Below are 144,179 nucleotides of genomic sequence, written 5' to 3'. Positions count from 1 at the left end.
GTGGGGATTAGTCAAATGACTATGTTTAGTATAGCAAATTTTCTTAGTCAGACATATTTTAAGTTACATATATAAAAATAAATAATAATTTATTATTATATCAATAATAGAAATGTTGTATTGAGTTAAGGAGATATGTGTGGGTGCCAAGTTGACAAAGGGTGGACTTGTGATGGTTAATTTTATGAGTCAATTTGACTGGGCCCAGACATTTAGCAAACATTATTCTCAATGTGTCTGTGAGGGTGTTTCTAGTTGAGACTAATATTTGAATCAGTAGACTGAGTGAAGCAAATTGTTCTCCTTCTAATGTGGGTAGGCCTTAGCTTCTGTTGAGGAACTGAACAGAACAAAAAGGCTGAGTGAGAGGGAAGTCCTTTGCCTGACTGTTTGAGCTGAGACATTAGTCTTTTCCAGCCTTTGGACTTGCACGGAAATGTCAGCTCTTGGGTCTCAAGCCTGCCAGCTTTTGAACTAGAACTTGTACCATAGGATCTCCTGGTTCTCGAGCCTTTAGACTTGTACTGAAACAACACATTGACTCTCCTGGGTCTTCAGCTCGAGGACTGCAGATCTTGGGACCTCTCATCCACCATAATTGCACGAACTAATTCCCTATTATATAAATATATATAATTTTTTTTTACGTCCTGTTGGTTCTGTTTCTTTGGAGAACTCTGACTCATACAGGCTTCCATAACAAACTACCACAGACTGGGTGGCTCAATCAACAAAAGTTTATTTCTCACAATTCCGAAGCTGGGAAGTCCAAGATCAAGGTGGCAGCCAATTTGGGTCCTAGTGGGGACTCTCTTCTTGGCTTGCAGACAGCCTCCTTTTCATTGTGTCCTCAAATGGTGGGGAGAGTGAGAGAGGCTGTCTGATATCTCTTTTTATAAGGACACTAATCCTGTCAGATTGGAGTCTTACCCTTATGACCTCAATTAATTACTTCTTTCCTCCAAATACAGCTGTGCAGGGGATTAGGGCTTCGATTTATGAATTGAGGGGTAAGGGGACAGGGGTACACATACATTCAGTTCATAACAAATATTAACCTAGAAAAACTGTTTTTTAAAGCACTCTTGTTCGGTGAAACATTTTTATTCACACTTTCACATGGGTCTTTGGCGTCCAGGTTGCTATGGGCACCTTTTGAGCCATCAACTCAATTTTTGCCTGCCTCCTGAATTGTTTGTTCTACAGCTCTCCTTAAATCAGTTATGACGCTATCACAAGAAATTTTATCCTGAGGCCAAGTGCCATTTGCAAACATTAAGACATTTTAAGTCCTACAGATTTATATTCCTAATCTCTAGTAACCACTTCCATTGCTTTTTAAAGCAAATGTTTAAAACTGCTTCCTCCAATACCCGTTACTCATAATTGTGAAGTCACATCCTCAGAAATGACTCAATCTGTGTTAGATTTCTTTGCCTCCTTTTTCAAACGATTTTGTAAGCCTCTCAGACTACCATTGACTGAGGGGGTTTCAGGTAATATTTCCTCCCCAAACAGGATTTTGTTGTGCAGTTAAAGTAATTGTGAGAGTACTCCATAATATAAGACTTTGTAAGGATTCAAAGATAAGGAGACTCTTCTCTGTGGGAAAATATATTGAAGGAAACTCCATTTGCAGTCCTTAAATATCTATTGGTTGAACCTTGTCTCTTCTCTGGACATTAGTACTTAGCTCTCCAGAGACTTGTTGAGATAACCATCGGCAGTGGACTGAATGTTTGTGTCCCTCTAAAATTCATATGTTGAAATCCTTAAACCCAATGTGATAGTGTTAGGAGGTGGGGTCTTTGGTAATTAGGTCATGATAGTCGAGCCTTCATAAATGAGATTAGTGCCTTTATAAGAGACCCCAGTGATCTGTCTTCTTCTCTTTCTGCCATGTGAGGATACAACAAGAAGATGGCAGTCTGTGACCTGGAAGAGGGCCCCCTCTAGAGCCTGACCATGCTGACATCCTGATCTTGGACTTCCAGCTTCCAGAACTGTGAGAAAGAAATTTCTGTTATTTATAAGCCACCCAGTTTGTGGTACTTTTCTATATAGCATACTGAACTGACTAAGACACCATCTTTCCTATGCCTACTTTGGAAATCCATTTTGATTATTTGTTTAGAATGTGGGCTTATGTTACTCTTATGAGCATCTACACGGCACTGATATAACAACAACAACATCAGGGAACATTTGTTGAGCCCTCATTACGCACCAGGCATTCTGCTAAGGGCTTTTAAACTTTATCTCACTAAATCCACACAATGGGCATCTTGGGAGATCTTTAGGGGCCACCAAATCTCCATCAGGACCTCAAAATAAGAGAACTAAGTAGACTGTGCTTGCTCTGTAAACTAGCTCCTAAATCTCTTCACATCTTCCAATCACACTGCTTCTCATAAGCCCTTGCTATATAGAAATTATGGAACTAGAATGCAATAATTATCATCCACAGTACACAGATGAGGAAACTAAGGCCCTCAAAATTTACATAATTTGCCCACAGTCACACAGCTAGGAAGAGGCAGAGCTGGGGTTCAAGCCTAGGCTGAGAGCCTGATCTTAACTACCATACCGTACTGAGAAAATCTAATAAGTCAGTAGGCCTGAGAATGAACTTAGAAATTTAATTTACTAGTCTTGTGTAGCAGCATTTCTTTTATGTTGACTGTGCCAGGTTTCCAAGCCCAAAGTGGGTCATCAGGTGCTAAGATTCTTCTATTTCTACATAGAACAATTATGCAATCACACCCTCCTACACCAGGGTCAAGAAAGAAACCATTCGGCCTCTCATAGAGTAAATTGTGCCCAATTTTGTTCTGCCCATCTTTACATCAGTGTTAAGAATTGGCACCAACAAAATTTGACTGCAACATCTCATAAACTGCCAAACTTATCTATTAACTTAAATTCAAACTGTGCATTTATTTATTCAAAAAACATTTATTGAGGCCTGCTGTGTTCCAGGCACCAATCTAGACACCAAAGATACAGTGGGGCACAGGACAGATGAGGTCCCAGCATTCATGGAGCTCACTTTCTAGAAGAAAGAGACAGGTAATAAATAAATAAATAAATAGTAAATAAAAAAGTTAAAAATGTCCTGCAGAGAATTAAAACCAAAGGACCTGAAAGGAAGATGGCAGAGAAGGATTCTGCTTTATATCTAACGGCCAAGGAAGACCTCTCTAAAGAGATGACCTCTGTGTTGAGACCTGAAGGACAAGCCAGTTGCATGAAGAGTTGGGGCAATGTGCAGGTGAGAAAGGGTTTGGTGGTGTCAGGGAAGAAAAAGGAGGTGATGGCGTTGAGAAAAAGAATGAGATGAGATGAGACTGGAGAAAAAGGAAATGGTTTCCTGATCTTGGAAACCATGGCCAAGAGGATGTTTTTTCCTAAGGGCAAATAGAAGCTATTGAAGGACTTTAAGAAGGGGAGTGACAGACTCTCAACCCTGAGGTCAGTTACATACATCTACTGCCTGGTTATTTGTTTTGCCTCTTTTGTCATTCTCCCTTCTCCCCTTATTGCCACCCATGGGTGTCAATCCATTTGTATCTGTCATTGCACATGGGTGCTTAAGACTTTTCATTTTAAATAATGTTTTTCTTCCCTTGGAGGAAACTTAGCAAATACAAATTCTTCCTTAAATTTTTCATGGTACTTTAAATAATTGATCCAGCACTTTTTCTGCTACTAATGGGTAGAAAAGTCAGCATCACCTCAAAGGATTGTTTGCTCGGGATAAATGGCTTTACCACTTGTGATGTCCTTTCAAGGGCTGGACTGAAAACAATTTCTGGGGGAACCCAGATCCAGGAAGAAAACATGGAGACGACTTTTGGCTCTGACTGACCTTGGGCATGCTCTTCACTTATGAGCTTTGGTGACATCCCCTGCAAAGGAGGAAAACATGATGACCCAACTCAAATGCCTCTTGGTAGAACTGAACACACACATATCCTTAGACTATATTGCACCTTGTATTAGTTTGCTAAAGCTGCTGTAACAAAGTATAACAAATTGGGTGACTTAATCAACAGAAATGTATTGTCTCACAGTTCTGCAGACTAGAAGTTGGAAATCAAAGTGTCACCTGCGTTGGTTCCTTCCGGGAGCTGTGAGGGAAGGATCTATTCCAGGCCTCTCTCCTTGGTGTGTAGACGCCTGTCTTCTCCTGTGTCTCTTCACATCATCTTCCCTGTATGCATCTCTCTGCGTCCAAATTTCCCCTTTTTATAAGGTCACTAGTCATATTGGGTTAAGAGCCTACCCTGCTCCAGTGTGACCTCCTGTTAACTTCACATTACATCTGCATCAACTCTATTTACAAATAAGGCCACATTCTGAGGTACTGGGTGTTAGGACTTCAACACATGATTTTGGGGGAGAAAAGATTCAACTCATAACACACTCACATAGAACTTTGTGCTACACATCATAATTCCATAATATTTACTATATTCTTATATCTTCCAAAGTATTAATGAAAAAGATAAGCTCTTTCAGGTTAAATATTTACTCAAAATTCAGTTTAAGTGGAATCAACTTTTAGGCAGAATGTCCAGTCAAGGAAAAAATTGAGGGGAAAATATCCTCTCTCTAAATTGAAGAGGTAGGAAAACTGAACCTGGAAGCTGAATTCGACACTGGCACATGGTGAGGTAAGCTTTCTATTTCTCCTCTGCAATGTGTCCTTCATATTAACTCTCATGGTCAAGGTTCCTGGAGCTCTTTGATCTCCTACCTGGCAGACATCATTTTCTCCTCTCCCAGGGCTCTCTGCCTTTAGTAGACTTCTGTTACCACTATGTAAATAGCTGTCCTGGCCCCAGCCAAAGCTTTCAATGTTAATTAGTTCCTATGAACTGACTCAAAACTTATGGATATGATGGCTGATTACTTTTTATTTCTTCTTTTTTTCCTTCATTGACTTTTTGGATGTTCTTTGAACATAAATCTGTACTTCTAATCTTCGTCTCTTATCTAATCAACACAATATAATTTGGGGATAATTTTAGTAATGGAACACTTTCATTCATGAGAATATTATAAATAAAGCGTAAGCTAGGACTTTGGCCCTTTCTTACCTCATCCTCACCCTACAGGATTTCCCTTAATCTCTTGGTCAGGAAATCCTTGGATCACCACCTTTTTTCTTCGAAATGGAGATTGCTTCATTCTTTTCTGGTTGTACACACATAATCCATACTTCTTGTAAAAAGTTTATTAAACATAAATATAAAGGCACAATAACCACCTTTTATTTTTTATTTTTAAGATTTTATTTTTCCTTTTTCTCCCCAAAGACCCCCGGTACATAGTTGTATATTTTCAGTTTTGGATCCTTCTAGTTGTGGCTTGTGGGACACCGCCTCAGCGTGGCCTGATGAGCGGTGCAGTGTCTCCGCCCAGGATCTGAACCGGTGAAACCCTGAGCTGCGGAAGCAGAGCGCGCGAACTAACCACTCAGCCATGGGGCCGACCCCACCTTTTATTTTTTTATATCTCCTTCCAAACTTTTTCTACACACATATAAACATGTATATATTTTAAAAAATGGTGCCATAAATGTACACTGTAATCATCTCTCTGCACAGAAAAATGAAGCATGAACATATTTCTTTGTGGGCAAATAGAACTTCATATTATCATCCTAATAGTTGCTTGGTATTCCTTACGCAGATACGGCATGATGTATTTAACAGACTGACCCTCCAATCTTGATCCAGGACATTGTCCAGAAAATTTTCCAGATATCACACCAATTTTTCCCTCTTTTTTAGAGACTAGACTGTTTAGGTTTAAACTGCAAGTTTTAGTACTAAAAATAGAAACCCGGGGTACTGACGTCTGAGCCGTTACTCCTGTCAAGTCACATCCTGTGCACAGTGCCGCCGTTTTTCCACTGTGAAACGTTACTTGAACAGATTCTCAAAATAGCACTACCTCTTTTTAGTATGCCAGCATCTCACTTGTGTTATCTGGCCCTCCCAAGCGGCCAGCAAGAATTCTCAACTCCTCGGCCCCGGAGTCCCTCTGTCGCTGTGCCAGACCAGACTTAGCAATCAGGGCATAATGTCGGGGAGCCGCAGGCAGTTGGACCCTTGGGACAGCAAGTGGGACTGCAGACTTGTGGAGCTGGCCAGCTCCCTGTCTCCACCCATGGCAAGAGATCTTGGTGTCATGCATAGTAGTGATCTGAGTTGGGGATAAAAGGTCAGGGGTACAGGCTTATGGTGTACTCCAAACCCAGCCTAACCAGCTCCCATTTTGTATTTGCTGTTACCTGTAAATTACAGGGCAGGTTTAGGGAGGTTCTAGATTTTTCAACTCTCTAATTTTCACTCAATGTAGTATAATTTAGTAAAAGAGTACGGCCTTCAGATACAGTCTTAGGTTCAAGACTAGATGTACCACTTATTATTTATGAGACCCGGTACATAAGCACTAAACAAATGCTTATCGAATACATGTGTGGAATGTATGTCTGTGAATTTCAGCTTCCCCAGTTGTAAAATGGTACCAGTTCACAGGGCTGTTATGAGAACCATTTGACGAATGCACAATCGGCATATAAAAGGTGTGCTGTAAATTTGAGCTGCTACTTTATCATTCTCAGAAGAAAAATTAGAGCTCTTCTTACCAGAATCAGTTTTATAGCCCCCTCATCAGATTTATTCGTTCAACAAGTATTAAACAGGTGTTGTGATAAGTACTGAGGAAACATGTTGAATAAGACACTGTCCAGGGCTACAATCTAGAAATATCAATTCATTCATTCATTGAACACATATTTATTCACTGCCTATTAATCAGGTACTGAGAACACAGTCATCTACCTCCAAAATATTTCTTGTATCTCTCTGCTTACCTCCGTCTCCATTGTCATCATTCTGTGTACTCCATCCACAGCTTCCTAACTGTTCTCCCTGCTTCCATTCTTGACTCTTTTAAACCCTTTTATATCCAGAGTGATCTTTTAACACTGTAAATCTGATCATGCTATTCCTTTGTTAAAGCATAAAATCCCATTTAGAATAAAACACAAACTTCTTACCTTGGCCGGAACAGCCCTGTATGACCTAGCCCCTTCCTACATCTTTAATCTCACCTTAGCCCACCTGTATTGCTCTCTCTTCGTGCCTACCTTCCACAGATTGTCAGTGCCTAGAACCAGTCAAGCTCTTTTCTACCTCAGGGGCTTTGCATATGCTGTTCCCTCCATCTGGAATGCCATCTCCTAGTCTCTTTGCATGACAGGCTTCTCATCTTTCATGTGTCAGTCTAAAGGTCGCCTTCTCAGCGAAGTCATCCTTAATAACCATGATTTATTCCCTAACACAGCATCTTGTTTATTTCCTTCTTACTGTTTTTTAGAATCTCCATTTATTGTTTCTATTTCTTTGCTTATCTGTTAGTTGTCTGTCTCTCCTGTTAGAACATAAGCCCCATGAAGGCAGGAACCTTGTCTCTTATTCATTGCTTGCTCTTTATTGCCTAAGACTGTGCCTGCCACATGGTAGGCACTTGATAATTTGTTACATGGCAGAACGAATTTCTATTATTTGAAAACCTCTAGGAAGAGAATTCTGAACCTCAGGTGAGCACATTCTAGGATAGATGTCTTTTGATGTGAAAAGTTATTTTTATGTTGGGCAAAATAAAAAAAAATTGATGGAATGCAACCTGGAGAGGAGAGGGAGAGTCAGTCTCCTCCAGGAGACCAGCGGTGAGGAGGACACTCCAGCAGCAGAGAATTTAAAAACTCATTTGTATTTAGGGACTGAATGAGTTGCTTCTCCACTGTCCTCTAAGGAACGCGTCATGGTAAAGATGAGGGTTTTGGAGCCAGGAGCCTGGATTCACATCCCTGCCCCACCAGCTATTAGCTGTATGGCTGTGGGAAGGTTAGGTAATAGCTCCGAGTCCTTTTGAGTGAGATATGGACCCCAGAGTCTGCTACAGAGTTAAGTACTCAGTACATGTTAATCAAAAATTATTCTTTTTATTCTGCTAAAAAGATTTTCTTAGACATACCATTGCCCGTTTAAAAGACACTGACAACCAGGGGCTAGCACAGTGCTGGGTATGTCAGAGATGCTTAAAAAGTGAGAGTGCAATTTCGCAGAGTGCAATGGTCTGCAAACTCGAGTGTGCATCCGAGTCAGCTGGAGGGCTGGTTAAAACACAGATTGCTGGCTCCCTCCATGAGTTTCTGATTCAGCAGTTCTGGTGAGTCCTGAGAATTTGCATTTCTAACAAGTTTCCAGGTGATGCTGAGGCTGCTGATTTGGGGACCTCACTTTGAGAATGATGGGCAGTGGCAAAGTACACCAACTCTCGTGCGAGACTGGCTGAGTTCACGTCCCAACTATACCTCCTCACTACATATATGATCTGGGGTGAGTTGCTTAATCCCTCTGGCCCAAGTTCCCTCATCTGAAAGCAGAGATAATAACAGAGCCTTCCTCTAGTGGTTGTTATGAGGTAGAAATGAGGGTTTACATATCATAATTGTTCAATGCATACTGATTGTTAGCGTTTAATAAAAACCAATTTAAATGAATGTATAACAGTGCTATCCAGTAGAAGTCTCTGGGGTTATGTAAATGTCCTATTCTATGCTGTGCAATTCAGTGGCTACTAACTACATGTGGCTCCTGAGCACTTGAAATGTGGCTAGCACAATTTAAGAGATGAATGTTTGTCAATTAATTTTAATTAATTTAAATTTAAATAAACACATGTGGCTAGAAAAGCACAAACGTCTAGTTAGAACTCCTTCCCGAGACCTGGGCGGAGGCTCCTTGTGGCTCTTTGGAAGCTGACAGCCCAGGTGGATGTGAAGACCTGGGTGTGTGTGGATCTACACTTTCTAACAGCTTGACCCTAAGAGAGCAGCTCAGTTTCTCAGCAACACAACCTCCCCTGTAAAGTGGGAATAATAACACGTGCCCTGATTCCTCAGAAATTCTCTATGCACCTTATCGTGATAATTAATGTAAAATCAAAAACACAACACAATTGCAAGGATTTCTGTAAAGCTTTATAGCAGGTTCCCAGACCTGCTTTGAGGGCAATGGCTCATCACCCTCAGCCTTATGTGTCCACAGTGCCCGACACATAGTAGATCCTGAGTTTAAAAGCAGCCTCCGTGCAGAATGTCTTCTAATTTGGCCTGCATATCTCAGCACTCTAGGACATGTAGCAAGAAGGAAATATCTACATTATTTTCATCACAACAATATGCCTTAGAAAAGCTGTCATCTAGAGGCTGGCCCGGTGATGTAGTGGTTAAGTTCGCTCACTCCGCTTCAGTGGCCCTGGGTTCACAGGTTCAGATCCTGGGTGCAGACCTAGCACCACTCATCAAGCCATGCTGTGGTGGCATCCCACATAAAATAGAGGAAGATTGGCACAGATGTTAGCTCAGGGCCAATCTTCATCACACGCGTGCACACACACACACACACACAAAAGCTATTGTCTAAAAGTCTTTTTTTTAAAAGATTGACACCTGAGCTAACATCTGTTGCCAATCTTCCTTTTTCTTCTTCTTCTTCTTCTTCTTCTCCCTGAAGCCCCCCAGGACATGGTTGTATATTCTAGTTGTAGGTCCTTCTGGTTGTGCTATGTGGGATGCCACCTCAGCATGGCCTGATGAGCGGTGCTAGGTCCACACCCAGGATCTGAGCCACAGGCTGCTGAAGCAGAACACACAAATTTAACCAGTCAGCCACAGGGCTGACCACCTCCAAAAGTCTTTTTAAAGTAATGTTTATTTTGTCCCAATTGTAAATAATTCATAGTCGTTTTAAAAATTGGAAAATGCAGAATATTATAAAGAAAAAAGTGTAATTCTTCCACAATCCCTCTACCTAGAGATAACCTTCATCAATATTTTGAGGCATTTCTTTTCAATTTTATAAGTGTGGGTGCATATTCATTCATCCAACAAATATTTTTTGAGTATCTGCTATGGGCAGACACTTTTCTTGGTGATGGTACTACAGCAACAAGCAAACGAGACCAAAAGCTTTGTCCTCATGGAGCTTACATTCTAGTGGATGATATTTGAAGACTCAGGAAAATATATATACAAATTTAAAAACAAAATCAGGCTAATGTTGTTTACACTGTTATGTGTGCTATTTACTGTTTCCATTATGTTGGGAGTGTTTTCTGATTTTCGTTTTCTTAAAGCAGATCTGTCCTTACATTCATTGCCTGCTGAGACAACCCACAGGGCTTGATGAGGCAAAAGGAAAAATAAACCCTTAAGGTATGTCTTCAGGAACTTTAGCCTGGGGCATGATGTTCTTAGGGGATCGATTGGACTGCCCAGTACTGTGTCCCTTGGAGTATCCTGTCCAGAGCCAAAGAATCCCAAGCCCAGGATTCAACGTTCACATCTCAGATTTTACTGAGTCTTCAGGCATCACCGTTTCGTCTTGTGGCTCTGAAACATTTCTTTAGTTTTTTTTTAAGGAAGATTAGCCCTGAGCCAACATCTGCCAATCCTCCTCATTTTTGCTGAGGAAGATTAGCCCTGAGCTAACATCTGTGCCCATCTTCCTCTATTTTATATGTGGCACACCTGCCACAGCATGGCTTGACAAGCCGTGCTGTGTCCGCACTGGGGATCCAAACTGGCGAACCCCAGGCCGCCTAAGTGGAATGTGCAAACTTAACCGCTGTGCCACTGGGCTGGTCTTCTTTAGTTGTTAAAAAGAAAGTCTTCTGGAGTGATCAGGATCCACTTTGTTCATGGCCCTTCTCTCTTCTATTCTGGTATGATTAACCTGGCTAATTACTCTGCCCCTTTGCAGGCTCAGATGAAAATGACTACAACTCAAATCCTGAAAGAGGCTTCTAAGTCAGAGTAATGAGGAGCATGGGCAGTGAGGAGCAAAGCTCATACTGCGATGGGGGGCTGTAGCTGCTGGACAGAGAACAAGGACAGTTTGCCCCCTTCTGTGCCTTGGGCCATTACCACTACGGCCCCCTCCTTTTCACACAGATTCCCTCTCTTCTTGTTTCTTCCCATTCCTCCTGTGTCCCATGGCCCCATGTTCTTTGTCCCCTAGAGTCTGCAAAAAGGAGAAAGAGCCCCTATTTCCTCAAACCATCAAGGGCAAGGATCTTATCTGACTTAGGAATAAAAGGACAAATCCATGAATAAACAAAATTGTTGCATAGAGGGAAGTATTATGTTGATGGGCCTCAATGTAAATCATCAAGAAGGATTGTTTTTCATCTCTTGTCTAGAGGGGAACAAGGAAGATGTCCATTGGTTGCTGTTGTCTGCCCATCAAAGGCTTGAGCCAGGACAGAGTCTAGAAATGAGGAGGCATTCTAAACAATGAATAGCACCACAGAGCTCTACATGTCGAAAACAATAGCTAACCTTTCTCGCTGCTTCAGGATTTTGCTGCTGATAATTTCAGATGACATCTCTGCTTCTCTTCTTTTGTTCCTTTCCACATTCTTCACCACACCATTCATGCTGACAGTCCATTCATGTTGCTAATAGTTCTATGCAAAATGCAACCATTAGCAAGGAAGGGCTTTGCTACCGGATGAAGAGACAGTATAATGTAGTATAAGAGTGTAGACAAGTGCTGTCCGATGGAAATAGATGGCAAGCCGTGAATGTCATTGAAAATTTTCTCATGGCTATATTGAAAAAGAAAAGAAATAGATGAAACTAATTTTAATCATCTCTTATTGAACCCTGTGTATCCAAAATATCATTTCAACATGTAATCGATAAAAAAATTGTTAATGACATATTTTATATGTTTCATACTAAGTTGTCAAAATCTAGTGTGCATTTTATACTTATAGTATGTCTCAGTTCTGACTGGCCACATTTCATTGGCTTAACAGCGACATGGGCTGGTGGGCACTGGCAGTGCAGATATGGGCTCTATAGCCAGAGTACCTAAGGGTGTAATTCTGGGAAAGTTAAATAATCTCTGTGCTTCAGCGTCCTCATCTATTAACTGGGGAAATGGTAGTCCCTACCTCGTTTAGAATTGTTATGAGGATTAAATGAGCACTTAGAACATTGTCTGACACAGACCTGGCACTCAGTAAATGTTAGCTCTTATCCTCAGATATACATTTAACCACATCCTTATAATGATCAAAGCAATCTTTCAGTAAGGTCCTACTCTAGGCTTTCTAAGTAGGGACTGTATGTCTGAGATCTTGCAATGATGAAAATCACATGCCACTTCACAATTCCTCTGTCACTTCAAACAAAGGCTATCCGGAGAGTTTGATCTGAAGATGTGCTTTTACAAAGCTGGGTAACCTGTAACTTGACAAACTTCTTTATACTATTAAGTCTGCAAATAGTTTATCACTGAATTTTCCAGATAAGCAGTATTATATTTTTATTGGGGTATAAAATTAGGTTCACAGCTATAAAATTATCCCAGCTTGCTTTTTCATGCTCTCTTACGAGAAGTGAAACCACGCTTCACTACAGTAAGAAGATAGCACTCGTCCTCCTGAGACTATGGCTTACAGCCACAAATCCATATTAATATCACAGGATATATTTGGGGGCTTGAGCAGCATGATACATAAATTATTACCTGGGCACTTGTATGACAGCATTTGAATAAACAACAGAGTAATTCTACCACAGTTGTCTTGGGTCTCTTAAAAAATATATTTCAGAATTTTCCAGATCTCTAATTCTTTCATTTATTTATATATTCACTCATTTATTCATTCAACTATCTGTTTAGTCAACAACTATGTATTGTGGGCTTACTATGGACCAGAAACTTTGCTAGGTACTGAGGAGTCGATGGTGAGCAGAACATATGGTCCCTGCCCCACTGAGTTTACAATCCACTGGGAGAGAAAGAAGTTAATCAAATAATCATGCAAATAAAACTGGCAATAGCATAATGACTAAGACGAGGAAGTGTTGCTTTGAGAGATTTGAGGAAGGAATTTTATTTGGTCAGGGAAGTTTTCCCCAAGGAAGTGCTGATGGGGTGGAGAGCTGGAAGAGTAGGAAGAGTTAACCAGGTGGAGAAAGGAGGGAACTGCATTCCAGCCAGAGGGAATAGCTGGACGGAAGACCTGAGGTGGCAGGGGCATGGTGAGAGGGAGAGACTGAAGGAGAGCTGTGGGCCTGAAATAGGGAGGGCAGGTGGGCTCAGGTTTAGCTAGAGATGTAAGTAGAACCAGACATCACAGGTTCTTGACAGCCACATTAAGGATTTTATATTTACATGAAGAGCATTAGGAAGCTGTCATTGGGTTTCCAAAACTTGAGAATGCTTTTCTTTTACTGGATCAAACCTCACTTTGATTCTTTGTAATTGTGATTAAATATAAATATGGGGACACCAAGACATAGAAACCAAGAAGTGGGCTACACATGTCCCTTATTCCCCATCAAGAGCAAACCAAATTGACAGCCACACTAACTCCTGCTTCTGGTCCTCCCTTTAGTTGCTCTTCTCCAGTTATCCAACCAACTCTGAGCCTCAGTCTTTATGTTTCTCCCCTGCTGTTTGGGAGAGAAAACAACAGAGGAGTTTTGACTATAGTTTAAATGAGAACCCCTGAATAGACCAATTGTTCCAGAAAAGAAAGTGAAGATCTTACATATTTTAAGTCAGACCAGTGAGTCTTAATTCTGGGTAGGAGACAAAGAGGGAAGACATGATCAGATTTGCCTTTTAAGATGATAACTACTGGGACAACATCAAGGACACTAACATCCACATTATAGGTGTACCAAAAGGAGAAGAGAGAGACAAAGGGGCAGAGAATGTATTTGAAGAAATAATAGCTGAAAACTTTCATAACCTAAGGAAGGAAGCAAACATGCAGGCACAGGAAGCACAGAGAGCACCAAACAAGATAAACCCAAAGAGGCCCACACCAAGACACATTATAATTAAAATGTCAAGAATTAAAGATAAAGAGAGAATCCTAAAATCTGCAAGGGAAAGGCAGCAAGTTACATACAAAGGAAACCCCCAAAGGCTATCAGCTGCCTTCTCAGCAGAAACCTTACAGGCTAGAAGGGAGTGGCTCAACATATTTCAAGTGCTGAAAGGAAAAAGTCTACAGCCAAGAATACTCTACCTGGGAAGGCTGTCATTCAGAATGGAAGGAGAGCTAAAGAGTTTTCCAGACAAGTAAAAACTAGAGGAGTTTATCACCAATAAACCAGCCTTACAAGAAATGCTAAAGGGACTTATTTAAGTGGAAAAGAAAAGACCAGAAATAGGAATAAGAAAATTACACCAAAAAAAGAACCATAAAATCACTGGTAAAGTCAAATATACAGTAAAGGTAGCAGATCAACCATGTATGAAGCTAATATGAAGGTCAAAAGACAAAAGTACTAAAATCATCTATTTCCAGGATAAAAGGGTAATGGATATACATGCACAAAAAAAGAGGTTAGATATGATATCAAAAACATAAAATGTGGAAGGAAGGGAGTAAAAGAGAAGAGCTTTAGCAAACTTAAGAGACCATTAACTTAATATAGATTGCTATATATGTAGGTTATTATAGATAAGCCTAAAGGTAATCACAAACCAGAAACCTATAATAAATACACAAAAAATTAAGAGAAAGGAACCCAAACATAATACTAAAGAAAGCTGTCGAACCACAAGGGGAGAGAGCAAGAGAAGAAGAAAGAAGCAGAGAAGAACTCCTAAAACCCGGGGAAAAAAAATGGCAATAAGTACGTACTTATCAATAGCTACTTTAAATGTCAATGGACTAAGTGCTCCAATCAAAAGACATAGGGTGGCTGATTGAATAAAAAAACAAGACCCATAAATATGCTGCATACAAGAGACACACACTTCACACCTAAAGACATTCACAAACTGAAAGTGAAGGGATGGAAAAACATACTCCATGCAAATGACAATGAAAAGAAAGCTGGGGTAGCAATGCTTATATCAGACAAAAACAGACTTTAAAACAAAAACTGTAACAAGAGACAAAGAAGGGCACTACATAATAATAAAGGGAACAATCCAACAAAAGGATCTAACACTTGTGAATATCTATGCACCCAACATAGGAGCACCTAAATATATAAAGCAATTATTAGCAGACATAAAAGGAGAAATAGACAGTGACACAATAATAGTAGGGGACTTTAACACTCGACTTACACCAATGGATAGATCATCCAAATAGAAGATCAATAAGGAAACATTTGGTCTTAAATGACACATAAGACCAGATGGACTTAGTAGACATATACAGAACATTCTACCAAAAACTGCAGAATACACATTCTTTTCAAGTGCACATGGAACATTCTCCAGGATAGATCACATATTAGGCCACAAATCAGGTCTCAATAAATTTAAGAAGATTGGAATAATACCAAGCATCTTTTCTGACTACAACTGTACAAAACTTGAAATCAATTACAGGAGGAAAATTGGAAAAGCCACAAATATGTGGAGATTAAACAAGATGCTACTGAACAACTATTGGGTCAATGAATAAATCAAAGGAGAAATAAAAAAATATCTGGAGACAGATGAAAATACAACATGCCAAAATTTATGGGATACAGCAAAAGCAGTTCTAAGAGGAAGGTTAAAGCAATACACGCCTACCTCAACAAACAGGAAAAATGCCAAATAAACAATCTAACAGTGCACATAAAGTAACTAGAAAAAGAAGAACAAACAAAGCTCAAAATCAGTAGAAGGAAGGAAATTAGAAATCAGAGCAGAAATAAATGAAATAGAGACAAAAAAGATCAAAGAAACTAAGAGCTGGTTCTTTGAAAAGATAAACAAAATTGGCAAACCTTTAGCTAGACTCATCAAGAAAAAAAGAGAGAAGGCTCAAATAAGTAAAACCATAAATGAAAGGGGAGAAATTACAACAGACACCTCAGAAATACAAAAGATTACAAGATAATACTACAAAAAGCTATACATCAACAGATTGGATAATCTAGAAGAAATGGATAAATTCTTAGAATCATACAACCTTCCAAAACTGAATCAAGAAGAAATAGAGAATTTGAATAGACCAATCACCAGTGAGGAGACTGAAACAGAAATCAAAAACCTTCCCAAAAATAAAAGTCCAGGACCAGATGGCTTCCCTGGTGACTTCTACCAAACATTCAAAGAAGACTTAATACCTATCCTTCTCAAACTCTTCCAAAAAATTGAAGAGGAGGGGAAGCTTCCTAGCTTACTCTACAAGTCCAACATTACCCTGACACCAAAACCAGACAAGGACTCACACAAAAAGTAAAATTACAGGCCCATATCACTGATGAACATCGATGCAAAAATCCTCAACAAAATACTAGCAAATCCAATACAACAATACATTAAAAAGATCATACAACATGATCAAGTGGGATTTATTCCAGGGATGCAGGGATGGTTCAACATCCACAAATAAATCAACGTGATACACCACCTTAACAAAATGAAAAATAAAAATCACATGACATCTCAATAAAGGCAGAGAAAGCATTTGACAAGAGACAGCATCCATTTTTGATAAAAATTGTGAATAAAATAGGCATAGAAGGAACATAGTTTGACATAATAAAAACCATAGATGACATACCCACAGCTAATATCATACTCAATGGAGAAAAACTGAAAGCTATCCATCTAATAACAGGAACCAGACAAGGATGCCCACTTTTGCCACTCTTATTTAACATAGTATTGGAAGTCCTAGCCAGAGCCATCAGGCAAGAAAAAGAAATAAAAGGGATCCAAACTGGAAAGGAAGAAGTGAAACTCACTATTTTCAGATGACATGATTTTATATACAGAAAACCCTAAAGAATCCACCAAAGGACTTTTAGAAATAATAAATGAATATGGTAAAGTTGCGGGATACAAAATCAACATATAAAAATCAATTGCATTTCTATACACTAACAACAAAGTAACAGAAAGAGAAATCAAGAACACAATACCATTTACAATTGCAACAAAAAGAATAAGATACCTGGGAATAAATTTAATCAAAGAGGTGAAAGACCCACACACTGAAAACTATAAAACATTGTTGAAAGAAATGGAAGAAGGCACAAAGAATTGGAAAGATATTCCATGCTCCTGCATCAGAAGAATTAACATAGTTAAAATGTCCATACTGCCTAAAACAATCTACAGATTTAATACAATCCCTATCAAAGTTCCAGTGACATTTTTCACAGAAATAGAACAAAGAATCCTTTGTTCTATTGATAGAAAAAATTATATGGAACAACAAAAGACCCCAAATAGCCAAAGCAATCCTGAGAAAAAAAGAACAAAGCTAGAGGTATCACATTCCCTGATTTCAAAATATACTACAAAGCTGTAGTAATCAAAACAGCATGGTACTGGCACAAAAACAGACACACAGATCAATGGAACAGAATTGAAAGCCCAGAAATAAACCCACACATCTATGGACAGCTAATTTTCAGCAAACGAGCCAAGAACATACAACAGAGAAAGGAAAGTCTCCTCAATAAACAGTGTTGGGAAAACTGGGTGGCCACATGCAAAAGAATGAAAGTAGACCATTTTCTTATATCATACATAAAAATTAACTTAAAATGGATTAAAGACTTGAATGTAAGACCTCAAACCATAAAAATTCTAGAAGAAAACATAGGCAGTATACTCCCTGATGTCAGTCTTAGCAGCAAATTTTCAAGTACCATGTCTGATCAGGCAAGGGAAACAACAGGAAAAAATAAACAAATGGGACTACATCAAACTAAAAAGCTTCTGCACAGCAAAGGAAACTATCAACAAAACAAAAAGACAACCTAACAATTGGGAGAAGATATTTTAAAACCATATATGTGAGAAGGGGTTAATATCCAAAATATATAAAGAACTCAAAATATATAAAGAAGGGGTTAATATACAAAGTATATAAAGAACCACAAAAAACTAAGAACCCAGTTAAAAAATGGGCAAAAGACCTCAACAGACATTTCTCCAGAGAAGATATACAGATGACCAACAGGCACATATAAAGGTGTGTAACATCACTAATTATTAGGGAAATACAAATCAAAATTACAATGAGATATCACCTTACACCCATCAGAATGGGTATAATTAAGAAGACAAGACGCAACAAGTGTTGGAGAGGATATGGAGAGAAGGAAACTCTCATACACTGCTGGTGGGAACGCAAACTGGTGCAGCCAATATGGAAAACAGTATGGAGATTCCTCAAAAAATTAAGAATAGAACTACCATATGATCCAGCTATTCCACTACTGGATATTTATCCAAAGAACATGAAAACATGAATGTGTAAAGATACATGCACTCCTGTGTTCATCGCAGCATTATTCACAATAGCCAGGACTCGGAAACAAACTAACTGCCCATCAAGAGACAAATGGATCAAGAAGATGTTGTATATACACACAGTGGAATACTACTCAGCCAGAAAAAGATGAAGTTTTGCCATTTGCAGTAACATGGATGGACCTTGAGAGTATTATGCTAAGCAAAATAAGTCAGAGGGAGAAAGTCAAATACCACATTAGCTCACTCATAAATAGAAGATAAAAACAACAACAAACAAACACAAAGATACAGAGATTAGATTGGTGGTTATCTGAGGGGAAGCTGGAAGGGAGGAGGGCAAAACGGGTGACAGGGCATGTGTGTGTGGTGATGGATGGTAATTAGTCTTTGGGTGGTGAACATGATGTAATCTACACAAAAATCAAAATATAATGATGTACACCTGAAATTTACATAATCTTATAAATCAGTACGTCAATAAAATTTTAAAAACAACAACAAAATGATAACTAGATACAACATCATAAAAAGGGTTAAAGGAGGTTCAGAGAGAATGCAGGGAGACAAGAATACTATTGCTGTCATCCAGGCAAGAGGTGATGTTAAATGTGAAGACCAGTAGACAGATTTGAAAGACAGAAAGTAAAAATCAACTGAACTTAAAGATGGATTGGATGTAGAAAGCAAGAGAGAGGGAGATGTCAAGAATAACTCCCAGAGGGGCCGGCCCTGTGGCTGAGTGGTTAAGTTCGCACACTCCGCTTTGGCGGCCTAGGGTTTCTCCAGTTTGGATCCTGGACACAGACATGGCACTGCTCATTAGGCCACGTTGAGGCGGCATCCCACATACCACAACTAGAAGGACCCACAGCTAAAATATACAACTATGTACTTGGGGGATTTGGGGAGAAAAAGCAGGAAAAAAAAAGAAGATTGGCAACAGTTGTTAGCTCAGGTGCCAATCTTTAAAGGAAAGAAAAGAACTCCTAGAATTTTGAGCTGTATAACTGGATGGGTGGTCGTACACTTCTTTAAGATACAGAGCACAGAGTGAACAAGATTTGAGGGAAAAGATTATGAGTTCAATTTTCAACTTGTGGAATTTCAGATGCCTCAAAGATATCCAAGAGAGGACGTAAGCAGCGGATGTTAAGGTTCGGGACTAGAGACATCGATTCTTCAAGATGCTTCATGGATGATTTCAATCTGGAAGCTCAAGTACTTCAGTTTGTAAAATGCTCTTGAGCTATTTCTTTGAGGCTTTTCTTCCCTTCATTTTCTCTGTTCCTTCTTTCTACAACTCTTGCTACTTAGTTGTTATCTGTCCTCTCCTATTTTTCATTAAATAGCTTCAAACCAGTTGAAGCAAAGCTGTTTGTAACCCATAGTAACTTGCAAGTTTTTACTGGCTTCCAGAAGTTTATTTGCTGATAATCTTTGGGTTGCAAGATTAGCAAGAAGAGTGGCTCCTCCTCATTTCCCAGATATTATTTAGTTACCAAACAGTAGACAGCTTCATGTGATTTAAATGACCTTGCCATTCACTTTTATTTCATTTTTGACTTTTGTGTTTCCTGAATCTACGTAATGCCTTGACTGTGGATACCTCTCCGACTTCCACTCTCCATCTCCATTTATGGTTCAAAATGGGAATTTGAAGATCCTCTAATTACCTCTGCACATCTTTGATTAATTTTTCTCTTAATTATTCTGGTAGTTTGATTTGTATCCCATTGGAGGGAGGAAAAGAGACACCAGTTCCATCTAAAACTTCATAATTTTAAAGCATCCCAGGCTGGCCAAACTCAAAAACTGAATTTGAAGAAAGAGACTCGTGGCTTAAAAGTAAAAGTTGCAGCTATTTCTTCCATGCGAGACGCCAAGAAGGGCAATGTTAGATGGTGCCTTCGCCCATACTTTTTGAGAGAGAAGCTTGAGTTGACATTGACACATGCTTAGGTTAACCTGTACTCTAATATGGAAAAGAATGTCTACCAAGAACATCAGTAATGCCAAGTGAAAAGTCTAGTTAACTTTCTTGAGTAAGATTTCCCAAAGTGGCCCTATGCTTTGAGCTGACTCCTTTTCCAAGATGTACATGCCCTCCTTTTTTTAAACACCATGTTGGTTTCCTCTTTTTATTTAAACCCCATCCTCTGAGCTCTCAGCATTTTCACTTTATTAAAACATATTTTTCAAGTCCCCTTTGCACACTCCTACAACACAGAGTCCTGAAAATGTCACTAGGATAACCAATGCAGTCCCTTCTCCAAGTGGAGTGACCCTACATAACTCTCCGTGCCTCAGTTTCCTCATTTGTTAAAGGAGAGTAACAAGAGTACCTATCGCAGAGGGTTGTGGTGGAGAGTAAATCAGTCAATATACTTAGAATAGTTTCTGTATACAGTACAATTATGCACCACATAACACTTCCATCTATGACGGACGGCATGCACAACGGTGGCCCCATAAGATTAGTACCATGTAGCGTAGGTGTGTTGTAGGTTATACCATCTAGGTTTGTGTAAGTACACTCCATGATATTCACACAACAACAAAATCACCTAAGGATGCATATCTCAGAATGTATCCCCATTGTTAAGTGACATGTGACTATAATCACTCAAAAAGTGTTAGCTGCTACTTTGTTTTATTATCGATACTATTATCATATGAGAGCTGAGTAGCTGCTAGGAGAAATTCCTGGCTTAGCGCTCTCTTAGGATGATATCAGAAGAAGAGAGTGAATTGGTATTTGAGAGTTCTCGAACTGTCCAGGGCGGATGAATGCGATGCAGTGTCCTTTCTGTACCCACCAGAGACTCATGTGGCCCTTAAACTCTGCCTCTGAGATTTTTCTAGGGTACACAGAGTCACAAGATAGAAGATTCCCTGAGATTCTACCACTTGCTATTTAAACCTATAGATCCAAAAGATAATACCCTCTATATTTACATGGAGCCCTAAGTAGATAGGATTTGTTATCTTCCCCCGCATCCTAATACCAAGAGGACAAACTAGGCAGAGGTGGCATGACTGTGACAGGGTAAGTGACATGGTTGATGTGGCAAAGCACAATCTCATGAAACAGGCTCTGCTCAGCTTTTGATTTAAAGAATGTTAGGCCATGCTATTCCTAGGGCTGATCCATCTGCACAGCAAGCCCTGCCCCTGCCCCTCACCCAGGGTGAGATTTGTACATGGCTGAAAGCACATCAGCTAATTCTCTTTGAGCCTAAATCTCTCCCCAGCTTGCATTTGAAGATGGTTTATGGGCACAGAGCTCATCCCTGGAATGCTGAAAGAGCTAAATATTTGCCCAGTGGGCACTGCACCAAAGGCAGCCCCAGCTTTTTAGCTTTGATGGTTGTTTCAAGGTAGGATTTTGCAAATATATCTTGCTGCACACTTAACCATAGAGACAAGCTTCTCGGCTTAGGGAAGGCAAGCCAATCCCCAAATCCCCTTTACCTAAACTGAATCAATTCTCCATGACTGCCCCTGGTTCCTGATTCCAAGAGTAATCCTTTCATATTACTCCTGTAAATTAATTATGACTAGAGAAGGGTCAAAGAGCTTCAGATAAAATTCAAATTAATTTTGAAGTAAAAGATTATCTCAACTGAATTTAAGGAGGTCCATTCCTTTCAGCAGCTGGTGGTAGATTTTCAAATGTATGTAAAAGTATTCTGGATAATTGTCAATCCTACAGATCTAGGGGCAGGACATAAGGGAGATTTAACCAATCGGGAGATATTTTTCATGCCATCTCAAAGTAACTCACAGATGCCTGACAGCTGCAGCTGTCCAGGCCCCTTGCGATGGCATTGCTCTATGACTCAGAGGGATGTTTATGCCAGAGAATGCTGCCACTGCAACTCTACCCCAGAGATGCCCCAGGAGAAAATAATTTGGAGCAATAAGTAAGCGAGGAAGGTCCCTGGGAAGATTTAGTCAAACTCAACCCCATCTGAGCATAATTAGTGGTATATGGAGAGGGGGAAAATGCAAGGGCTCTGGGGTCAGATAGATCCAGCCACAATTCTTAGTTCTGGGCACTTTATATTCAGCCAGTTAGTCATTTATCCATTCACTCACTCACTCAACTAATATTTATTGAGGATCTACTATGTGCCAGACACTGTGCTAGCTACTTGAGATATAATGATAATTAGGACTGGTTACATAATTTGTGGGGCTGGTACAAAAATAAGATGCAGGGCCTCTTGTTCAAAAATGATATAGAACTTCAAGATAATGACAGCAGAGCATTAAACCAAGCAAGCATTGAACCCTCTGAGCTGGGGGCCATATGCAACTGCACTACATGAAGTCAGTTCTCATGATAGGCCTTAGGATACAAGAAACTTCGTGCTCATGGAAAAGAATTTCTGGGGAGAAACTCATTAATCACACCAATTAATCTAAAATGAGTCTGACAAGGTCTGTGAAGGACAGGAGCATGGAGCTATGAGTGCCTGTAAAAAGGGGTGTCATAGTCGACTCAGGCTGCCATAACCAAACACCATAGACTGGGTGGCTTAAACAACACAGATTTATTTTGTCATAGTTATGGAGGCTGGAAGTCCAAGATCAAGGTGTCAGCAGGATTGGATTCTGATAAATGCTCTTTTCCTAGCTTGCAGAAAGTCTTCTCTCTGTGTTCTCACATGCAGAGAGAGAGAGCTCTGGTCTCTCTTCCTCTTCTTATAAACATGCTAATCCCATCATGGGGCCCCCATCCACATGACCTCGTCAAAACCTAATTATCTCCCAAAGGACCCCTTTTCAAATACCATCATATTGGAAGTTAGGGCTTCAAGATATGAATTTTGGGGGGACACAAACATTCAGTCCATAACAAGGAGGTTTGATTAGTCAAGGAGACCAGGAAAGGCTTTACCAAGGAAGTGATGATTAGAATGAGATTAAAGGATGAATAGGCATTAACTAGGCAAAAATGAGAGCTGATCTTTGATCAATATTATGCTCTGAGATCTCCTGTGACGCAGAATTTACGTATCAGTTGGGTTGAGTTCCTAACTGGGAGATGGGGATGGGGTAGGGCTGGAGTATGGAATGTAAACGCTTGGGATAGATTATAGAAACATGTCAGCTTAGAGACATTCATGTCAGATTCCTAACAAAGAATGGGAAAAGGAGCGATCCCACATTTTCTGCCCTTCTGAGTTCATTCCAACATCGTCTGGATATTAGATCTCCTTATGAATGATGTCGGGCTCTGCAGCTTCTGTTTCCTGCAAACTTCCCTTGCTAATGCTTGTCAACAAATTCAGAAGCAAAGAAATGGAAAATTCTAAGACTAAGCTCACATGGAGAGAAAACTTGAACATCTTATTCACCAGAATGTATACAGCAGTTCACAAAATGCCTGGCTAAAAGTAGATATTCCCAGAGGAAGCACTAATAAAGAGGCGGAGAAGAGAGACAGGGAAGGGAAGGGAAGGAGGCCAATAAGGTGTATTACAGAGCACCTGAGACAATCCTATTAGAAAACCCTGGGAGACCATATCACAGGCATCTCAAAATTATCTCCCTCCCCGAGAAGGGAGGAAGATAAGGTATTTGTCCTCCATTTCCCATGCACTTGGTCTGCCTCTGGGTGGCCAAGAAAAGGCTCTTAGATGGAGAGGACTCCTGCAGGCACGTGCTGGAATGGTTAGTGACCAGAGGACACGGGTAGGGCACCAACAGTGTCTGCTGTGGAGAAAAAGAAAAGCAGAGTGAAGAGCAAAAATGAAGAGAAGACGGGAACAACTCAATATGTATGTGTGAGTAACGAGATCTATTAACAAAAATTTTTAAATAATAAGTAGGAATAGCTCACAATCAACTCCTCTGTGCAACTCCTGTCTCCATCTGACATAAGCATTTTTTTTATCAGTTTATAAAGATCGTTGGTTCTTGTGCACGGATTTCCAAATAGAGCAAGACATTATAAAGTATCTATAAATAAAAATGGATTCAAAGAAAAGAAAATTCCCTAAAGGACTAATAAACATAATAAATATGTGAAAAAATATTCCACTTCATTGGTAATCAGGGAAAGGCATAGTAAAACAATGAGATACCATTTTGGGGGGAAAAATATTTGGGGAAATATTTAAAAGATTAATAATGTCCCATGTTGACAAGGATATGGGAGAACAGACATTGCCATACATTGCTGTTAGGACTTTGACTTATTACAACTTTTGGAGAAAGAAATGTAGCAGTTTATTAAAATTATAAACACACACATCCTTTTCTTCTTTCTGGAATCTCTCCAAAATAAATAAAAGCACTGGTATATAAGGATATTTATACAAGGATGTTTATTTCTGCATTATTTGGGCAAAAATGCTAATTCCATTAATACGGAAAATTTGTGGTATATCCATACTAGTAAAAATAATGAATTAGTGCGGTATGGATTGACTTTTGAGGAATATTCATGATATAGTGAGAGAAATTAACAAGTTGCGCTATAATATGTATAGTTCAATCCATTCAAGGAAAAAGGAAAAACCTTACATATGTACAAATGTATTTGTATGAGATAGAGAAAGGTATGGAAAAATGTACTTCAACTGTTACCATTAGTTACCTTGAGGTTGGGTGGCACGGTGAGATTTGTAACCAGGGCAGGGGGACATGGTACTATGGGTGAAATGTTCGTTTTTTTATTGTATTGTTGGCCTTGTGGCAAAAAGCAGGTATTTCTTTTGAGGTTTTGATTTTCTTTGAAAAGAAAATCAAAGGAAACGTGGAGAAAAAAAACCCTCAGTGCTGGCACAATTGTTGAAAAGTAGACATGATGACAGACATGACAATTGGGGGTCTTGAGAATCAGAGGAATCATTGTGGAAGGAATCAAGGCAGCATAACAAGGGTCCTAAAATAGATGATACTCACTTTGGGAATGTATCCCCAAGAAACAGCTACCTCTTCCCTCTCTGTGACCTCCCTTCTTTTAAAAGAAAATGGCACAAATTTTTCTTCAGCAGTGCTACAGAAAATCCCCATGTCCAAAAAGCAGGGGGTAGTTGAGCAAACCATAATATACTAAGTACTTTGCGATTGCATAGTAAGGGCCAGAACTAGGCATCGGTTGGGTCTGCGTTTGAGTTCTGGCTCTATCCCTTGTGGGTTGTCTCACTTTAAGCATGTCACTTAACACCTTCAAACTTTAGTTTTTTCGTCTTGAAATGTTTGAACAATAGTATCAAACTCATAGGTTTGCTCTGAGGATTAGAGGAGACCTGCATATCATTATGATTACTACTACTACTTTATAACTTATTCTATAAGTGAGTGAATGAATAGATTAATGCAGAACTCTATGTGAGATACCGCTAAGTGAAAAAGTAGAACCGGACATGGGTGCTTTATATTAACTATGTAAAAATTATTTATACAATGATTAAATTCAAAAGGTCAAAAAATTTTATAAATGCTAGTAGTTGGTATTTTAGCATGGAACTATTTGCCTCTAATTTTATTGATCTTTTACCTTAAAGTTGATTAATTATGTAATAGCTTAAATGCATATATAATACTGAAAGCAAATGCAAGAAACAAATTTCTTAGGGGTCCATTCTTTGACAATAAAAATAATGTTTTGTGGTGTGCTTGGGACAAACCTTTACTATGTATCTGCCTACAATCCATCACACACACACACACACACTTCTCCCAGAATATCTCCATAGTCCCCAGGCTGCTCATCAAACTTGTGGCTGGCAGTTACAGTCTTCCCAAAATACAGAGTCCTCTAGGATGTCTTGCCAGATGGACCAAGGTCCAGGCTGGCGGAGGTATTTGGAGCAGGTTCACTCAGATGGAGCTTGGAAAGCAAGGAACACCCAGATACTGTGTATCTATGTAGAAAAACTATGTAAGCCTGATTATTTAAAAAAAAAAAAAAAAGGGGGGGGGGAGTCCAAGTTCCTTAGCAGGGCAGATAAGGCCTCTCAGAATCTGGCTCAAGCTCCTCGTTAGTCTCCTCCCATGGTGCTGTGCAGGCCCTACCATGCACCCTTGCGCCAGCCCCACCAGCCCTTTTGTCAGTCCCTGGACACCACATGATGTGCCTGCCTCCATGCCCTTGCCCAGGCTGCTTTTTCTGTCAGGAATGTCCTTCACACTCTCCAAGCTTCCTCTGGAAAATTTCCCCTGATCATTCTTTTCTCTTCTTTCCATAGCAGATGGAATCACTGTCCACTGTGAACAGCATTGGGTACAATTCTCCACCAGAGTACCTACCATCCTGTACTGTAACTGTCTGGTTTTCTAATGGGATGCCCCCAACTAGACTATCATCCTTACCCATGTTATGTTTGTCTTTCTCCCTGCACAGTCACTAGTAAATAGCAGGCATCTAAACCTGTTGGTTGGCAATGTACGTGGGGAATGAAATACGCAGAAAGAGAATTGCCTATTTAGTGACATCCAATTGAATTCAGCACCTCACTATTACTCAACCAACTCTAACACAGAATTAAGTTTAAACCAAGGTCACGTTCAGATGTCACCCAAAAAGTTCTACTTACAAGAAGCACAAAAGAACTATGATAACAATTTCACTTAATTTGATGTCTGCCTTCTATGAGCTCAAACATAGTAATCTACACCACTTGATGTCAATTTCCTTTCTATCCTCCCCTCCTTTCCTTCCTATCCGTGTCATTCATACAACAAATTTTGACCAAGTACTTCATATTTGCTTACCACCATGTTATGGGGATACAAGAATTAATAAGAGGTAATTCCCGAAATATTTAGATTTAGAATCTTGGCGCCCTCACTTAACTGTAGAATGAATGTTGGGGAAAACAAGCTCTCTGGCCCACGGTTTCCTCATCTTTGAATTGACCCAGCTTTTCTTCCCTCAGGCAAGAATCCTTCCTCTTTAGGGATTTGGGAAGAGGGAGAATTCTCTTTGGCAGGACAGGGAGGAAAGAAAAGTTGTGGATACTCTTACATGACTTTTTTTTTTTTTGGTCTCATCACAAGGATGTTTGGCAACCTGCAGGAAAGAACGTGTCAGAGTCAAACATAAGAGGAGAACCAAGTTAGGAGTGGAAAAGCATGTGAAAGGAGTAAACAGCAGGTGGGACTGCCAGGATGGAGAGGAGGAAGGGGTGACCCAACCACCTGATTGTAACTTAAAATATCTTTTCTACTCTATTGATACGAATGTTTGATGTTATGACTGTGGTAGCATTTGCATAGTTGATGAATGAGTTCTACCCATGGGTATAAGGTATTCTAATGTCATTGGAGAAGACGTTATTGCTTAAATTTCTAAGTGCCATGTGTGAAAGTGAATTATTGAAGAATCAAATCAGGAAAAACACATCACTGGACCGTGTTCAAAACAGATAAACAAGCTCATTGTTGAGTAGGGGAGATAAAATGAGAGACTGAGAGTGTTAGTTAACTTATACCTTCTCCAAGGTTCAGAATACAGGCTTGGAGACTGACAACGTAGAGTCAGACCTCATCTGCACCACTTACTAGCTGTTAACTTTGGGCATAATAGTGAGACATTTATTCCTGAGTTTCTTCATCTGTAAAATGAGGCTAATAGTACTACCTACCACAACAAATTGTTGTACTTGATAAATAGTAACCAGTAATATTACATTAGCCCTCTTGAGATGGAAAGTTGAGAATGGTTTCCTCTTATATTATACTAACCATTTGGTGAAATAGAACTCAAGCATTACAATTAAATCTGAGTGGGATGAAGAAAGAAAGCAAAGGGGCTGGGAGAAATTTTCATTTGACTGAGTTGTTATGAGCTGGGCTAACACAATCATAATATATTACAGGCAAAGAGGGCACTGCAGATTTTTGGCTAGGTACTCACTGAAACCATTAGCACTTCTCATATCAGAAGTTAACGCCTAATTCCATGAACGAGGCAGTTTGAGCCTATATTTATAACTGCCCTGGAAGTCTGTTGCTGAGATGAATGATCCTTATTCATTTGGGATCTTAGTCAAGTTCAGACCAAAGGAAGGAAGGGGAGAAAGACTCCAGTTAGCTGGCGCTAATCTAAGACACGGCTTGGGATCGATGTCTTAACTTGCCATCGAGATGTTTTCCAGAGTGGATACTGAGTAATGTTGAACTTGAGGGGAGGTTAATATTATCCAACTAACCATAGTGTGACTTGTTTATTCTTTTGTTTTAAAAGTGTTTTTCTCTGTATGACTATTTAAAACTTATTCTCCTGTATCTGTCATAGGAAAGACTTGAATATTCCTGAATTGCTTATCTGTGAGGGAAATTTACTTTGGCCATGTATTCTTGGTATTGCTAATTTTCCTTTTTTTAATTCAACTCCCACTGGAGCAGTGCTATGAGGACAAAGTTGGCTAAGACCAAGTGCAACTAGAGTTATTAAGATTTTCTTACTGTACCTGTCACCAGCTATATCACATGCCCTCTCTGTGTTTCATCAGTCCTATCAAATGTTCCCTTAAGCAGACTGTTATAAATGCTATGGGAAAATGAAGTTAAACGTGGGTTCTGGAGTGCTGTGGTTTTTTAGGAGGAAGGCAAAACAAAAGAGTGGAAAAGACCCCCATTCACTAGCCTTTTGGTTGGGGTTTCACAGTTGCTTCAGATTCTGGGCACTTGAAACACTTTACTCCCATCTGCAATAGGATAAGGCAAGGAGAGGTTCTTTGTTCAGGGTTCAAGTACTCTTGTGACTGTCCCAAAATAACTCTGAGTGTAATACAGTAGGGCCTCACGTAACTAAACCACAAGCCTTTGACCTGTCATCATTGTCATCCCAATCGTTTTTTCCTTCCTTCTTAGGCAAGCCAGGCACTTGAATAAAATTTTCCGTCAACACTCAGAGTTGCATAAACCCCTTCTTTTTGCTTTTCCAAATCCACTGGGAGTCCCCCTGTCAGTTAAAGAGAAAAGTACATAAGCTGGACTTATCAAGCACTTCTCCTCTAAATGAGTTTGCCTAGTGGCTTACACTATTCTTCACTCGGATTCGAATCAGATTAAGTCAATCTTCCCAGATGCTTTCATTTCACCAAAGGATCTTAATTTGTCAGATTTTACAAGAATTGAGATATTTTAAACAAGCCCTTAATTCATGAGGCCATGTGCACCACTCTCGAGCATGTATTTATTCCAACAGCCAAGTTATTGTGCTGAGTAGAGCATTAAAGAAATCCGATCGTTTCTTTGGTCTCTATTTTGGAAGATGCTGGCGTTTTATCCTTGGTGACAGCATGAAAACAATATTTAAACTAGGTTTACAAAGGGAAGGGTTTGAATGGGAGGGTAAAACTGCAAACGTTTTGTTTTAAACTACCTCAAGATGCAGTATAGGAAACGAAAGAGTTTCTTTCAAACTGGACAGTTTCTAGAGTTATAGTAATACGACAGAAAAGCAGCACATTAAATATATATGTATAGCCCACTGTTAACTGACACAGAAAGGAAGGAGATAAGCCAACAACATTGAATTCTCGCTTGGGTAATGGAATTTCAGGTGATTTACTTTTTCTTTTGTATATCGTGTGGGATTTTTTTCTTTATTTCTGTGGCTTCTCTATATCTTCTCTAAGTCTACCTGATTTTACACAATCTTTGCTGTCTTGTGCAAGTGTTTTTTGTAGAATAAATTCTTAGAAAAGGGAGTGTATATATAAACCAAAGTTTTTCAAAAAGGACATAAATCTTTTTTATTTTAGAACTGTATAAAACTTAAATATAAAATCTTATTGCAAATTTTTCATTTTCCTTTAAAAGAAATTGTGTTGCTTTCCTTTTATCTTGGTTACAAATGGCATATGCGATAAACAGTGAAAACTGTTACTACTTTAATGAATTATTAATTCATATTCATAACAATTTTTTACATATTATTATTATTAACAAAACAGAATAATATTATAATACTGTTCTGCAACTTACCTATTTCACCAGATATTTCTCAAACATACTGCTCCTGGTCAATAACTCCACTTCTGTCTTTTTGATGGCTATAAGCTCCTTTGTTGTGCCATTTTATTGTGTAGCAGATATATATATAATATAATTAATCAGACTCCCATCAGTGGACACTTGGTTCATTTTCCTAGTAATTGCGAAGAGTGCCATAGTGGACATCCTTTTATGTAATCTTTACCATCTTGCACATGAGTTTTGTAGGGTGAAATTTTGGAAATCAGGCTGGCAATTGGATTGGACAGCCTTGCCAACTTATCATGACCACAGGATAACGATGTTGTGTATATTCTACAACCAGCTCCTGCTGACGGCACTGTCTGAAAAGACACAAAGTTTTGTTGGAAAAATGGAAAGTTGTCAGTTTCTTCACCAGTAGATGGCACCTAGTCTTCCCTTATATTGACTAAAATCCCCCCTAACTTCAACGCATTCCCAGCGTGTCACAGAGCCTGCACTAACAAAGCGATGATCGCATCGCGCACAAATGCTCCTGTCTCATTCCGCTGATCCCGTGTTTGTATTGTTCTGGTTCCAGGACGCTGAGACTTTAAGCCCAAGGCTCTAACTTGAGCAGGAAGAGTTTATTTTGGGATGAAGAATCTTCCCCCATAGGAGGGCCTCACCACCAGTGTCTCTATTTCCCTGTCTCTAGAAACTGGGAAATTCTGGAGGGCAAAACTTTTTTTCTAAATCTGCAGAATTGCCTCTTTCTCTTAGAAAACATCAGACTCATGTGTTGGTCGGATTTACTCCGTTTATAGAGGGGAACAGAGAGGTGCAGGTGCATTGAGGGGTCATGTTGAGAGCGATTTCAGTCAATTATGCTGAGGAAACTCACACTATAAATCTTGAGAATTTAGAGTTGATGAGATAAATATATACGAAGTATCCACTTCATGAAACCTATAAATATACATGTTTAAAATGGCCAAAGAGGAAGGAAGGAACAGCAAACTATAATTTTTTAAAATGTGATGACACATCATTTTGTTTTGTGTAGGTGTCAGTTTTCTTTACAATATATCACAAAAGCTCAATGTGAGAGTTTATTTTACTTTCTTAAAAAAATCCATTTTGATCAAAGTGAATGTAAATCTTTTCCTACAAAAAACATTACGCTAGTATAACCTTGAATAAACCTGCAAGAGAAATATAAGAGAGAGCTAGAAATTCGGGATTTTCCTTTTCTATAAATACGGAAATGTCCTGACAGAGTTCTCGTCTCTCTTAAAGAACAATTCAAGCACATGAGGTTTTCTCAGAATATATAAGAAAGATGAGCTTATGGGTTTGCTAAGAAAGGAAAAGTGATAATTTATGATACATTTGGCCAATAGCACTGCGAAAATTCCACTTTGGGCCCTTTGGGGACGATTTTAAACCATGACACATAGGATTTGCTTATCATCGCCATTGCCTGCTAGAGTATAGTCCTTAAAAAACATCCAGGTCTTCTTCCTCCCATCCTCCCCCGTCCCTCTCAAATTCAGATAGAGAATGTAAAGCTTGGGTCTTCCTAATAGAATATTTCATAAACAATTAGGTGATATGGACCAGTAAAATACAAAAATACCTTTGTTTTGTTCTAAGTTAGTGGAACACATCATTAGGTTGACCCCCTCCCCCAGAATATCATGTTACTGATATTGGGGAAAAAAATAAGTGGTGAATTTTCAACTTAAATATTTATATAATGTAAAAATCATTTGCTCTCATATTCATGCAAACACATTTTCTTCTTTTTTAGCTACAATGTTTTGTTTTTCAATCTTCTTGTCCAGGATAAGTCTCATACAGCATCGCAATTCCATCTTAGCCTAACTTGAAATTTTAAAGGAAAGGTAAGTGATAACTTTGGTAGGAAATGTAGAAGAAAACTGGTTTTTTTATGTGACTTATGAACAGAATATGATCCTTTATATTCAGCTCAGTATTAGGCTTTTTAAAAATAATCACAAAGCTGTTCACTACAGGATTCCTTTTATATTAGCTTTCTTGGTTTATTTAGTGATGGTTATTAGATCATTAACTACTCGACAAAGAAGTGGAAGTGTTGATGAGCAGCTGCCAATGAAAGAATAAGCCTTTTGAAGTTAAAGAGTTAGTGAGGAGGTGGCATCTAAGTAATCAGAAATAATTCCATTGTATGGAGTTAGCTATGCCTACATGTATCCTTCCTCTAAACCAATCAACCACACCACTCTGCCCTTAAAAGTCTGACTGCTGAGACCTGTGGTTACAACCTTGGCTGCACATTTTAACCACTGGTGGAAAATCAATAAAAAAAATACTGACGCTGAAGTCCTGTCCACCCACCCCAATTACGTCTGAAGGTGGGCTTGGGCAAGGCAGTGAAAACCCCAGTATGGGTATTTTTTCAAAGTTCTCCAGAAGATTCTGAAGTGTAGCAGGGTTGCAAACCATCTGTCTAAATCTAAAAGAAAATTTCTATTTCAAATTCCCTGAGCAACTTACAAGCATCTGGTTGGAATTTGAAGTTTTTTCCTCTCTTCCTCAGAAGGGGGCAACTGGACTGTGCTAATGATATAACCAACACAGTTGGGGAGAGAAGAGAATCTGACTTACATAAAGGTCCAAAGATACCCGCAGACGTTATTTAAAGAAAGTTAAATTTTCTTGCTGAGAGTGCCTCACAGCTACTATTTATCACGCTGTGCTTACCATGATCTTTTTCTCCTTTCAGAGCTCGTTTCCTAAGAAAGGATGAAGCTGGACAGTCGGCTTCCTCTGATGTCTTGCCTTATCCCCCACTTAGGAAGCCCATTCGGTGATTTGAGCCTGTGAAACTTTCTGGTCAAAGAAGTCCTCCTACTTTAGGTAATGGAGACAAGCAGAGTCCTCCTAGTTTAGGTAATGGGAAAGTGTCTTCTCATTTCTTTCCAGCTTTTCATGGCTGATGATCATGAGAAGCAGTGCACCATAGGAGTTGAGGGTGGGCACGGGACACAGACCACCCAGGTTCAAATTCTCACTCCTCTACTTCCTAAATATTTATAGATTTGGACAAATTACCCAATTTCTCTGAAACTTATTTTTCTGATCTTTGAAATGGTAATCATAATTTTCAGCGATATTGTAAAAGTTAAATGGAATAATGAATGCAGAATGTAAGAATTAAATGAAATAATGCAAAATGCTCAGCATAGTGCTTGACTCAGAGTTAATAGTCAAGAAATAGTAGATATTACTATCTAACTATCCACCTACGCTTAACTGACTGGCAAAGTTAACCACCTCTCTTTACTCCCTCTAAAAGAAATACTGACTGATGCCCCTGGAATACCCTTAAGTACATGGGCTTACTTCTCCTACCAGCTGAGTTATAGCCTTATCAAGAGTATTATTTGCTCCCAAACCTGTTTATGCCAGTTACACTTGTAATTGGGATTTAATTAAATTTTAAGTAAGCAGATGAAATATAAACATGGAGAGTCATTTCTATAAAAACTAGGTTGAATGCATAAATCAATTCAAATTGCAAAAATAAGGTCAAACTAGGTGTGGTGAAGCAACTAATTGTAACAGACAAAAAATAGTGATAATCTAGAAGAATTCTGGGCACAGATTGATTTTAAAATGTCTTTAAGTTTTGGCTCTGCTTTTGAGAAACAAATATTGAAATCATATAGATGTCATTTATGTAATAATGATAACAAGAATCTCTAATCAGCATATTTAATAAAGAAAGACTTAGTCTTACATCAAAAGACTGAAGATTGAATGTACACTTACAAAGTGCACATTTAAAATGTTGCTACGTATCGTATAAAAAAATTATCAGATCTTTTTGATCAACCTACCATCTTATCATGTTGGATAAAGGGGATTTTACTAGCATTATTTTCCAAAGATTTCACACTAGGAGAAAGGGGGGAAAGGTGTTTTGTTTCCTCAGGGCAGCCTCTTGCAGTTATAATTAGCATGAGAAGGATAAGGTTCTTTTCTCCTGTTTTTGTATTTTTATTACCCAAAATTTTAAACATAAGAATATTATAATGAACCTTCATCCTATAGGTATAATGACTCATCATCCAGCTTCAGCAACTATCAACTAACTCATAGCCAATCTTGTTTGATTTATAGTCTACCAAGTTTCCTGCTCCCTGTATTATTTTGAAGCAAATCCTATATTCTGAAAGTTGACTTTTTCATAGCTAAAATACTTTGTTTTATTGTTTCCAATTAGAAAATGTTATTGGAGTATAATATGCATATGGAAAAGTACAAATATTATAAGTGTACAGTTCAATTAATTTTCCCAAACAATACATTAGTTTAAGCAGCATCTAGGTTAAGAATTAGAATATTATGATTTTTAACTGTTTAGGTTAGCTTTTCCTGTTTTGTACTTCATAAGATGGAAGAGTATAGTGTGTTATCTCTGTGTCTAGCAGATTTGTTTAGCATTAGGTTTGTGAGATTCATCCGTATCATTTATTCTCATTGCTATCTGATATTCCCTTGTGTGAATATCCCATGATTTACCCATTATGGTATTGATGAACAATTGGGTTATTTCCAGTTTTTTGATATTATGAATAATGTTGCTATTTATCTTATTATGTGTGCATAAGAATGCATCTCTGTTGGGTTTTTACCTGGGAGAGGAATTACTGGGTCACATTCAATTTTTGTAAATGCTGCCAAGCATTTTTCCAAGTTGGTTTTCCTAGTTTCAGTTTTAAAATATTTGCTTTGTGGTGTTAGCCTGAGAAGTTCAGGGAACCTATCCATTCAGCCCTGATGTTCAGAAGGACCTTTATGGGAAAGTTCTTAATCCCTAGAAAGGAAGGTTTGAGAGGCTCTTGGACACCATGTCTGAATCTCCTCTCTCTTTAGGACCTTTCTGAAGAAAGTTTTAAATTCCCTAATTGAGATTATAGAACAGACCCAAACTACATGGAAAATGGCCAAGGTCCTGTGTGGAGGACCCAGGAGGACAGGCAAACTGTAGGATTTTAAAAATGCTATTGGAGGTATAGGTCAATTATGTAAAGTAAGTTTGGGATGCGACCCTATAGATCTCCTACTTGGGAATATGTTCCAGGAGACAAGTTATACACTTGCAAAGATATGTGAATGTAACAGGAGACTTGATCTATATGTGCAATTACGATAATCTCCCTTTGTCACTGAGAGGGGAAATGACTGGTGTTACAGTAGAAATAGACTTACTAGAGATTGGAGGATGGTGAGGTCAATGAGATGTCAAATTTTCTGGTTTGAATGACTGGGTTGATGGTGGAGCTATTAACCCTGATAAGGAATATAGGAGAAGCAAAAGCCATGCTGTGTGGCTAATGCAACTTTGACTCCAAGAAGTCTTTTTATGTTGGTGGAGACATACCCTTCTTCAGTCAATGAAGGAAATCATATTCAGCTTCTTAAGTAGTTTTTTGGTATTACCAACATATCAAACTAAACCAGTTTAGCATTGAGCTGAACTGAATTCAGGTCTTTTATAAGCATTGGTCATAGGAGTCTTGTTTATCTCAGGAAACTCTATAATTGAATCAAATGACAGGTAAGAGATGCTTCCTGTGCATGGAAGGTTTAGGGTGTGCTGGAGGCTTTTGTATGTAAAAAAGATTACTCAGCAGGTGACTTTGGAATACACGATTGGTATTAAATTTATTATGATCACACATTCATAAACCCAGGCTTTTTTAAAGCTTTTAAATTGAGCTTACAAATCTAATAATTATATTTTTACCTTTGGCAAAATTTAGCCACCACTTTTAGGAGATAGCGTGATAAGATTGTTCCATTTACAACTCTAGTTAGCTAAATTATCTTTCTAAACAGCACATAAGCTAGATTTTATAAATTTATTATATTTGGTTTTACTTTTGTGAATTAAATAAAGCTTCAAACACTTAAGTAACTCCTGTGTGTGTATAAAATAAAATTCTCTGAGATATGCTAATATTGCCCATAAACCTGATGAGATTTCAACCAAAAATCATAAACTCAATAGATTTCAGCTTAAATCAATTACTCCATTACTCATTATAAATTGGAATTATGAGACTGTCTTCTAGATAGCATGGTACAAATGACAAATATTAATATGAAAATATTAATATAATGGTTTTGATTCTCTGCAACTTTTCTACACGTAGTTCTAAATCTTCCTGGAGTTAAAAAAAAAAATGCATCCTCACTTAATGAAGATGATTATTATGCTAGTTAACTGAGGCTGCCCGTTCACAATAAAGACAGATACCATTCCAGTTAATGGTGGTCATTTAGGACTAGAGATTTTGTCCAGACTTGAGACCTAGCGCTCCAGATATACTTAGCAATTCTCCTCCCCACTCCACTGTCAACCTGAACTCCTTCTAATAGTCACTGTTTGGGGTTTTGAAACTTGAAAGGAGATTGTCCCTCTTACTTGCGTTGCCCAATTCTCTGTCTATTGCTAAATGTCTGCAACTCAGGACCAACTGCAAACCAGACTGATCACCTGCTCTCATTCTGTTTCTCCAGCTTTTAAGATACGCTGCACCTAGGTTTCTCACTTATATCTAAAGACTTTTGGACTTAACAGGATTTGAATATACATAAATGTTTTTGTCCACCCAACTTAAAAGACTTTGAACTTGATAAAATCCTAAGATATGAAAATGTTTCTCTGTATTGCATGATGGAATCTCAGGACAATACATCTTTCAGGAATATTGTTTATGACTTTGTCTGACTTGTGGTTCTAACTCATGAGATCATTCTATCAATACATCCCTTGAGATTAAGACACCAAGACTCTTATCTGTGGACCCTGCCCCTTCATAATCAATGGATAGACATTCTGAAAGTCCTATGCAGGCTTTGCTAATTGAGCACTGCATTTTCCTCACTTAGTCCAAACGCTGTTCAGAGTCCTTAAAGTAGTTTTGCAGGTGGCACTATGGAGATCTATGGATTGAGTTTAGAGAGGAATCTCATTGTCACCCTCTTTATCACACTAAGGGAGCAATAAACATCTCAGGACCAGAAGAAATGTGTTTTCAAAGGAAAGATATTCACCTAAATTTATTTGCGGAAGTACAGTTTAGTGGTTAAAACCATGGATTCTGGGAAACATACTTGCTTTCAAATACCAGCCCCACTTCTTACTAACTGTGAGCTTTGGAAAATTATTTAACTTCCTTGTACTTCAGCTTCCTCATCTGAAAAATGGATAACAATGGTTATCTCGCAGCCTTTTTATGAGTATTAAATGAGATAATACATAAAATGCTTAGCAGGATGCCAGGACACTGTAAATGTTTACTAAATGATGATGGTGACTTCCCAGAATTTTCTGGGAGGCAGGTGAGGGAAGAAGGACACCTCCAACTAAGGAGGCAAAATGAGGGCACTGTGGGACAGCAGCAATGGTCAGGGCAGCTGAGCAGAACCAGAGTCTTTTCAAACAAAGGCACAGGGCAGAAAATAAATCTGAGCCCCAGAATCCCATCTCAGAGGCCCCAGCGCTGCAAATAGCAGCTGCAGCTGCAGACCCAGGGCTGGCCTTTACATATCCACAGTGTGAAAAGACTCGCGGTGACAAACTGATCCTTTCCATCACACCCACATGGAGCCAGAAATCACACATAGGAGTAAACTCTGAATATAAAGCAGCCATTTTTAGTAGAGTATAGCAGACTAACTGATAATACAGACTACATGGGAAACAAGGCGTGGGGAATTTTGTACACTGACTAGAGGTTCTTATATGTATTATGGATGATTCTGGATTTAGCTGTCAATAATAAATCCTTCCATCCATAGAACACTTACTATGTCCAGGCACTGCACCAAGAACTTTATATGTGTTAGTTCATTTAATCTTTCCACATCTCTATGGGGCAGATATCATTATTGTCCCAATCTAGATCTTGAAAGGGGGCCAGCAAATGATGAGGAAACTGACGCTCAGAAGGATAAATAATTTACCCAACATTAAGAGATTCTAAGTACAGAGCCAAGCTATAAACCCAACTCTGTCTGACCCCACCGTCTCATCTGTTAAATACTTTGCTATACTGCCTTAAAATTTCAGTGATACCCTGCTCACAAATTATTTCATGTGGTTATATCCACAACTGAAATATACAACTACGTACTGGGGAGATTTGGGGAGAAAAAGCAGGAGAAAAAGAAGATTGGCAACAGTTGTTGGCTCAGGTGCCAATCTTTTAAAAAAAGAGAGAGAATACTATAGTCTAGACTAAGTATTGAAAATTCAAATGCCCACCTGGGCTAGGCAGTTAACACAAATGATTGGAAATGGCCCAAGAAACAAACTGGGGTGGCCCTTATTGAGCTCCAGCTTATTGTTTCTACCTGGACCCAGTATTTCCAAGAGAAGCGAGAAAGTTATATTTTATATGATTTTCATTTTTTTTTATATATGAAACAAAAGCAAAATTCCTTTGCAAACTGGATTCGCTCACAGGCTACCGGATCAGATCCCTGATTTAAACAATAAGACACAAAAACAAGGACAACAGGAGGTAGACAAGACAAGACTATATGTAAGCAGTATATATAAAGTATTCAGAGAAGTCAGAGATCATTTCCAGCTGGAGCATTAGAGAAGACTATAGAGGAATCACCTTTGAGTTTATCCCTTCAAAACACATCAGCTTTGGAACCACCGTGATGGGAAGAAACTCGGCTTCAGCTGCAGGAAACAGTAGGAGCCAGGACCCGCAGAAGAGAAATCAAGGGCCAAGGTCAGGGACCTTTGAGTTACACTGCACTTTGTTTTTGGTTTTGTTTTTTACTGAAAATTTATTACTGAAAATAAATGTATTGTACATGTAATCTGTAGTCATCAGAATTAGGAAAGGTTTTGTGTTTTTCCTGTCAGCACTTGTAATGGAGTAGACTATATGGAGGCTGAAAATTGTTAGGTCCATAAATTCAAGGAGACTTTAAGGCAAAGAGACTCTCACTGCTTGTAGCCTACTGCATGGTGTGTGGTAGGACATGAAGCTTAAAACAATATCCAAGTCTTGGAAGGGATCCAGCAAAGGCACCAGGACTAATTTGGGAGATGAAGGGTATGTCTTAGGAGGACAGGCTTAGAAGGCTTAACATGCTTCAGCTTTAAAATAAGGCGGGTGAGCAGAGTTCTATTGATAGCCTGCAAGGCTTCCAGTACGAACTTGTACTTGGTGTAAGATAAAATTCAAAGTCACACTAAGGAATGTCAAGAAGGCAGGTTCTTTTCTTTTTCATTTCAAGAATGAGGAGTCCGGGAACATTTTGTGCAAGAAAGTTTTTAAAAATGGAACGGATTTCCATAGAGTATTTGGGGGAGCATCTTTAATTTTATCACCATCCATTCACTGCAGTGCTAAATTTAAAGATCAATTATTCATGATATTAGTTTATAATGTTGTAGGTAGAAAAATCATTGTCTTTGCAGTTGCGAGGACACAGAGAATAAACTTAAGACACAGAGAGACAGAAACATAATTTACTAAGTGAAATATAATTCACTTAGTAAAACTCTGCTAAAATGTTACAAATTCACCAAACCTTCACCACCTTTGCCACGTGTTCCTTCTTGTTTCTTATACTATGAGGGAGCTTATGGCCAGGAGAACTGGTAGCCTTAAGAATGTCAGTAATAATTCTGTGGGCTCAGGCTTCAAGTTTTAAATCACTTGATAACCTGCTTTCTTTTGTATTTTGACTAATTTCATTTTGGATCCTAGACCTCTGCTCTTCACAACTTAGTTAAAACTTAAAAATCTCCACAAAATACACATTGAAAAAAACTGGAAGGAAATATAACAATTTTAGTAACTTTTATTGTCTCTAAGTGGATAAATTTTTCATATTCAATGTACATTGTGAGTTCAAAAGTGGAATTCAGGATCAAGGTCAGAGATGGGAGTCATTCACACAGTAATAACTGAGAACATGAGAGGGGATTATCTCACCAAAGGAGAGAACGTACATAGAGAGCAGAGGGCCAGGAGCAGAATCTTGGGGACCCCCCTGCTAAGAACCCAGGCAAAGGAAAAGAGGGAAAGCAGGAGGAGAGGCAGGGTCTGTCCACTGCCACTTAGATCCATGAGCCCCTTGCTCCTGATCACTATCAGTCATCTAAACAGAGCCCTTAAGCTATTTTATTCACAGACCTTTTGCTATGGACTGAATTTTGTCCCCTCTAGCCGCCAAAGTGATGGTATTTGGAGATAGGGCCTTTGGGAGATAATTAGATTTAGATGAGGGCATGAGGGTGGGATCCTCGTGATGGGGTTAGTACCCTTATACAAAGAGGCACCAGAGAGCTTGCTCTTTGTCTCTCTCTGCCCTGTGAGGACACAATGAGACAGCAGCTGCCTACAAACCAGGAAGAGAGCTCTCACCAGAACCTGACCAGGCTGGCGCTCCAATCTCAGACTTCCAGGATCTAGAAGTACGAGAAACAAATTTCTATTTTTTAAGACACCCAGTCTACCGTATTTTGTTACGGCAGCTCGAGCTGTCTAATGCACCTTCAAAAAAATTTTTGAATAATCTTTACATATTTTCAAATTGATATTTTAAATTTTCTACCCTACGTTTAAATAGTTGCAAAGAATATAATTTTCAGCCTTCTGTAAAAGTTGACATTAAAAATAAAAATAAATGTAACCTATTTTAAACATCTCCCACAGAATAAAAATGTCATAGTGATATGATACCCAACCTAATATATTAAAGACATATAAATAAGATCTTTAACCATGGTAAATTTGAAATTATTCCATTCTCCCCGAGTAAATATTTACATGCTACTTACCTCACAGGTTTCTATTCCTATTTAATACAATTTCTTGCCTTAAAAGTTAAAAAAAATATTTTTTTTGAGAACAATTTGCTCTGAGCTAACATCTGCCACCAATCCTCCTCTTTTTTTGCTGAGGAAGACTGGTCCTGAGCTAACATCTGTGCCTGTCTTCCTCTTCTTTATATGTGGCATGACTGCCGCAACATGGCTTGACAAGTGGTGTATAGGTCTGCATCCGGGATCTGAACTGGCGAACCTTGGGCTGCCAAAGTGGAACATGCAAACTTAACCACTGCACCACTGGGCCAGCCCCAAGTGTTTTTTAATTTTTTTAATCTTATATTCTCTGCCTCAAAAGATGTAGAAATTTTAAATAACATTTTTTTCTGTGACCACAAGGCTTTGCAGTGTTAAAAAATGCATTTGGAATTAAGTTATTTTTATAAGTATTAGTTGCACACAATTGATTAAAGCAACATAAAAGATACTACTAACCGATAAATAATTGTTAAGCCCCAAATAATATTTTTACTGTAAATGCATGTGTTGGGTGAAAAATGCTTTTTTCCTAATTAGTTTATGTATTCCTGGTTGAGTATTGTTTATTGTCAGAAAGGCATAGAGTTCAGTATCAATATTAGACAGAATATTCTAGTCACAAAAAGTCACTTATCGTAGGATTCCATTTATATGAAATATCCAGAATAGGTAAATCCACAGAAACAGAAAACACGCTGTTGGTTTCCAGGGGCTGGGCAGAGGAGTGAATGGGGAGAAACTGCTGAATGGCATCAGCTTTCATTTTTAGGGTAATGAAAATGTTTTGGAATTAGATAGAGGTGGTGGTTATACAACATTTTGAATATACTAAATGCCACTGAATTGTTCACTTTAAAATGATTAATTTTATGTAATGTGAATTTCAGCTCACTAAAAAATTAATTTAAAAAGAAGCCAATAGCAAAAAAAATCTTAATTCTTTGGACATTAAGAAATCCCTTTTAAATAACTCCTGGATCAATGAGAAAAATAAAACTCAAGCTGAAGGAAAATGTAGGTGCATTAAGTCAAAAATCTATATGATACAGCCATTATCCTAGGGTGAAAATAAAGTCTAAATTAAATCCTCAACGTATGAAAGAAAAACAGTAACAACAAGCTTGACCAAAAGAAGTTAGGAGAAGAAGAGATAGTAAAACAACAAACTGGGTCTTTCAAAGCACCCGTAAAAATAGTTATACCCTGGAAAAATGTATTAAGGGAAAGAGAGAAAATAAAAATATTTGTTAGGAATGAAAAAGTGGCATAAAAATCACAGACATGGCAAATATTACAAATTAAAATAAAACAGTGTATACAACAATACTGTTACTAAATTTAGAAGAAATGAATAATTTTCTAAAACAAAAATGTTAATTTAAAAAGTAGAAATCCTGGGGCTGGCCCCATGGCCTAGTGGTTAAGGTCAGCACACTCCTCTTTAGTGGCCTCCGTTAGGCTCCCTGGTGCAGACTTACACCATTTGTCAGCGGCCATGGCGTGGCAGCAACTCACATACAAAACAGAGGAAGATTGGCACGGATGTTAGCTCAGGGTGAATCTTCCTCAGCAAAAAAAAGAAAATAAAATTAGATATCCTGAACATCTCAAGGTCTTAAGGAGAAATTGGAAATATTGTTAAAGATTTATCATTTAAAAAATGAGTCAGACCAGATGGTTTTATAACCAAGTGTCACTCATCTTCAAAGAACACATTTGCCTATGTTATTCAAACTATTTCAAATATTAGAAAAAGATGCAAGTTATCTATAACCAATTTTATGATGCTAACATAATTTATATGATAAAGATAGCACAAAAACAAATTTATAGAGTAATTTCACCAACAAATAAAGTGCAAAAATATCTAAAATAAAATATTAGCAAACAAATCCAGAATTGTATTAAAATTTCACCATAGTGAAATAGGATTATTACCAGGAAGGCAAGGCTTGTCCAACATTTAGCAATCTTTAAAAATACTGTAACTATTTTTATAATAAATTAAAGAAGAAAGACACATGATTACAATAATATATACAAAAGTACATTTGATAAGATTAAATAGACATAACAAACAGTTAAGTAAGTAGTAATAAAAGGAAACAATCTAAAAATAATAGACTATTTACTGAAAATTAATAGCAAATATATTAAACTTAAATGCTAGACCCATTTCCATTAAAATCAGGAACAAGAAAGGAAGACCCACCCCTCACACTTTTATAACATTATATTTGGTCTTCTAGCTAATGTAATAAGAAAATAAAATAAATTCAATAAATATTGGAAATTTAAAAAAAAATTATCATTTTTGCATATTATATAGTAAGTAAATCCAAGTGATTTTCCTAAAAATTCTATTTGAACTAAAAAAAATAATTGATTAGGTGGCTGGATACAAAATAATTATACAAATAACTTTATACTCAGTAACCAGTTAGAAATGGAAATAGAGAAAAGAAACTTCATTTGAAATACTAACAAAAACTATAAAATGCATAGACACAAATATAACATGAATGGTTTAGGATTTTTATAGGAAAAAATTATAAAGTTTTATTAATAATTATAAAACAATATCTGACTTGGGAGATAAACCATCTTTCTAGATGAGAAGGATTAATATTATCAAATGACAATCATTCATAAATTAATATATAATTATTTATATAATTTTAATTACAATATCCTTTGTGTTGGAAGAAAGTGACAGGAACTGACAAAATGAATTTAAAGTTTATAAGGAAGAATATCAATGGAGAATTGCAAATAAATTTTGAAAAATTAGACCAGAGAGGGGAACTTGCCCTACCAGATATTAAACCTTAACATAAAGCTAATCTAATCCAAATAGGATAATATTGGCTAAAAAATAAACAAATTGATGAGTGCAAAATAAACACTGCATCTATAAATAGATTCAAGTTTACATGAGAATTTAACATACTCTAGTTAACATTTCAAGTCAGTGGTAAAATACTAGTGAAATGGTACTGGCATAACTCCCTGTTAAGCTGGGGGTGTAAAATAAACATGTTTAGAACCCTAATTCACACAATAATAATATTTAAGTTAAAAATATTTGAAGAAAATTTGTCAGAGTATTTGAATAACTGAGGTGGAGAGAGTTTTTTAAGTAAGACAGAAAATCTAGCTGGAAACCATAGAGGAAAAGGTGACAGATTTGAATAAGTAAAAATGTAAGAATTCTTTCACAGCCAGACATCATAAAATCAAAAGGCAAAACAGAGAGAAAGAGAGAGAGAAAAGTTATCTGAAACACATATTATAGACAGAGTTAATATCGCTAATGAAATAAGGAGAGGATTTGAAAAAAGCAATTCACAGAAAAAGAAATAAAAATCACCAATAAAGATGAAATATTACTTTTGGAAAAATGGATACTCAAATTATGAGTAATCATTTCTCACTCATTAAGTTGACAACTCTTTTTTAAATGATAACATCCAGGGTATGAGAAAAAAGGAAGTTTTATATATTGCTGATTGATGCATTGAATAGGCAACCTTTTGTGAAAGTAATGTAACAAAATCTATTAAGATTTAAACTATGCATCTGCACCAGCATGCTCACTTTTTGGAATCCAGCCTACTGACTTAAAAGTAGCTGTATATAAGGCTATAGTCTATGGGGGTCATTGCAGTATTAATTGTGGTGGTGAAACACTGAAAACAACCTGAATGTCCATCAAAAGGGAAGCAAATTGAGAAAATATAGGGCATTGTGGTGCATCCATACCACAAACAATTATTCAGCTATTAAAAAGATTGAGTTAGGTCTATATATATATTAACATGGAGAGATGTCTATGACAAGGTAAATGGAAAAAGCAAGTTCAAGAGTAATGAAAATAAAAAACAGAAATAAGAACTCCTGATATGTGAATACATAGTTTGTATGTGTATGTATGAGCACAGGGAAATCTAGACCCTAATTCACACCCTGGAGTGAGGACAAGGTTGGGGAGAGGGCAAGGCTTATTATTTATATTTCTCTGTGCTCATTGGTTGGTGCTGGGAACACTATTGCTTTTATTTCGAAAGATGTGGCAGAGATTGATATTTGCCTATCCAATATCCATTCTCTTCATTCTCTTTAGTTACAGAAGCCCATGGCCCTGAGAATGAAAGACAACATTTTCCAGCTTCTTTTATAGGCAAATATGCTGTGTAATCAAGTTTTGGCCAGTGGGATGTATTAGATGTTTTGTGTGGGACCTCAAAGCAGACTCCTTAAAATGAAGAAAGTGAATCCTTTTTTCTTTCTTTTTTCTGCTTCCTGGAATGTGGATGTAATGGCTGGAGCACTAGCAGCCATTTTAGACCATGAAGCTACCTGGAGGATGGTAAAGCAGGAAGAAAGAGCCTGGATTCTTGATGACACTGTGGCACCACTACAATGACTCTAAACTAGTTACTTTTGGACTTGCTTTACATGAGTGAGAAATACTTCTATCTTGATTTAACTGTTGTTATTTTGTGGATTTGTGTATATTCAGCCAAATCTAATCCTAAATAATGCACAGGGAAAACCCCAATAAAGCGTTTAAAAAAGAAAAAAAAAGAATCCTGTTGATCATTTTCCCCTGAGAGTGATGCTGGAGATAAAGAGTCTGTAACCTTCTAGATGGATGTGTAACATCTGAAATAGGAGTTATATGTTCCTAAAACAATATAGTCCTGGGAAAATCATTCATATCTACTTATTATTCTAATTTAAAATCTTACTTTAGCCATCTAACACACTCTACAGCCGTTTATCCTAGAATTTGTCCAAACTTCCAATTCCTTCGATAAGTTTTTGTCTTTTTATAATCAAGTCCTTTATTACCAAAAAGTTCCGTAGGTCATAAAATATTTTCTTCATGGGTTGCAATATTTCCTGGCACTTGTTCACTTCAGTAAAATGATCAGTGCTTTCAAAACCCAATGGAGTTTTCGCAGAAGCCAATGATGGCATGTCACCTCTTTTGCGGCATGTGTGAAATCTGCTTATCATTATAAACATTCTTCTGCAATATGACACTTTGCCCTTATGTGCATTTCATATGTGGTATTCAGTGTGCTGGGAATGGTGAAAAAAAGGATTCTTTTTTAGGGACTACTCGTAAAGAATCACAATGTTAAACCTAGAAAGGGCTTCAGAGATCATTTTTTTAAGCCCCCCATTTTACACAAAAGGAAACTGAGTCCCAGACAGGCCACTTGACTTTCTTAGAGTAATTCAGCTGGTTAATTCAGCTGGTTAATGATAGGTCCAAAAATAGAACCCAAGGGTCTGACTTCAGAATCTAGGTTCTTTAATTTGTTTCATCTATTGATTGATACCCTCATAGTAAATTCAGGGGGAAAAAAGTAACTTTTTTTCTTTCAAGGCACATCTAACTTTGTATTACAGAATATGCTGCTTTCTGGCTATTTGGCTGTTTAGTATCTAAGAGCAAAGAAATATTTTAAAAAGCAAAGCAATGTGCACAGTTGCCCTATGTGGTTGAGAAAAGGCTTTCTTTATAGACGATGTTCATTGACCCTCTTGACTGGCTTTCCTCCCCCTCCCCCTACATAGCTAAAGCATGATGCCGTTGAGTTCTAAGCTGAGTTTCCATCCTTATATGAAAAGTGGGCTTGGCACAGAGTTTGGCAGAGCTAAGTCTGACCAGCTGTGCTCTCAGCTACAAGACAAATTAAATGAGACAGTGTGGCTGGTTCAGTCCAAATCAATCAAAGTCTTTTGAAAATGTTCTCGAAAACACATACTAATAAAGGCAAGCAAATAGTCATCTTTTCATATAAATTAATTTTAGTCCTGGCCTCTGAGGTGCCATGCATGTGGACAAAGAAAGTAAGGTGTCTTTTTTAGTTTGCCCATTTTTGGTAGTTCATATTTCTCCATCAGTTCCGTGAGAGTTTTGGGAGAAAGTGGTCAAATCTGATACAGTCCACCAATATCTTAAGTTGGATTTGTGTGTCTGTTTGCCATCTTAAAACAAAACAATGGCTACTGGACTACTTTCTTTGCCCATGGTCCATGTATTTTTAAGTGTACAATTCAGTGGTTTTTAACATATTTACAGCCATCGCCACTCTCTCATTCCAGAACCTTTTCATCATTCCCCCAGAGAAACGCCACGTCTCTTAGCAGTCGTTCCCAGTTCCACTTTCCCTCTGCCCCAGGTAATCACTAATTGACTTTCTGACTCTATGGATTTGCCCATCCTGGATATTTCATATAAATGGAATTGCACAATATGTGATCTTTTGCGTTTGACTTCTTTCACTTAGCATAAAGTTTTCAAGCTTCATCCTTATTGTAGCATGTATCATGACTTCATTCTTTTATATGACCTGTAATTTTTTTAAAGGACGCTTCTTGAAAAAAGTAAATGCTAAGTATTCCTTTGGGGGTGGGGGAGGAAGACTGGCCCTGAGCTAACCTCTGTTGCCACTCCTCCTCTATTTTATGTGGGATGCCACCACAGCGTGACTTAATGAGTGGTGCTAGGTCTGCGCCCAGGATCTGAACCTGTGAACCCGGGGCTGGTGAAGCAGAGCTCGTGAACTTAACCACTATGCCACTGGGCTGGCCCCCTAAGTATTTCTTAATAGAAACTTTTACTATTCTTAGAGGAGAAAATGAGACAAGATATTCAACATAGAAATTTGACTTAATATTAACATATTAATAAAAAAGAAAAATTTTAAGCCCAATAATTGAGAATTGAGGAAAATGGAAGCTAATGGGAGCATAAACTTATCATCTGAATACAGAGACATTTCTTCATAATCTTAGTGAAAATTAAGGTATATGTTGGATTAGCATAGTACAATTTTTAATTTAATTTAATTTTTAATCATACAGCAAACTTTTTGCACGGCTGAGTTGATATTTGCCTCTGTCAGACAGAAAGAGAAGAGGAAGAAGGAGCATGAAGCTGCAGCTGAATTTAGAAAGTTAGAGGTGTTCTCATCACCACATGAGATCGACAGGAGATTCCTTCCAGTAGGCGAGAGAGCAGAGTGCAGACAACAGATGTGAGAAAGGTCCTCTTAGCTGTCAAGTCCAGCATCCTTGTGCTGAAGAGGAGGCGGTGCCGACATGATTGATGTCCAGAGGGAGTATAAAAGCCCTGGGCTTCTCCCCAGCTGCTTGTCACACTGACCTGCACCATCTCTTGACTGCTTGTGGGGTTTCTATCAACTAGTCCTGGAAGGGAACAGACTCTTTGGAGAATAACATTTTATTGTGGCCATGCCCGAACCCACTAAGAAAGAGGGTAAGACTCCTCCATAGCTCTTTTTGTTCTGCTTTTTAAGAAAGTCTGGTTATTTTGGTATATTCAAACAAATGTCCAATTTCTTAAAGAGACTATAACGTAATAGAATCACTGTGATTTAAGGAAAAGATCCTTTAGGATAAACAGAACAGAGGAAAAATATAGGAAGAGTTATAACCAACTGAAAAATATCTGATAATGATGGTTTATGAAGGAATATTGACTAAAATGATCAAATTGTAATTTTATTGTTCAATTACAAGGGACCCTTAAAGTGTAATTTGAGGATATTATTGCTCATGCTGAGCAGATTGCATTTTCAAGTGTATTTCCTTAGGTTCAAGTGCAAATTTTTCATCATCTATTTGCAATTTGTGGGGGGTGGGAGAGGCCTGAAATGATTTCTTAAATGGTTAACAAATAAATTTGGTCAAGATTTCAAGAAAGAATTTGTGACATTTCCAGACTTCCTACATTTTCTTTGTGGAAAGACATTTAAAATACACAGATCAGATATTTTTTGCTTTTATCAGTGCTTTTGAAGCTTCATTAGTTATTATATTATTAAATTGTTGCATGGAAAGACATCAAACACCTGAGTAAAAGAGAATATCTTTGAATATCGCGGATCATTGTTTTCTTTAATGAGTTTTATGTTAGACAATTTCATAATATGTAGCCTTATTATTAATTAAGCTGAAAATATAAAAATATTCTTCATTAGAAGAAAAGTTTCCTCCAATAAACAGTTTCTCCTTTCTATTAAAAATATCAATATTTTAAAACTACTACTTAATAACCTAAAAACTTGGAATTAGAATTACTAAAATGACCAGTGAAAACCACAAATTAACAGCACAAGTGCATTGAGTTTAATTTTTAATGGAAGCATCTTTTAAAAACGTTATTTCATTCATATTAGTTTTAATTAGTGCTTTACTGAATCTTTATTTTTCACTTCAAATAAAAGCAAAAAGACAGATTTTCAGGGAGCATAAAAATAGTATTTAGTTTTTTCATTTTTAATTCTTAAAAGTGCTTTTCACCATTACTTTGAAGAACCTTGAAAAAGAAGCAAGGTGTTAAACCTAAAGTTGAAATACTAACCGAATGATCGAAAGTCTTTGAAATATATTTTCTTTATGTAATTAAGCAAGCAGTGTTGACAGGCTGTGGTGATCGGTTTACAGGCTGGCTTCGCTTAGTGGCGGAGGGCATTGATGGGTGAAGTCTTCCACCCGAAATAACCACAGCAAATGCATGCATTAATACGGGAACTTAATCCTGACTATCGGGCAGTGAGGCCAACCCCTGCTAAAGTGTCTTATTTGTAATGCAAATGATTTACATGTGTATTAAGTGTCCCTTTCATTTGATCTGTCACTTGACTAGCCTCTTCAAGGTTTATTTGGATGAAATGCATTCTATGTTTCCTGACTGAGGACAGAATATTGTTTTAATTACCCTGCATTCAGTGGATACATTTGCATGTGTTACTTTAAAGCCCAATTGAAAATAAGGAAGCTGAAAAATAAAGAGAGAGCCTATAAAGCTAAAGTATTCTGATAGCTAGATGCGATAAAGTTTTACTTTTTGTCTGACAACTCAATCTGATCCATTCTACTTTTAGAGACAATGAAATTTTAGAACTACAAAGAGGAATATATATCTTTAACTTGAGGGCCCCGCCCACCCAAAATACATATTTTTTCTTTTTGAACAAATTAACACACATACCAAAGTCCTCATAATCTTTTGCTATAAAAGAAGCAATGTGTTGATATTCTGTGTAGGAGTCCCCCCACCCAAGACAGTAATTTTATACTCATAGATTCCTTGGTTAGTTTAAATTTGGAAGGTGGGAGTGGAGATAAAAAGAGGGTTACTGATATATTTAAAATCCTTTGAGGAAGTACTCAGATTTTTTTGTTTCCTTACCAGCAGAACTGATTCTTAAAGGCACTGAACCTTGAAAAGTTTTCCTGGTGAAATCATTGCATGTTAATATCGTTGACAGCACAAGAGTGAGGATTATGGCAATTCAGGAACACTTCTGGTCCTTTCACCTTCAACTAACTGATTTCATTTTCACTTGGGTTGGTTTTGTTCCATAAAAGCACCCCTCTGAAAGACAGCCTCCAGAATAAAACAAGCCACCACACCAATTCTTGGGAGTCATTTCAAACTATCTGCAGAAACACTCCCAAGGGGCAGGTTCCTCTAGCCCCTATAGGTCTGCTTACATCTCTTCCACAGCTGGGAGAATCATGCAGAGAAGGACAGGACCACTTGTGGTGAATCTTGATAAGATATGTGGTCCAATTTGACCCTCCTAGGATCCAGAAGATGTGGCAACTCTTGAAAAGAGGCTGTTTTCAGCACCTGAGGGTGCAAAAGAGGTCTGTCTCAGCTACTTCCCAACCTACAGCGGCCTAATTCTGAGAGCTTCATGCTGGGTCTTGGGAGGGCGGGACCTTCTAAGGAGGAAGAAGGACATGTGTAACTTTGGACCTCAACGAGGGAACTCTAATGGAAGTAATTAGTCAACAGTCCTTATTTAGAACCTTGAAAATATTCTGGATGATTTGGCAACTCTTTTGGGGGAGAAAAAAGCGTTAATTTTAAGGAGTAACCACTTCCCCTTCCCCTCCTCTCCATCGTGATCAGTTGTACATTTATTCTTTGGAGAATTTTATTTTTGTATTGTCAGTTCCAGATAAAAAGGCTATCTTACACTTCGGATTCATATAGAACCTGAGGCCCTAGTAAAATTAAGTTATTTTATTCAAATAGTGAGAAAGGATATGGAAGGAAGCTTGAGATTTATGGGAATCTCCCAGAATGCCTTGTGGCTACATTCATTTATGTGTCAATCATTAATTGAGCACTTACCATGAGCTAGTTGCTGGTATTTCAGAGATATACACAACGTGGTCTCTAAAAACCCTCACAGTTAATTTCGCTCTGGGTTCTATTGTGTAAAAATATCACCTTTCACTGGAAATTTTTCTTTTCCTGTCAAAAAGCAATTTTACCAGCATGAAATTAGAAAACTGCAATAGCCTTTTTTCTGTGGTAGAATCGCTACTAGTTTAAAAATACTACAAATGGCCCTTAACCCCATGAAAATTATTTCCTCAGAATTTTCTCTGTGCAGTATATGATAATTAAAACCATAAAGCCTGGTTCTCTAATATACTTAGACACTTGTCGACTGCCAGATTCTACAGAACCTGGAAGACTTCTCTTCTAAAACACCAAGTTGGGGCCCTAACATGAATTTCACTTTTTGTTATATGTCAGGTCTTTTTATATTTTATGTACGTAACTTGTAGCGAAAGTCCCTCCTTGGTGCTTGTGTGCCATTCCGAAAACCTTGGAAAAGACACTGTAGTTTTCTCATCTTCCATGTAAGATCTCTTCTTGAAAACTCAAACATACGGCAAAATATAACTCCATTTATGACCATCATTTTAAGGGGCCGTCCTGATAACTCCAGGAACCGAAGGCATGGCGTTGTTCCTACAGATTCTTTTGCTATGTCAACATACATATATTGAATCTATCTTGGCTTTTTCAGTAGAAATAAGTGGGAACATAGTAATGGAGAATAATTTTTTCCAGTCCATAGGAGTTTTTACTTTGCTATATCTTTCTTTCTTGGTTCTGAGAGATGGCCTCACATTTTCAAGTTCTGCTAAGCCCCAAACCGGTGTGAACGTAGCGCAGCCTTCATCACCTCTTGCCTATTTCTCAGCATCCCTCAAGGCTTAGTCATCATCGGAAAAGGAGCTCTTGTGCTGGGAAAACTCCCTCTCAGATTTACTCGTTTACCTTCAGTTTCCACCTGCATGAGCCTGGATGGCCTATTTCAAACACCAAAATAAATCTTCTTTGGAAAAGTCATCTTATATATAGAAGATTACCTTTCCCTCAAATTGGGGAAAAGTTAATTTGTAGGAAGTAATGGAAAGAATGAGAGAAGAGGAAGGAGATATTTTATCAAGGGCAATACTTTTCCTCCTAACTTCGAAGGGTCCATTTAGGCCACGTTGAAGATTTGAATGTGGAATAAAGAAGTCGTATGAATGAACGCCACAATGGTTTTTTCCCCGTGAACAAACTTTGCCGTGCTGTACTGGAGAAGGGTGGTGTAGATTTGAGCTCTCTGTCCTAAGAAGGAACGCTCTGAGGCAAAAGCACGCTAGAGGGGCTTAATTCTTGGCAAAATCATTCTTTTTCGGTAGCTTGCTTCTGTCACTGTCTGAACTGCACCTGTTAGGAAGATAAATAAAGGCCTGGCCAATTCTTTCCTCTCAAGCGTCCTAAATATATCGCTTTAAAAAAACGCTGGAAAAACAAGTCGTATCCTTGCTTCTCGTCCAATAAGTCCGAAGAAGTCTTCCCCCAAGGCCTTGCAAAGAGCCTGGAAGTCAAGGGAAGCGAGTTCCTGAAATGAACAGAGCTGGAGGGCATGCTCCTTGGCGGGTCTGAGGGACCCAAGACAAAGGGAAAAGCGAAGCCCTTAGACTCCTTTGTTCTCGCAACGGCTCACTTTATTTTACCCATGAGACATGGCCTTGAAACATTTTATTTTAGGCCCCATGGACACACAATTCACAGTATCCTTATTTATAGCAATATCAAAGTATCCTTGAATCCGACATGAATGTTGGCATAAACTACCCAGGCTGAAGTTGCTTTAAAGAAATGCTGTGGCACAAAAATAAATACAGTCTTCTAAAAAACTTGAGCAAATATGAAACAATGTTTTTGCAATCCTTTTGTAAACAAACATATCCTTTTTTTAATTTTAGAGAGTTTTGGGAAGAGGCTGCTGTGAAAAGAAATAAGTGCTGTTTCTCTAGAGCCCTAGAAAGCATTTTTGTTACTTTTGCTTAAATTTCTTAACAATTGTTTTACTTAAAATTTATTTGTAAGCTCTTTCTGGTCACACAGAGAATTTTTATCATTGTTAATGATTACTATTTTTATCTGCACTTCTCCTTAATTAGTCCGTGAAACCTTTATTAAGAGACACAAAATACTCTTGGCAGCCACTGACTTTTGTGGTAATCCTAGACCTCATCTCTAGACATACTTGGGTGTGTTAGATAATAAATAACACAGTTAAAGCTCTAGCAATCAAAAATAATCAGAAAAATTTTAATTTCATGTGTGTACCTGAGGAGGTATGGCCATGTCTTCTTTCTTTGTTTTTACTCCATGTCAGTTTTTGATGGGAACAGACATCTTTTACGAAGCCTTTGATTGGTTCCGAGTATTGCACCCTGGAGAAACTCAATAAATACACAGAAAGGTAGTTACTGAATTATCATGTTCTGAGTTAGGGTAATCATCAAATGGTTATTGTTCACTCAGGAGCAGTTTTCTAAAATTGGAAAGCATAGAGATTAAGGAATATGAAACTGTGAAAAAGAAGAAAAGATTTTCTTATTTAATTTCCTGTATGTATGCAAAAATTGTCTCAATCAGAGAGGACAGGGCTTCTGTCCCCACAGCTTTTTATAAAGATAGCCCCAAATATCAAAGTGACAATAATGTCTGCTCTGGTCTGTATGGATAGGCCCAGTTTTGATTTACAAAGGGTACATTTATTTTGGACAGGTACACAGAGAGACAACAAGCCAAATTTTAGGATGCTCCCATTCATGGGGCAGATTATTTTTGGGCTTTCCATTCTTATATTATGGGCAATGTGTTATTTATGCATTTCCAGGGTAAAGTTTTAGATTCCGTCAGATTAGGGTGTGAAGTGGTTGATTTGATAAAGAGGAAGACCAGGATCATTTAATCACATGCTTATTTCTCTCTTTAAAATGAGTTCACAAAAAGCTAACTATAATCTGACTTTCATTATGCCTTTCAAGTCTGAAATCCACTTTGATAAGACTTTTGCTCTCTTATACTTCCTTAGGAATCCTTTTATGGACCAATTTAGCAAATCAGCATGACACCTAAAATTATCTTTAATAATATGTCAGATGCTAGATCTTATCATTTTGTTTTGTTCATGATGCTTACAAGAAACTGGGCTAAAAATTTTTCTTTTTCTTCAAAATCACCCAATTTGTTTCTCTAAATAGCATTAAATCTCTTTTTATTTATTTATTTACTTTTACTTAATTTTTTTTATTGAGGTCATATTGGTGTATAACATTATATAAACCTCAGGTGTACATCATTATATTTTGACTTCTGTATAGACTGCTTCGTGCTCACCACCAAGTCTAGTTGCCATCTGTCACCGTACATATGTGCCCCTTTTCCCTTCCCCTCCCAAATCTCTTCTTAAATTCCTCAGGAATTCTTTGCTTGTATCAGGTAATAGTTCTTGCTTTCTATAAAAATTTTATATATCTTGGAACAGAATGCTCTGCTTATAATTAAAAATTCTATTTGCATAATTCTACATTTTAATTTCTCATTTTCTTGGTTAGATGTCTTTAGAATTATTCTGCATATGGTATGTATTTTGGCTTTTTTCTTATGCATAAGTAATATTTATTACTAAACATAGTGACATACACAAACTATACTATTCATAGAACATTCTAGACAGTTCAAATTCCAGCTGCACCATGTACTGAGTTACTTAGGCTTCATGTGCTTCAGTTTCCTCATCCATAAAATATGAATAATAATAGTACCTAACCCATTGAGTCTTTGTAAGAATTCAATGAGATAAATCTGGTAAGAAGCTCAGAACATGGCCTCTAGCACATAATGAGATGTTAAGTATTTTCCCTTGAAAGCAGGAAACTCAGAAATCTTACCCAGCATAAGATATTAAATGCCTCACATTGAATATAAACTTTGAGGGCATTTCTTCCAACACAGAACAACCACTGTAAGATCCACAACAACCACTGCTCACCTCCTTACCTTGTGCTAATATTTATAACATATTCCAAAACAGCTGCTGTTATTATCATAACCATCACTGCCGCCACCATGAGTATTTCCCTTTCTTCACTTGTAGTGAAACATCTTAGCTTCCACCCAAGGGAGCTCAGATCAAATAAGAGGCCACAGCCTCTGTTGTGTCCCCACTAACATGTGTTCTGTCCAGCTGGGGGTCTCCAGTTGTTAGCTAGACAATGATAAGCAGTTGTTTCTTCACTATTGCATTGTGGGGCCATGGCCTTTCCCACTTAGATGAAAGAATCACTCTGCATAGTTGAACATGTAACCATATCCACCACCCAGGGTTGTAAGGCTTGGGTTTGTGGGACGCTGAGATTTCTCCTGATCAGGGGTGCTCTTGGCAGGTGGGATCTTCCTCGGGTCTGAGTATTTCAGAGATAATCACATAAAGAACTCTCCATGACCACATATGGATGTGGTGGGTGATTGATTGAGTGACTGTGTTTACTGCTGTAGAATTTTATTTTTATGACCCCACCTGGCGTCAGGCCTGTCCTTCCTCTATTTTTAAAAAGTCACCCAATGTGAGGCCCAGCAATGGCTTGGGGCAAGGCCTATAAGAGATTTATTTGATAACCCTATAACCATGTAAGAGCAGACCCCCAAGAAAGGCACAATAAGGACTAAAGGGGAAAATTGTTAACAATTCAAATCACTTCCGCGATAATTTCCTTTTGACCTGTGCTAAACTTTTAGACTTCTTCAATTTGAGTAAAGCTTTTCCTGCACCACTGCCCCCATCTAAGCCACTCCAATCTCGTTTGATTCTTACTTTAAAGCATGGTAAGAATAATGATAAAGAGACAAGTCATCAGATCTTAGTAAAAGATCTCATTATCATCCAGTCCCATGTTAATTGTTGAGAAGCTATTTGTTGCTATGTAACAATAATCAGATTTTAATCCTCTTCCTGTGTGGAATGACATCTTAAGTTGAAAACGTGTAATTACAATGACATAAGAACAAGTTGACTAGGAAAGGGAAAAAACCCTGTGGATCTAGGGAAATTCCATCAAGTTGAAAAGTGAATCATTGAAAGTTCACATACTTGCTGCACAATTAGACTTCATCCAGTCAGAAGTTTAGAATACAATCTTTGCCAATATTTGGCCACAGTAAATAAATGTGGATTAAATTGATTGAATCAAATTCTGAATAGCTGGGCTTTCTGGATAGCCAAGAGTTAATTTTGTTCTTGAACCTTATTATTTCAACCAATTTGGATACAAACATGCCTAAAATGTAATATATTACTTCTTGCTTTTGAAAACAAAGTACAGTGGATATAATTTAATGTTGTCATAAATTATAGATATGAGTTATTATACCTCATGATATCCTGAGGACCCAAATTATTTGCCTTTTTGCTAAATGGGCCCATATTGATTGGTATTTTGAATTTGTCTAATTTATCATAGCTATTCTATTTCATAAAAAACAGAAGTAAAACCAATGAATCACTTAAGTAGTAATTAGTAAAAGTTGCACACACCAAAAAGTTTGCATACTGGAAGTACTCAAACCAAAACACAGAATGAGAATCAGAGGTATATTGTTATAAAGCTCTCAAATAGTGTAAAAGCAAGGAGGGTTTATTCTTCACAGTGATTGGTTACAATATTAGAATTTTCCTTAAATGAAAGGGAATTGCTTAATGGTTACCTCATATCAATTTGGGGGAAATTTTTACGTTTTGCTTATGATTTTTCAAGGCATAAGCAAGAAATGATCCAGGTCAAGTTAAGCTCGCTTGTCTTGTAAAATACGCTAAATTAAGCCTTGCTTGCTTGACTAACTGGTTTTGTCTGCTCAGGGAATTTTCAAGCCTGGTTTCTGTTTGTGTTAATAATTTCCTGCTAGAAGGCTGCTGTCTTCTTTTATTACTCTTGTCAGTCAATATGTGAAGCTGTCCCTCTCTCTTCTCTTTGCTGTGTGCTTTGGACCTCCTGGCCAGAGTCAGGTCAATAAGCTGGCTGATAGGGCTATACTAGGGAGTGGCCAGCAGGGCGCCCCTGGCACTACATTTAAGGAGATGCTAACTGTCAGGGTTGTACAAGTGCAGGGTCCGCACCTGCAAGTAAGTGCCTCCTTCAATGTTGCTCCCCAGGCATCTGGCCTGCCTTACCCTAGTCCCAGTTCTGGGGCTAAACTGAAGACCTGGGTGGGGGATTGTGGGTAAAGCACTTGAGCTCTAGTGCATCGAGCTCGAGGAGCTTGAGACAATTTATTTTGCTCTTCAGATGCCTTTATAATTTGCTGGTCAGCAGCTGTTATCTGGATAAGGGAGGTTGCTAGATAGCTGAATTCTGAATAGGGAAGGCAGTACTACAATGTTGCCCTTTTGTGTCCACTATTATGCACATAAGAAAATAAGTCATTGCCCTCAAAATTAATTTATGGCTTTTATTTTGACGGCTTCATTTGTTTTATTAATCAAGGCTGCAGATTTTTCCTAAATAAGGCGTATGACATGAGTTTATTAAAAAACAGTGCAAACACAAAATAATTTTTTAAGATTTATCATAAATTCAAAATGGTTCTCAAACTTTTTGCTCTCAGATCCTCGGGCACTTGATAATTATTGAGGAAACTAAAAAGCATTTGTTTATGTGCATTATCTGTATCAATATTTACTGTATTAGGAATTAAAACTGATAAATTTTAAAACATAAGAATACACAGCATACGTTCTGTTAGCTGTCAGAGCACTGACATCTTCACACACTGTATATCCTCTGGAAAATTCTACTGCATGTTTCTGAGAGAATGTGAGTGAAAAAGGTAAATAATATTTTAGCATATGATGAAAATAGTTTTGACCTTGTGTACTCCCCAAATGGGTCTTAGGAGCTCTTGGAGTTCCCAAACCATGCTTTGAGAATCACTATTATAAATTGATATAGAATTGCCTCTAAAGTTTTTAACTGGAGCTTCCAAGTTTGGAGTCTGCCATGTTTTTGTTGAGGAAGATTGGCCCTGAGCTAACATCCGTGCCAATCTTCCTCCACTTTATATACGTGTTGCCTGCCACAGCATGGCTGACAAGTGGTGTAGGACCGCACCCAGGATCTGAACCTGAGAACCTGGGCTGCCGAAGAGGAGCATGCCAAACTAAACCACTACACCACGGGGCCAACCCCTGGAATTGTCTCTAAAAAATGTGTAATTCTCTTAAATCCCAGGGTGTAAAACATCCAGACCTATAGCCTATAATGAATAGAACAGAGCACAAAATATGCATATAACTGTGAAGACATTAAACATTAATTTATGTCCAAACTCTGTATCTCTGATGCCTAAGCAATATGGCCAGTACAAATGCACCGTCATTTGCTTTTGCCGATTTTTTTTGGTGACAGTCATGACACTTATGATTCATATAATCAAAACTTCTCTAAGAGTTACGAATGTCCCCATGCAAGCAATACTTTATAGTAAAGCAAGTTTCATTGTGCTGTTGTGTAGGCATATGAGATCCAGGCTGCAACCCGTACAGAGGGGGTACACCTGACAGTTTTTATTGCATGTTTAATTTAAAAGAGAAGATAATTTGCTCTACTACCAAAAGGGACAAAACAGGAGTTGGCCAGATAGAGCCTTATTCACCATGATGGTCGCCATACATAAAAACTTTCGCATATTTTATTTCAAACCAAGAATTTGATTTGAGAATAAGAAATAATTAGGAATAATATACAATTTTCTCCTGCACTCCAAATTACAAAGGATGGTTTTAGCACATTTATTTTATCTTTAAAAAAAGTGACAAAAAGAAAGACACACACACATAAAAAGACCTATAATCCAACCACTCAGTGATAACAACTGTTGTTATATGTTCTTCCTGTCTTTTCTATGACTATACAACATATTCATATGATGTAATTATGCTCTCCATGCTATTAAAAAGCTAAATTAAATTGTACATGAGGGCCCACAAAATATTTTTAAGTGAGTCAAACAATGTATTACTTGAGCCAGTGAGCCCATGGGAAGGAGAGAACTGGGTTGTTTATATCATTCCGGTGTAGATATACATACATATAAAGAGGCAGGTTAATATCTTTTAAGACAAGATTTTTTTCCCCTTTAATTTACTGACCATGGAATTCTCAATCATCGAAAATAGACATAGACTGCATTGGAGAGAGCCAAACCATTTATGGAGTTACTGGGTTCCTAGGCTTTCAGCAGAGCACAAAGGCCACACATGGGCTTTCTATTTAATAGCTCCCACCAGCGCCCGTCAATTAGAATGCCCTGGCACTCACTGTGCAGGCCTGCCATTGGTGGCATACCTGTGCTTTTTACAGTAGGTGATCATAGGAAAAATCCACCATAAATAGATCAAGCCCTTTGAAAACATTTCAGTGTTGCAGGGGGAGAGAAAGTCTATATCTGTGAATTAAAAGGATCAAAGAACAGCCACTCTTGCCAAAGGAGGAAGGAGCTAGCTTTAGTTGCTGGTTTGGAATCCAGTTAATTTTTACGTTGTTCATGAAAATACTTCCTTGGCCTTGATTTTTCAGGGTCTCCTGATTTCTTTTATTTTATTCAAAAAAATTTAGAAACAGCAACTTCTATATCCCTGCTTCTTTAGTCCATCCTGTTGGTATGTTTTCTAATCGAGACGATGAGAGAGGATGGGTGAGGGGGACAAAAAGCCAACGTTATTCACCTGGCAGAAAAGTCCCATGGAATTTGCCCTTTGGCTTTTCTATAAGCAAAAGTATAGGAGGACCCTCACCTCGATAGATATCCGTTTGCTCTAAATCTAAAGATTCGGAGAGCTTGCCAAGGCCAGGTGCCTCCTGATAGTTACAACATGGTGAAGCTAGTTGACAATGCAGGTGATGTACTTGACTCAGTATTATTTGCTAAGAAATGCAGCCCAGATTTTGAAAGCGGGATTCCTTAGAAAGGCATGGGTGTATTGGCACTGAGGGCCAAAACTGTAGCCCTAATTGCTCTCCTGCCCTTGTTAAGAAATGGAAGATGTGTGTTGACAGTAAGAAGAAATCTAAATGATGGCGTTGGGTGATTGCCTTGGAGCACTCAGCCAGTGGGAGGGTCACCAATGGGAGACATAGTGTTCCTTGTGGATAGAACAGATGAAGAAAGCTGCCCTTAGAGTGCCAGGGTAAGGTTCTTGATTTCCTGGCAGTGAGGAGAAGGGGCTTTTGTGCAAGTAGAAACAGCCTGCCAGTCAACGATATTTATGGAGCACCTGCTGTGCAGAATTTGAAAAGGAGGAGACAGGCCTTGTCCTCAAGAAGCTTGTGATCAAAGAGAGAAGAGAAATCCCCATGTACTGTAAACCCTTTACCATTCACAGCCACATTTGAAATGAGAGTGGATTTGGTGATATTTAGGGCATAGTCTGAGACTTACTCAAAGTGTGGGTCATGGATGGGCAGCATCAACCTCACCTGGGAGCCTGTTAGAAATGCAGACTCTTGAACCCTGCCACAGACTCCCGGAGCCAGAATCTGCCCTTGACCGAATCCCTAGGTGATTCAAATGCACACAGCAGTTTCTGGAAGCACTAGAGGGGCTGTGGAGGTGGTGGGTCTCGAATATTTTGAGAGAGAGAAGCAACCCAGTTCTAAATTGATAGAAAGGGCAGTTCATTTACCTGTGAGCCTCTTAGACACGGGTGTCTCATCCTAGCTACTTTCATGAACCCCCGTTCTTGTTAAATTCATAAGGGAAGCTCAATGAATTCTGGTTGCATGGGTGCTTCCTCTGACAGTCCCTGTTCAGTGGGGTACTGTGGAAATTGTAGTGAAGGAATTATTGTTATAGAGGCAGCTAATGAATTTGGGGAACATACAGATGATTTTTAGAGACTTGGGCAAAGCTGGGCATGACAGAACCTGTAGGAGTTAGAATAAGAGAGATGCAGGAATCGTTCCGTTAGGGCAAAAGGGATACCTTGGGGCCCTCAAACTTCCCTGCAATGGTTCATTTTCAGTCTATGTCGTGTGCTGCTTGGCCTTCACCACTCGTGGTTCCCCATCTCTCCAGGTTTAGGACAGCTGGAATTCTTTGTTTCAAATGTCTTGAAAACTATTGAGAATCCATCTTCTTATCCTTTCTCTCCCACCAGGATTTATTGATTGATTCGCCAATTTACCAACATTGTACAAACTGTGTAATGCACGTAAATTTCATCAAAATCAATTATTATTGCCATTTTAAGGTAGGAGAATGAGGGGCCTACCGGCCTACCTCCTCTGTTCAATTCCCAGTTGCTTCCTCAGCCTGTACCCCAATTCCAAACATGTTCTAACATGATGCAGCCCACAGCCCTAGAAATAAGGCAAAGCCGAAGTGGGTGGCACGTGTGGAAAGAACGTGAGTGTCGTTCTCACAGGCATGTCAGGGTAAAATTATGGTAACAATAATGATAAGCGTGGAAAGAGAGATAAAGCATGTACAGAGTTTAACATGTTTCCTGCCCCTGCCGGAACTCATTCATTCCTGCCAACAGCCCTTGAGATAGGTTTTGCTGTTATTTCCATTGCATAGATGAGGAGATTGAGGTAACTTCCAGTCCTACAGATAGGGCAACATCCATACGAGGCTATGTGGCCACGACAGTAAGACCAAACAATTCAGTGGTAAAAAATGCAGTAATATCTCCCAAAAGTCGAAGAGCCCACTTCTGCCTCCATGCCTGTAAACAGCTGAGAAGGAAGTGCAGCCCAGGTTCTGAGTCAGGGAGACCTGGGCCAGAGCCTCGCTTTACCCTTCAGAAGCTGTGGGACTTCACAGGGCCTCAGTTCCCATCTGCAAAATGGGGATAATTATAGTACTGACTTCACAGAGTTGTAAGGATTGTAAGAATTACTATATATTAGGTCCTGCATGCAGCGGGTGCCAATAAGTAGTTGTTTTTTATTTATTCCTTCCCTGGCTGTAAAGTAATGGGGTTTCTATGATTTTAAGAAGGAAAAGTTCTGGTCTGTCTGCTTTTCCTATTTCCACTTCATGCAACCATCTTTAAGAAGTACCAGCATTAATACCCTATAAAATTTCTGTAGTTCTGACTATCTGATACAGCTGGCTGTTAACGACTGATATTCTGTGGATTTGTTGGAAGTTAAACTAAGCCCCTTAAATTCTCATTTTGGTTTGATTTTGGGGCTATTACACAGACCACTGGGGCTACAGACACAATGGAAATGGAGAATTCACGTTCAGGACACATTTAGAGTTTCAGCATCCAAGATGATTCTCTTTTATTTATTTGATTAGAATTCACCCTTGGCCTTACTTCCCAAGCAGAATTTTAAACAACCATGGCTTCCCTTACAAAACGGGGCTTTGTTTACATAGATGCTGAGAAGGCACCAATTTGATCATTCATACACAATCACCAAAGAAGCCTTTCTCAATTCTTTTTTATCAATTCACTATGCATTTAATGTGCTTTCAGCAATAAGATGAGGTGCCAGGGAGATAGGAAAGGAATGAAAGATCCTTGTCCTTGTTTAGTTGGGAGGGAAATGAAACATAAATATACCGAGACAACTGGAAAATAATTAGTGAATAAAGAGGGTATTATCACGTGGTCCAGAATGCCAAGAAAATAAGGAAGGGGAACAGAATGGAATAATTAGCTCTGAGAGTTTTCAAAGAAATGTCAAAAAGACAGGCCAAGATTGCCAAAGGATAATAATGGGAACAGTTATTGCTGTACACTATAGAGTTCTATCTACATGCCAGGAACTGTGCTGTGCGTTTTACATGGGATTAAGGGGTCATTTATCTTATTATTCTTATTTCACAGATGAGGATACACAGACTGATAGAGATTAAGGAATTACCGCAGATTACACATCTAATAAAGTGTAGAGCCAGGATTCGAACCTAGGTCTATCTGACACAATCACATGTAGAGAAAAAACAAAGTGTCTATTGGGGAGAAGATCATCACTCTTCTCAATGGCAGAACGGTCAGAAGGTGAAAAGATAAACTACCTCTAGAACAGAGGGGCCACTGAGATGCAATAGGAGAAGGCAATTGAGGCAGTAAGAGGAAGGAGAGGGAGGAAGTGTCTGCTGACAAAGGCTTTGAATGCTAACCTTAAGAGTACAGACCTAACCAAATAGGTAACAGGGACCCTCTCGTGTAGAATAACAGGATGAATACAGTTGTGGCATAAGTAATCCCTGTAGCTGTGGGAAAAGACTGGAGGGCAGAGAAACTTGTCTGGAGAGAAAGCCAGGAAGAGGTCGTTGGGCATTGGGTGACAATGGCACAGTCCAAAAGATAGTGTGTCTGAGAAATTGGCTTCTCGCTCTCAGTATTCCGACACCCGGGTGCTGCAATAACTCACCCAAAGACTAGAGGTCAATATTAGATTTCCATTTCAGCACTCAGATCTCTGAAAATAAAATGCTTTGAGCAAGGGTTTCGTCTTCTGCTTAACGCTGGCGCTAATGATCCTTTCCGTGATGTGGCAAAGAAACGAAAGCGTTTTGTTGATGCCATCTACGGGACACTTGTGCTTTCACTGTATCTTCCAACCACATCACATCTTCTGCCAGTCTTTAAGGTTATAGGTTTTTTCTCCTTTGGTTATATTTTTTTCTCCCTCACTAGTAAATAGTAATATACTTGTTTACATCATCTGAATGAAAATAGTCGTTTCTTTATAAACAATAAATTGGAGTTTATACCCAGCACAAAAAATTAGTGATGGAAGAAGACGTTGCAGCATCCTGGCAGTCCTGCAGAGCTCCTTTCTTGATTTCTGCTATGGCGCAGTCCAATCCTTCTATGCTCATTCTACCTGCTTAGATCAAAGAGGGCACTTGACCTGCACATAACGATGACCATTGGGCCAAACTTCTTGTTGTGAGATATTGTCCTCTTGCTTAGAAGGAGCCACTTGTGGAAAACCTAGATACTGACAAAAAGAAGGGTCTTGGGATCCCACAATGTGCCTTTAATACAAAAATGTTCTTTGATATTTAATCATCAAGCAGAAAATAGTTTTCAAAGAGATCACCTCTATTAACTGCCTCTTTCGGCCCTGGAGTAGGGGCAGCTGGTTCACACAGGTCATGAATTCCCAGTTCTGGGCATCCATAGGGATTCAGCAGGTAAAATTCTATGCCTTTTGGTGATGGGGTATGCCTTTAGCTACGTGGGACATAGTATATTCTTTAACAGGCTTCACCGCCAGACTGCTCTATAATTCTGAATATCCAAACCCAATATAAAACCTCAAACCACAGCTTTGAAAATTTTGGATAAGTGTAGGTGGTATTCTACTCCAGGTGTATGCACTTCCAGAAAGGACTATGAGAGGAGGTGATTCTGTTTCCCAATGAACAGTGGTTTGCCTTGTAATAAAATGAAATGCTGCAAAGCCAGAGGACTTTGGTTCCATCATTATTCAGAAGGTATGTCTCATGAGGGCAAAATGATGTCAGAGATGCTGTGCTGCCCTTGCTCTGTGGGTAAAGTGGGGTTTCAAATACTGAGCACCGACTTCAGCTTAGGCTCTACAGTATATGAGCACCTTCAACTCTAACGGATGTGTTTGCCACTCACTGTGTCTCATTTCATCTTTCCAGCAGCTCTACTCATGTAAGATAAATGTCATTGTGTCCATTTTTCCAGATAAAGGAAACAGACTGAGCACCATTCAATGCCCTGCCTGCTGCCTGAGGTGATAACTAAGTGACAAGGACACATTTTACCTGTCCTCTGTCCATCACTACACTATGCCACCTTCTGGAAATCTATATAATACCATTTCGATCCTCACCTCACACCACACATTAAAAGGCAGCATGTCTTGGGATGCTTTTAATGCTCCATCCCTCTTGTGTGTATAGGCAAGATGGCTCATGGATTTGAGTGCAGCCTGGTGCTGTGGAAAGTAGTAGTCATAAGTGAGCCTAACACTTCTGTTACTTTTTTCATTTCTAGAAAATGAAGCGCCAGCCCCAGCGCCAGCCCCAGCCCCAGCGCCAGCGCCAGCACCAGCATCAGCCCCAGCCCCAGCGCCAGCGCCAGCACCAGCATCAGCACCAGCATCAGCACCAGCCCCAGCACCAGCCCCACCCTCAGGAGGTGAGTAAAAACATTGCCTCACATGTTTGGGCTGCAAATCTAGAATGTCCATCTCAGCATGATTTGGCCTCCATTGAAGCTGTGAGCTTTAACTTAACTCCCATGGAGAAGTTGGATGACTACAGTTATGATGGGTTTATAATAACAGTAATATATTTTGTTTAATAACCTTCTCACGTTAACTGATTTGGATGGCATGTCATATTATAAAACTCTTCAAGTTATGCCAAAGTTGCTGTTACACCTATGTTTTGGCATTGTGGAGGCTGAGCCTCCAGGGAACTGACGGATTTGCAGGGTTTTTTCACACAGAGGGGAGGGCCAACAAAGCCCACACCTTTCTCGTGAGAGTGGGGAGCAGATCCCACCTCAAGATCAGCAGCCGCTTCCGGACGTGAACTATGTCACCATCAAGCACCTCCAGAAACTCCTTGGGGAGTTTCCAGGAAGGTTTGGTGGCATCTGAGGCTTAACATCAGGAAGAGCTTCTCCAGTTCTTAGTACCCTGCTGTCTACCAGGTGGCAAAAAAAAAAAAAAAAAACAAGGAGTGGAGCGTTCCAGTGAACTCCTTGGCAGGTAGAGGCAGTCCCCACCAACACACCATAGGTAAAGCCTGCTTTCACATCCATGTAGACCTAAGGAAGAGAACAGGATTGGAAGAATGACAAGTCCAAATGGAACGTTAAACTCCCAACATGGAGCTCCAGAATCATTTGTCTGCCTGGGCAAATGACTCCCAAGATGGAGACAACCAAAATTATGTGCATTTTCCCATGAAGATACCAAAGTGCCCTCTCTCATCGCTCCTTCTCCTGAATAGGATGAGATACTGGCATCCATTTAAGAATTATTCATAGGGTATTTACCATGTGCACAACTCTGCCCTAACCCTTCAGAAAGATAGAGCTATCTACCAAATACTCATGAATAACTAGGTGCAAACATACTGTAACAGAGCCGGTGGCGAACTCTAAATAGAGCGTTTCCCTAGATTTGGTTTGCCTACAGCCAAGTAGAAAATAAAATACAGCCTAGAGAACAATTAAATAAATTAAATTAAATGTAACCACCAAATTGAAACGCCAGGCAGTACTATAAGAATCTCCCAAGGCAGTATGTGATTTAATGCAGGTTGCTTGAATTGACAATATAGTGTGAAGCCAGGTGGTGGGAGGTCACTGCAGACCAGTCCAGCCTAGATGAAAGCAGGAATTGGATAAGGCCTCAGTTTCTGGTGATCTTTACATGGAAGTTTATAAAGGAATTTTGAAGGTTTTCCACCCTGGACATCATTTTTCAGTGGGGCAGTTTGAGAAATCTAACTGTTCACAGGAACCCCTTTGTCCAGCTAAGAATACTAGGCTCACACACTCAAAACCCTTAAATAATATAGAAGAGTATTGCTGTGAGCTAAAATTAATGAAACAGGCTCAGTGCCATATGAGTTCAAACAGGGGCAAGCTCAAGTTTAGTTTTCTTTGAACCAGAGTAGATGTGTGACATTCTTCTTAGGATCTTCTTCCTTGGTATATTTTCTCCTTGCACATACAGATTTATTTTTGCCAACATTGAGTACACTGAGAACCTACAGGTCATTACAGACATAACCTTTCCCTTCAGTTCTTCAGATCAGTTGCTGTCACTGGGCCACTACAGAGTCTCTCTCATTATGCCATGTTGCATATTCATTGTGCAACAATAACCTCCCTTTGCTAAAACAAGTCCCCTCCCAAACTTTGCTAAAATTGTCTTTATTAGTTAACTAAGATTCAGATCTCTAATCATCAGTCAAAAAAAAAAGAGAGAATTCACACTCGAAACAGTTCTTTTCTTACAAGTCAGACACTATTTGTACCTAAACTAATGATTCTCAACAGCAAGAAGTGCAAACTAGATGGTATCAACTGATAAAATCTGACGTCCATGCTCTTGTAATGCATTTATTGCCACTCAATTCAATCGAGAACGTTAATATGTGTGCCAAAATATTTCCTTTGAAACTAGTGTACAATTATAGATTTTATACCCTGGCTCCTTACTATGATATTATCTAGAAGTCCAAACTATTGGAACCATTACATGAGTCAAACTTCCTAAAAAGTCAGTCCCTTGTTGGGGTCTAAAATGAAATGACCTACATTTTATACTTGCTTCCACACCAGCGTACTATAACATGGCCCCAACATAGTTAAGGGTATTCTAACAAAATCTGTATTGCATGTTTCTGTGTATACTTTTTTCAAAAGTGATCATATTTACTAATTGCTTTTATTAAAAGTTTAATTTGACTCTATGTTATAATTCCCAAATTCATAATTCATGTAGTATAGCATACTAGATGGGTATGTAGCATTCTTTATGATCTGTTCTATTGTCATTAATTTTTTCTCTCCCCTCCTCCCCACCTTGCTCATCACACAATAAAATGCTTTCTTGTTTTTATTACTGTTTTTTTAAATTTTTTTATTGCAGTAACATTGCATTATAACATTATATAGCTTTCAGATATACCGCGTAATATATTTTGAATTCTGTGTAGATTACATCATATTCACTATCCAATAAAATGCTTTCTTTAAGATACTTCTAAAAATGTGCTTGTACTTTCCACACAGAACCAAATAAAGAGAAGGAGGCCGGAACTGCACCAGCAAAAGGTGAGTTGGAGGGAGGGAGAGTGAGGCTGAATTCACAAAATTAGAAGCAGAAAGAGGTCAGTAGTGATTGCCGTGGTGGCCCCACAGATGTCCCTTGCATTACCTTTCATCAGCGTGGTTTAGAGTTCTTTGTTTGCATCCTATCTGCACAACCCAAGCAGCAAAATGGTGAATGGTGTTCAGTTTTCACTATAGACATTTCTAAAAGAAAAACAACAATGATAAAAATATCACAAGCACTTTTTGAGATGCCAGCAAATTAATTGGTCGTTTTCAAGTTCCAATGTGCATGTGAAGGAAAAGAAGTGTCTGGTCTCTTTGGGATTACGCAAATTTGGCAAATTATCTGGATTACCTAGATTTTTTGAATGAACATTTTCATGTTACTGTGTGAAATATTCCAGGTTTCACTAGTAATTTTGAAGACCAGCATCTCATTTGTAACACTAAGTATTCATGTAGATTTATATAGTGATTTATACAGATGGACGATACAACCTTAAGCAAACATCATGTTGCTCCTTATTGAATTGGAAACTCATTTAGTCCTGTAATATTATTCTATTTTTACTTTATATTGAGATAGTCCAGCTTTAGAACATGAGTAATCATTATCATGTCCTGCTGTGGATCCATGAAATACTAATTTCCTTGTCTCCTCATGGAGGAAGTTGCTGTCATTACTGACCACCTGCCTTAAGCCAAAGGGCCTTACTTTTCTATAGAAGAAAGTTTTCACAGAGGTAGATTTAACAATTCTGCTTTATATGTTTGTATCATCATTTTTAAAAGTTCATCTTTTGTTTGTGTAATGAATAACATAGTCTAAATTTTGGAATAACCAATTATTTCCTGACTACAATAAGATCTTTGTCTTTTTCCTGGACACCACTCAAAAGCACGTCAAGTGTCTTTTTGTTCTTACTATGTCATATTTCATTACCTAATTCCAATGACATTATTGTCTCCTATACATTAGTAAAATACTTTTTTTCTTTCTTTCAGTACATTGGACCACCTTTCTTCAGCTAACTTGAACTTACACTCTCATAAATGAACACATAATGTTAATACACTTACTTTGTCCTTGACCTTCAGTGGCTCCCGTGGATAGCAACCTGAGTACCAGTCCTGGACACGTGGGCCACAGTCTGAAGGTTATTTGCTTATGGAATGCAGACAGTGCAAACTCCTAGAACTCCTTCCATGAGATGGGTTCAAGGATGTTGGGACATCCTGGCTGAAGTTATTGTAACATTATTCTCCACAACGCCGATGGCGTACGCATCTGTTTCCAAATTTGGAAAGGTGCTTGGACAAGGCTGTAAGGCTCAACCAACAGAGCAGATGACGTAATCCCAGAGGGCAAGCTGTCAAAGTTTAAACAAAGCTTGTGCCTGACCCTTAATCTGAAAAGTCATCAAATTATATTTGTATGCCTAAACGAGAAAATGCCTTTTTGTAAATTAAAATCAACCAACCAACCAACAAAATTCTTTTTCTTTATGCAGAACACAGTACAATGAAAGAGCAAGGCCAGATGACTAGGGCATCTGAAATTAGTTGCGTTTTCTTCTGACATTTGCAGAAGTTAAGCAAGGCCATGGCCCAGATACATAAACTGCCATTTATATATTTGCTCCACCTGGCTAGGAAGCAAATCAATTTAGGATAGAAATTGACATCCCTAAATAAAGAAGGTAAGTGGATGGAAGTTATTTCTAAATATACAGTCCTCTTCAACTATTACTCACTTTCGTCAAAGACAGAGAAATTTCAAAGAAATACTTGAGCCACAAGTCGACACAATACTCATTGCTGTGTGTATCCTTGGTTGAGAAGAAGCTTTGCATGCGCATAAAGATTGACAGGTGCAGCAGACCTTTTCTCCAGCCTTGACTAGAATGTCCTTCCCTGACCTTCACGCTCCCCCTACCATCAGTGCCTCTAATTGTTTTTTAACCCTTCAACTCAGGTTTCACTCCTTTGTCAGCTTTCCCCTTGAGGATCCTAGCTCCCTGTCATCTCCACTTCCTCCTCCTGACTTCTCTTGGACCTGTTGCTTCTGTCGTTAAATCACTCTTTCCTCCACTTAGTCACTTATTAACGGTTCCCTCCTTTTCCTAACAGGTTGTAAGCTTTTTGACAGTCAGGTACCATGTCTTAACTCTGCTATGTGCCCTTCATCTCATTTCTTTCAGTGTCTGACAGAGAGCTGCATGCGGCAATCTCCTAATGAATGAACAATTGAATTTTTCACACTGGCTTAGCTGCAGATCATATAGATGATGGTAATCTGGATAGATTTTTCTTCCATTTAACATGTTTTCTGGGCAGGAGGATGAACATCCCATGCATACTCTTTGTCAGTGAGATCAGAATGAGGTACCAGGACCATGCGTTATGAATGCTCACCCTCGGAAGAGATGGGTGATGTAAAACCAACTCAAAGCTATTGAAAATGGTCACAGCTGAATATTAGTACATTTTCAGCACTTAGTTAGGCCTCTATCTAGTTAGTTGAAGTAAATTCAATTAATAACTCCAAGACAGTCACTATTAAGAACATTATTCACAGTAATGCAGCCTTAATATCTTTCCCTGATTGCCTGAAATGCAACAGCTTGGAAATGTCCTAAAAATTTTTTGGTAACCACAGAATGTTGTTTGGTTCTGATATAAGTCGTATAAGTAGTGTTTTTGGTTGGATTTGCCAACTTTTTCACATTTACTAAGACTCTGTTTGGGAAACAGCTGATTTCCCAGGAAGAGGTTTTATTATTTGTTTGTTTGCTTCTGGACTTGTCCAACCCGTTATCCTGCTCCCTAACACTGCCCACTTTGTCCTGGAATTCAAACAATAGGGAGGAGAATAAAGAAACGTGTTTAATCAAACAGCAATACCAGAATTTAGATCTGCAAATCCCCTTCAGAGTGTTCATACTGGAAGGCAATGTCCTCATAAAAATAACGCTGCTGTGGCTTAGAATTCTTCCAGAAAAATGACAGGTGGAAAATCAATGGAATGCAAAGTATAGATTCTTTTCTATATCCTCAGTGGAGCCAAAGATCTGCCTTTGTTCTCACGTTCATGTATTCAGCAGGTATTTACTGACTGTTCACTATGTGCTAGGCGCGGGTGTGGGCACTGGGTCCTGCCCTCCAGAAGCCGACTTTAGGGAGCTTAGAGGGGAGAATGACCATCAGCAGAGGACAGTGGATTTCAGCTTTGAAAGCAGACAGTTGTCACAGAGAGCCATGTGTAGAGAATAATATGGGTGCTCAAATGGGATCATACTGTTTTTTTGATCAACCAACATTGCATGTGTGAACATAGGGTAATGAGACTGTCTCTTCTGTGCTTTAATTGGCCCTGTGGGAAGTTTCAAAACTGGTCCTGTAGGTGTTTCCAAACATGCCAGCAGCATAGAATCAGCGACCACTTTGAAGATCAGTACTCATTTCAATGCCTAAGTTCTGATATATTTTTTAACTTTTATTTTTGCATCTTATTAGTTTATAGTCTGTATATTTTTAGGTAAACCCAATTAGAATAGTTACTGCCTCTTTTGTTTGTCTTCTAGAAAAATAACTGCTTTTGGTAATCACAGCAAAGGAAGTAAAAAGTTCTTTCTTTTTCTGGGCATTAACATTAACATTACCACATAAACTATCATAACTCAACCCTGTGAACCCTGTGCATATTAAGGATCTCACATAACTTGAGACAAGAGTCTTTCCTTTGGGGTAAATATGATTGGCAGATCAGGAAGTAAATCAGCAGCAGTTCCAGTAAATTTCTCCTAAATTATAACTGTTTTTTTCCTGAGGAAGATTTGCTATGAGCTAACATCTGTTGCCAGTCTTCCTCTTTTTGCTTGTGGAAGATTCGCCCTGAGCTAGCATCCATGCCGATCTTCCTCTATTTTGTATGTGGGTTGCCACCACAGTTTAGCTGCCGATGAGTGGTGTAGGTCTGTGCCCAGGAACTGGACCCGGGCAACTGAAGCAGAGCATGCAGAACTTAACCACTAGGCCATGGGGCTGGCCCCAAATTATAACTCTTTTTACTTAAAAGAATGATTATTATTTTTTTTTTCATTTAGGTCCCTTTACATTTGCAATAACATTATCTTGGCGCTTCTCACTAGCATGCTAAAATATTTTTGTGCAATTTTTCCTTTAGGTATCAAAGCAATCAACCATCTACTAAAAAGCCTCTGTGCTTTACCCGTGTATTCTAATTACATTATTTCTTTGTAATGAACTTGGTTAAAAATTAATATCACCATACTTTTCAATTCTAAGATACAGCTGTCATAAAATGCAACATTGATTTAAAAGATTTGAGGGAGAAAAAAGTCATTAAGTAAATGTATTCATTGTAAGATGAATCCTGATTCAATAGCATCAAAGTGTGAAGGCATATATCTTCTCAATAAGAAAATAGGACAAATTAATCAAATGCCTCAAAACATGCTGAATTAATGTTACCTGTTATTGTCTCCCATCTGTGGTTGTTGTTGCTGTTGTTAATTTTGGTCGTGTACACCAATAGTTACTGCTGGAAGAATTCATAAATTTGTCTAAATCAAGCAAGGTATTTAACTGAGGCCTATTTACAGTCACTTCTATCTTAATTTTATATACTTTTTATTCTTTATTCTGAAATCTCAGCAATTGTCCCAAATTTGTTTTACTTAAAAAATTAATTTAAAAAGGCAATTTAAATCAAACATAGGTAGAAGTTATTTTATTCCCAAGAGAGTGTGGAGGATTTCAAGAATGCACACATTCAACCATCGCCGGAGTTCCCTTCCTCGCATTCCAGATTTCACGTGTACCCCTGCCCCGCCCCCGCAAAATCCCAGGCTTGTAATATGAGACTTGAGTTCTTTCCTGACTTTCCAGGCGTTCTTCTCTGGGAACTTCAGTTGTTTAAAGAATCATTTTTACGGTTTTACAGATGCTATTTTCCCATGACTTAAAGACAAACAAAATTCTGCTTTGGTAAATCTCCCCTCTGTGTAGCTAGGGGAGACAGCTCTACTGCTCTGTGGTCTGTGGTCTTCCGGTACCCTGTATTCTAAAGAGCCAAAACCAGATGTGTACATTTTCATCGTCATTGTAGTCACTTCTAAATAGAAAAAAAGAAACTATGACTTACATATTGTATTTTGTTTGGTTTGGTTTGAAAATATTCTTTGTGTAATACCATGCCTTTCTTATACGTGTTACTGAATTAGTCACAATGCAAAAGACTCAGATATTCAATTTCCCCTCTAGCAGGAAATCTGTTCTTGCATGGTAAATAAGAACAATTAAACCTTTCATTCTCATACAATTCAACCAAATTCAACCAGGCAACTTTTCAAGAATTTCAGGTCGGGATCCCAACATCTTAACTACATTTCCCAACCTTAAAGGGATGCCAGGACCAAAGCTACTTTTTAAAAAAGGAAAACGGTAAGCTTTCCCCCCTGTCAATTACATTTTCTGGCACTTCAGTAAATTTGAAGATTTATGTACAAAGAATCAAATATTGCCAGCTGAGAAGTAATTGCTGTTTGAAAGTAACCGTTGGATCTTCTCAAGTATCATTTCATGATACTTTGAACTACTGCTTTAATATGTGGTACCTTAAAAGTCTAAAGTAATTGTGCCTGACCCCCCAAATACTCTTAACATTTAGTCAACATTGAAACTACTCACCCATCAAATTTTTGCTTAAAAAATGGATTATCCTTTCATCTTAGTTTTACAAAAGGATGTGACTACTCTTTTTTCAATCATGTCACATTCTTAACAGTTGACTCAAGGATTCGTTATGCACTGTACACAAAGCAAACAAACAAAAAATCCCCACAAAACTTGTACAACTTGAAGTGTCCGTTTGACTGCAAATGGTTCTAGCGTCTAGTTTGCATGTAATAAAGCAAGCTCCTTTCTAAGATTTGGTTGACTTTTAAAACTTCATTTTCAAGAATTTTTACAGGACTTTAAATCAAGATTCTTTACATATTTCAGTAAATAAAAGTCTTCAAATAGGTTGCAAGAATAAAATACTAACACTGAATTAAATTAATGGCAAATAATATGGAAAAGTTGCAAGGTATTTTATTTTTGGTTATGTGAAGTTTTAGCTATCTAACAGTCTTCTGAAATACAGAATTCCCTGACAGCTCAGGAATACGTACACTTCCTCAGATGTGTGATTTCATGGCGTGTGAATGGATATTCCCAGATAAAAGGATTCAAAAGTGAACTGTTTGATAGATATTAACTGCTATATCATTTCTTGTCTCTACCCCCAGTGCCTACACATATTAACACAAAGCTGAAGGCTTTGAGCTATCCCTCAGTAAACGCACACACACAATACAATAAAATACAAGCATTTAACTTTATTTAGCCTAGCGTTTTCCAAGCTTCTTTGACCACAGAAAGTTTCCTCTGAAGAATTCCGAATCTCACACTATCCAGTGAATCACCTCTTGGGTTCTGAAGATTTAACATTAAGTTCTCTCTATATTACAGTAGTTATTTTGTTAAAAAGTAATAAAACATATCTCTGATTGACTTTTAGGAATGAAATTTCAGGCTGGTAGATAATATTTGTAGTAAATATTCTAATAGATTATCCAAAAATGTGCTATTTTACCTCTTCTTTTCAGGAGTTATTTTTTTGCTTGAGGAAGATTCTCCCTGAGCTAACATCTGTGCCAATCTTCTTCTCTTTTGTATGTGGGCCACCACCACAGCATGGCTGATGAGTGGTGTAGGTCCATGCCCGGGAACCAAACCTGTGAATCCAGGCTGCTGAAGTGGAGTGCACCAAATTTAACCACTGGGCCACCAGAGCTGGCCCTCAGAAGTTTTTTAAAGCACTTTTTAATTAACAGTGCATGTTTTTTCTGTATTCTATTTTATACAATCATATAAGTTTGCATTTTGAAATCCACAATTATTGCAGTATTTTAAGTACAAAGATTAATATCACCTACACTGACACTAGTCTTCATGCTTTGGGAGGGGAGGGGCAGAGGTTCAGATAACCTCAAATGCCTGTTTAAGCATCTAAAATGTAAAGACACTTTGAAATTCAGACATTTTAGAAAGGAGGAATATTCAGTGCCTCTGCACATAAACACTACAAGGCGTTTTTGAATTTCACAAATGTGCATGGGTAAATATTTAAAAAATTATACATTGACCAACACCAATATAATCTTGGGAAAATGCTTATAAAGTTCCTAAAATAATTATTGGTGAACTTTGTAAGTACTGCAAATTGATTTATATTAGTTAATGTTGATTTTTGTTTCCTAAATACAGAAGGGGAATTAATCACAAGGTTTTTGGAGTGGCGGGTAACGAGTTCTCAAACAGTACATATTTGCTTTTCTGTCTGTGTCCAAATGATCGTGGTATATGAATTATGTCTATGATTGACCTTAGTCACAAGACAAGAACTTGAAAAGTGACTCTGTTGTTGATTTCCTCAAGGTTAGAATTTCAGCATTAGTTTTTTTCTTAACCTACAATTACAGAAAACACTTGCATAGAGTTCCATATTTGTCTACGCTTTCATTGGATTACTCTCCTCTCTCACCTTTTTTATTTATTTTTCTCTTTGGCCTGAAATACTCACATTTAATTTTTCAGGTACCAAGTCTTCTAAGGCTTACTCATCAGTTGAAAGTGTTTTGTTTAGTTTCTCCTCTTCTGTTTCAGATTTCTCTTTTCTCAGGATACTCAAGACGAAGTCCTTTTCTCCTTGACATTTTGTTCCTATTTCTTGTTTCAGATGAAGAGGAAACCTTCCCGCCTAGTGCCCTGCCTCCAGGTTAGGATAATTCCACCCCTTTTCCCCACTTTGTAATTTATTATTAATTGACAGTAAAAGAAAAGAAAAGGCAGAGCACCTTGGTGAGAAAATGTGCAGAGCAGGACCACCAGGTTTTGCCAGTACCACCACCAAGAGGGAAAACGGCTTTCATGGCAATTTTCGCTTTACATGAGAAAAGTTCTTAAAAGAGGCTTTCTTTGTAAAATAAATGACTAGTAAATCTTGGGTGTAAATTTTAGGGGCAAAAATGTTTATTTTCTATTTCCAGCTATATACTCCTTTTCTCTGTTCTTTAGCTATTTGGATTTTTAAATTTTATCAACATTTTTTTAAAGAAGACACATACTTTTTATAGATGCTTTCATAGTTGAAGCTCTACTGATTTTTTCATCCAAGCCAACTTCTAGCTTTTTCTCCCCATGATGAGAAGAGACAGGGTTCGGGGGAATCCAAGAAGGTTGAAGTCTACCCTCCATTTCCACCCCCTTCCCCTTGCATCACCCAAATCCCGCTTTCCTTTCAGGTTTGGGTAGTCGGGCCCTGGAAAGAAAAGATTCAGGTGAGCACACGCCTGGAGCCAAGTGTCCCGGCCCCATCCTAATATAATCACTACTGACCTCATTTCTTGAAGCTGTATTGACTCTAATCTCTGTTTTATTCAGTTTGTAGCTTTTAAAGCAATCTTTCCTTACATTTTCTCTTACAAAAAAACTAATGTATTGAGAAACAATTAATTTTGCATGATACACACACACATAAATTCAGGAATCTAGCCACATATACCACAGGTTTCTTGGTTTTATTATAACTACTTTTTAACATTTGCATTACACAGTGATTAAAAAACTTTTAAAATCTCCATCACTGGGATGTGCTGAATTAGATAATAATACACATTTTTATAGAACTTTACATAAAGTTGATAAAACTCCTACAAATGCATCCTGTTGCATTCTGTGAGGTCATTCATTCATTCAACAAGTTTTGTTGAGGGTCAACTGTGATCCTCCTCTGGGCCAGGCACTTTTGCAGGCACTTACAGGTATAGAAATGAACAAAACAATAACAATTCCCACCCTCATGTTGCAAATATGAATGACCGCCATACTCATTATTGCTATTAAGATCACAGACACACACAACATAAAATTTTAACATCAACTTGGGTATTAAAAAAAATTGTGTAACCATGTGACTACATTACATAACTTCGTTGTGAAAGTGGTGGTCTCCTATAGATACAAATACTAAGCATGATTGGTACATGAAACTAAAATAACTAAATATACACTTCCTTCTTTTCAAGAAACATTAACAGGTAGAGAGTTGGCAACCATACATTTTTTTTCCAGTTATTAAGTGGCGGAAACTGAACTTCTCTGCATTCAGCTCTCGGAGACAGAGGGACTAGCTCCAGTTCTCTCTCCTGCCCTTCTCATTGGAGTTGACTGCTGATTAATACCAGATAAGCACCTGGAGTGCAAAATAGAAAATGCACAATAAACTTCACTTCCAGCTTGTCTCTCTTCATGGGAAAGCCTCAAAGAATATATTTCACTTTCTATTTTTTTTGGGTTTTTCCTTTTTTACAGGACGCTCCTTGTACTCCTGAAATATGTACCTGCAGGTCATGGTCTGTTACTTAATTGTCAAACTATGGCCACATCTATACAACCCTCATAGAATTGTCTAATCATACAACAGCAGGAATCTAAAAGTACCAGGCCAGGCTTGGCTGTCTGACGCTTCCCAGTTAACCTGCAAACTGACCCATCCAATTCTATTGTATAGATATGGGCTTATAGTCAGTCACCTGGAGAAGTACTAAGAGTACTGCTTTAACATACTTCCCACCGTTATTTATCTGTTAGACGACAGGCAGGTTGGGGAAACAAAGGAACCACGGCTGCCAACAAGGACAGAGCAACGACTTACCTGAAAAGTTTTGCTATTCCTAAGAATTAGAAAATGTTCCTTTATCCCACCATGGAAGAGATATCTCTGTAAGAACGGGGATCTGTCACTCTCTACTGATAGCTGGGGGAGATAGGTGGAAAGAATGATGTTACATTTATCCAGTTTATTAGACAAAGTAAAGCTTCCCATGGATGAGACCAACAAACCCAGGTAAGTCTGCCTAAGAAAGACCCGGCCCTGAAATAATCCTTTTCCTCCTTTCTGCTCATTAGAATGGTCTCTTGGTGACTCACCTGCTGGGGAAGATCAAGATAAACAGAATGCCAATTCTCAGCTGTCCACCCTGTTAGTGGAAAAGCCTCAGTCAGGAGCAGTGAAAGTTGGTGAGTATTAAATCCTGCATTTTTTTTTAAATGGAGGTGAAATTCACGTGAAATAAAATTAACCATTTTAAAGTGAACAATCAATGGCTAGTATTACACTCAGTGTTGTGCAACCACTACCTATATCTAGTTCCAAAACTTTTTCGTGACCCAAACAGAAACTGTGTACTCCACTAAGCAGTTACTCCCCATTCTCACTCCTCCAAGCTCCTGGCAACCATGAATCTGCTTTGTCTCTATGGTTTCCCTTATTTTAGATATTTCATTTAAGTGAAATCACACAATATGTGACATTTTGTGTCTGGCTTCTTTCACTTAGCATGTTTTTGGGGTTCATCCAAGTTATAGCCTGAATCAGTACTTCCTTTCCTTTTTACGGCTGAATAATGCTCCATTGGACATATATACTAAATCCTGCTTTTTTATAACCTGAAAAGAAGAGTGGCGGCTATCATTGCGGTGACTTTTAGCTCCTAGTCGTTGAGTGCCTGAACCCCGCAGCCCGGTTGGGTTCAAATCAATTTCCTCGTCTGTAAAATGGGGGTAATACTACCTGTGAAGTACTTTGAACACTGTCTGGCATATCTTAAAGTTCTGAGCCAGTGTTTGCTGTCATTCTGGCATGCGCCTTTCTGCAAGATGATTACAAAAGCTATGATGATGCACACATGCTAGATCATAATGTGTAGTATCTCAGAGGAAGCTAGTTAGATAGATGGTTTGATTTTGGAGATATTTATTCAAAAAATATTGATCACAGCTCTTCTTTTATGCACTATGCTGAACACTGAGCATAACATGTGAGTACTCAGAACTTACAGTCTTAATGGGAGGAGCAGACAACAAGAAATTAATCAAATAAGCAGATAATCACAAAAGCCAAGTGCCATGAAGAAAATAAACAGGGTGGTGAGTTAGACAAGGACTTGGGGGACCAAGAATTTTAACTAAATAAATTTTTATAGGGAATATATTGTGATCAGAATTACTCTTTGGCACTTACCAAATATTATGAAAATGAGCACGTAGCTGACTCTATTCTAAAATTGTTTCTTTTAGGTCTAGAATGTAGAAGCACACTGCACAGGAATGGAAGTTTGCTTCCCTCGTGTTTCTGGAAGACACAGAATGCTAGACAGGCCGCAGGTCTAGGGTTTTGATGTCCTTAGAGTCTAATCAGTTGATACAAACAGGCAGGTTTAATTCAAAAAGATCAGTTTCATTTAGTCACGTTCCTGTAATTCCAGACTTCCCATCATGTAGCCTAACAAAAAGGATGGAAAAAAGTCCATATATTTGTGGGGTTTTCCTCTCTGTTTTTTGCTGTAATAATTAATACATTGGAAAGTGCTCAGAAAACTACAAATGAGGTACCTTTTAAACATCACTACTTGTGAACACAGTAAATTTGTAAAGTGATTCCCTTTTAATTTTATTTACTTTTTATGAGGAAGGCAACTTCATTTTCTTTCTTCCTTTGATCCCCTTCATCTATTTCTCTCACCCTCCACCCCCTGCCTCTGGCAAACACCAATCTGTTCTCTGTATCTATGAGTTTGTTTTCTTCTGTTTTTTTAGATTCCACATATAAGAGAGATCATACAGTATTTGTCTTTCTCTGTCTGACTTATTTCATTGAGCATAATGCCCTCGAGTTCCATCCGTGTTGTCACAAATGGCAAGATTTCTTTCTTGTTTTATGGCTGAGTAATATTCCATTGTGTGTATATAACACAATTTCTTTATTCATTCATCCATCAATGGATACTTAGCTTGTTTCCATACCTTGGCTATTGTAGATAATGCTGCAATGAACATGGGGATGCATTTATCTTTTCAAGTTAGTGTTTCCATTCTCTTCAGATAAATATCTAGATGTAGAATTTCTGGATCTTATTGTAGTTCTATTTTGAAGAACTTCCATACTGTTTTCCATAATGCCTGCACCAATTTACATTCCCACCAACAGTGCATAAATATTTCCTTATGTCTGCATCCTCACCAACACTTGTTATTTCTTGTCTTTTTGATAATAGCCATTCTAACAGGTGTGAAGTGATATCTCACTGTGGTTTTGATTTGCATTTCCCTGATGATTAATGATGTTGAGCATCTTTTCATATACCTGTTGGCCTTCTGTATGTCTTCTTTGGAAAAATGTCTATTCAGATCTTCTGCCCATTTTTTGATGGGATTGTTTGCTTTTTTGCTATTGAGTTGTATGAGTTATTTATATATTTTGGATATTAGCCCCTTATCAGATGTATGATTTACAAATATTTTCTCCCACTCAGTAGGTTACCTTTTCCTTTTGTTGATGGTTTCCTTTGCTGTGCAGAAGCTTTTTAGTATGATGTAGTCCCACTTACTTATTTTTGCTTTTGTTGCTTTTGCATTTGGTGTCAGATTTAAAATCATTGCCAAGAGCTATGTCAAGGAGTACCAGCTATGCTTTACCCTAACAGTTTTATGGTTTTGGGTCTTATGTTCAATTTTTAATCCATTTTAATCTTTGTGTATGGTATAAGATAGTGGTCAAGTTTCATTCTTTTGCATGTGGCTGTCGGTTTTCCTAATACCATTCGTTGACGAGACTGTCCTTTCCCTATTGTATATTCTTGGCTCCTTTTTCATAAATTAATTGACCATTTATGCATGGGCTTATTTCTGGGTTCTCTATTCTGTTCCATTGATCTATGTGTCTGTTTTTATGCCAACACCTTACTATTTGACTTACTACAGCTTTGTAATATACAGCATTCCCCCCTTATCCATGGGAGATACATTCCAAGACCCCCAGTGGATGCCTGAAATCACAGATAGTACCAAACCCTATATATACTGTTTTTTCATATACATACACTCCTACAATAAAGTTTAATTTATAAATTAGGTACAGTAAGAGATTAATAACAATCACTAACAATAAAGTTGGCTTTGGAGCCATTATTAAGTAAAATAAGAGGTTCTTGAACACAAGCGCTGTGACAACACAACAGTTGATCTGATAAGCAAGATGGCTAGTAAGTGTTTGAAGAGTGGGTAGCATACACAGTGTGGATACACTGAACAAAGGGATGATTCATGTCCTGGGCAGGACTGAGCAGGACAGTGAGAGATTTCATCACACTACTCAGAACGGTGCACAATTTAAAACTTACTGTTTATTCCTGGAATTTTCCATTTAATATTTTCAGACCACAGTTGGCCACAGATAACTCAAACAGTCATTAAAGGGAGACTACTGTAGCTTGAAATCAGGGAGTGTGAAGCCGCCAATTTTACTTTTCTTTCTCAAGATTGCTTTGGCTATTTGCAGTTTTTTTGTGGTTCCATAAAAATTTTAGGATTATTTGTTCTATTTCTTTGAAAAATGCCATTGGAATTTTGATAGTGATTGCACTGAATTTATAGATTGCTTTGGGTAGTATAGACATTTTAACAATATTGATTCTTCCAACCCATGAACATGGAATATCTTTTCATTTATTTGTGTCCTCTTCAATTTCTTTCATTACTTGTAGTTCTTGTAGTTTTCAATATACAGGTCTTTCACCTTCTTGGTCAAATTTATCCCTAGGTATTTTATCCGTTTTGATACAATCGTAAATGGGATTGTTTTCTTTATTTCTCTTTCTGATAGCTTGTTACTAGTGTCAAGAAACACAACAAATTTTTGTGTATTGATTTTGTATCCTGCAACTTTACTGAATTCTTTTATTAGTTCTAACAGTTTTTTGATGGAGTGTTTAGGGTTTTATATATATAATATCATATCATCTGCAAAATAATGACAGTTTTACTTTTTCCTTTCCAATTTGGATGTCCTTTCTTTCTTTCTTTTCTTTCTTTTTTTTTTTTTTTTTTTTTGTCTAATTGCTCTTGCTAGAACTTACAATACAATGTTGAATAAAAGTGGTGAAAGCAGGCATCCTTGTCTTATTCCTGATCTTAAAGGAAAGGCTTTCAGCTTTTCACTGTTGAGTATGATGTTAGCCATGGGTTTGTCATACATGGCCTTTTTTATGTTGAGGTATGTTCTTTCTATACCCACTTTGTTGAGAGTTTTTATCATAAGTGGATGTTGAATTTTGTCAAATTCTTTTTCTGCATCTGTTGAGATGATCATATGATTTTTATCCTTCATTTTGTTAATGTGGTGTATCACATTGACTGATTTGTGGATATTGAACCATCCTTGCATCCCTGGAATAAATCCCACTTGATCATGGTGTATGATCCTTTTGATATGTTATTGAATTTGGTTTGCTAATATTTTGTTGAGGATTTTTGTATCTATGTTTATAGGGATATTGGCTTGTAATTTTATTTTCTTGTGATGTCCTTGTTTGATTTTGGTATCAGGGTAATGCTGGCCTCATAAAATGAGTTTAAAAGAATTCCTTTCTCTTCTATTTTTTGGAAGAGTTTCAGAAGGATTGGTATTAATTCTTCTTTGAATATTTGATAGAATTCACCAGTGAAGCCATCTGGTCCTGGGTTTTTGTTTGTTGGGAGGTTTTTGATTACTGATTCAATCTCCTTACTAGTAATTTGTCTGTTCAGATTTTCTGTTTCATCATGATTCAGTCCTGGTAGGTTATATGTTTCTAGGAATTTATCCACTTCTTTGAGATTGTCCATTTTTCCATTTTTATTTTATATATATTATATAAAACTAAACAAAAATTATTTCCACTAATTAACTCATTGCTCCTTTTCTGCTCCATAAACCTCAAGAGCAGAATAAGATGGAGTATCCTAAGAACTTCTAGGGTACTCATAAAAATATCAGGGCCATTTCATTGCACAATTCCAGGGGCACCAGTCACATCAGAGTGTATGTAGTACAGTTCTGTATAATTCCTTCCAGTTGAGAGCAAAACAAACGGCAATTTTTAAACCATAATCTGAATCACTTGTGCTTTTTCTAGGTGAAAATATAACCTTTATAGCCAAAGTCAAGGCTGAAGATCTTCTTAGAAAGCCCACTATCAAATGGTTCAAAGGGAAATGGATGGACCTGGCCAGCAAAGCTGGAAAGCACCTCCAGCTGAAGGAAACCTTTGAAAGGCATAGTCGGGTATGGCCCTGAACTCCTGGAACAGGCTAGCTCATTCCTTCTGTGTCAGTAATAGGTCATTTTCAGTTTCAGCTTTGAGAGATTTCAGCCCCCAAAAATTCTCTGGAGTTACCATTCCCAGTGTCCATATTCTGGCATGGTTGCTATGATGTACCCAGGGGCTGAGGAGCACATTGATCTCTCCTATATTGAAAGCATTGTACTGGAATCCCCAGATACAGACACATCTTTAAACCTTTGCTGAGCAATTTGGAAAATAACTGAAATGTGATGGCCTTTTTCTGTTGGCAAGGTAGGGCTGAAATATGTCTTGATACATTTCATTACAGGTGTACACTTTTGAGATGCAGATCATCAAAGCCAAAGAAAACTTTGCAGGAAACTACAGATGTGAGGTCACCTATAAGGATAAGTTTGACAGCTGTTCATTTGATCTTGAAGTACATGGTAAGAGAGCTTTCTTGTCCAGGCAAATGTGATTTTTTTTTTCTTTATCGGGTATGTGGGGATAGAGCAGAAGAAGGTCATTTAATACTACGAGATTTTAAAAATAAAGTTTCCTTTAAAAATGTGTGTGTTTCTAATTGTGGTACTCTCAGCAAGCCTTCTGAATTAAATTATGAGACAATTTAAAAATAGAACTCGGGGGATTTTATTGCTAAGTATCACTTGTCCATGCTCTCTATATTCCTTCAATCTCCCAGATTGATGCATGCCATTTTTGCTGCTACTAAATTACCTGTTTCATTGGGTCCACTATTTCCATTCAGGTTTGGAGATAAGTTAATATGGTATGAGGATTTCAGGATACCCAGGTGGAGGGGAGGATTTCTCTTATAAGGACTAATGTCAGATATGGAAGTTCTCCATCCATATGTTCTGTGTACTGCCCAGAGTGAATTTAATAAGGATAAATGTAAAGGTGTACATATGGATTGGAAAAAGTTTCACTTCTATAAGTATACAAAGGTAAAGTTGACGTGGCAGCAAAGATCATAAACTCAAGTTGAATCCAAAGTGAGATATAACTGCAAAAGACAAAGCTGGTGTAATTTAAAACTGGGCCGTTATAAGTGGGATTGGATCTAGGTTTAGGAGATAATACTCTTCTCTGCAACGTGCTACTTGTTCCACATTTGGAATAATGTCTTTGGCCATGGGCACCATACCTCTACTGGGATCCCTTCTGGAATAGAGTAACTAGCAGGATGGAATCCAGATACCACGCCCTATTCAGTTTGAATGTGTGAGTGAAGGAAGTCAGACATATATAACTCGTAAATAAGGGAAGGGCTGCCACACAGAAGAAGGAAAAGGCCATTTTCCATGTACTCAAGCATTTAGGCAGATTAGAATCAAAAGGTGAAAACTGTGAGAAGGTGATCTTTGTCTTAACATTAGCATGACCTGTTTCACTAAAGTTATGTAGACACAACTGGAGGTTGTGAGATTCCCATTCTGATAGATGTCAAGCAGAAGCTGGATGATCGTGTGTGGAGGCACCGTTGAGATTTCTGTATTAAGTAGGAATCTAGTTATTAGTAGTGCTTCTTCCATCTGGCCAGGCATGTCTGAGAATCACCTGAATGGCTTTTTAATATTATTGATTTCTGGGCGCCCATCCTTGATCCAGTGAATCAAAATCTCCAGCAGGGAGAACAAGAAGCTGATATTTTTTAAGTTCCTCACGTGATTCTAATGGGCAGGCAGGTGGAATGACAATTGGATAAGGGAACTCCTAAAGTCCTTTCATTGATTCTGTGTGAGGAGGATGAGGTATGATGTCTCGTCAGCTCAGCCATCCAGGAGGAGAGCCATCCTCCCTTCACCTGGCATTCCTTCCATCTGAAGAATCTCCCCAGCCTGGAAAGGGACTGAACATAAAATTGCCTTCTTAATGGGTATTTATTTTATTGTTTTCTTTCCTTTCAAAGAATCTACCGGAACTACTCCAAACATTGACATCAGATCTGCTTTCAAGAGAAGGTAACTTCAAAAGGGGACTCTAGGTAGTTTTGTATAACGTGAAAGTGGAGGATTTTCAAAACTCTTTTCCTCCACACTCTATATTACAAATGAGAACAATTGTTTTCACTGTAGTCAAACATGCCATATATTCAAAAGTCAGTGCTCTGGAAAAGCCATGGATTTAAAGCCAAATCAAGTATATACCGATCATTTTTAAGAATATTCTTGTTATAGTGAAGCTCTCATTTTTAAAGGTTTCACAGTTGCCTTATAGAAACACACTTTCAACCTATTCATATGTGGCTTCTTCCTTGATTGCATAATAGCCCACCAAATGGCCAAAAAAGATAGATATATCAAGATACACATCTTACATGACATCAGTTAAGTAATGTCTAGAAATCACTTATGGTACTCTTAAACCAGTGTCTGGAAAACCACAATTAAGTAGCTACCTATTAAAGTTAGCACTATTTAAATATTGGATTATCCTAAATGAAAGACTATTGAGTCTGCTGGAATAAAGAAGACTGTAGAAGGCAAAATGTGGACACCTGTTTGATTTATTTTGCTACTACTGAGGCTGAAAAATCAGGGGGTCAAGGAAGAAAAATGAAAAAATTTTTCTAGTCTATGAGAAATGTACCTAGCCCCATACCACCATTATTTTACTCTCTGTGCTTAATTCTTCCATAATGTAAATTCGTTAATGAGAGCAAATACTTCGTTCTTGCTGTGACTGAATCCACGTACAGTTTCGTTGAATAAGGAAAGTATCCCAAACTAGTATAAAGCAATGATTTAGTCTGCTAATAAAAGGCATATTTCCCTCCTAAATTATAAATAAAAATTTTAATTGCTTTTAAAAGATTTTTAATATTACCCGATGAGTCAATTGGTATTTTTGTAAAGCCATAGCTTTTAAATCCTATTACTTTCCTTTCACCTTCTCTTCACCCCCCGTTCAGAAAATGCAGACATCTAAAACTATGCTCATCCTGTGTACGAGGATATTTTAGGAGAGGGAGACGTAATCTACCAAATTTTGCACTTTAAAATAATAGAAATGTGTTTATCTTGAAAGGTCTTCTCCAAATACCTGCCATTAAAGAAATTTTGAAAACACATGATCCGAGTTCAGTTCTTATGACTCACATGTTATACACACTGTTTTTAAACCCACAGCCTCTTTTCTTAGAAACCATAACTAACATTTGTAAAGAGCAGGAAACAAAATCTTCATTAAAAAATTAAACGTGTAAGTAAATATGTAGTGCCGTTTAAATGTCAGCCCCATAGCTTCTATTTAGGGTTTACATGAAATCACAAAGACGGCTGCATGCCTAATTTGAGATGCATTTCTCCAAAGGAAAGCACTTTAAAAAACTCCTAGTAAAAGGGTCATCAACAATTCAAAGACAAATTTTCAAAAAATGCATTTTAAAAGGTATAAATATTAACAAGAAAATGAAGAGGTTATAATTATTTCCCTTTAAAACAGAAAGGAATGCATCTTTCAGAAAGCTCTGCACCAGCTCCATTCTTATGTTATGTTGGTATCACATTATCTGATTCATCTATTGATGGACACAAAGAGGTTACCTTTGAATATAAGCTTCGTACTTATATGTTTGACATTGGTACACTTTGTCTTCCAAGCCAATCTCTGTCTTACGTGAACAACAGAGATCAGCAAAAGTCCTTTGCTTTTTACACAAGTATATTTCTAAAGTCCCCCAACTTGCAAAAACAAAGTACTTTGTGTTGCTTGGCTTAAGTGCATTTGTGTTACTCCGTTTTAACACAAATTCAAGCACTTTTATATATGCAATCTACAAAAATGTGCCTTCTGAAATCATAGAGTAACACAAGTTCTTCATGTCTACTTTTCCACAAGTACATACTCCAAAAATGTAAAATGTCACTTGTGTGAAAAGAAATTGTTTGTGTTCATTTAGTCCCATAACTTGTGTGCCGGTGCAAAATTGCATATACGTCATATGTAGAGTGTTTGGGGGAAACTGTTGTGTATGTGTCTCAGCACTAAACCCAGATTTGCTTTTCTTTTGTTAATGACAGTGGAGAAGGTCAAGAGGATGCAGGGGAACTTGACTTTAGTGGTCTCCTGAAACGTAGGTGAGAACCAAGTGATGGAGTGAGGCGCTGTGGCCTGGAAGTCTTTTAGATACCCACTCAGAGAAGTCAAGTTTAAACTGGATGTTTTTCAAAGAATTTTTCATTTCTTAAAATGTGTTTTGCTTATAGAATATAACAGAGTTGACTAAGAAAGAGACAGAGAAACAACTGCATACTAATCTGATAAAGATTTTAGCTGATGCTTTTAAGCTTTCTTTTTAAATGTTTTATGAGTCTTTACGTATTTTCTTAGCTGGGGATGAGGAGATTTGAAACTGAGACAGAGGACTTAAATACCTAGAAACCTCTGATTTCTCCTATTTCAGTTCTGATTCCCTGTTATGATTGAATAACGAAAGCCTCCATTCTCCTGCCTTTGACATTTGACCAAAAAATCAATTTCGCCGTTTTTGTAGAAGTCTCTGCAAGTGTACATATATTTTAAAAGGCAGACCTACTTTAATATAATATTTATGATTTACTTTATTTCAGCAAATCTAAGACACCATTCGTCTTAAGATATACATGTATTTTACAAATCACTAAGCAATGAAAAAGTTGCTCTGAATAGTGTATTATGACACACTATTGACTATAAATACACCTTTATTTCAGAGATGTTTAAAATATCCAAAAAGGTGCATTTTAGAAGTGATAAATTATTATAGTAAAATGGAAATAAATGTTTAGTATTATCACTCACGCTCCCTTAATATGTTCTCTCACAATAAAATTTATAGAATTTCACTATAGATATTTAGTACATAACCATTTAATAGGATTTCTGTCCATATATATGCATATATAATCATATACTAAATTATATGTGTTTTACATAAAGTTATACATAGCTATTTACTATAGTGCAGAAGCAACAAAGAGAAATTAATTTTTTTCGGGGGTTGTGTTTATCTAGCAAATTTGTGAAAAAACAGATAAAACTACAATTCTAAATTAATAATACAGTTATGCCCTACATAACAACAGTTTGGTCAACGACTGACAGCATATTCGACAGTGGTCCTATAAGATGAGTACTATATAGGCCAGGTGTGCAGTAGGCTATACCATCTAGGTTTGTGTAAGTACACTCTGTGATGTTTGCACAACAACAAAATTACCTTATGACACATTTCTCAGGATGTATTCCTGTCGTTAAGTGATGCATGACTGTAAATAATATTGCTATCAGTCTTCACTTAACTTTTCAGGTTCATTTTTTATTAGTTTTAGTGCCTCTGATGGTTGTTAAGGGAACATAATTTTAAATATGCTTCACAACAATTACAAATAGTAATAAACTGCGTTTGTGTTTATTCTCAGTTTAGTTGGATGGCTTTATTCAAGTCCCTATGAATAAAAAATTCACCTCTACTCCAATCCTTGGGTTGAGAACAGAAACATTAACAGGTGCAGTTTATTAATTACTGATGGCTATTAGCCAATTAATCACTGATGGACTTTGGCAGCATCAAATACATCTTTCCTCCCTTGGATACTTGACATAATCGTTACTCTCAGTAATATTTATTAATCCCCCACATTTATTTAAAGCAGTAGTATATGAAGTGACCTCCAGTGAGTCTCACTCTTCCTCATTCTACAGGTGAGAAACCGAGGACCAGAGACGTTTAGAGTCGCACAACTAGACAGAGGCAGGGCAGGGACTTAAATCCAAATTTTCCCTTTCTGAGTCAGTTCACTTCCTGTGTCTGATGTAAGAAATATTCTGAATCTGCTTCGAGAGTTGGTGCTTCCGTTTCTAACACAAATTGACACTTTAGGAAAACAAGAAAGCATTTTCCCCCCTACAATCATATACTTAGCCAGAAAAATACTAAATGCTTTCTTTGTGTGGAATATAATGCCAGATGATGGGAGGAAAAGAAATCCAGTGGCTTCCAGTGCCTGGCATCCAGAACGGGATGAATACATACTTGTGGCATTGAAAAGGTGCTGGTGGAAAGATGGATTTGAGTCTCACCTCTGCTGTGTACCAATTACATGACTTTGATCAAATTATATGTCCCCTCTGCGACTTGGCTTCCACATCCGTAAATGTAGAGAATAAAAACTACTTAATAGAATTAATGTGAGAATTAAATTAAATGTAAAAAGCCTGACTCATAGTACGTGTCAAATAAATATTCAGTTCCACCAAAAATGTGATATTTTCTCTTGAAGAGCTTATATTTGTAAAGAGACAAGGTACACACACACACACACACAATCAATCAATACAAATGTGTTACAGTAGCTTATTAAACACTATGCTCTGACTAAAAAGGAAAAAGAAAGAAAAAAAGAACAGACTAGTCCTACCAGCAGTTTGGAGAGTAAAATAAATCATCTAATTAATGGTCAAAATGACTAAAGAAAAAATTTACTAGAAAAAATGGGCAGCAAACATGTCTCCAGTTCTCATTTTCTTTACATCCCCTAATTATGACTTTGACTCATAATTAGATCGTCGTTAACATAAGACTCCATTAATTTAATGTACTATACTAATCCACCAGTATAACTTTCGTTGTGGTTTCCTACTAATTGTGAGTTGCATGTGTTTTCATTGTGGTAATGACATGTGGTTACCATTGCTACTCCTCCAAGAGTGTGTAGCAAAATCCCTATCAGAATAAATACCTTTACAACCAACACCTCTATACAGCAAAAGATCTGCCTGCCCTGGACAGAGCCAGTGTATTTCAAACAGGCACTAGCTAAATCGTAGTAAATCCTTTGGGCACCATCTTGTTATGGGATTTCACCTATATAAATACTTGAAAGTTTTATTCTACATAAAATTTCTGTAACTGCTTTGTACTTCACTTGGATCAGCAAGTTATTGAAATTTTGATGTAGATGAAAGTACTGTGAGTGTTATATACGTCTATCCCAACGCTTGGAAATTAATCGTGTGCCTATAGAAATTTGGACTTTTCTCCCTACCATAATTTAACATAGCCATGTAGATAGGGCCATGTGCAGCCACCATGGTAAGTAAACATATATTCTGGATGAGTTAAGGAAATGCTATAGGTGGGAACCTTTACCTCACATTCCAGTACAAAATGATGACTACATTAATTTCGCGATTTGGAATTCAGTTAGGTGATGGAGAGAACAGAAAGGAATAGACAAGAGGTTATTGGTGTTTGTGCACAAAATTTGATAATATTAAGAATGTGGGAGAGTGGGGTATATTTTGGTGTTTAAATGAAAAAAATGGTGAAGATAATCGGTTTTATGAATCTACCAACAAAACTTAAGAAATCACACTGAATATTGTGATCTTTATTACTGGCTTCCATTATATAAATAGTCACCTCCTGGATCTAGCTATGTCTCAGAGTTCGACTTATGTCTCGTTTTAGCTATTTTAATATAGTCTTATATCTTTAAATCCTTTCACCAGTGTCGAGAAGATACTTAAAATGTGTATGTGTGTAATTCTTCTTGGCTGAAATAGAAATTTAACACAACGTAGTACGGCATAAGTTTGTATTTTGGGGACTATATGTAGGCTGGAATATGACAAAAATAGAGCATTAATAAAGTAGATTGAGGAAATGCCCACAGAGAATACAAATGTACATACATACACATTTTAAATGCAATTCTCCAGGACTTACTGCAAAATATTTAAAAGATGTATTTGAAATTTAGACTGCTTTCCGGCAGTAGATTTGGTAGATCTGGCAAATTATTACCGATATTCCAACTTCAGGACAATTTTTCTTGAGCTTTTCAATTCCCCCATGTTAATAGAGGGTGTGGTTATCATTTCAGTGAGATGAAGATAATACTTGTGTCTTGAATTTTTAAGAGGCACATTTTCCTAATAGTGCTGTCTAGTCCTTCCCACAAAGGTTACTGATGGACCAATGACCTCTCACTTCCTTCCATTTTCCAGATTTGCCTCAGCATCCTCCTCCACTGGGCAAAAAGACTTACATGACAATGGAAATTAGATATTCAGAAGTCATCCTTGCCTAACGCCACCCTAAACTCTAAGTTAATATTTATATTCTCCTCCCCTTCCCCCTGATTACAATCCAGTATTTCCTCAAGACACTCTGAAAGAGATGTAATTAATGTGACAATGCAAATATGTGTAATCAATCATTTGCTAACATGATAGCATGTATCTGTTTTCACACTGATGCTTAAGATGTGTTGACCGGTTTTCCTGGAAAATCATATCCAAACCAGCTTTATTCACAGTAAGTAGTCACTATAACATTTCCAAATTAACCTTTTAAAAACAGTCAACTAAGGGGGCCCGCCTGCTGGTGTAGGGGTTAAGTTCAAATACTCTGCTTTGGCAGTCCAGGGTTCACAGGTTCAGATCCTGGGCACGGACCTCATCAAGCCATGCTGTGGTGGCATCCCACATACAAACTGGAGGAAGATTGGCATAGATGTTAACTCAGGGACAATCTTCCTCACCAAAAAAAAAAAAAAAGTTAACTAAGCTTAAACAAAATCGGGACTATTTAGCCAGTGGAGGAAATCAATTTAAATTACATTTTGCATTTACACTAAGGCTCTTTCCCTAAGGATTGTTTACTCCTGAGGTTTGGTTTCATTTTTGGTTTTAAAATAAAGGTAGACAAGTGTACTTTAAATCTTTTTTTTTTTTTAACTAACATATGTTCTTTATATGTTCTCTATATTCTTTAGTCAGCAATCAAAATTTGGGGTGATAATTACACTATTTCCCCTTGTTTATGGAACCCCCTAACCATTTGCTTTACAGTTTAACACTTATATTTTCATGATTCATATCAAACTTGCTTCCAAAAAAGTTCAAGACAGTACTTTAAGATGAAATACGAGAGAATTTTTTTATCTCATTTGCCCTTTCCCTTGACAATTTAGAAAAAAAAAATTCTCTTAAAAAGCATCTGTATCCACAAAAACCATGTGAAAAACACACAAAAACTCTTCATGGTAGTTTCAAATATTTTTTGTATAAAAAACAGCAAAAAAATGGTTAGTGTACACATTTACTAATATGGTCTAAAAAATGTTATTTGCAAAATCCAAAGGTTTGGAATACTGTATTTGTACTATCTCCACATATAGCTGGAGTGAGGACAGCAACGAAGGTAGAAAGAGAGCATTTTTCTTTCATAGACCAATATTTAAATCTTCTAGTTCTTAATCCGCTTTGCAAGATTATTTCAACACCCATATCCTAGATGAAAACTGGTGTTAAGTCCCTCAAAATCTCACCTTCTTATTTAGACTTTCCACTTGAAAATAAGTAAAAATATCTTCAGGATATTTCCTGATACCCTCCTCTCCCCCTAATATTGTGTTTTAAACTAGGAAAATGAGAGTGTCAATATAAGCGCACGTTTCTGATCTTTAACTATCTGGAAGTTTCCCTGAGACTTACAGCAAAGCAAGTAGACTTTCTTCTCGTCTTTAATTACTCAGGCTCTACACAGAGCTTTTAGCACTGAACCTGCCATACTGCGACTTTCCTTGTCTTTAAGGGCCAGTGGGCAGCTACTAAACTAGGCAATGGTTCTCCCCGGTTAGGGAGGTGAAGCAGCAGGAGGAAACACCCGAGGTAGACGTGTGGGAGCTGCTGAAGAATGCGAAACCCAGCGAGTACGAGAAGATCGCCTTTCAGTATGGCATCACCGACCTGCGCGGGATGCTCAAGCGGCTCAAGCGCATGCGCAGAGTGGAGAAGAAGAGCGCAGGTGAGCCCTCCCCGGGAAGCGTGGCAGCGGGTAGTGCTTCTTGTGCACGCGGAAGACGTGACTGTGAACCCGTCCTGTCATCCCTCCTATCTCTCGCTGGGTTTGGGGTAGGACTAGCTGGGGCTAGATTTGCAGGGGTTACGCTCCTCTTGGTTACCTTTGCCTTCAGGTGAAGTGGTTCACCGCCCCGCACATCGCTGGCTATGCGGGTAGCAGACAGACCTCTACTGAAGGTTTAAGGTAACAGAAGAATTACATTTTGGCATCACATACAACATACAATGGAATACTGAATATTCCCGCTGTCACTGGGAATTTCCCAGTGGCCTCTTTCCCCAGCCTCCACATCTCCCTCACTCTCAAATTCTTGATTCTTCTTTAGGCAGAATAGATTCGATGTCTGTTTTACCGTCATATTCTTCCACCCATTTGATGGGCTGTGGGAAATTTTCTCACATCCGACAAGGTTATCAAAGTGTTTTGTTAAAAAGCTAAGTTGTCCCTGGGGATCTGAAGTGGATGCAGTTTGTTGTGGTTTTAAATACCTTTTTAAAATACTTTGAGATGTTGAAATTTAAAATAAAGTTTAAGAAGAGAAATACATTTTAAATTGATCATTGGCTCTTCAGAGTTTCCTATACTTGGTTGTTGTCCGTTATCAGTTTTAGGACACATCGAGTTCATACATCAATCCTATTGTTTACTGTTTGTGTTCAAATAGAATTTAAAGAATCTCACCCCTTCTTTTTTAAAATCTGCCCTTATTTCTAAACTTCTGTATAAACTGGTTGGGAGATGGCTCCAGAGAAATGTAGAAGTGTTCGTTTTGTTTTGTTTACATAACCCGGCCTTTCTCACTGTCTCAGAACTCCCGGAGTTTTATTTCTGAGGGGTGTCTGGGACTGAAAGTCAAAAACATGTGGATGCTAAGGTGGAGAGCCAGCTGACCTCTTTCCCCCATGCTGGCCATTCTTATTCTTATCACTTGCCTCTGAATTGATGTCTTGAGGTATGTGATAGATAACTTGCTTTAAATCTAGCGTTTATTTTATCCTGTTAAAATATGAGGAAGTCAGCTTGTTTAAGCAATAGCGTAATAAAGTAGGACTGATGGAAATACAAGGATGACAACTTCACAAGGTGTTCCACACTTATATGTATTTTCCAAACTGTCTAAATGAGAATTATTATCTTTAAAGTCAGAAAAAAAATTATGAAATTTTAAAAAAGAGATTAACTATCTCGTTTAGGACCTTTCAAGACAATACTTTTAAAAACTACTATGTTCTATGTTATTTAAAATATTTTGAAATCATGAGTGATGCAGGGTTGGTGAGTGGAGGAGTCAAAAGAAAGATTTCTTGGACTCTCAAGATCTGGCAGTAGTGCTCTTTTATTTAGAGAATAGTGTGGAATAGCATGGGGACAGGACCCATGGGCAGTCAGAGCTGCTGCTGCTGCCATGGGGACGCAACCCATGGGCAGTCAGAGCTGCTGCATGGGGACAGGACCCACGGGCAGTCAGAGATGCTGCTGGCATGGGGAGCTGCTGCTGCCACCGCTGACATGGGGACAGGACCCATGGGCAGGCAGAGCTGCTGCCAGCTTGTTGCTGCTGCCCCTTCTGCTGCCAACATGGGTGGAGAGTAAGGCTAAATTTAAGGCATAGGTATGTGAGTTATCTCTTTACAAGACAAAAAATGTTAAAATGGTACCAGTGCCAGTAGGGTCCGGCCATTGGGCAGTCCCACAACTTTTAGATAAGAATCAAACCGGATTGAGTAAATGGCAGAAGTCACCACTTAAATATTATCTTCAGCTAAAGACAAAGGAGGATTTTGGGGAGGGGGGGTCAGTTACATGAGATTGCCAGACAGTAAACAACTTAAGTCCTTGCCTTGCCCATTAAGAGTTTCCAGAGGTAAGGCCATCCCCCTTCTTCCTGGCACAGAGAGGAGGCATCTTTACAGATAGAGGTTTCCCTTAGAAATGTAAATGTTTCCCAACAAAGGGCAAGCAAATTCCACTCCTTGGAGCCTGCTTCTCATCTGCAGTTTTAAAATTAACCAGCCTAAAAATCCTCATCAATGAGTTCCTAACTATATATGTAAGGGGTGTTTTAAACATGCCGCTATTTAGGCAGGTTTCCACAGTACAAAAACTTTGATAAGTCTGCTCTTTCAGTTAGTCAAAGGCATTCAATTTGATCTTATGTCATTGAATTTATTTCATAAATTTTACGATAAAAAACTATCTGCAATATAGAAGAAGTACAAAGATAATACCAATGATCCTGACAGTAATCATGCTAGGAGAATAAGCATGTTCTTCGAGTTAGATTTCATTTGGATGATTTATGTTATACATTCCCCAAAGAATTAGGACAATCATTTTTAAAGCTTCCTCAATAATTCTTTTCTTATGTTTCTTCCAAAAGCACGTGGATTCTCCTTAAATTTTTAAACCATCTTATTGTATATAAGTCAACACAGAATTCTAAAATATAAAGGATAATTTGGAAGCTTCCCAATTTTTTTCTTCTCTGAGTCTCACTTCTTCATTTAGTTTTAGGTTCACATACATATACTGACCATTTAAATTTATAGCATTTATATGTATGCATATTAACATAGTTTTTGCTTCTTCTCTCTATCAGCTTTTGCAAGAATTCTTGATCCTGCATATCAGGTTGATAAAGGAGGCAGAGTAAGATTTGTTGTAGAACTGGCAGACCCAAAGTTGGAGGTGAAATGGTATAAAAATGGTCAAGAAATTCGACCCAGTACAAAGTAAGTGGGCCTTGCAAATAATCAGTGATAACTATATAAAGCAAACAGTAGTTTGACTTAATTTTCTATGAATAAATGCACTTTTTAGTTTACAATGCAAAATCATATGGAGAGAGAGTAAAAACTTGTCATGTATTTTGGAACCATTAAAACTATAGCGCTAAATAAATAAAATCTTGTTTTACACTTTAATTCTATAAAGACTATTTCAGGTGACTCCCAATTATGGTTTTGTGTCGCTATAGGTTATATGCAATATTTCAGAGCATTGCCAAACTTCTCCCAACTTTTAAAATAAAATTATGAAAAATTTTGAAATATATATTTGATATGCCAGCTGGGAATCATACCTTATAATTAGATAACTTTTGTTTTTCCAGAATAGCATCTAAAGCCTGCACTTTATTATTTCTTGGCCCTCTCCCAAATGAAGGACACAGACTAATTCCCGATATCTGATGGTATCGCTAGTCTATTATGAAACTACTTTACAGAGATTCTTCTCATCCTGCAAGATTTTCAACTCCAATATATTTTTTTAAGTTAACAAGGAGTCACAAGCATGTTTATAAAAGACTTTAACCCTAAAAATCTGTCACTTCTGTAGCACAATTGGGTGGTTTCCAATTTCTTAGTGTGGTCATGCCCACGGAGGGGCTGTGATGATGTTCGTATCTGGTAAAAATCTCTTGAAGGCGGCCTGAATTTACCAAAAATATAATTTTATTTGGTTATCTTTATCCAGAAAATGTTCTTTAATGTTTTGTTCTTGAACTCTTCAATTTGAGAATTTCCCAAATGAGAACTTTTTCTTTAGTGTGTTGTAATGCCCTACTATACCCATCCATAATCTAGGTCACAGATAATTAAGTTTTGCCATCTTTTTGGCTTTTAGCTTTTTGTTTTCAAATACTCGAGTTCCTTCTTAGTAGATGATAACTGTGATATGATAACACTAGTTCTTAAGCTCATTTAAGAGAATATCACATTCGATAGAATTACTATATCAGTGTATTATTGGTGATTGTGTTCACACTATTTGTTAAACTGTATAATCATTTATTCACCCTACAAAATTTGTGTCACTGGGTTAAGCGAAGAGTGGAATCAATGAATCAATGAATAAGATCAAGTCTCTGCCTCTCTATAAAGTAATCAGTAAAGTAAATGAATTTTTAAAGATGTACAGAGTGGAACTGGACCAGTGGCATAGTAGTTAACTTCACACGCTCCACTTCGGTGACCCAGAGTTTGCAGGTTCGGATCCCAGGTGCAGACCTACACACCGCTCATCAAGCCATGCTGTGGCAGCATCCCATACAAAATAGAGGAAGATTGGCACAGATGTTAGCTCAGTGACAATCTTCCTCAAGCAAAAAAAAGTGGAGGGTTGGCAACAGATGGTAGCTCAGGGCCAATCTTCCTCAGAAAAAAAAACAAGTACAGAGTTAAAAATCTCCCTGACAACCTCAGCCAACGCTATTATCCAAAAGTGGGTTAAAAAAATTTAAATAGCAATGTGAGTACTGATTTATATTTGAAGTAAGAAACTTTATATAAAAGAAAATAATAACAGGAATTAAATATTATGTAAGTATGCATATGTGTTACATTATGTATTACAAAGATAAAAGTTGGTTTCATGTTTGATGTTTATTAAACTATGTAAGATATGCTACGTAAATGGCAGATCAAAATTATGTCCCTGACTTTCAAATATTACCAAATTACAAGCCAAATTTGCTGGCAATAAAGAAAAGAATAAAATCAAGTTCATGGACTCTGTTTATCTTTCTTATTTTTAAAACAGATACATCTTTGAGCATAAAGGATGCGAAAGAATCATGTTTATCAATAACTGTTTGCTGACAGATGATGCAGAGTATTATGTGACAGCTGGTGATGAGAAATGTTCCACTGAGCTCTTTGTGAGAGGTAAGTGAAGTCTCTTACCCTAGTCATTAGGAGCCGATGGCTTTCCTTCTCCTGAGGTGATAAAATTTTGGTGATGAGGTGAACTCTTGAGCTCCAGAGCAGAGCCAGTAGTACCTCCAGAAATGGTTTAGCTTGGGTATTAGATTGGCTCTGCGTTGAAGTTTCTCTACACTGGCAGTTATTGTGTATCCTAATTAATCTTCAGTTTTGTTGAAGACTAGAAAAGCCAAGGGGAGAAAAAAATGACTGAGTAAAAATGCCTTGTGGTTTTGACTCAAGCAAACAAAATTTTGCAATATAATTATTCTAGTTGTTACTTCTGAAACCCAACAAAGTCTATTGGATAATTGTCATTTCACACACTCAGTTGATCACAAATAGATTTCTCTTGAAACCAGCTTCATTAGTAAAAGGGCACCAGTGGTTGGCACTGAGAGTGCTGAAGACCATCATTTACTAAGACTTTGTGAAAAGAGATGGAGGGTGTCAATGAAGCCATGAATCACTTATTTCCTTTATGAGGCCCTGTGATTAAGACAACTCTGCAATCTCTACCATCCGTCTGGAACCAGAGTCAAAGAATGTTAGTGTTGTGTGTTCTCCTTCATCAGAAGTATCTGTTTGTCCAAATATCTTATTTGCCAAAAGAAGGATATTTGATACATTTTGTCTGCTCTTTAGAGCAATCATTTATTTGATTTGAAGAGTTCTGAGAAAATTGGAAGAACTTACCTAGGGTTGCCATCTGTTTATTTTGCCAAGAAAAGTCACAAAAACCTCACCTACTATCTACCGCCATCTAACCATAGCTCTATGATAGATAATACTTTTTACTGTTGGTTTTTCATCTGAACAAATCCCAGGGTCATGAGGCAGGTTTTGGACCTTTAATGATGCTGATTCTCCTCTTTTTCACACTAGAGCCTCCAGTTATGGTGACCAAACAGCTGGAAGACACGAAAGCTTACTGTGGGGAGAGAGTGGAATTAGAATGTGAGGTTTCTGAAGATGATGCCAATGTAAAATGGTAAATAGCTTTTCTGAGGTCTATGCATTTTTAATAGACCAAAAATATGTTCCTTCATAGTTTGGGGAACAGAAAATGGCTTTTACACATATGAAAAGAATCTCAACCCCATTTGTGTTAGTAGAAATGGTAACTAAAACTATACTAAGATTCTTGGGTTTTTGTAACCTATGAAATTGAAAAACAGTTCAGAAACCTATATTGGTGAGGATGCAGTAAAGTAGGTATTTACTAATAAATGGATGGCTCAAGATTATCCAGGTCTGTATGACTCCCAAGTCCGTGGATGCTCTAAACCTCTGAACCATGTTTCCTCTCTCTATCCCATACTGGCAGCTTAGGTGGAAAAATATACTTTTTGTTTTCATTTTATTCCTAGTCACTTTATTGTTACAGTAGCTCAGAAAAATATTTTGGACTGAGAATCATCAATTACTTTAAAAAATAAAACATATTTTTTTGGTTAAGTGGGAAGTATTTTCTCAAGTTCTCTGTGAGTAACCTCAAAATTAAAGACTAGAAGATTCGGAATCTTAAAATGAAATGCTTGTTGAGAAGTATATAAATTACACAGCAGGAATCTGTAGTAATTGGTACAGAGTAAGTTGTTTATTCTAATCCAGAATTATAGCCATCTTTAAAATGTATTAAAACATTGTTCTTACTAGTGTGTATCAAGAGCCCAAACGTGAGTGATATCTACTCTTAGCATCTTCATCTGATTGATCTTGAATGGAAAGAGGGGGTTATGTTCTTTTAATGTAATTCTTCCAACAATACTTGTTACGGGATTAACCCATTGATAGATTGATCCGTACACACTTTAACTCAACAAATAGCTCTTGAGTGTCTGTTATCTACAGTGGGATGAAGCAAAAAGCAAGACCAACAAGATCTGTCTCCTGAAGGGTCTTTTATGAAACTTCTTTATAATCTATTTTAACTCAGGTTTAAGAATGGTGAGGAGATCATCCCTGGTCCAAAATCAAGATACCGAATTAAAGTTGACGGCAAAAAACACATTTTGATCATAGAAGGAGCAACAAAGGCTGATACTGCAGAATATTCTGTAATGACCACAGGAGGACAATCATCTGCTAAGCTTAGCGTTGACTGTAAGTCAGATTTCCTTGAATGTCTTCCACATTGGCTTACTGATACTGTTGCATTTGTTAATTCAGTTTTAGGAAAGTCAATCTATTTGATTCCTGCTTGTGGAAATTTTAAATGTGTAAAATTGGATTCCATGCTAGCTGAGTGTCTATGTCATATCAATTAGAGACTATGAGAAAAGAACCGGCTACCCAATTTAATAACAGAGCATCAATATTAGGAAGAAAGTATAAAAATCACCTGCCAGAGAAGTTACCCAAATCGTTGAGAAATATTTTAATCCCAAAACCATATAAATGGATGATAAATACTTAGATATGATGTCAAATCCTGATAGTTTATTTAATCCATGGAATTCCTTAAATAAACATTCAACATTCTGCAATTACATTTGGGTGAGAAGTTACTCAAACTAATAGGGCTCAGTTAAGAATACTGTAAGAGCTCATTTGCTAACAGGATTCAGAGGCATGAGAGAATTCATGTACTTCCCTAAATACCTCCTAATAGTAGTCAGTTCTCAATGGCAGCATCTGCCCCGTCCAGTTACCCATGAAATTTAAATAGCAAATCCCTCAGGAAGATTGGTAATACATGCAGAGCAGAAATCCGGCTTCCTTACTTCTTTCTTAGTCTGGTTATGATTCATATGATCATTAAATTATTCAGAAGTAATCTCAATACATTCCCTATGTTTCATGGAATGTTGGCCATTTTAGTTTAATATCAAAAAAATTTTTTCAAGCATAGACAGCTCCTTATCTGATATTTATATCCATTGAAAGCAATTACAGTTGGTTCTGCTATAATACAACATATGCATATCTAAAAATCACTATGCTGTCCAAAGTCATGCAATAAAAACCACAGGACTAATGGGGAAAGTGGAGTTATGGGCACAACGTGCAAAAATTTTATCAGTGACACATTAAAAATAATGATAAGAACCCAACAAAAAGCAATAGCACAGTTTTACACATGTTAAATGGTTAATAAACACTGCAATAAATATGGCACCTTGCCTTGAAAAAGACCTTAAATTTGTTTGTGGAAGCAGTGTCAGAAGTGTTGCAGCTTGTGACCTGTTGTGAAGTGGTGCAAGGAGGTTATTTGAAATGGATGGATAGTGATAATCTCAGATGTGCATGGGTGCAGCTCATATCACATGGGTTAACTGGTAGCTGGTAGATGTTTGAGGGGTGTGTATTTTGTACAGTTCTACCTGGCTCAGTTCTGCTGGGTGTAGTTTTCTGGATTCACCTGGTTTTTCTCATGAATGAAATCATGCATAATCAAACATGAAATTTGTGTTATGTTTCAGTTGTCCCCTAACATATTAATTGGAATGAATTCTCATTTTTAAAACAAGCAGTATAGCAAAACTGACTGTATCATTGTTAAATGACACCATCTTAGCCTGTCTGGAGTCTGGGTTTGGCACTTACAACTGTCTATCATTTCTGTAGTGAAACCTCTGAAGGTATTGACACCTCTGACTGATCAGACTGTAAAACTTGGAAATGAAATCTGCTTGAAGTGTGAAATTTCTGAAAACATAACAGGAAAATGGACTAAAAATGGCCTACCCATTCAGGAGAGTGACCGTCTAAAGGTTGTTCACAAAGGAAGGTAAAGAAGCAAGGCGACCCAGAAGAGAGGACTGGTCCTCATCTCCACCTTCCCCACTTCCTAAATTACATATATGTTAAAGACGTTTGGAGAGTAGTCCTAGGGAAAGAATCTATTTCTGTTCCTTGCTTCCAAATAGCAAGAACATGTGATTTCTCTGTTGAACATCATGTCCTACCTGTGATGCTGTATCTTCCCCTCACAGTATGGTGCTTTGTGCTTTGTCTGTTCAAAACCCGTCAACTGATTCTTTCCATCTAAATGTGAAGTTAGAGGAATGATATTGAATTCTAGTTGAGGAGTTGGTTGAAATGGATTAACTGTCCCTAACCAATATGTGTTGCATGACCTTTCCACAATTTTCAGGGTGGGCATAATATCCTGGAATCTAGCAAAGATCTAAGGCAAGGGTTCTTAACCTTGAATCATGGATCATGAAAGAACTTCAAGGGGCCCCATAAATCCCCTGAAATTGTAAGCAAATTCTCTGTGTACAAAAATACATGCTTTTCTCCAGAGACTGGATCCGTAGTGCCCATTGGATAGTCACTAGTTCATAACCCCAATAAAGTTAAGAACTGTTGCTCTTGGTTTCACATATAAAGCCAAAGTCAAGATTATTCTTGATAATTTCTTGAATCTTAAAATATGGCATTAGTGAGATGTCTTAGCCTTTTTAAAGCTATGACGTGAAAAAAGGAATAGTAGACTTGCATAGATAATGACCAGGCTGTATTTGCAGAGATAATTTCGTATACTCGAAAATGAATATTTAATGTGGATCAATGAATAGGATAATTAAGTCTTCACATTCATATTGTGTGTCTCTCTCTTTCTCCTCCCCACCCTCTCCCGCCCCAACCTGCATAAAACAAGTTAATCAGATAAAGGCCAGGTGTCTCTTCAGTTTGGTCATATCTAAATCTTTGCAAACTCTTAGAAACATGTTTTTCTTATTTCCTTAGAATCCACAAGTTAGTGATAGCCAATGCTCTCGTTGAGGATGAAGGTGATTATGTATTTACACCAGATTCCTACTCTATTACTTTGCCTGCCAAAGTTCATGTTGTTGGTGAGTAGATAAAAGAAATTATTGCAGGGTTGTGTTCTTGCTTGTTTGTTTTCCTTAGCTTGGAAATATAACATATTCAAAACTATGTGATATTTAAAGAAAAAATACATGAATTGGTATTAACCACTAATCATAATAGATGATTCTTAAGAAGTCTTACAATGAAGTCGTTTTGCAAGATGCCAGGCACCAATTGCTTTGACTCCTCTTATCTTCTTTTTGGCCAGATAAAATATTGGTTGCCACCAATGTTTAGCATTAGCCAAGTACTAGCCCAGATTTTCACACAGAAGTGACTGTCTGATAACAAAGGCTATGTTTAATATTCTAGATCCTCCTAGGATCATCCTGGACGGTCTTGATGCTGACAATACAGTGACAGTAATTGCAGGAAACAAGCTTCGTCTTGAGATTCCTATCTCTGGAGAACCACCTCCTAAAGCGCTTTGGAGCCGAGCAGATAAGGTTTGTTCTACACAGACACAGACACACACACACACACACACACACACTGCCCACCCCACTCCCTGCCTTCCACTAGTGAGATGAAAGAAGAAGGCAAAGAAATTTACAGGGGTACAGTACAGATATAATTCCTTTGACGAAGAAAGATAGCTGACTTTCAGGCAAATCTTATAATCCTTCATTTAGTTTCCATATTTCTGACTACATACTATGTGACCAGGCATGTTTTTATGTGCAGGGAACAAGATCTCATCTTTCACTCTAATGGGTGTCAGAGAATGGGGTGAAAGAGGAATAGACAATGAATTATTAAATAAATAAATAAACAAAATCACTTTGGATGGTAATAAGTGCTATGAAAATTAAAAAAAAACAGGGTAATGTGATTAGCAAGTGACAGTGTGGTGAATGAAAACAGTCTCTATCAATGACAACAAGGAACCCATTATGTGAAGACCAAAGGAAAGAGATCTCTGGGTAAAGACAATGCAGTGCAAAAGACAAAAGGGAGAGAATGAGCTTGATGTGTTGGAGGAACAGAAAGAAAGCCAGTGTGGCTGGGGCAGAGTGAGTGAGGAGGAGAATAGTAAATGAGATTGGAGTGGTAGAGTAGTGCCAGCTCACGTGTGACTCTGTGGCTTCCTATATAAACTGTTTTATGGGCAGTAAAGCTATTCCATATTATACTATAATTACAGATACGTGTCATTATAGATTTGTCGAAACCCATAGAATGCACAACACCAACAGTGAACCCTAATGTAAACTGTGGACTTTGGGTGATAATGATGTGTCAATGTAGGTTCATCAATTGTAACAAAAGTACTGCTCTGATGTGGGATGTCAATAGTGGGGGAGGTTGTGAGTGTGGGGATAGAGGTTATATGAGAACTCTCTGTACTTTCAATTCAATTCTGCAGTGAACCTAAGTCTGCCCTAAAAAATAATTTAACAATAAAAAAATAATTGGAGAGTGTTTCCTCCTTTTCTATTTTCTGGAGTGAAAAACAAAAGCATCATTAAGCTGTGGAAAAACTTCAAGCAGTCAAATATATGTGTAGTTGGAGTGTCCAAAAAGGGGGACAGAGAAATATTTAAAGAAATAATGGCCAAAATCTTCCAAATTTAATAAAAACTATAAAATCACAGATGTAAGAAGCTCAATAAAACCCAAGCACAATGAGCGTTAAGAAAACTACATGAAGACCCATCATAATCAAAGTGCCCAAAACCAGTGATTAAGAAAAAAATCTTAAAAGCAGACAGAAAAAAAAGTCACATTAAATACACAAGAACAAAGGCAAGGATGACTGCAGATATCCCTGGAAGCAAGGCAAATGAGAAGACAGTGGAGCAAGATCTTTAAAGAAAAAACCTGTCAACCTAGAGTTCTATACTCAGGAGAAATAATTTTCAGAAATAAAGGCAAAACAAAATTATTTTCAAATATACAAAAGCTTAAAGAAATCATCACCAGCAGACCTGCACTCCAAGAAATGCTAAGAGAAGTCCTTAAGTTAGAAGAAAAATGATGCCAGATGGAAACATTTTCACAAAAGAACAAACAGCATCAGAAATGGTAACTATATGTATAAACATATTAGAGTTTTTTCTTATTATTTAAATCTCTTAAAAAGATAATTGTTTAAACATAAATAATAACAATGCATTGTGGGTTTATAACATAAGTGTAAGTAAAATTTATGACAATAAAAACATAAGATCAAAAGGAAAGAAATGGAAATAAGGACTGGGAGGGATGAAATGAAAGTATGCAATTGTAAATTTGTTTTGCTATACATGAATTATTATAATATCACATGAAGGTAGACTGTGAAAAGTTAAGGATGTACACTATAAACTCCAAAGGAACCTTAAAATAATAAAACAGAGTTGTAGCTAATAAGCCAACAAAGGACATAAAATGGAATCAAAAAAATATTTAATTTATCCAAAATAAGGCAGAAAAAGAGGGACAAAGAACAGTTGGAACAAGTAGAAAACAAATAGCAAGATGATAAAATTGCAAAGAGATATATATAAATTAGAGATTTGAGTGCTCTTCTCTCAATAGTTTACAGAACAAGAAGATAGACAATCAGTAAGGATATAGAAGATCTGAACAATACTTTAACCATCTTGATCTAATTGACATTTATAGAACACTCCATTAAACAAAGCAGAATGGGCATTATTTTAAAATGCACGTGGGAAATTTACCAAGATAGACCATAAATAATTCTCAATAAGCATAAAAACATTCAAGTCACGTAAGATATGTTCTCCGACCACAATGGAATTAATTAGAAATCAATAACAGAAAGAACTCAGGAAAATTTCCAAGTAGCTTTTTTCTAAATAACTCAAGGATCAAAGAAGTAATCAGAGAGAAATTAGGAAATATTTATGAACACACCACATATCAGAATTTGCAAAATGCCACTAAATCAGTATGAAATGCCTATATATCTATTAAAGAAATGGAATTTGTAGTTAAAAACCTTTCACAGAGAAAATTCCATGTCTAGATAGCTTTATTGGAGAGTTCTACCAAATATTTGGGAAAAAAATAATACCAATCCTACACAAACTCTTCCAGAAAATTGGAGACAGAATAGGAGTATTTTCCAACTCATTTTTGAAGTCCAGTATTCAAAACCAGAAAAAGACATTACAAGAAGAGAAAACCACAAAACAATATTACCTGTGAACATAGATGAAAAAGTTCTAAACAAAATTTAGCAAATCAAATCCAACAATTTATAAAAGGAATAATACATTATGAGCAAGTTGGGTTTATCCCAGGAATGCAAAGACTGGTTTAACATTTGAAAGTTGATTAATATAATTCACCATATTAACAAACTTGGGGAAATAAGTACCATCATCTCAATAGACACAGAAAAACATTTGACAAAATTCAACATCCATTCCTAATAAAAAAATCTCTCAGCAAACTAGGAAGTGAAAGGAACTTCCTCAACATAATAAAAGACATCCATGAAAATCCTACAACTATCATCCCACTTAAGGGTGAAAGACTGAATGCTTTTCCCCCAAAATCAGGAACAAAAGAGAGAAGATGTCCACTCTCACCACTTCTGTTAAACATTATACTGAAGGTTCTAGTCCAGACAATCAGACAAGTAAAAGAAATTAAAGACATCCATATTGGAAAGGAAGAGGTAGAATTGTCTTTATTTGCAGATGACATAGTCATTGATAGAGCAAATCCAATGTAATCTACAAAAAAGTCTACTAGAAGGGCCGGTCCAGTGGTGCAGTGGTTAAGTTCGCATGCACTGCTTTGGCGGCCGGGGATTCCCTGGTTCAGATCCCAGGTGTAGACATACACACCACTTGTCAAGCCATGCTGTGGCAGTGTCCCACATATAAAGTAGAGGAAGATGGGCATGGATGTTAGCTCAGGGCCAATCTTCCTCAAAAAAAAATCTACTAGAACAAATGGTCATAGTAGCCCTATTTGTAATATCCAAAAGCTGAAAACAATGCAAATGCCTAGCAGCAGGTGAATGGGTAAACAGATTGTAAGATATTCATACAATGGGATACTTCTTAGCAATAAAAAGGAATGAATTACTGATATATGCAACAACTTGGATGAATCTCAAAATAATTATGATGAGTGAAAGAACAAAAAAATGTATTGTTTTTAAATCCACTAAAAAAAATCTGACAATACCAAATGCTGACAAGGATATGGAACAATTAAACTCTCATACAGCACTGGTGGGAATGCAAAATGTTGTATCCACTTTGAAAAACAGTTTGCCAGTTTTTTATAAAGTTAACCATGCGCTTACCATACAACTCTACAAAGCTAATCCTAGGTATTTACCCAAAAGAAATGATGACACAAAAACCTGTACATGAATGTCCAAAGCAGCTTTATTTATAATTGTTAAAATCTGGAAACAACCCAAAAGTCCAATTGTACATACACACAGTTTGTACATACGTAAACCGTCTGCACGTGGACTATACCATGGAATACTTCTCAACAATAAAAGGGAATTACATGTAGTAACATGGATGAATCTAAAAAGCATCATGTTAAGCAAAGTGAAAACTCAAAAGGCTGCATACTGTTAGATTCCATTTATATGACATTATGGAAAAGGGAAAACTATAGGAACAGAGAAGAGTCCAGTGGTTGCCAGGGATCCGGGTGTGGGGTTAGTGAGTTGACTGTCAAGGAACGTCAGGACACCACTGAAGGTAACAGAAATGGTCTGTATCTTAATTGTGGTGGTGGGTACACAATCATATAATTTGTCAACATTCCCAGAACTGTATATCTAAAAAGTGTGAATTGTACTCTATGTACTCTAATTATAGCACAGCAAACAAACAAAACAAGCAAAATGAAATATAGGAAACTAAAGAGGATAATGTAGCACCATCCTAAGTAAATACTTCTCTTTTCACATTAAAAAAAAAAAGCAGAATACCTTTTATAATCTTAAGACTAAAAGTTGGCAAATATGAGGAGATTTTGTTCTATTATAAAATAGAAGAATTAGGAAAACTATTTAAGATATTCTTACTGTTGTCACAATCTTACATTACTGAAGATGTATGGGTCCTAATCTAGACACAAAAGAGTAAAGAGTTATCTTAATGGTTAGTAGCAAATTACCCAGTTTCTAAATAGTCTTGACCTTCTCTGTTTTACCCCTTTGTATATTGGCTGCTCATTGTCGTATAGAAGATACGACTTGGGAATCAGAAAAATGTAATGCTGCTTTAAATTTCTGGTTTAAGAAAGAAAGAAGTATAGAAGAAGATGATTATGGAGAAGGAAGAGGAGGCAGGGCAGGGAGGAGGAGGAAAAAATAAAAGAAAGAAAATGTAATAGAAGGTTCAACCTCACTACATCATTCTATCTTTACTTTGGGAATTAGATGTTCATTCTTTTGTGTCCTATTGGAAGGGAAAAATCAATACTCAACAACTTGTATAGAAAATTGGCATCACAGCCTTCTTAAAACCTTTTCAATATTTAAAAATTTTCGAGACTTCTAAAGAAATGAACACTTCATTATTTAGTTTCTGATATGAGTTTAAGTATTTCTAACTTCATAGACGAAGAGACTCCTCTCCTAAAATGACACTTCAACACTCACATTTTTAGTCCTCCAACTTTTTCTTTGGTGAGTTAATGGTTAGGCGGCTTTGGAGTCAAATCCCACTTCTACCACTTCTTAGCCATGTGGCCCTGGGCCATAGTTTTCTCCTGTGTAAATGGCATGATAATACAGTAGCCCCCGCTTATCCGCAGTTTCACTTTCTGTGGTTTCAGTTACCCATGGTCAACTGTGGTCTGAAAATATTAAATGGAAAATTCCAGAAATAAATAATTCATGAATTTTAAATTGTGCACTGTTCTGGGTGGCGTGATGAATTCTCGCACCGTCCCACTCCGTCCTGCCTGGGACCTGAATCATCCCTTTGTCCAGCAGATCCATGCTGTATATGCTACCCGTTGGGTGGCCACTTAGCTGTCTCGGTTATCAGATCGACCATCGCAGTATCGCAGTGTTGATCTTCAAGTAACCCTTATTTTACTTAATACTGGCCCCAAGGTGCAAGGATAGTGATGCTGGCAGTTCGGATATGCCAAAGAGAAGCCATAAGGTGCTTCCTTTAAGTGAAAAGGTGAAAGTTCTCGACAAGAAAAAAATTGTATGCTGAGGTTGCTAAGATCTATGGTAAGAACAAATCTTCTATCCATGAAATTGTGAAGAAGGAAAAAGATATTCATGCTAGTTTTGCTGTCGCACCTCAAATATATATGTATAGGAAAAAACATAGTACATATAGGGTGTGGTACTATCTGTGGTTTCAGGCATCCACTGGGGGTCTTGAAATGTGTCCCCCAAAGATAAGGGGGGACTGCCCTACCTTTGCCCTTAGAGTTGATGGAGGATTAAACTAAGAACATGTATGTTAGGCATTGGCACCATGTCCAGCTTAGGTTACAAGGCAGTTTGAAATAGTTCTTTTTGTTGTATAGATCATGCCACATTTTGTTTCTTTCCTCCTTAGGCTATTATGGAGGGCAGCGGCCGGATAAGAGCAGAATCTTACCCTGACAGCAGCACTCTAGTTATTGATGTAGCAGAAAAAGAAGACTCTGGTGTTTACCACATAAACCTGAAAAATGAAGCTGGAGAAGCACATGCGAGCATCAGGATTAAAGTTGTAGGTAAGTCTTCCGGGTCAATAAACTTCTAGAATCAAGTTGACATGTCTAGATACAGACTTTGCCAGCTCTTGTCTCTCTCAGCTTTCTAGGTAGCCAACAAAGAGAAACACAGTGTAGCTATATTTTATAAACCACCATCTTTCCTTTTCTACCTTAGCCACACCTTTTTTTTTCTTTCCTTCTCTTTTCTTCCCTTCCCTTTTCTTTCTCTTTTCTTTTCTTGCCTAGAAGACTTATTGCAAGAATGAGTGGCAAAGGTTGGCCATTTGGGGTTTCTGGTGATTAGCTTTCCACAGTCATATGCCCTTTCAGTGCCCTCTAAAGTCACTGAAACACAATTACTGAATAATTTCCCATATCACAATCGTTACACAGAAGTAAGATCCACTTTGGTCCTTAGATGACCATCTAAGTGCATCTTGCCTAAGTTTGAAACCGAGTGAAATGAATCTAGTAGGTTATTGGTGGTCCGAGGTCTCATGATCTCTTCATCTCACTTTAGTTTTCCCTTAAGAATCATATTTCAAATTGATCATAAACTAAGGTCGCTTTATCAGGCACTGAACTATATTTACAAGACATAATAACCAGCCATTTTTTTATTTGGATTTCTACCAGTCAACATCTTGAATCTTCCAAATGATGTAAAGTTTACGATAATCAGTCCTTGATTCAGTTCTGCTGAAAGTTCATTTTATAGTTAAAAAAAATCCGACATTGAGGCAATAATTTCTCAGTTACCATTTTCAAGGTAAAGAACAAGAGTCTTGGGTTCCATGTGGGACTTGTTCTCTAATGTCATGACACTAGTTTAAAGGAATTTTATTTTTATTTTTATTGGGCTCACCTTCCTTTATCTCATACGGAGCATAACTTTTTGCCCAAATTAGTTACTAAGTGCATTTCAGTAAACTTGGAAAAGTACTCAGAAATAACACTGCTTCTACGATTATCACCAATAAATATATGTTCTAATTAAAATTTTCCTTTATCTTCTCTCTCTCTCTCTGGTTTTATTTTACTTTATTTTTTGTCTGCTGCAGATATCCCTGATCCTCCAGTGGCACCGACTGTGACAGAGGTGGGAGATGATTGGTGCATCATGAACTGGGAGCCTCCTGCCTACGATGGAGGGTCCCCAATCTTAGGTAACTGCATGCTGGCCAGTCTGTGGAACTGCCAGTGGAATTGGTGTCCTCTTTATGCACATTAGTAGAGAGTACATTTTAAAATATTGCTTTTGGAAGAAAACCTTTTATACTGTGACTTTAAATATCCATTCAAATTGTAATATATTTTGGGATGCTCTGTAAGTACTCAAGATTTAAATAGTTCTGATGAATATCATCTGACCGCCTGTTCTCTTTTTTGTTTGATATTTATATTTAATATCTAATTTTGGAACAACTATAAGTCTAACTTTAAACTGTTATAGTCAGTAAATGTCTAGTTCCATCAAATGATGTCTATGAAGAAATTTCTTTTGGAATTAAATACTTAGAAGGATTTGCTTCCCCTGTGGAACAAGAATTTTTTCTACTGACTAATAATGAAACTCACACAATAAGTCATTTCCCCTTTCTTACCTACATTGCTGGGACTCAGAGCCAAATCTATAGCAACTGTATAAATTGCTATGGCCTACATATCTGTCATCTATTTTTCTCTCTTCTCTTCCTAATGCAATTTCAATTTTTTCTAGTCCTGTTATTTTTATCTATATACTATGATGTTAATATTTGTATTCCCTATAATCTCTCTCAAACAACTGGTGGAAAAAAAGGAGTTAAAAATACATAGATACATGACTATTTCACTTAGTACTGAGAACATGGGAAATTTTAAGAACTTCTAATATCTGACCAAGTTTAATTCTGGAGACCAAGGAAAAACCTCTGTTTCCATTTTGTGTCACCTGCAGGGTACTTTATTGAGAGGAAAAAGAAACAAAGCTCCAGGTGGATGAGGCTGAATTTTGATCTCATCAAAGAAACAACTTTTGAACCCAAGAAGATGATCGAAGGTGTGGCTTATGAGGTCCGCATCTTTGCAGTCAACGCCGTTGGCATCTCCAAGCCCAGTACGCCCTCCAGGCCTTTTGTTCCTTTGGGTGAGTCAAGAGAGATATGTCTGTGTCATGGGAATCGCTGCCCCAGACTGTGACTGCTTCCTTCTGACTTCTAACTGGAGCATACCCAGCAGCTTCTTGAAGTGGTGGGTGAACAGGAGATTGGAGGTGGTTAGGGGCAATTTTCTAAGAAACCAAAAAAACCATTTCGGTAGAGTTGAATGTCTTCATAATGTAGGCCCCGAAATTCATTACCAGAATTCCAGTGACAGCGGTGGGTGGCTCCGGTTGCTGCTCCCCACTGAAAACATGTAGCTGAGCCCATTGACGGATGGCCACTCTCCATTTGTCCTGAAGGTATAACACAGCACCTTGGTGTAAACCCTGTCACTAAAACAAATTGAGATCCATTCAACAAAGCACACTTGAAAACTAGTCTCTTTGCTTTACAATCGCACCTTAAATGTTCTCCTAAATGAGCCAAAAAAGCCATTTCAATAAAGGCAAAGAAACACAAGATATGTCCACTATTTTATGATAGTGAAGCATTTTTTTTCAATAAAAAGAGGATTTAGTACAAGAGTTTATGCTTTAAAATTAGAGTTATGAGAAATTTACTCTAGATCATTAGATCCCAAACTTTGACTTTTTTCAGCTTCTTTGGGCCTCTCAGCTTCCCACGCAAATCTTCCAAATTGGAGAGAAAGTGTGGCAACATTTCTAAAATTTATTATGTCTGGCAAATCTTTGCCTTCCACACAGCATATGCTAAAGGAGTCATCGCTAAATTTTATTGATATGTGGGGCTTCTGTATTTATTTTCATTTGTGACAGTTCATTTTATCACAGCTCCTGTGCCATAACGCTATAGTTAATCATTTCTTCTTTCTCTGTCTCTTTTATCCTTGAAGCTGTAACCAGCCCTCCAACTCTCCTGGCTGTCGACTCCGTAACTGACAACAGCGTCACCATGAAGTGGCGGCCCCCTGACCAGATTGGTGCCGCAGGTTTAGATGGCTATGTGCTAGAGTATTGCTTTGAAGGATGTAAGTACACCTCATAGCTAAAATGAATACCATTATCAATAGGTGAGACATGCCTCCCTTTCTTTTGTTTCTCTTTCTTGGAAACTCATCTCCTTCCGACTGAAAATGACAACAAGCCAAAGGTCATCTTTCTAAAATGTATAAAAATTTAGCCCTTTTTTGATACTTGATGCTATAAATTGAGACCTCAAAAATATCCTTGCTAGGCTGCCAGATTGGGCCACATGATTGATCTAAGACGTAGGATCAAAACTGACAAAACTTCATGGACTCACACTTTTCGAACTGGTGGAATTAAATTGTACCAAGGAAAAATAAAAATCTAGTTAGGATGAAGCAAGTTGGAAATTCTATACACTATACTGAGCAGAGGTCAGCTATCAAAAGAGCTGGCTTGGGGCTGGCCCGGTGGCATAGTGGTTAAGTTCACATGCCACTAAGGTGGCCCAGGGATCACAGGTTTGGATCCTAGGCAGGACCTAGCACCACTCATCAAGCCATGCTGTGGTGGTGTCCCACATAAAATAGAGGAAGATTGAAATAGATGTTAGCTCAGTGACAATCTCCCTCAAGCAAAAAGAGAAGATTGGCAACAGATGTTAGCTCAGGGCCAATCTTCCTCACATACACACGCACACACACACACACAAAAAGAGCTGCCTATTTCTGGGTAATAATGAGAGACTGCATACAGTCACGTGCCACATGATGACATTTCTGTCAATGATGAACTGTATATAGACAGTGGCTCCATAAGATTAGTACCATCTAGCCTAGGAATGTAGTAGGCTATACCATCTAGGTTTGTGTTAGCACACTCTATGATGTTTGCACAACAAATCGCCTAACAATGCATTTCTCAGAACTATCTCCTTCGTTAAGCGATACATGGCTGTATTTGGTTATCTGGTGATCATCCCCTGCCTTCTTAAAGTGAAAAAAAGAAGAATTAAGGACAACTTGCAGTGTTTAAAGGAAGCAGCATTAAATCCCACATGGTATAAGAAATAGGTTCAACATGTGGCAATAACTTGTCTCAGGGCTTGGATATATAAAAATTTAATCACTTAACTTTAGGAAGGGAGGAGAGAGAGGGGGAAAAAATCGCTGATAGAAATAATAGAAAAAAGAAAATGACACAAGAAAATATGGGCTAAAGTGTACCTAAAAACAAAAAAGATGTGAAATACACTGAGAGCCTCTTGTGTTTTTCATTTCCTACTTGTCATTATTGGAAAATGCATGAGTAAAAACCTCCCCAGCTCTGGACTCGGGCTCCGTTCTAGATGATGGTGGTAAACAATCCACCAGGAAAGCTTGTTCATATGTCCACACATAATAGGCCAAGACTTAGCTTCTAAGAAAACTCTTTGTACCCCAAACTTTGACATGGATCTTACATGAAGGAAAGAGAGACTACAGAGCACGTTTGGGAAATCAGAAATGTGGACACAAATGCACCTTCCCAGGAGGAAAACCTGTGTGGAGAAGAAACTTCTTATGAAGAGAAAACTGCTGAACAAGAAATCCAATGCCAGGCCCCTGGATTGAGGCTCCCCTGGAAATGACCATCCTTGGTCAGGAGGAAAGAAGAGGAGGGGGGAATGAAGCATCCTCGTAACAGTCAGGTCCATTTACGTGCGCTCTGCCCCCAGAGCACTATGCTTGAATTTTCCAGGGCTTAGTAAGCCACTAACCAAACCAATGGGAAAAATATAAGAAAGTTCTGAGACTTATCCCAGCATGGGAGGGGGACAGTGTTACTAATGCAACAGGTAAATTCTTTAGTGCTTCAGAATATGGTTTATTCCCATTCCATTCCCCTCCTCCCCGTTTCAAAAAATCATGAGCGCTCCACTCTGTTTTTTGTATCACCCAGATTTTCGCAATCTTACATGTGATGTGGCTGCTGACCACGAACCTTTTGTGTATGTGTGAAACAGAGCCAATTCTTTACTCTTTTCTTTCTGATAGGTTTAAAAAGTAAGAAGATACAGCAAAATGATAGATGGCTGTCATTTTGATGTTACCCACCTTAGATAAAATACAACGAAGTGTATTTTACATAATTTTGTGTGTGGTCTGTGTAGATACATATGTATATCCATATATACATATGTATATGTACACAGTCATTATTATGTATATATTTTGCCACATAACGTTTTGGAATTAGCTTTCTATGGAAGTTCTTATGTAACGTGTATATCTTTCTTCTCAGTCTTCTCTTGCGTTCTTTATGTGTATGTCCTACTCTTCATTCTCTTTTAATGGCTGTTGTCCTTCAGACTAATTTTCTGTAGTGTTAATGCTTTTAGATCTGTCAGGTTTTATTCTGTAAGAGAATTCTTTTTTTATAAGATCGTGTGTTGTTTTTGACTCTGCCTTTCTCTTGTTTTTTGGGTTTTTTTTTAATGCCTGCAGCATTTTACTCTTCTTTGTTTTCTTCTTTCACTCTAGTTCCTTCTTTTCTTTCTTAAAAATCCTCCTCATGTATTAAATAACTTTCATATTCCTTCCCCATCCCCTGGTCACTGTTTTCTTTCTTTCTGTTCAACCCCCATTAAAGTGGTTAAAATGTGAAGGGGTGATTTTTGTTCCCCTCTGATCTTATTTCTTCCTGTTTTCTCTTGAAATTTTCTCCTCTGCTCGTTCTTCACTCTTTCATGCAAATTCCCCAGTCTCCTATTTTCACTTTCTCATCAATTATCTCTTGACTGTGAAAATACCAACACAGTAGCTCCCAAACCGACCATTGGCTTAAAGATGTATCTCTTTTTCAAAGTCCTAAGTAATTTTTATCATCCACATGCCCTCCCAGCCACCAGGATATTCTGATCCTTCTCCCTGATACTCCTGGAAGGGTTGGAATAAGAAGGGGAAGCCAGGCCAGTCCTCACTGCCCTGCTTCTCTCCTGGCACCTAGAAAGTCGTCATCCCAAACCAGTGGGGTGTGCCCACAACTGCCTTGTGAGCCAGCCGCATTCCCTCCACCCCTGTGGAGTGCAGGAACCCAGGCAGGCTCAATTAGTTTTCTTGACCCAGAACTCATTGTCATGGCAACCAGGGGCTGCCTCCTGAGCTGCTGGGCAGTTTCCATTTCTGTTGAGAACTTGAGCTCTGGTGAGACAGGGCTGGGTTTATCATGAATACCCTCACTTTCAGACTCAGAAGCGCGAGCCCCATAGTGGGAGAACTCCTTGGACCTGGACCCAAGACAACCCTTCCAGGCTGGGATGGCAGGGACAGGAGAAAGGATAGACTGTTCCACTGTGCGCTGCTCCCCTGTGGAGTCCAGAACCTGCTCCTCCTTTCTCTTCGAGGTCTTGCTTTGTTCTTGTCTATCTCTTGTTCCCACGCTGGAGATGCCCCAGCCTCCTTTCTCCTCCTCTTCTCTGTGGCAGGTGCCTCAGGACAGAAGCCACAGTCTGAACAGAGCAGGCTGTGCCCCTCCTGAGGAACCACCCCCCCTCTAACGTGTTTGGTCTCTTCCTTGACTGCTCTGAAGACAAATATCTTTGCATACTTTGCATACTTTACTAACAGAGAATGCTGACTACTGATACGATATTCTTCTGGTGTGAAAGTGGGTGTCTTTAATTAATTTTAATGACGGATTCTCAAAGGTACATCAGCAAAACAGTCTGGTGAAAATGGGGAGGCTGCATATGATCTTCCAGGTAAAGTATTCTATGAAAGATCTCAAACTTTCTTACTCTATGATAAAGTTTCTGGGGATGTTCCATGAGCCAGGATGAAGTACACCCACTACCCACACACAAAAAAGCCCTTCAGGATGGAGAGGGAGGGCGGACAGTGAGTTAACAATGTGGGATCCAAGCCTTGTTTTTTTTTCCTGTAGGCATAATGCATACAAACTTTTAGAAGCTGAACTATTTGTAAGCCCTGGATACTGGGTTTAAATTATCTTCATGTTGTAGACAAAGATACCAAAAAAAAAAGCTTAAAAAAATCAGAATTTTTTTATTGACATAAAAGAATTGTGCCAAGTCCTTACGAGGTCTTGGCTCCTGAGCTGTATCTCCTCTTTGCTGTGGGTATAAGCTTTTTTTCTTCATAAATGGGAGCATGATCAGATTCCCTATGCTCATAGTGTCTTATAATAATAAACCAGTCAAGATAAAACACAGAGATTATATGACTATAAAGGTCAGTGTCTCTCATTCATAAGAATAACATTTTTCCATCTTTCTGAACTTTAATGTATATAGATGGCTGAATGTCATGATTACATCCATCATTATAAAATTGAATTGAATAAAACTGCTGCAAAATCTTTGGTTTTTCAGAAATAGCAGAATCCGATTATCCTGCTTCCTGTTATTTACATTAGCCATTCTAGGCCATTTTTCATTTAAATATGAAAAATGCCACCCTCCATATAGTCTGAGTCCAGATCAAAAACATATTCTCTCAAATAATTTAATTATGAGTAAAATACTAATTTGAGGTCAACTGTACCGATTAGGATGATTTCTTTCACTAAACACCATTCCTCCTTCTTTTCTTTTTCTTTTACGGATTTTAGCTGACAACTGGCTAGCTGCAAACAAAGACCTGATCGACAAGACCAAGTTCACCATCACAGATCTGCCGACAGATGCGAGGATCTTTGTGCGTGTGAAGGCCGTGAACAAAGCCGGTGCCAGCGAGCCCAAGTACTATTCTCAGCCCATTCTCGTGAAGCAAATCATAGGTAGGTGGCAAGGCTTCCAAAGTTTTGTCTCCAGTTCATATTATTTGCTTTTATTTTTTAACCCTTTTTTTCCTCAAAACCTCCTATTTCACCGTCACTTCTTTGCTATTTTATTAATGCTTCTTGGGAGTTAGAAGTGAACAAAATGGCTCTTTTCAGGCGGTGTGGGAGGTTGGCTCAGGGTTTACAGCTTGGTATAAGGACCAGTTAACTGACCTCAACAGGTTCCGTGAGCCAGCTCTGGCTGGGCCACTATGCACATTGGAGAGAGAGAGAGAGAGAGTGGGGGCAGCAATGCAAACAATCCCCACAGCAGCAGCATGACTCGAATGGGTCTGCAGGGTCTAAACCATTTTCATGACAAGATGAACCCATTATTTGCCCTTTCCAATGTTTGACATCTGCACTGATGGTGCAAAAGTGATGGTGAGTAAAATGACTGGTGCCTTAGCGTGAACCGGGTCAGTGCCACCAAACTGTGCTAGTCGTTCTTGTCTTCGTCATCACTAGGCACTTGCAGTGAAAATAACACGGCCAGTTTTTCCTTGGAGTGTTTTTGATAGAGGATAAAAATTATTGATTTTATTAAACCTCGGTGCTTGAGTACATGGTTTTCCTCTACTCTGTGTGGCGATGACATGCAAAGCACATATAAAGCCCTTACGCTGCAGGCTGCAGTACGATGCTTGTCTCTAGGAATAGCACATGTCCACCTGACTGAGAGGCTGAACTAGTGACTTTTTCATGAAGTTCCATTTTCACTTGAAAGGATGACTGGATATTTGGCAGACACTTTTTAGGAAATGAATGGAGTGATCCCGTCACTTCAAGGAAAACAACTTAATGATATTTGTTGTCAATTTGTCAATGAAAAAATTTGAGCTTTCAAACAAAAATAAGAATTTTGGAAAACTTGTATCCACCACTATGGACTTGACAACTCTTAACACGTAGAAACTTTTCTGATGAAATAGGTGGTATTTTAACGAATGTAATTTTTTGATATGGGATAATGGAATGTGGCACCATTTGGAAGATCTGCATAATTCAGTGAAGTGATGTTTTCTAAATGATCAATGCATGTTAAAAAATCATGCCTAAAAAACATACATTCAAAATGTAAGATAGACCAGTGGATATTAATGGAACAGAGATTAAAACGTTCATTGAAATGGTTTCAGATTCCACATTGCAGTTAATCTTCAAGAAACTACAATTTATCGTGTTTCAATGTAGAATCCAAGAGGAATATGCACAATTGTCTGAAAAGTTTATTAAAATATTCCTCCTGTCTGTGTGAATCCGGATTTTATTTATATACTTCAACCAACACAACATATTGCAACAGATTAAAGGGAGTAACAAATATGAGAGTCCAGCTATCCTCTGTTAAGTCAGACATTAAAAGGATGGCCAAAATATTTAATGACATTCATATCACTAATATTTTGTTAATGTAAAATATGGCTGTTTTAATTAGTATGTTATTTATGTTATTATTTTTTCAATAAATAAGTAAATATTTCAAAAATCCTCAGTTTTAATTTCTAATGTGGTAAATACTGATAGATGCAGGCCATATAAACAAATGCCTTTTGGGGCCTTTGATAATTTGTAAGAGTGTCATGGTGTACCGAGACCAAAAGGTTTGAGAATCACTTGTGCAGGGGAAAGAACACTGGACTGGAGGCCTGGATATCTGTCCCTGGACCACGTTCTGCCACAGACTCAGGGTGTGGCTGCCTGAAACATTTTGGGAGTGAGTTAGGGGATGGATAGATGTAAGGAAGCATAAAGCACGCACATTTTCTTAGTAGGTTCTAGAGACAGTCTGCATAAGTTGAACTCTGTTTCCATCATTTATTAGCTATGTGGCCTCAAGCAAGAGACTTGATCTTTCTGAACCTTAATCTCTTCACCTGTAAAATAAGGATAATACTAGTACTTACCACATCAGTGAGAACTGAATAAATCAATCCATGTTGCTTGCTTCATGTAGTGCTTGCCACATAATAAGCCCTCAGAATATGTTCGCTTTTATTATGACGATAGTTTAGTTTATTGGAAACTTGCTGAGTCTCCTTTTCCTCATATGTAAAGTTAGGGAGTTAGAAGATCTCCAAATTCTCTTCCAACCCCAACATTCAGTAGTCATCATCATCATCATCATCATTGTCATCATCGCCATCACCTCCTAAAGTTTCTTGAGCACTTACTATTCTCAGCCATTATGCCAAATGCTTTCCATGGATGACCTTATTAAATATTTACAGGATGACCTTATTAATATTTACAGCAATCCTTTGAATCAGGTGCTGTTATCATCCCAATTTTACAGGAGACTGAGACCAAATCTACTGTCTGATCTAGGACTCAAACCAAGTTGGATCTCTCTGACTCCAAAGTTCATGTTTCTAAGCAGAGCATAGCCACTCAAGGCTGACTCCAGGCTCTAATCCTGGCTGTATCACCTTGGAAAAGTTACTTAACCTCCTATGCTTCAGTTTCTTTATCATAAAGTAAAAGCAGTACCTATCTCATAAGCGACTGTGAGGTTTAAGTTAGTGCCTTCATGAAAAGCATTTTAGTCCAGTGTCTATCGCATACCAAGCACTCAAATGATGAGATCTGCTTCATCCTGTGAGCCATGAGCCTTTGACTCTCTGTTCCTGATGGGTTTGCAGTGGCATGTTCTAGTATCTTCGTGGTGTTTGACCAATGAACATTAATACACATGGGCTAGGGCTGCCTGTTATATATTTCACCATGGTCATATAGGGAGAAAGTTATTATCAAATTCCGACAGAATTACATAAATAGCAAGTGCTAGGTCCCCAAACTTTTTTGTTTAAGAAAGAATGGGCAGTCCTACAGCTGATGCGATGCCTGTAGGTCTTTTATGGAATGTTCATTGGAGAATATACTCACTGTTAGAAACTATGAAAAATATGTAGTAGGTCCGAAGGGAAAAATTGGTGTGTTTTCCTATAAAGTTTCTTTAGACTTATAATGACAATAAAAATAAGAAGTTGCAGTAAAACCAAGGAGATCAAGGATAAACTTTGAGGTAAACTGTTAAAACATCTCTACTTGAAGAAAGCATTCGGAACCCAAGTTACTGTATATAATCTGTTAGAGGCGCATCTAAGATTTTACTGCAGAGACGTGAGCACAAGGGTACCCCAGTGAACGTCATGCCAGTGTGCTTATGTAAGGCTGTTTCCAGCATGCCGCACTGATCACAAAATTATGCTATTCTCCTCTCACTCAGAGCCTCCAAAGATTCGCATCCCAAGGCACCTGAAGCAAACTTATATCCGCAGAGTTGGAGAAGCTGTCAATCTGGTTATACCTTTCCAGGTAACCCTTCAGGGGGCGCTCATTCTCTCTTTCCAGTGCTGGGGTGTTTAAGAAGTAGAGGGAGGCATCATTATTCAGGATTTCCTCAGAGGGAGAGTAAATAATGGAAGAGATTTGGGGAATGATCGAACAGTCACCTGCTGTAGAAGTAAGGAAATCTATAAAACTGTCATACATTTTTCTTCTTCATGAAGCAAATGATATCTAGCCTTGTTTGAAGCTCAGGGATTACGATGGGACAGGGAGGAAACATTGAGAGGTCAAAACAAGAAATGCTTTAAGGTTCTTTCTGGTCTTCTAAATCTGTAAAATTGATCTTCATTTTAATTGACGTTCTCAGTGTAACATTCCGGAAAACAAGATGTGCTTCCCACAATTACCCAAACCAAACTAAATTCCAATAATAGGGGTAACCGAAATTTGAAATCTTGATGCCACTGACTGAACTATGTGAACATGGTTAAATCATTGCTCCAGCAAAAGAATCTGTTATACACGAGATTAAACGGGTTTCATCTATGTTAATCAGTTTTGCTTTCAAACACACACACACACACACACACACTGCACCACCACCACTCCCCTGCTCATCTGACTTCTTTTATGCCTCTAGACAGCACTGTTCAATTGAACTTTCTGCAGTGATGGAAACGGTCTATGTATGTGCTGTCTAGTGTGGTAGCCACCAGCCAACTGTGGCTGTTGGGCAAGTGAAATGTGCAACTAAGAACTAGTGTGACTGGGGAAATGAACTTTTAATTTTCCTTAATTTTAATTCATTTTAGTTCAAATAGTCACATGTAGCATGTGGCTATTGTATCAGACAACAAGGCCTTAGGATTAGAATTTAGGTCCCTGCTCACATTTGAAAACACGCATTCACACACACACACACACACACACACACACACACACAGAGCTCATTCAAACCCAGGCTCCCGTGAAATCCAAGATAAGGGGACAACCAATTCAGGCCATCCTCAATGCACTCTGGGCCCAAGCCTTAGAAGAAGCAGTTATCTTCTGCATACACAGTGCAGGAAATCAGAATAAAAGCCTAGGAGGATGCCAATGTGATCACAGCAGGGGAGGAAGGAGATGGCTTGGCAAAGTTCCTCCCACTTCTCTCCTCTCACAGCCTCAAATAAAACCAGGAGTTGGGACAAAGCAGGCACTCAGGACCCAGACTCAGCCCTGGCCTGAGGCTGCTGAATCAGCCCTGTAGTTTCTGCATCATGTCTACAGGGCTAATCCCTGTGCCCAGATCAGGGGGCTCTGTGTATTCAGCTTCTGTCACTGGGTCTGGAGAGGAAAGAGCATGAGAACAGGGACCTCATAGGTGTGGCATCCCTGGGGCTGCTCAGCTGCCGGGAAGGAGTAATGATACTAGTGTGTCATGTTTGCATATTTGTCTAACCTCTAGAGTTCTCATAAACATTTCCTCATTCAAAATGAGAAATGCGGTCACCCACCACAGACTATTTCCAACCTTGCCTAGAATGGGGTAAGCCACTGTCATTTTTTGTAATGCTGAAAAAAATCTTGAGACAATCTGATTTCCCTCCCCCTCTGCTTTTTCTGTCTTTCTTTTTAGGGAAAACCAAAACCAGAATTAACTTGGAAGAAGGATGGTGCAGAAATTGATAAGAATCAAGTAAATATTCGCAACTCTGAGACTGATACCATCATATTTATCAGAAAAGCAGAGAGGAGTCACTCTGGGAAATACGATCTGCAAGTCAAAGTAGAAAAATTTGTGGAAAGAGCAACAATTGATATCCAGATCATTGGTAGGTTTGAAAGAAGGAACTAGAATGTTCTTTCAAAGCAGCATGTGGACTAATTGTCCTTGTCACTTAGGCAAGAGTAATATTTTTTGTTAGGCTAGCTCTAGGCAAAATCCTTTTTTAAGAATTTTTTAAATAGATAAGGAAGAGGTACCTACACAAAGCCAAACAGTGAAGCACTGAACTGGTTGATCCTCAGGCCTGTCCAAATGAGGTTAGTTCTTACTTCTGTCCAGAGTTAGGGGAATAGAAGGAGGACCTCTTACACATGGACCTCATTTGCTTGAATCGTTCTATAATTTTTGCAATGTCAAGAAATAGATTTAAGAGCAGAGCTAGGAGAAGCCTTGTCTCCCATCATTTTTATTACTATATTTCAGCAAATTTGCTGAAACTAGGGGTTCTCTAACCAAAGGAGCCACTTTTTGTGGCAAGCCTTCTCTTGGGTGAAAGTTTGTGTCCTTTAAGCAATCTTTTCGCATTGACAAAATCTTTTTGGATTTTGTTAAATTGAGGTGGGTGTGGAGGCTACTCTGTGCCCTTGGTCTGGCTCCATTCTAATGGAAACACCCCACGGTAGGGTCTGGAAGAGCACTGCCTTCTGTAACACAGAGAAGGACATTTTTTTTCCCTACCTTGCCATGTAATTACTTTACCAGGTAGTTATAAGTGCCTGGCACATCACTTGCACACCCAAAGTGCTCAATAAATAGTGACAATTATTATTCTTGTTATTTTATTAGTCCCAAAGTTATGTATCTGCCATGACTGTAAACATCTAGCAATGCCATTTACTGCTAGAGAGCAAGCGTTTGAAAAGTCAGTGTGAACTTTGAAGACAAAGTGGACTTGGGGTGCAACTGGGAAGTTGGACTGGGAAAAGACATGCTGTGGTGAACACAGGAAGTAGAAAACTGTGGCTGTAGACACTCATTGTTGGTAACTGTGGAAAGAAAGGAAAGATTATCACGGTGGTTTCCCCCACTGTGCCCACAAAGACTGCTTGTTAAATCTTGTTTGAGAGAACAACATTGCCAGAGAACCCATGGGAGTTTGCTCTTTTCAGTCTGACATTTCCTATAGAAATAATTATAAGTGCATTTTAATACCTGGAAAATATTTCAGGGCAGAAAGAGTGATGCTTGCATTGAGAAGGATAATAGGATAATAGATGGGAAATTTCTCTGAAAAAAATTAAGACATACTATGCAAATATATGATTATTGTCCTTCCTTGCACCTCTGTGCATGACTTTTTGGGAGGGCCTCCCAATCAAGACTTAGTTTTCTTGACTCTGGCCTTCCTGACCATTCCTGCAATTTACTAGAGGGTCAGAGGTCACAGAAATTCATGTGGTGCAGAAGGTAAAGTGAGGGAAGACTTTATTTCCTCATTAATGCGTTTTACTTACATAAAGTGCGAACACGATGCATACAACTAAATCTTGGAAGGAGACTTGGCAGAGTGATAAAAAGAAGTTTTCCTCACTCCCATTGAAGGTGACTTTCGGGTGCAACAGAGGAACCCACTCACCAGCTGGGGCCTCAGTGCCTCTCACCGAAAGCGGGAGCTGCTCAGCCCAGGCAGGCTCTAAGTTTCAAGTCCAGCATCAGCTTACATTTCCCTTCAGGCAGGGTAGCCTTGCAATTCATTGCCAAAGACTGTCCCTCGAGGGATGGTTAATGAGGTTTGAAGTTTTGTTTAACTTTTCTTTTCAAAATCCTTTTCCTTCCCTGAAGGTGAAAGTCAGGAGTTTCCAGATAAGCTTAGCTGGAGTGCATTCCACTTCACTGAAGCTTAAGAATGGTGAAAGAAATGTGGGTAGAAGTGCAGGGAGGGAAGGGCCTTTTTAAGTATCCTCCTGTGCCAAGGTATAGGTTGGGAGGGAAGGTGACCTCACACAGATGCCGTGAATTCATCCTGCAGACCGTCCGGGTCCACCCCAAGTTGTGAAGATTGAAGATGTCTGGGGAGAGAATGTTGCTCTATCATGGACACCACCAAAGGATGATGGAAATGCTGCCATTACAGGGTACACGATCCAGAAGGCTGACAAGAAGAGCATGGTAAGGTCTGGCTTTCTCTGGTTCAGCAGCAGCAAAATCACATTTCATCTGAGGTAAAGGGGGAGGCATGAGGTCCTCTCTGGTGAGGCCTCCATGACGGCTATGGAGAAGTGATGGGGCATAGAGAAAAAGGTAAGGCCTTTAGAACCACAGAGAGTTGAATTTGAATCCCACCATTGCTACTTATGACCACACGTACATGGACAGTCACTTAACCTCTTTGATCTCTATTTTACTCATTTTTTTTCCTGCTTTTTCTTCTCTAATCCTCCCAATGCATAGTTATATATCTTAGTTGTGGGTCCTTCTAGTTGTGGCATGTGGGACGCTGCCTCAAGGTGGCCTGATGAGCAGTGCCACGTCCGCACTCAGGATCCGAACCGGTGAAACCCTGGGCCGCCAAAGTGGAGCACAAGAACTTAACCACTCAGCCACAGGGCCGGCCCCTTCCTCATCTTTAAAATAGACATAAACGCTTACTTTGCTTGATTAGTATGAAGCTAAAACGATATAAAGCAGCTGGTGCAATGCTCAATGGAATTCAATAAATTCATTTGTTCAACAAATATTTAGCCACTCTGAATTCTGACTCAGATTTACATCCATGCAAATCTTTCTCCTTGTAAAATAAATTTTGGATAGCATGGATGAACAGTACCAGTTGGAAAAGAAAGATTCTAAAGGGAACAGCATGTGCAAGGGTCCTGGAGAGAAAGGGCTCAGGGTGTTCAAGAAGCAACTCAATTGGAGTATGAATTATTATTACCTGTTTTGTATAGATGAAGAAACTGAGGCTCAGAGAAGATAAATGACTTGCTGGAGATAACCAGATTTTAAATCTAAAAGTCTGGGCCTTTCTGAGTCAGAATCCATCCATGATACCCTACTACTGCCCAACCTGTAAGTGAGTGAATGAATGAAGCAATCTTTGGACACACAATGGCATGGAGTCATTTTTCATTCTCATCGGAAAAGTAAAACATCATACCAAATGGTGCTGACAGGAAGTCTTTAGGCATTTACACTAATAGATCTCTGTAAGAACTTAGCTTACGAAGTTATGTCAGGTTAAGAGAAGAAGGGGAGAGGGTTGGAAAAGACAGTCTAAGTAATAGGAATGGATTTCAAACCTCTCCTTTCCATGAACTATTTCTAGCATGTCTTTTTTTTTTTCCTGGGTGGATGTTATATGACAAAATAAGATTTGACATTTAAAGCAACATCTTTCAGCTAAACCTGGACAGCTTGAAAGCTAGATCAAGGGATGACTTTGCCAGAAAAGTATCTGAACATCTTGGATTTCCTTAGACATGAGGGATCTTCTTTGGAGCTTGGCCCAGATCCTGGCAGTGAATCGAGGGGTGCCATGGTTTCTATAGAGAGCTCTTCAGGTGGCTCCCCCATTCTTCTACCCCTAGCATACTTGCCCAACATTTGTCCTCTTAGATATCCAGTCAAGACCAGGTGAGCCGGGACTTTCCTGTTGTTTCATGTGACTGAGGTCTGCCTGACAGGGATGATCCCCAATCCCTGTACCCTTGTGTTTCTGTCGCATTTCAGCAGGGGCAGACCTATAGAACAGAAGATGTTCACTCTGCCCAGTGTACATCCCAGGAGATAACCACGCCGTTGTCTCGTTGTAGCTACAGATGCTGTTCTTCACTTAAATTCCTGTGCCCATTCATACCTTCCATAAACATTGTTTTCATCACATGTGCCAACACACTCATTTATTCACTCATTTACTATATGTTGAGCAGTGTTCAAGCTGCTGGATCAAAAAAAAAAAAAGACGGCTCCTGTTCTTGGAGCACTCACAGCCTAGGCAAGAAGAAAGATGTAAAACCAAATGATAAAACAGTATAATTGTTGGAATAAAGGTTTGCATAAAGTGCTTTGGGAATAAAGGGGGGAATAACTTCCTTTGTCTCATGTCTTTAAAATATCCAAAACACAGAGATAATGATGGCCCCTAAAAGTTGCAAGGAAAATCCTTTTCCTTTATGAACTTATTGCCAGAAAATGTATTTTCTCATACTGGTATGAGACATGGTGGTATGAAACATGTGGTGCATGCAGTTTTATACTGGTTGCAAGGTAAACTTTGAAACTATTATATTTCTTGGTATGATGAAGAAAAAAATTGAAAAAATTAATATAGCTTTAGCTTCTCATTCATCCATTTGTTCAAGTGTCCAATAAACAGTTATTTTGTGCAGCACCTACTCTGTGTCAGGCATTTTAATAAGCACTGGGGACACAAGGGTGAGGAAAAAAGTCCATTTTTACCATCATCGTGTGTCCATTCCAGTGGGGGCATAGGGAGTAAACAAATAAAATAGTGAGTATATAATATAATCTAACGTAGCAAGTGCTGTGAAGAAAACTCAACCAGGTTAAGGGACCAACGTGGTGGAGATGGAGCGGTTGGAGGGTGAACACTTAGGGAAGAGGTGATAACTGAGCAAAAACCTGAAGGAGCCTAAGTTAACCATATTAGGCAAATTTATTGGGCAATATTAATTTTTCTCTAGTGATTTAGTTTCATCTCTTCCTCAGAATAGATAAGCTAGCACTAAAAGTTTATAATTATACTTTGATATACAAAAGATAGACATGTGGGTAGGTAGACAGAGGACAGACACTGTGCAGTTATGAAGAAAATATAAAGGTAGTAGTTGACATCTAGGGTATATGACTCTAATGTGCAAATGAAGATTAAATTACATAATCAAGTGAAAATCAATTATAAAGTATTAAACAAATTATATTTACATTGTTGTTACTCTCAGTATAAAAATTAGTGCTATTTTTCTTTTAGTTAATGAAACATCCCTATTATTTATTCTAAACAGCAAGTGGAATGGTTGTGTATTTCTAGGTGATTTTCCTCAAATTATTATTTTTTTCTTTCAGGAATGGTTCACTGTCATTGAGCATTATCACCGAACCAGTGCCACCATTTCTGAACTGGTTATAGGAAATGAATACTACTTCCGGGTCTTTGCTGAAAACATGTGCGGCCTCAGTGAGGATGCAACGATGACTAAAGAGAGCGCCGTGATTGCCAAGGATGGTGAGTTGACAGTGGACTGGACATTTGGAAACCTTGGTTTTCAATGACTAGACCGAGAAGACTAAGAGAAGAAATGTAATGAAAGGGGAAAAGAAAATGATAAACTCACATTTTTAAATTATGGTAAAAATATCCAAGTGAAATTTTAATTTTACGAGTAAAAGTTTTAAGAAAAATTATATTATTTATTGCATTTTTAAATGTAAGCTTTAATTCATTCCAACTTATGGGCAATAGGTCTATAAATGCCCAGAATAGGAAAAAGTACACATTTACTTCTTGAACTTGGGTTACTTTTATTCTTGGACACCTTCCATGGAGCTACAGATGAGACCCACTCTGCAAAGGAAAGAGAAGCTGAATTCTATCCTTATTGTTTCATTTCCTCATTAACCACTGTCCTGCAAGCTCTTCCTCATTATTTTCACATTAGAGCACATTGCTGATCAAAATACTCAGACACCGAATTCTTCTCAAAATTTGTTCAGTTTCAGATGACCACTCTGGCTTTCTGCCCTATGTGTGATTGGCTGTACATTTGTACCCTTCAGAATGAATGCCATGTGGCCTTCGTTCATGTTTTCACGAGTTTCAGGGAAGTTTTAATCATGAGTAAAGTATGCCAAGAAAAGTGTATATTTTTAATGCTTGTATTTGTATATTTTTGTATATTTTTAATGCTCGTATTTAAGGTAAGATCTACAAGAATCCAGTGTATGAAGACTTTGATTTCACAGAGGCGCCCATGTTCACCCAGCCTTTGGTTAACACCTACGCTGTAGCTGGTTACAATGCCACCCTGAACTGCAGTGTGAGAGGAAATCCTAAGGTACCGTGTATTTGTATTTGTTTTTGTTTTTGTTTTTATCATATTAAGTTTAAGAATTAACCCCAAACTCCCTCTTTTACATTTGCCATGTTGTAATTGTAAGTAATAATATAAACTGAACTTCTGACTGCTATTTGTGTCTTTTTCTGGGCTAGAAAGGGAGTTCGGGGTGGTGGTGTTGGATAATTAAGTACACTATTTAAATGTAGTAACAAAAATGCTTATATTTCTTTACTAAGAGATACTTTCTAAGGTCAAATCAAACCATTCATTTTTACAAGAACTAAGAGGTAAGGAGATGGAAATAATATTGTTTCACCTGAAAAATTAGGTGGTAATGTTGATTCATCAAGTTTTCTGAAATAGGTTAAAGCAAATAATGATGACGTTATAATGCAAGGCAGAATTTAAACTGTGCTGTAATAAGGGTACAGAGTACTGGGAAGGGATTGAAGAGATTTAGAAAAGTTTTAAGGTTTCATGTTGTTGGCATTTGAAAAGAACAACAGATTAATGAATGTTGCCCATAGAGATATCTATTCCTGGGTGGCACTGAGGGGAAGTGCCCTAGAATTTGGAAAAAATGCAAACAGTGGTATTTTCCCCGCATATACCGTGAACGGAAATAGGGAAGAAAAGACAGAAGCCAAAATGAGCATGGGAGGAAGATGCTGATTCATGTTTAGTTAGAAGTGATGCTGGTATATCCAGGTGGGGATGGCTAGTGGGTGGAGGAGAGGTTCACTGGAGCTTAGGAGAAAGTCCAGTGCTGTGACTTTCAGTTTAGGAGTCCCCAGGCACGAGGGTGCTACATTCCACCCCTCTGAGCCGAAGCTCTAGGAATAATGTCATTGAGGAAAGAAGGTAGTGAGCAAAAAGTCAAGGACTAAGGTATGACTCAGTGAATGCTCTCATTTGAAAGGTGGAAGGAGGAAGATGACAGTGTGAAAGAGACAGGGTCTAAGCAAAGCCAAATCATATAAGAGGTGTAAGAGAGAATGTGGACGGTGTGTATTTACATAAGGAAGGAGAAGACAATATGAGAAAAGAGTGGAGGGTCAATGATGTCAAATGTAGTTCAGAGGTTAAGCAGAATGGAGTCACCTTCCTGGGCAATAGGGTCACTACTGATCTTGAATTTCCTGGTTGGAGTAGATCCATTACCACCTAACGATAACATACACAGATGTCAAAGGAGAGATTAAATGGTGAGGAGATATAAGCAGCCCATAATGAGTTAGAAAAGAATATCAGGAAAAGGAAGTGGAGAACATCAGATGGTTATGACATCTTATGGGGATTCTCTGAAAAAATGCCCAGTAATACGCACTCACTAGGATGAGTTAAGCTCATGGACCTGTGAATCAAATGTGAATGTAACTGAACCCGTTTGGGAAGATTACCCAGACCTGTCCTCTGAAGAACCTGGCTTGCTTCTTCAGAACTGCTCATTTGCTTTCTTCCCAAGTATTGAGTACAATTTAATTTGAAAGAAACAGTCCTTAAGTAAATGTGAGTTCTTCTTAGATGTACTTTCTTTCTAAGCCATGCTTTAAAATTCTGTCACTGGCTTTGATGATCTATTATTAGGATAAGTATAGATATGTTTTGACCTAATTTACTTCAACCTTAACTTCAGCCCAAAATAACCTGGATGAAAAACAAAGTTACTATTGTGGATGACCCAAGATACAGGATGTTCAGCAACCAAGGGGTCTGTACTCTGGAGATTCGAAAGCCCAGCCCCTATGATGGAGGCACTTACAGCTGCAAAGCAGTCAACGACCTCGGGACAGTGGAGATCGAATGTAAACTGGAGGTGAAAGGTATGACATCCAAGATCTCGTGCATAGACTAAAATGAAAGGAAATCATTTGATTATTGTCCTCACTGCAAAATGCAAATTGTTTACCCAAATGTTCTGGGGTGGAGGAGGAAGTGGGGAGAGAACTTGGGGCGGGGGAGAGAGGACATTTTTATATTTTGCATTCACCCTGATTTATTTGTTGAAGGCAACTTTATTATTTAAATAGACATTTTTATCTCTTGCAATTATTGTTAACTAAAGGAATATTAGTTTCAGTGGAATGCTGGTTTGTGCACAGCATGGGGAGAATGAATAAAGTTAAGGGGGTATTGCTTTGGTGCTATAGTCCATCTATAAATAGACGCCTAGTGCAAAAACTTATCTAAAGAAACTGCAATTAAGGAATTTACACTATTTTTAATGAATTTACTATTTTGTGAAACTTGCAATATATATGTGGGTAAGCTTGCTAATTTCGTGTTTAATATTACACATATAGACTATAGCACACACATATTATAACCAGTTGCTTTTAAAATCTCACTAGAGAATTTCTATTTATAGGTATGCTTGTCATTTATACTAGTTTTTAGAAGTGTTGCAACTAATGTAAACTAAGAAAACATATAAGGATTTATGTAGTAAAAAAAAGGTCTCAACATAACTTGTCTTCTTAATACATTTTAATATTAATTGCATATAATTTTTATACTGAAGTTTTTTCTTGACAATCAAAACCTACTTTGGGATACCATAAGAATTCCTACAGCTGTCAGAGTCACCATTATGAAATAATAGGTGACATGATCCTAACGTCTTTTCTCTTATCTTATTCTATTGTACTGCCATTCTCTGATAACTGAAGTCTTTATTTTTCCTACCTCTCTATAATGAGGAAATTATGATCTAAAAGTCAGAAAGATAAATTTGTAAATATCTGTTTTAGAAAAAAACATAGTAAGTGCTTAGGGTATTTATGTTAAAAAAAAAAAAGAGTTTTTTAGTCCTAAATTTAGAATAAAGTATAGTAAATTTCTTGAAAAAATTTTTTCCTTTTATAAGTTTTGAAAAATGGTATTCTTTCTCTTATGATTTCTGTTCCTCCTCAGGTAATACAGTATAGTAGATTCATAATTGAGTGATAAGAAAAAGGTTTTTAATTTTTTTCCTTTCAAATATAAAAGCATATAATAGTCTTAGAAAATTTCAAACCTTACTATCGAGATAATGCTTATAAATTTAATGTTATTATTTTAGCTGTTTATTAGCTTTAAATGCAGGTTAAGGTCCAGTTGCAAGCATATCTGGTTTCTAAACCCCTAGCCTTATTAGTTCCAGGGTATTGTTGGTACCTACATTTCAACACCCAAAAAACAAACAAAAAAACCCAGTACCACTTCTGCATGCTTTGAAACTAATTGGATGTTGCTAATGATATAAAATGATGAATTCATAGATGGTGCGATATTTGGGATCCTCCATAAAAGCAAATAACGTTTTGCATATAGATATATTTTTTTATAGTAACTGTATAGTAAATTGTATAGTAATTGCTTAATAATATAAATAATGTATTCTAGTACGTAAGTTCATAAAAAGGTATCAATTGTGATATATTAGTAAAAGCTTTTGGTCCTGAAAGTAAAGCCAAGATTGTTTATCATCAGATTGTTATCTGATAATAGGTGACTTGAATCAAGTTAAGCTGTGAAAAAAATAAAGGTAAGAATGTCAACCGAGAATAAATAAATACCGGTACAAATATTCTAATTCTGCAGTGATATATCAAGGAGTAAATACCCCTGGACAACCAGTCTTCCTGGAGGGGCAGCAACAGGTTTTTTAAAGTTCATATCCCACCATATTTCTTCTTTCCGTTCCATTCCTCTTACATGAAATAGCACTTTGCATGTAAAGCTTGACTTTCTCATTTGCTTTTAATTGTATTTCTTAGCAGCTCATGGCATAAGTGTTTATGCCATGAATAAGGAAGGCCAAATTATTCAAGGATATTAAGTAACGTAGGAACTAAGTTTCGTCAGAAAACTAAGTACCATACCACAGGTCCGCATAAATAAAGCCAGAAAACTTACATTTGAAAATGACCTCATTTTAGACATAAGATTATCGAAATTTGGGAATCAATGACATTTCTTTAATATTTTCATTTTCAAATGTAAAGAGATATGTTGTTCTTCCTTTAAGATAATTTCCAGTGTAGGCTCCTTAGAGCCATGCTGAAATTCAGAAAACTGAACATCTTTAAATTGCTAAGCTGTAGAAAAAGTGTTCTGGGCATTTTGATAGGAGAGGACATAAGTAAAAATAGATCCAATATTGGGAAATTTTTATATTTAATATTTTCAATGAAAAATTCACCAGTAGACTATCTATAATGCATCTATCTGCTGGACATTTTGATATTTTCATGGGACCAAGATTATTTCATATATTCATGAACTTAAATGGAAAGAAAATCCTATGCCCCCTTACTAAGTGTATTAAGTGATAAATGAGTCCTATTGTATACATATGATTCACCCCTATTTGGAAGAGTGAATTAAGAAGTTCTTTGGGGCTGGGTTAATGAATGGATGTAAACTCTAATGGCATACATCTATGCTTGAGTTTACAATATTTGCTCTCTGAATTCCCAGAGATAATGTCAGCTTTCAAAAAAGGAAAGAATTAGGGCTCTTTCTTTAAAGTTTTATAGATTATACTTTCTAGCCTAAGTTTGTTTAAGCCTTGTGTTTATTTAAATCAGTCATATATAATCAGTTAAGAATACTATATTATAGAATACATTAGTCTAATATTTATATCTACTTGATAATTTTGCCTTTTAGAATTTCAACATATATATATGTATACTAATGCTTTGTCTATTGCCTATGTTTTTCTTTTGTTGAAAAACAAAATATATATATGTTGTAGGGTTTTTTTTTTAAGCTTATGGTTTGGAAGCTCTTATGTAAATATTCCCTGTACAATCAAATAGGCTTTGCCACCTGTTCAGGCAAAGTGGTTGTGCATATTAATAAATGTTTTACATATTAATGATCCTTTTGAAGTGACTGGATCCCTGCCCTTCATTCCATGCGCTTCTATTTTTCCTACATCCTTCACATGACTAAGGATTAATGAAATCACCTCATCATAATCGTGACCATAATTTCATCCAACAAATACTCAACTTTGGTTTTAGCACTTTATTAATGCTTACAACTTCTCTCTCTCTTTCTCTCTCTTTTCCTTAGTCGTAGCACAGTAAGGATTTTTGAATGTATATTATCATCTAAGGTAAGCTTTCATATGGTTTTGGCATATGAAGCTTATGACTGTCATAAGCCATACAAAGCCTGTGGAGTATGGCATGATTTTCATTATGTAATGCAATGAAAATAGACTATTTAAAATCTCTAACTTTGTAGTTTTAATTTGTATTTCAGTATCTTGAAATTAACAGCTAGTACTTACCACAATCTCCTGTTGACATGAAGCTAGTTGTTGAATGCAGTAGAGCATGAATTAAAGCATTTAATGTAGATGAAAATGAGTGATATTCAAGCATCCTGAGCTCTTTGCATCAAGGAATGGACATGTACATAAATGGCATCATTTCTACCAATATGTGACTTGAATTTTTTTTTTAAAAAAGGAGAATGACTTTCCCAAATTTGCATTAAAGAAGTTTTAAGAATGTTCAAATGGCATGCTGTTTTTGTCTGGACGTGAATTTATTAGCAAGTAGTGAAACACTTCTCTAAACGACCATGAATTTTTATAGTTTCATGGGTTCTCTTGTGAAGGGTACTTTTACTTTTTAAATGTAGTTCAGAAACACGGAAGGTAAGTATGAGATATTTGTAGGTGTTTCTCTCACCTTCAGAAGGTATTGGACAGGTTTTACTATTTTTAACAAAATATTTCCAATTTTTGACAATGTATAAATAGCCCGAGTTAAAGGAGTAGTCCTTTTTTCTTCTCCAGTGTGCCTGAATCGGAACTCTTTGTGCTTAATTGAACATTAACGAACTGGAAACAGTTCTTCCCGCTGATTCATAACATGATATGCGTTTATTCTGCCATTCACTCAGAACACTTGAATCATCTGTGGAGGAATCCCCAGACCTCTTAACGAGCAATGAATACTTTCCATCCAGCTAGGAATTTAAACTAAGTTTGAATAATAGTAGAGAATAAAAGATTGCTATGAGTCTGCGGGGGAACTTGCTTTTCCTTCAATATGCCACGTGCTTTAAATTCTAAATGTACTAAACCCAGGAGAAGATTTCCAAGTAGAGACTGAATGAATCTTTGTAAATAATGGGACTCAATTAGTCACATTTCTAGGCAGCTAGTCGAGAAGTATTATTTCAGCGATTTTTCACATAGATGTTTTTGACTTTGCCCTTTCCTTTTTGTCCTCTCTAGGTGGCCTTTCCTTCTGCAGGCTCCTCTTGCAAGGCGTGCCTCCTAACATAATTGATTCATATTTGCGAGACTTGCAATCAAGCAATCCTGAGGAATATTGAGGGCTTGGGCACTGCCTCTCCGCACTTCACTGCTTTGAAATCTGGTTGCAATGAGAAAGTATTTTCTGTTTTTCCACCAGGCACTCAAGTGTGGTCATTTTCTTTCCTCCTAATGTTGAAGAAAAAAAAAAAAACGGTTTGCACGGATTGCTTAATTAAAAATTGCAAACAAAATCTCATTTGAAGTCAGCATTTTGGTCTTCATTGTCTATGCTTGGGCACTGTACTTTACAAAAATGCAAACTATAGAATAAGCAAACCAATTGTTTTAGTTTAAAATAGTAGGCTGTAAATGCTTTTTTTCTTTCCAGAGTAAAACGTATAGTACAACACACCACTTGAAAACACACCTTTCTCTTGATCTAATAGATTTTTCTAAGCACGGCAGAGTTGTTTATTTCACACAGCCCTGCTCAACACCAGTGGCTCTGTGCCCTTTTTCCCATTTGAATTCACTAAAAGACTTCTTAAAGTCTTTCAGACAAGTTTTCCCAACAGAAGAGAAAATGTATTCAATAAATGGCACAATAAATCTGAAGTGTTTATGATGAAATGACACCGTATTCGTTTATGTGTTTGGGATTGTGTGATGAGACAGAACAGAGGACAAAAACCTGGGAGTCAGAATGCTACCAAACTCAGGCCTGACCTCGACTGTGTGTCTGGCATGGCATCCTGGCCAAATCCACCAGCGCTCCTGCCAAAACAGCTGGTCATAGTGACAAAGAGCTGTTGCAGACTCCAGAGCAGTTACAGATTTAGAGTTTGCTCATGGCATCCATCCAAACTGATGGAAACCTTCTTCAAAAACGAAGAAGCTGAGAAACCTTTGTACAAGCCCATGATCTTTTCGGCAATGTCCTTCACTCTTCCTGATGTTATAGAGAAAGTTTCAGTGAGGGGAGTGGAGGAGAAGTGTGAGGAAGGGACCACACCATTAGTGTCTACTCCCTTGCCTCCCTCCTTTCTTTCTTTTTGGTCTTTTGTTGTAAGAGCTGAATACATTGTGACCTGTAGGTGGGCCCATAGCATTCTGGGACAACATTTTAAAATATCTGCTCTACTTCCTTTCCAGTTTAGAGCTGGGAAGTTGTGATGGTGGTCATGCTTCTGGATTGATCTGGGGCTCATAAAGGAAAGGAGAGGATGATCCACGTAGTTGCAGTACATTTGGGAACAGCATGGGAAAATTCGAGTTCTTGTCCAAATTATGGTGGTTGCCTCTTTTTCTATTCTGATTGGTTGGTTATCTTGCCTTACTGGTTGTTAAGAATATTGGCTATCATCCCATGTTCTCAATAACTCTGAAATAATAATGTGTGCAATCCCTATGTAAACATCCGTTTTAACCAGGAAATCTATTTACACATTATTGGCTAAGATTTTTTACATAAAAGAAGTCTGGCTCATCTATAAAGACATGAAGACCATATCTCTGTGTGAAAACCAAATAAACAACAGTGTGGTCCCCGCAGCCCGGCTGCTGGGTCAGAGTACCAGTGCAGCAGCTGGGCTGGTTGCCTAATTCCAACGCTCATTGACCAATTTTGCCAAGTCATGATCAAGGTTGTTAGGTCATTTATAAACATTGCCTTAAAGTGTCTATAAAGCACCCTTACAGAATATTGGTTCCCCAGTCATGGCTTATACTCTCTAACGATATTTTGTACTAGATAATGTTATTTTTATACATATAATCTCTCCTCATATTAAGGACACTACATACCGCAAAGTTTCAGCACAGAAGAAAAAGTCTATTTTGAAACTACAAAGAACAAAAAATGTCAGAAACGGCCATTGCTATTAGCTTGCCTACAACTTTGTTCTAAATTTGTTTAAATTTCCCTCTAATAAGGAAAAATTATATATCACAGAAATTTACCAAGAATTCTTTTTGGGAAGTAAGCATTCATTAAATTTTTTAAAGGATCACACTTATTTACTTACTTTAAAAGAAAGCTTAATGAATGTTTTCATCTAAATGAATACAGAAATAGAAAAAACCCAACTAATTCCAAGAAACATTGGAATAAGGTAATATGTCTTTAACCACTCATTTTTTTTTTAAGATTTTATTTTTTTCCTTTTTCTCCCCAAAGCCCCCCAGTACATAGTTGTATATTCTTCGTTGTGAGTCCTTCTAGTTGTGGCATGTGGGAAGCTGCCTCAGCGTGGTTTGATGAGCAGTGCCATGTCCGCGCCCAGGATTCGAACCAACGAAACACTGGGCCGCCTGCAGCGGAGCACGCAAACTTAACCACTAGGCCACGGGGCCAGCCCCCCACTCATTTTTAAATTGAATTCTGAAACAGTCTATTCAGCTCAGCAAATGAGATAATGAATGTCTGATGTGTGCATGGCACCGTGATGGATTCATAGGAACCCAGTGACGAATTAGCCACTTCATGCCTTCAAGGAATTTATAATGTATAAGACTAGAACACAAAGGGAAACACATAAACAGGGCAGAATGCAGGTGTAAGAGAGCACTATAAGGACTCAGAAGTTGGATAATGTGGTTTATGTATTTATTATTATCCATGTATGTATCATACTAGAATGGAGTACAGGACATGCCACATGACTTTATTCTTCTAAATCAAATTAAATATGTGTCTGAGTTCCCCACTAGCCAGGGAGATTGAGAAATTCTCTCTGTCCTTCTTGGGGGTCCTCAGGCCCCGGGACAAGTGGGATCTTTCCTAGTGCCTAGAAAATGGAAAGAAGGAAAGTCTCTCCATTTCAGTCTACACTGGTGACTGCAAAAATGTCTGTGGTCCAACCTAGTATAGTCCACTCAAAGGTGACTCTGAAACTTCCTGGACAAGTGTGGACCTGGGGTCTTTCAACTTCCAAGGCCATCGCCTAGCTATTTATCTGCTCCTTTCAAAGATGTTCCTTATGGGAACACTGGACAGTTCTACCACTTAGTACCAACCTTGGACCTGGGCAAGAAGGACCTCTGAACTTTCAAGAGCCTTACTCTGGCCCTCCTCCAGCTATATCTCCCTCCACGAGGCAAGAAGGCTTTAGAGCTAAGGGGATGTGCCTACTTGAAACCCTTATCACACCACTCCTTCTTAGAGACTGCACCCAAGCCCACTTTTAGGGACTTTGTGGGATTTTCCACTGGATTCAACCTCTCAAGGAAGAACCATGTGGCCAATATAAGCACCCTGAGGCCCAAGGGGTAGCCTAGAGGCACCTGTTTGCCAGGAGGTTGGGGCGTAGGGGGTGTGACTGGAGTTTGTGCTTGAGGCTGGGGCATCTACATGTGTGCAGCTGAGACCCCTTATGGTGTGGTTCAGGAAGGAGCTGGGATGCAAAGGGCAGGGAGACCCAAGACTGCAGTGAGCTGTGATGTTCTAGGAAGTTTCTCTGAAGAATCGGATAATTCTACATTCAAACCTGCCCTTCCAGGTCATTATGAGGGTATCCTCGTGAAGACTGAAGGATACAACTATTTTATTAACCATCTGTTAGCTTGATTGATAACTTCTAAATATTTGTGTATAGGAGTCACAGAAGTTAGGAGTCAGGGAGCCCCAACCACCTCTGTTCCCTTTGCTATATCCCCTCCTCCCCCTCCTCTACCCTCCAACGTCACTCTCACCTCTCCACCATCACTTCCTCCTTCCTACTCACCAAACTCCAGGCCTGCCCCTCCCTCTCCTTCCTCATTTAAGTTCCCCTGGATGGAATTCTAGAAATACAGGTTTGGCCTCTTTTTCCTAGGAGTAGGAGTAGAATAAGGAATAATAAGACCAGATAGTCTTCCCACCAATTCTCCCTATAATATTAATTGATTGTAAATTGAACTCTACCTTTTTTTTCATTTACTTCTTTTAGCTGGACCACTAATTACCATCTTTATGCCAAAGATTCAGGTGATTGTCACATGTAGGTATTTATAAAATCCTTTGTAATTAAACTTCGATAACTTAGAATGGACTAGAGAAACAAACTGCTAATGGGACCGTCAGTTCTGCTGATTCTAAGGGCTGTCATCACTCTCTGAAAGTCACCTGATGATCTCCCTCTCTGTCCCCAAATGCCCTGGCCTAGCTGAATATTTTTCTTCTATCTGGAGTAGCTTACCAGGGACAAAATACCAGAGAGGCAACAAGGCATTTCAACACTCCCAGAGGGTTACTCAGTTAAACATTCCCAGAGGGGTTGCCCCAGAGGACTTGGGGCACTGGCTGACTCGAGTCATTAAAAACCTCGCACTCAAGTGCATAATTAATTATAACTTCTTTTTCTCCCACGCAGTAGCTTTGGAAAGACTCTGTCTGTTCTTTGTAGATAAGCACTTAGCTATCCACAGGCAAGAGATTCCCTCTTTTCATTACTTTACTCTCACCTTCATCCTAGTCTCGAAGCCCAGGAAAACATCTTAAAGACATTATATATCAATTTAAAAACCTTGGCTTAAAATTTTTTAAGTTAATTAAGAGGAAAAAATAACTAGGGTTCCCAGCAAGGCTGTGGCAAGGGAAAGAACTTTCAGACTTTTAGACTTTGTGAGGCATCCCTCTTGGAATATTGGGACAAGGGATAATTGGAAAGGAGCCATGTTTCAAAATAAACCAAAGCTGATTTGAAGTCATGCGGTCATCTGGAAAATTCCAGGCACTAGAAAGCCAAATAATGTATCCACTGCAGGCTATGGGATGAAGTACCATTGGGTTGGTCATTCCAACCCCACTCCTGAGGGTCCACTGGGTGTCATTGTAAATTCAGTTCCCATTCCTGCACTGGGAGGTACCTCTGAGCTGGAGGCAGTGGGGGTAATAGCGGAGGTTATCAAGAAGGGGCAGAGCCCATCTGTGCAGTTATTTTTATGCACTTGAAAGCTTATGGCTAGGGCTCAATAAACATCACAGAGCAGTAGAAGTAGAAGTTTATTGGTGAGATAAGTTGTTCCCAAGGTCTTTGCATGATTATCAAGTCCTCATAGTGGCAAGCACAGGCTCTCACCCAAAGTCTGCCCTTAGTAACTCCACTGCCTGAAGATGTTAAGCAAAATTGATAGACAGACCGGGGCGACGTGGCAAGAAAGGGCTCAGTGAAGGCCAAGACCAAGGATCAACATCAAGCAGGAGGGAGAAAAGGAGGACAGACTAACACATTATTATTTGTACAGAGGGAAGAGCAGTCAAGAGCAGTGAGACAGAAATAAAGCCAGACAGGCCAGGAACTAAAGAAAGAGGAAACGGCAACCAGAAAATCAACAATAAAAAGAAAATAACGCCTACTTATGGTTTCAAAGGCATTATCTCAGTAACGGTTTCTTAACCCAGTCTGCTACTGCTGCATTCTTCTTTGCAGAAGAAAGGAAAACCACGTTTGGAAAACCAAGATGGGAGAGCGTAGCCAGAAGCCCCTGCCACAACCTCTCATATGCTTATTCATTAAAATTGATCCACATGCTGTATTCTTCTTCATGATATGTGAGTTTATTTTAATAGAAGAACACTTTTTTCTTCCCAGATCTTCAAATGGATGTTGTTCTAGGCATTTTGTCCCGGAGCTAAAGGTACCCCAGTCTGGGAAGCACAGCATAAACTTAGAAAAGCCTCATCAACAACCAGCACTCAACACTCACCAAGGACCAACAGGTAGATCTCAATTACACTGAAGATAGTATTATACAATGAGTTTTAAATATATATGTAAAATAGAATATAAAAATAAAATAGAAAATCTTAAACATCTATCTATCTATTTATCTATCTGTCTCTGATCTATCTATCTTTCTACCTATCCATCCATCTATCCTTCTTCGGCATGGAAGGACCAGCCCTAAGCAACATTGAGTCAAGCTGGTCTTTCTCATCCATTAATTGCCCTCTGAGTCTTTTCTCTCTTCTTTCTCTCCATCCCCGTTGCCCCCGGGGCTCAGGGGGCTTGCTCAGAGCAGTGCTCCACCCAAACCTTCTATGACTGTAGGCTTCAGTCGCTCATTACTCAAAATGTGGTCCAGTGATCAGCAGCATTGACATCACCTGGGAGCTTGTTAGGAAGGAAAACTCTTGGCTCCACTCTCACCGTCCAGATCCACTAATTCGGAACCTATATCATCACAGGATCCCCAGGGGATGTCATGTTGGAGAGGTTCAGCACCAGCCCTCTTTCTCTCTAGTTCCTTGCATAAATATTTATTCAAGGCCATTCTCTCTCAGCTGTCCCAAAGGAAAGACATTCTGATAAAGTATCCTTCCTAAGGTATTCCTGATAACAACCTAACAACGTCAAAATATGACCAGATCTGTTGTTTGTAAAAGCTCTACCCAAAGACAGGAAGAACTCTCATTGTGAGACTTTAGGCACCCCAGATTGCTGAAGAAGGAATTTTTGAGAAAGGGGATTCCCTCTAGTGCTCTTCAAATCATACCATGGAAATATTTCAAAGCAGTAGGACGTGAACTCAGAAAAAGATAAATAAAAAATGATTAAAAGATATAAACAAGACTGCTAAAAATTGTGTCTCTGAGGGAAATCAGTTTCCTTAACCCTAAATTGCTTTGGCAATTTTAGATAAAAAGCACAATTACAACATCTCGGATTCTATTGTGAAATTTTGTTTTCTGATCTTGTCCGGGAAATTAAGCATTTCTAGAGAGGAGAGGAAAGGTTTTTGCCAATCTATTGTTGAACACTGCGTATCTGCTCATGTATTTTGTAAGCCACCATGGTTCTAAAAAATTTGGACTTTAGAATCTCAAAGTACAAAACTATAAAAACATAAAGCAACTAAATGAAAAAAGGAAAGTATTTACACCACAGAACTATACTAATTTTCATGAATACTCCAACCTATGAGTCCAAAGCTCTAAGCATTTACACAGATCCTTTGACTCCCTGAATGGTAAAATTCTGTTACATCGAAAGTCTAGCCGGGTGATTTTTTAATTTCAACCAATGACTTTTTCCAAACCAATGGAAGTCAGTAGCTTTTTCAAGGGGTTATTTCACACAAGCTTCACCTAATCTGGCCAAATGAGACTGTTTAACATTTTGTAGGATGTTGGCCTAAATGTTGAGGAAGCTGAGGAAGATGATTTGAAATGTGAGTGAAAGTTACACAAAAAGAACAAGTAGTGAAACCAAAATGTCTTTTCTCCTTTGGGAAAGGAATTCAATTCAGCTAAACAATCAAATAAAAATGTCTGGACGCCTGTTGTTCTATGGATGTGTAAGATGTCACCATTGGGGGAGGCTGAGAGAAGAGTACAGGCATCTCTCTGTATTTTCACAGCTTCCTGTGAGTCTATAATTATTTCAAAATAAAAGTTTAAATAATTATGTATGTCGACTGGGTGCCAGGCATTGAGGAACACACTCAGTGCAGGTATGCGGCCCCAGCACTCTAAGCTCGGTGAGAGGCAGATCAGTATATAAATAAGTGGTAAAACAGGCTGGATTACAAGTATAAAGTACTCTGGTTGTGTGGAAGCATGAGAGGTCAAATTGAAAGAATCTGAGAGGCCATCTCAAAGAAAGTGGAATTTAAGCTGAGTCTTGACTGATGGGCAACAATTTAGGGATGATGAGGGATGGAGGGTACTCCCCAAGCCCAGGGAGCAAATGAGGGCATGAAAAAGTGCCGAGTGTGTTTGGGAATAGCTAATGGATCCATGAAGCTGGAGCATGGGACTTAGGGAGGGGAGTGACGAAAGAGACATTTGGGAGGTAAGACTGGAAAGGTAGATTTGGCCTTTAAATGCCAAGCTAGGCAGGTTAGACTTTACCAAAGGCTTCTGAGCAAGAGAATACATAATCAGGTTTAGTAAATTTCATAAAATAACTCTTTACATATTATTTAGAATGAACTGGAATGGGATAAAACCTACATGATATATAGAAACTGGACTGTTCAATATTGATAAAAATATCCAAGTCTGATATTTAATTGGTATAACTTATTAGGTGGCATTTAGTGGTGGTTAGGGGTATATGCCCTGGACTCTGACTCCATGGGCTGGAATCCTGGCTTCACCAAAATTCTAGCAATCATGGGCAAGTTATTGAACCACTGTGATCCTATGTCCTCATCTGCAAAACGGGCATAAAAATGGTACCCACTTCCTAGAATTTTTGTGAGGATTAAGTGAAATAACTCCTGATGCTTAGAACAGTGCCTGGCATAGGATAGGAGCTCATAAATGTGAGCTACCATGTTCAGGAAAAGGGAAAATTGTATACATCAATCACCATGTAATAAATCATGATAATCAAAGGAAGTCATGATGCAAGACAAAATAATAGGAAATCTCAAATCTACTTTTCTTTGACATTAGATAGATATGTCTTAGTATGTCTTGAATTAACTTGAAATTTCCAGGGGCTGGCCCCATGGCTGAGTGGTTAAGTTTGCAGGCTCCATTTCCACAGCACAGGGCTTCACCAGTTCAGATCCTGGGTGCGGACATAGTACCACTTACCAAGCCATGCTGAGGCAGCATCCCACATAGCACAACCAGAAGGACCTACAACGAGGATATATAACTATGTACTGGGAGGCTTTGGGGTGAAGAAGAAAAAAATAAAAGAAGATTGGCAACAGATGTTAGCTCAGGTGGCAATCTTCAAAAACAAAATTGAAATTTCCAAAAATTCACCAGAAAAACAGGGGAAAAGCAGCTTAGGAGCATGAATGTTAAAGAAAATGTGCTTTTTAAGTTTTTATTACTTTTAGTACTTGTTAATAATGAAATATTCTATATTTTCAAAAGAAAATGATTATACACATATAGTATAAATAATAGTAAAATGAATATCATGTTCCTACTACCTAGTTTAAAAACCTTGCTTAAGACAGTTAGATGGCTATCCAATATCCATTCTCTCACTTTTCAATAATAATAGACAATTTTTAGCTGGGCAAATGTTTGGCCAGCTAAAGACTACATTTCCAGCCTCCCTTACAGCTAGGTGTAGCCATGTGACCAGGTTCTGGCCAATGAGATGAGAGCAGAAGTGATCTGTGCAACTGTACACCATGCCCTTACAAGGAAAGGAGCACAACATCCCCTTCTCTTTTTCCCTCTTCCACTTGGTTGGAAGTTGTAGCCAGCTGTTTCAACTATAAGGACAAGGGCAACATCCTAAGGGTGGCAGACTAATAAAATGGAAGAAATCTGTGTCCCTAACTCCTTGGTGCTGCTATACCAGCCCTGGATTGTGTGCTCTGACATTAGGTGAGAGAAAAACTAACTTCTATCTTGTTTAGGCCACTGTAGTTTTGTATCCTAACTAATACAATTTCTAATACTTTGAAGCCATCTGTGTGCCCCTCAATAGTCCCATTTCCATTCCTATCAGGAGTAACCACTCTCAGAAACTGTATTTATCATTTTTTCCTTTTCTTCATAGCTTTGCCACCTAGGTACATATTCCTAAATGCAAAGTCTTCTGTGT

General features: G+C 38.0%; 1 protein-coding gene across 1 annotated transcript; it reads left to right on the top strand.

The window, feature by feature from the left end:
- Window positions 1-65,419: 65,419 nt before the first annotated feature.
- MYBPC1 (myosin binding protein C1) lies at window positions 65,420-135,312 on the top strand (the record flags this gene model as incomplete). The annotated part of the gene is made up of 29 exons (XM_046646717.1): window positions 65,420-65,492; window positions 68,109-68,150; window positions 75,958-75,996; window positions 76,523-76,558; window positions 78,189-78,299; window positions 83,234-83,382; window positions 83,712-83,829; window positions 85,317-85,368; window positions 87,430-87,486; window positions 93,037-93,203; window positions 95,860-95,992; window positions 97,803-97,927; window positions 98,849-98,954; window positions 99,903-100,069; window positions 101,534-101,696; window positions 102,662-102,768; window positions 103,100-103,233; window positions 109,303-109,462; window positions 110,506-110,610; window positions 111,384-111,572; window positions 112,442-112,576; window positions 117,126-117,293; window positions 120,565-120,653; window positions 122,248-122,443; window positions 124,367-124,506; window positions 127,423-127,582; window positions 128,275-128,411; window positions 130,051-130,237; window positions 134,656-135,312. Coding segments are annotated over 29 exons (3,546 nt in total), but the record flags the coding sequence as incomplete, so codon positions are not given.
- Window positions 135,313-144,179: the final 8,867 nt, after the last annotated feature.

The sequence above is a fragment of the Equus quagga genome, chromosome 19, assembly GCF_021613505.1.
Source record: "Equus quagga isolate Etosha38 chromosome 19, UCLA_HA_Equagga_1.0, whole genome shotgun sequence".
In the NCBI taxonomy this organism is placed as follows: domain Eukaryota; kingdom Metazoa; phylum Chordata; class Mammalia; order Perissodactyla; family Equidae; genus Equus; species Equus quagga.
The sequence above is the reverse complement of the archived record's forward strand: the minus strand, read 5'-3'. Positions and strand labels throughout refer to the sequence as shown.